Below are 144179 nucleotides of genomic sequence, written 5' to 3'. Positions count from 1 at the left end.
ATTCTCCACTATATCATTAAATCTCTTGCAATGCCAATTTATCTTTCAAGGGGCAATAATTTCAAGAGCCTCTTATCCGTCAAGAGAAGTTGGAAAAACTGCCTACTCATCTTGGCAGCTCCAGCGACAAAGGCACTAGCTAATTCTCTGCATACTGAGTTACCAAACCAGCATGAAATTATAATAGTATGAAAAAGTCTTAAATTTGCTACTCATTCAGCAGTCCTAGTTGTTGGTTATCCCTCTGCATCTATGAAAACCATGGGCAATACAGTAGAAAATTGCTTTGCTCGGTACCAAACTTCAGATTTTGTTCCAGTTTTTACTGATTACGTGATACATTGTGAACAAACTCATTTGACCTGAAAGTTTTTTTTTTAAATAACGTAAAAGTTTTTTTGCATAATCAAGACTATCCTGTTTAAAATGAGATGTGGGCAGTCCTGCCACCATAAAGCAATCACTGGATTTTTAAGTGACCCTTGATGTGAAAAATCATTACTTCCCCATTTCCTCTTAAGTTTTGGCAAGGCAGGGAATATTTTCAGAAATATCCAAGCTGCCAATCCAAAAAAGGCATAAATACTTCAGAACGTAGAGTCTGACTGGAACTTCCAGCCCTGATGGCTTTCAGCCATTCAGGAAAAACTAGTTTAGACTACCTCTGGCTTCTTTACAAGTGAAAGACGATTTGTTTAGTAGTCATTACCAATTCTGAAATGGTCATCAATGTTGCCAGCAAAGACAGCTTCATAATCTTCAGGTCTCTTCAGGTTGGGAGGCCTCTCTTCTGGGTCAGAACCAAACTCCCCTTTGAAGCGCTTTTTATTACTTACATCTATTTTTCTTTCACTGTTCACTTCAAGAAGACTGATGAAAATGTGCACAATACGCAAAGCACATTCCCGGAAGGGCACCAGCATCAGTACCTGTGCAGACCAACACAGCAGAACAGCACATAAAATACAAACATCCACATTTGACTACATTAAGTAATTATTTTGACTCAGACCTGCCCCTGCTGGGCCTCCTGACAATCAAAAGGAAATAACAGTTTCCTTCCCTCCAAAAAAAATCACCAGCTGGCTATGCCTACGTGACAAAAACCTGATCCGACAGACGGATCTGTGCCATACAGCCAAGGCATGCATTTTATTTTGGAACAGGCCCCTAGCTTCCGACTCCCTCACGGTGTGCCTCCAATAAGCTTCTCGGAGGAAAGGCAGACAGCAGAGTCCAAGGGGAAGCAGAACAAACGAAATCAGGACGTTCAGCAAGGAGGGAGAACGCACTGAGATGCCAAACGTGCAGGAACACCTACTTGCAAGCAGCTCAGCCCGGTTCTCGGGCTCACACATAGGGAGCCATTACCCAGAATTTACAACTAAGCATCTCCTGCTGTGCTCCCCCCATAAACAAGAGCGAGCACTGTCAGTCACCCAGCTCTATTAGCTTCCACAATACACGGGCAAGGGCAAAGTTTGGCTCCTGAAGGTGTAGCAATAGCTATTCAAATTACAAAGTGCTTTGTGGAGACTAACTAGGGAGTTAACACAGAAACAAAACACGAGCATTTGCCAGAGGCGCAGGAAATAGCGAAACCAAACTTTTAAACTGTTCGACAAGTAACTTGGCACTACCTGTGTCAGGCTAGCCCAGATTGAATCTGCCTGGCTATCAATGAGAGGATACTGTGGATTAATGACATACTCCATCAAAATGGTGCTTTCGGCTTGGTGTGAGGCCCCTGCCATTAACTGTGATAAGTGGCCTTGTCAATGGGACTGGATCCCCAAAGGCACCCCAGGCATAGAGAGATCTTTTCTGGCACAGCTGTCATCACGCAATAACTGCGAAGGACAGTCTCCCAGCAAGTGATGCTGCACTAGAAAGGAGTGCCTGGAGCAAAGCATGACTTGTTGGGATAAAGGGAAAGTTGGAGGAACTAGCCAAGCTTTGGTAGAAGGAAAGTGGCCGTGCAAACCAGTCCTTACAAGCGCATAATGACAAAAAAAACCCACAAACTTCTGGAGCATCCTGCATTGGGTGATAGCCTCCACTACCTGCACTAACACTGAAGATGAATGTGGAGGCACTTTCAACACTGGTAGGTTTAGAAATGGAAGCAGGAAAAGGTAACATGTCAGTCTCTAACAATACAAGGATAAGGAAAAAGGTGAGCTGTCAGCTTGGCTTAACACAGAAACAGGCTGACTGGTAAACTTACGCTCACTACTTTACTACTTCTAACAGAGTATTTGCCCCGGCCTATCGCAGACAACTTCCAGGCACGACCAAGGGATATGTAAAGGCGCATGCCTGGGAACATGCCACATGACACAGCAGCAATGGAAATATTTCACATTAAATCACCGGGATGTTTACCTGGCCTCACCAAACACGCGGACAGGGGGAAATCACATAGACTAAGTTCTCTTACCTTAGGTCTAGTGAGCCCTTGATCTCTGTAGTCATCATTGTCAATCCTTGGCTTTTGGTCCCTCCGTTTAGCATTATTGGTAAGCACCTGGGCATTTGCCTTCAGGACATGGTTCAGTGCATGCAGGCAATAAGCAAGCCGGATTTCTTCTCCGTTTGTTAAAGCAGTTCTTTCTGGATAGAACAAGTCCCTGTATGTATTCATGATACAGAAGAGTTCTCTTTGTAGTGGAGTAAAACAGAGATCACTTGGTTTGTTCAGTGAGGAGAGGAATTGTTTGTTCACTTTCGGCCAAGTGACTTCTAAAGGCTTGTGAAGATGAAGCTGTTTCACGTCAAGTTCTTTATCTGGTTTTAAGGTTTTATGTTTCTCCAAAACGGAAGAAAAAGTTACCTGGCCCAGCCTTGGCCACTGAAAGAAAAGAAGAGTCAAACCTACCAAACTTAGTACAGTTAGGCGCACACTGCTACTGCTGGCAATTTATTAAAGCTCATGAAGTTTGAGACATTATCTTTTCATAATGCAAGTTGAAATCATTCTTTCACTATGCAATTTCTTTTCTTTAATATCTACCAAGGAAAATGACAATAAAATTGAGTGAGGTGGCAATCACAGTGCTCATTTTACAGATGAGAAAATAAAGGAAGAGGAAGGATGTCATTTCTGCCCAACGCTAGCTGGCAAATCAGTGGCACAAAACAGGGACAAGACAAGAACCAGGAGCACGGCTCTGCTTATAGATCAACCACCCTGAGGTAGGTACTTTATTTAAAGAAAAAAATTCTTTAGGGACTAAACCCAGAAGTTAAGAATCAGTTGCCAAATGCCAGTCTAGCTAGAGTATGTTTAACTTCCAGGGTGAAAACTGTAGCAGGGGAGAACGCTAAATGCTTTAAGCCTCTTGCCTTATAACTTGTCCCAGTCTATTTCTGTAAAGTGGTTACACCAAGCTAACCAAAGATATATAGTATATCGCGTCAGGTGACACTGGTGTCTTTGGCTACCCTGTTCCAGGAGAGGGGAAATAAATAAATAAATAGAAATTGCAGCTTGCTTTTTGACTGACTAACTATTGGATACCTGCCAATGAATGTCACTCAGCGTGTACGGCTGACCAGAACGAACGCAAGGCAAACCTCCAAAACAAAATCAGACATGAAAAAGTTGGGAAGCAAAAATTGGTCTCAAAATTAGTGTTTGAAAAACAATATTCTTTCTCAAGCGATGAAACGCTTCCCTGGTACTGTAATTCACGCATTAATTCCAATATTAACAATTTAATAGTGGAATTCGCCTTCACCTGCTTGTAAACGTATACAAAGATATAGCCATCCTGAAACAAAAAGATTAAGCTGTATTGCAAGCATTTTTAACACTATACACGTTCACCTCACAGGTTCAGCACGTCCCTGGTATTATGCTGTTACCGCTCAAAGTGGCTTGTTTCCACCTCATGTCAAGACCAACACCCATGGTTTCAGGATTACAAATAAGTGTCTCGGATGTGTCACTTTATGCCTCCAGCTTAGTGCTAAGCAAAGAGGAAAACACTTCAGCAGCAACATAGTCTGACAAAACCTTGACAATTCCAATGCCAATAGCTAGTAACAATTAGGAATCTACTTTACTTACATAAGAAGAGCTATTTTAACCCCAGCATCTTTAGGAACTCTAGATAGCTACAGAACACTATTACCTTTGTTTGACTTGAAGATTTAGAAAGCGTTGACATTTTTTCTACTTCTTTTTCTTCCATTTCTTTGTCCATGTGTTGTTTAAATGGATCTATTTAAAACAAACAAACAAAAAATCCAGAACTATTGCAGCTAATACTAGAATTGAGCTTCAGAATGCATTTGTAAAAGACAAACAACTTCTCTCCTAGCCAACACCATTGTTAAAACTAGTTATTTCAAAGCACTTGGAGACAGAGTCAGGATGTCAAATTCTCTCTACAAAAGTAGAGATATAGATTTGACAGATTTGCCCCCTCCCCCTTTTTTTTTTTTTTCTCTCAAAAGAGGCACTTCTGGAAGTACTAGAACTTTCAATCACAAAATAAGTGTTGGACAGGAAAGCAGAATGAAGTAAGAAAGATTGTTTTAACAGTTTGTAGCGGAAACACTGTGGTAATTTTCTGTCTTAAGCTCAGACACTGATGAACATCAGTTAGTAGCTCCATCCTTTGCTAGTGAAATAGACTGTCAATAGTAGAGACCTTTGTGAGCTTAGCGTTGTTTTTAATTTTTAAGAAGTTCTGCCTAAGGCTTAGAAGCTTTGGCCAGGGATGTGAATACAGTTTGTAATAAAGCAGACAAAGATTAGGGGAGCTAGGGGAAGGTAGGCAGAAATTGCTAGAACTGAATAAAAGTCTGATTTATTTAATCAGCCTTTCTTTTTTGGAAAAGAAAGAGAAGACTGACATAGGCACGGAACTGTAAAATCACGTTATATTCAAAGACACTGGAATGCACAAGTCACGTGCAAAGCTTATTTAGAAAGCCATGCCCTGTGTATCGATTGCTACAAAGAGCTACACGCTGCACAAAGAAAAGCAACAAGAGAACACTAATGCCTGGTGCCTAGCCCACATGCAAGCTGTCCAGGCAGAAGTCAAGACATTTGCTAATCATTATACTGCTGAGAATATCTTTCTAGGAATGCAAATAAATGAGATACCATTTAATTATAAAAAAGGGTCTCTCCTCAGTAAGTTTTACTGAGGCCAGCATCGGTCAGATAAAGTAAAAGGAATAATGTGAAGCATTTTAGGAATTCTAGCGACCCCAGGATGACGGTAGAAATTTATCACCTCTCTGCTATTTTAGGTGACTCACTTTCTGTAACAGATTACAAAGCCACTTGCAAGCTACACGAACCCCCTGAAAAGTAGTGCATCCTTTATAGGCTGAACAAAGCTGTTATAACTTTTAGCATGCATTTGGAGAGCTGTGGTTCTCATTAAAATGCAATACCAATAGCATAAGTAATATTCTCATGGTAACAAGAATGAGCTGTTTTTTCTATCACATGGCCCTTTGATGCTTCCACACATTGCATGTATCAGCTAGGCTGCTTCCCAGATCTAATGTCAGCTGCTGCTCCAGGATGACAAGCCAGCATCACTAGGGATGCTACAAACATTCCTCTCTTTCAAACTATGCCATCTGATATTAAAACCCCAGAGCATAAAATATGAATAGAAGCTCTGTAAGTGCCAGTGTGGGGTGCATCACTGAAAGATCACACCCCAGAGCGCACAGCTATTTGTACAACACATGAGGGGACAACTCCAACACTGGGGCTCAGACTGCCCCCATGAGCACACAGCAGTGCTCAGTGAGATTCTGAGCTACATCCTTAAGGGATACCGCACAGATGCTTTAGCAGTACTTCATGACTTTCTGCTCCTGGTGTGGTAAGATTCCTCTGCACAACCCTCCTAATTCAGAAGGGGACTCAAACATTCATCTTAATTACTGTGGCCGCCCAAGCTTCCCAGAATCTCTCCTCTAACTCCATCCAGTTGTGAAGGATGCCCTCCCTCACAGGTCAGCCTTGTGACCATCTACTGCACTGTCTGCACCAAGAATATCTTCCACAGCCAAGCACAGGCTTGCAGGACCCTTTATAACACCAGTTTTAGCCAGTACTAAAACATAGAACAGTAATAACCCTCTTGCCCCACGTTTCCAGTTCCTGAGATTTCAGCTTTAAAAGGCATAACATGAACCATGCACCGATCCCTGCCAATGGGGGCTATGGAAAACAAGTGGTTCAGCTTCGGTCTGTAAGGGGCTAATGCAATACCCACTGCATTAACTTTAAGTGTCCCTTATTTAACTGGCTCACATGCAGGCAATACAATGAATAATGTATCAGAAGCTATACAGCATATCATGAGGAGGGTTGACGATTTATACATGTTTACAGATGCTCCTCTAGAGGAAGATCACCACACAGAAATACACTGTGTTTTACCTTCTGAAAAGGCTTGTGAAGTACTGCTCCTTCTCTCATCTGCGTTGTAATCTCCACTCTCCTCTTCCATGAAATTGGTTTCCAAGCTAAATTCAGATTCGTGTTTCGCATCAGTAAACTCCTCAATTACTCCATGACTGAGGTCACAAGAGGTATCTGCACCATCAGCCTGCTCCTCACCAAGCATCTGCTCTGCTGTATCTTTAGCTGGAAAGAGAAATGGGTTATATTCTCCTGGAACAGGAGTAACTCCTGGAAGAGTTACTATCTATAGCTACCTCTTGTTGGCTAGGTTGTTCGTTTTCAGTTACTAGATGTTTCTTCTCCAAATAATCTATCCAAAAACAAAAAAAATGGGCATTGCATTTTGCAGTAACAAAGACTTTTGACTCACCTGCCATGTATATGTTACATAGCTGCCAAAGACCCTAAGTAACTAAACACTATAAAAAGTTGACTCCTTTCTGCTACCATTTTTTCACAGACAGATGAGGCTGCCCCCTCGTAAAGAAGGGGTTTTCCTTTTAATTTAAATAGTCTTTCCCCTGCTACAAGGCAAACCTTTCCCTCCTCTCTGTGGCAGTAGTCAAACCAGATGCTGTGTGAGAGAACAGCTTGCGTTTCCCAGTGAGTGAGCGAGAACCCCTCGTATCCTGCTCCTTGTGGATTCCCCCTGTGCTGCTGCACAAACAACATCTGAGGGAGAAGCAGCAGGCTGTCTGCTGGAAAACGAGTAGAGCTGCCCTCTCCCCTGCTAAATCCTCTAGCAGCTGCTGCAAGAGGCACAGAGGCGCTGGAGCAACAGTCTCTCCAGGGCAGAACACCCAGCCAACAAGCCAGTCTAAACCAGGATCCTTGCTAAAACTGCTACTATTCAAACTCTCTATCTGAAACAATTTTTACCAAAGCATGGGAAAAGATAAACCACCTTCTTCCTTGTCTGGTATATCATTTTCATCTTCTTCACCACCTTCTGCTTCCCCAGTCTCCTGGGACCCTTCACTGTCCATTTCTGTCTCACTTTCCCCAGCTTCTTCTGATTCACTTTCATCCTCTTCTTCCTCACTCTCAGACTCAGGAGAAGTCTTCAGCGTAGCCAGTAGTTTGTGATACACCGAGGCCTGTTCAGGTTCAGTCTCCGAATCACTTTCTGCACTTGATTTATCAGAATTCTCAGACTGAAAATGAAAGCAGAAGTATAACAGCAACAACAGTAACAATCTATTAGCTGGCAGACAGCAAGCCAACACGCTCGCCTCTAGCTCCCAGGTTAAGTTTTACCTTCTCCCATCCTGTCCTTATGTAGAGGCAATGGAGATTTTCAAAAATACTCCATTTTATGCAGCTGGTTATGCTGGACACCTCCATTCAGATTTTGAAAGCATCTTAGTAGACTCAGGCACATACACATTTCAAAAAAAATTACATAGGTAAATCTCCAATGTAGTTCTTAAGATCCTATTCAGTAAGTATTCTACATGTTCCTAATACCATAGTATTAAGATAAATAATCAAGTTATTAGCAAAAACAAAGCTTATGGGTGTCACAATTTTTGTTCCTTATAAAGATTAGTTTTTCATATCAATGAAGTATTGTCGGGAAACTTCTCTATGAACAAAAATTGTTTCTGAATGCAGAATCTGCCCCTCCCCCCTTATTTTTAAGAAATTCAGTTAATAGTTTTTCAAATACTGACTAAAGAGTAGGTAGTTCTGCACTGATTTAACACAGATCAGCACAAAATGTGGTTCTTTCAGTCTCAACTGAGTCAGTACACCTGATCTCTACAGTGTTTACTAAAGTGTTGCTGGATTTTCCTAAGAAAACCACACACACAGCAAGGATTGTAGAAGAACACACACACAGAGGAACACACCTACTGAACTAGCAACAGGAGACAGAGCATACTGAAAACGCTTCTGTCTTTCAAGGTCAGCAAAAGAGCCTTCAGTCCGCTGACATTCACCAGGGAGTTAGTGAGGTTTGGCTCAGCTGTAAAGATCTAAGCTCTAAATCAGCCAGACTCCAGTAGCCAATTCTGTCCCACGCTTGTACAAACCAGCACAACAGTGGATCAGTTCATAGCCAAAATTATAGTGAAGCCAGGAGTATAAGCAAAGCACTATTTACTTCTTCCTTTCTTAGTTCCTTTTATCCCAAAGTGAAAAAATTCAGTATATACAATATAAACACAAAAAAATGCTAAAAGAAACAAATGAACTGGAATAATTAATTTTTCCACACCAAGTGGAAGTCGCTCCACACCAACTTTGAAGTTGTTCAAAGTTCAATCAAGATCAATTAACAACTTCCAACTTGTTAATTAATCTGATGATAAATGAGGGTAATAAATCCTGACCTAAAATAAAGGTAAAGCACTGGCACTCTGAAGCAGCAAGCATTAACACATTTATTCGTTCAACGGAAAACCTGTTGCTCAACAGAGAACAAAACAATTCTTCCCTCAAGTCGTGCAACACTAAGGGGGTCTGTGTAACCACAGTTTATTAATTATATATTAATTAAGTTTAAAAACAACTTAAAAGCACAATTTACTTTTCACTATGACTAAGTAACATGCAAGAAAACCAAGATCAGCTGTGTTACTTCCTGCTTCTTCTGCCCTCTTATGGTATCACAGTTTTGACTTAGAACCTGCACAGAGCAACTAAGAACCACACAAAAAAATTAATTTTTTCTCCGAAAGGCAGGTTTCCGACATGTAACAGCTAAACCAGTCTGAATAACTTGTAAGATGAAATGCTAAATGTCTATTCTATTGTCAGTTCAGTGAAGTGAAAAGATGGAAGTGAGGAAGAAGCAAAAGTATATTACCAGTTCACAGATTTGAGTTGCTTCTGGTCTTCCAGAAATCCTGAAAAGAAAGCACTGAAATATCTTACTCTGTCAATGGTGTTATACATGGGAGAAAAAAGGAGGAGAAAGGGAATCACTGAGCTGTACAAGTCTTTGTGAAGTTAAAGGAAGCTTAAAACCACAGCTTCACCCCACCCCCACTAAGAAAACAAACTCAGCACTTGGTTACCCTCCCAGGTGATGGTACACCCTGCACTGTGAAGCCTAAGCACTCAAGTGTTATAACTGTTCAAGAAGCAAAACATTTTATATCCGTTTCTAGCTTTAATCAGAAGTCCAAGTGTTAAGAAGGATCCAGTTACACAGATAAAAATTGAAGAAGAGCTTCAGAAAGTAGGGAACTTCCTACAGCACACCCATCAGGGAGACTTGAACAAAAATTCCTCTATCCAGAAAGGTCAGGCCAGAGCTACCTGAAAGGAAGGGCAAGAGTAAAACTTTTAAAGGAGCACAGAAGTCAAGCAGGCTGCAAGAGATCTTGAGCTGAGGAAGAAGCGGGACCAGTCTAGCCTAGATAAGATGAATTTATGTTTGTAAGCAAGACTAAAGAAAGAAAGGGTCAACCTCAAAGCGCTCAGCTGTGATTATTCAACTGGACGAGACGTGAGTGAACCCAGCCAACAGTAGTTAAGGTCAGGTTTTATTAAGAGCAGCACTCTCGTCTGTTCTTAAGACTAACACGCCTCAACACTACTTGCCAAAAGAGTGCCTGCTGCTAAAGGCATACCACCTCAAACTCCGCAGGTAAGCTAACAATCTGTTTTCCTCACAGCCTTCTAAGGCTACCCCAGCAACAAATTCCATAAGAGTTAGTCTAAGCAGCTCATTCCTTACAAGTCTGCACGGGGGCTCGAAAGTATAAAGCCTTTTTTGATAGGCATGCATCCTGCAGATTTAGTCATGGCTCCTGTCACAGATTACCTTCAATACCGAATTTTCTCAGCATTTGCCAAATCAGAAAGGGCTGCAGAGCAACCAGTGGGAAAGCTAGAGCTTGAAGTGATTGACCCAAGGTTGAAACAGGAGTCTTAACTCACGCTTCTCCACTTTTTCACTTTCTATAGCACCTCTGGGCTACACAAGATGACTTTACAACATCCGTTTCAAAGAAATCTGACTCCCGATTTTCCTCCTTCCTTTACTCTTTCAAGCTCACGTGTGGCAGTGCCAAACGCAGCCAGCCCCGCAGGTGCAACTTCCTTTTCCCTCAGGAACTCAGAGGACGTTATCAGAGGCAGCGGTGACAGCCGGGCACGGCTTTGGAGCAGGAGTGCGGGGACAGAGAGGGGCTCCTGTAGCCCCGAGCCAGCGGCTCCGCTATACCACTAGGACAGTCGGGCCCAGCGGCGCGCAACCGGCCCCGCGCGGCGGACAGCAGCTACCGCAGCCGCACGACACTCCCGGGCAGTCCCCGCGGGGAAGGGGCAGCCCAGCGCGGGGCGGCCGTGCCCGCGGGAGGCCCCGGCCGCCGGAGGAGACCAGGGCTCGACCCGGGTGACAGCCGCGGGGCTGCCACAGGCCGCGCCGGCGGCCCGCGAGGCGGGCGGGGGCTCAGCGTCCCCCCCCCTCCCCCCCCAAAGCACTCACTTGTCGTAGAAAGGGTGCTCCTCCCCAAACTCCTTGAGGTGCCGCCTCTGCTTCTTGCTCAGGGTGCGGAGCAGCTCCCGCCCGCCGCGCCGCTTCCCCATGCCGCCGCCGCGCCGCTTTACGGCCCGCCCGTAAGGCGCTGCTGTCGCGCTGCCCTCTGCCGCGCGGCGGGGCGGGGCGGGGAGAGGAGCGGTGGTAGCCGGTACCGGTTTACCGGCACGGCTCGGCCCGGCAATCACCGCCGCCGCCGCCAACGACCACCCGCGAACCGGGGGTTGGCTTAACGGTTCGCAGTTTGTACTGCCTCCCCGGGGCCTTCCCCGCGGTGGGGAGAGGCGCGCCGGTCGGACCGCCGCGGCGTTTGCGCCTTGCACCGGCTCGGACCGTTTTCGGGAGCAAGAGAAAAACGTTCCGTACTCCCCCCCTCCCCCGAAAACGGAGTTACCCGTTTCCAGCCCAGCCAGAAACCACACTGACTTTTAAATTACTGAAGGCCGCAGATCAGGATGTTCTCACCGAACTGAACATCTTAAATACCCGCCTGTGCTAGCCTTTCTTCTTGCAAATAAGTTCCCAGGTCTTAGATTTCTTTACTAGGCCTGGGAGCAATTCCACCTACAATTTATTCTCTCGCACTTTCTCTAAGTCTCTGCAAGACAAAAGAGCTGCCATTATAGTCCCACACTGTGTGTGGGTGGGTGCCAATGAAGTATAATTAGGGTGGGCAGAATACATTTAGGACCTGCTGCTTTTCTCTTTGCACTGGCATTTAGTGCAGCTTAGAGCTATTGCACGTTACTAGCATAATATTTCTCCCTATATACTTTGGGGTTGAGACTGGACAAGCACAGGGGATTTGAGCAAACCAGGACTGCCCAAGGGCTCTAACTGCTGCTCTGGAAACAGCCATGAAGAGGAGGCTCTGAGCTTTATTCATATAAAGAAAACCCTTGTAATTCTCAGAGACGAATGCAACACTACTTAGACCTAGAAGAAGGAATAATCCAAACCCAGTCTAAAGTAATCTACTTAGCAAACGGAGGGAAACACTGCAAATGACATACATATGTACAAATTACTTGAGCTGGAGCGTCTTGCAAAACTGACCTATCGAGTGCAGCGTTGTTGTGAAAAGCACACGATTCCTGGGAAAATCCCAACCATAAGTCTAGAGGAGGAGGAAGGCCAAAGAGAAGTCCTTAATGCTCAAACTACCTTCATCTAAAAGGTAAAATCAAAAGAAGCTCCAAATGGCATCACGCTCAGTTCTAGATCCTCTCTTCTAACATCTTGCTGCTGAATCTCATTGAATGCTGCTGTGAGAGTAAAATGTAATTGTTTAGGGTGTACAAAGATACACACTTCTCCAGAAACCACTTTTTAATGTTCCAGATAAGAAACCCATTTCCTTGTTTTAAAGGAAAATATGAATTCATGTTTATAAACATGATTTTATTATGTTTATAAACATACATTTCATGTTTATAAAAACATGCTTATAGAAATTCTTTATAAAGAATTTAAACCCTTTTGTCTGTTTGACTTAGCAGAAACTGCTTTAGTCATTAGTGGTTAATGCATAAATAGGTTTTATGATGCAGGATACTGCATTCAGCTGACCCTTTTTCTCCTGCAAAATATTCAGAATAGGCTTCAGTTTGTATCTTGAAGAAAGGAGTATCAAAACTAAGTGAAAGCAAGCTAATTCCAAATATGAGGGAGGCATGGAATACTTTGGGGGAAAATGTTTATTTAGCAGCTGGCAATTTTATCTTCTAGCTAGTCTAACTTGACTTGAGGATATCCATGGATTTAACTGAAGCTAATAGGCATGTTAGCTGCAGTTTAGTTAAACAGAAGCCTCCGGGAGGAGTTAGAAGATGCAAGTTTCACGATACATCAATTTTCTTTAGCTATGAAAGAATCTTACGTTTTTGCCCACAGTTGTCAGCTTCTCTGTATTGCTAATACCACCGTTTCTAGGTCTGTCCACTAACTGAAATTAGTAAAGTTATCTGATCTTAAGATAACCCTTTTTGGTGTGGAGCTTGGTCTGGTGTGGTCTTAATCCACATCTACTAACCTAATTTACTAAGTAGCCCCCTAACAACTGTACTGACATACCTGAGTGGCGATCAAGCACGGCCCAGCAGGAGTCATTTCCTTAGTAGGCTTCTAAAAAGGCAATGTTGTTTAACAACATTGACAAAAATAACTTATTTCAGACTACTATTTTTGTTGTAGTTAGCAACCATGCTCTTTAAAAGGAAAACCATTGCCAGTACATCCTACCTCTGTGGAAGTGTGAGAAAGGAGGTTTTCTTCTCTTCAACTAAGGGCAACTTTGTGTGTTGCAACAATTGTTGCTTATTGGCTTTTACAATGTTGGCAGTTGGGAGACAGCAGAAAAAACGTGCGTATATGTTCAAAGCTGAACCATGGAGCTTTTGGGGGAATGAACTGGGCATTACTGTTAAGGTTGCGAGCCTGTGTATGCATATATGTATTAAAACAAAACAAAAAAAGAGAGAGGGGAAATTGGAGTTTACAGGAATTTAGTGGCGGTGGTGGTAAGGATATAGCTGTGATTTCAGTGCTGTTTGTGCAGTCTTTCATAAATTCTGGCTGTGATAATGGTTTGCACTACCGAGTTGAGGTTCATTCTGGTTTTTAATATTGCATTATTAATTAAAAATACATTAATCTTCCACTTTCATGGTGCTCAGAATGTCAGGACTTGCTTTTATGGTCATTTATTCACACTTCTTTAACAGTACTGGGGAAGTTTTTCTAACTGCTTGCAAGATTTGGCCCTGTAGCTTAGTATCTACTGCCCCCTATTTTTCTTCATCCTGACTTAAGTTTCAGCCTGCTTATAGTCCTGGGACCACTGCCTCCTTTCTGCTCTGACTCCTTCCTCCCTCCTCCTCGCCGCAGTGAGAAGGATCACGTTGGGGTAGGGTTTATTGCTTAGGATTAAGCTGTTTCCAGACTACTTAAAACTCTGTGCTGTAATTCACAGCTGTGCCTCAGAAGATGTGCTTCCCAGCAGATTAATACCTCAGCTTCTCACTGATCAGGTACAGGTGACAAAACAGCACTGACCTTAATACCGCCTGGGATTGAAGAACATGTAGGCCCTAGGTGTAGTAGTAATCCTTTTCTTAAATTAGATCAGTCTTCCTCACAGAACGCATTGCAACATCAAAAAATAATTTTTAAACGTCTCCAGCTTACAGGTTGGATGCAACAGATTCTTCTCAAGCCAGTCAGCAGAGTGATGATGCAATTACAGTCCTTTCTGCGCGCTAGCAGGACCCACGAGTTAACAGCTTAACCTCTGCAACCTGTCACAGCCTATCCTCTACGTTAGACAACTGCAGGTGCGCTAACAGACAAGCTCCATAGTGTGCTTCCCCTCCTGGCAGGATTAGGCAGCCCTTAGTGTCACATTTCAGTGTCAGGACATAGCTTTGTGAAGGTGTGTACCTCCAAGGCCTAAGTTATATGAAGTTCTTTACCTTTTTTTTGGTGTATGGTGTGAATTTCAAAATAACTGGAAATTTACCATTGGCGGTCCTGTACTTCCTCAGAAAGGTATTATTAAACTACTGTATTAAGGAGCTAATATGTATGCATTTCTGTACCTGATTGCAAAATTATGTTTAATACCATCTTTTGTTACCGCAAGTAACCTGAAATGAATCTATTTTACAAAGCTTTTCAGTAACACTTGATGACATAGACTACTGGCTTTTTATGGAAAAAAATAGTTCATATAGACAGGCTTACAGTGAATGCTACAAAGCAATAAGAAGACTTTATAAAGATAATTAACAACTAGTGAACAGCAAAACAAAAAATGAAGCACAAAATGTCACTGGTAATCTGATAAAATGTATGTAAAAACTGTTAATGCATTCAATAAAGATTTAAACTTCATCTTAAAAAAATCTGCTCCGTAGAAAACATGACTATAGTATTGAGTTCAAATAAAATAGCACTGAATGATGAAACAATAAAAAGAGGGAGAGTCCTCGCTAAAAGTTAAGTATTTTGCTTTCTAAGAATTGAAAGAAACTCTTTTATTTTACTCTTTCTCTAATGTTAGTAGTCCCGAATGATGTTCGCACATCGCTGTATCCCTGCAATTTACCAATAGGCAGACATTTCTTGAATGAACTTGCATAATTTTAACTGAGTCTTTCTTACAAAGGTAAGTCAATTGGTTTATTTGGCATACGTTATGGCATTAAGTTATACCCTGTTACTTCAGTGGAATCTGAAAAAAAATACACGACCAAGTATCTTTGCAGCCATGGTGTGGGAAGAATGAGACCATATGCTGACCCCAGAGGTGGAAGAGGGGTGCCCCCTTTTCTTTCACCATTTACCTTTGAAAGGAGAGATCCTTACCCGCATCCACATTGAATGTTCTAAAAAACAGTGGGTGTTGTGCCTTGTGGGCATCGCAGCACTTCATCAAATACCACAGCCTCTTCTAAATGGAATCAATTTGTCTCTAAGATGTGTTTATTACTATGAGGGAGGAAATTATATTGTATGACAGGGTTTGTATGCACAGATATGGACTTCTGCCAGTGCCATTAACACTGGGATCACTGGGGTTTAGCGGTATATCATCTCCACATTGAGGAAAGGCAATGCCCCCAAGAAGTCATCTTCCACCCCTTAAAAGTGGGGGTGGATATTTCTTTGATCTTCAAAAAAAAAATGTTTGAAACCTAAGAAGTTGCAGTAGAGTAAAAGCTACTTTGCTTCTGAAAAAAAGTAAATCAAAGGACATAACTTTACATAAACATTTCTGATTCCGTAGTAGTGTTTTAACTGCTGTGGAAGCCTTTTGAGTATGCATAAGACCAAAGTAAGTTAAATCCAAACTGTAATGCAATGCTGTGACTTTTGTTGTTTTAAAGCTATTTTCCTGGGGACAGGGGGAACAATTACAGTTTTATCCTTTTACAGAGCTCTCAAATGCACTGGGGGCACCACCCTCTTCATCACCTGGTTGGGGCCAGAATGGCCCGGACTGCCAGGCAGATGCTGTTGAAGAGGCTATTCTTTATATTGTCCAGCATAATTGTAATATTTCTTGATATCTTGTGATGATTTGAAATAGCTGGACTAAGAACTGCCTATAAAATGTTAAAGATAGCAAAGAACAGTGACTGAACTTTTGACATCCAGGATCTCTGACAGCCGTTGTGCGCCAGCTGGCAAAAGCCATATAGTAAAAACAAAATGTGACTCCTTGCACTTTTTTTGAAGCATATCCTTTAAAGGTCTAATCTTTATGAATGGCAACTCCTGCACACTAAACTTACCTAGAAAAGTGTGTTACAACACCTCAAGCCTTCATTTAAAAGACAGAACTCTACCGATTCTGAAAATGTGTGCAACTTCCTTTTTATAGATATGAATTTTGTTCCAATAATGTCTTGTGTGTGTATACGTTTGTGAACTGAAGGTTTTGAAGTTGCTTACATGCAGCCAACTGCTTGATATTTGGAAAGAATATAAATGTACAACGTTTAAGTGTTACCTGATACACTAATGCAGTTGTAAACCTGAAGTACGTGAATGCTCAGCTTGAAAAGCATAAATGTTCGTAAATGAACAATCAAAAAGTTTGAACTGTTTGAATGTTATGATAATTCTTCTTTATACAGTTTAACTTCATTGTACAGACATCCAGCTGTGTAAGTAACTTATCTAGGAAAGCGTGTAACCGAGCGCTTGCTTAGGACAACCAGGGGCTGCATATACTTTATCTAGAGCATACAGTAAAGATAAAATGTTGATTACCTCAGACTGTGCTAACACAGAGCAGCGTTAAAAATCGTAACTGTTTCTCCTGTTAAACTTAATGGATCGGTGTACAATCACCCTGGCATCTGATTTAACTTTGTTGATGTGGAAAAAGTAGACTTAAAGTAGTGGAACATGTAATTTTGTGTTGTTTGTTGCCATTGGATTGATAGTGTAATTGCAGCCTTTCGAAACAGCACTGTTTAACTTCAAGGATGATCACAGGCTGTAAATTATTTTAATTCTTACATGTTGTGTTCTTTTGTGCTGATGGCTGAAAAGTCTTTTTAGCAGTTTGGTGCATGTGAGTTTTTAACCTAAGTAATGCCAATTTGGGGCACAAAGCCTGCAAGTAAAATATAGTATCTAAAGAAAGCAACGCATTGAAGTATGAGAGAGCAAAAATAGTGGATATTTCCCACTTTATGCTTGGCTTCCAATAAAACTTTGACAGAACAAAGCTATTGAAGTACAGTATTATTAGTAAAAACAAAAAACTCCCTAGTTCATAGTAATTCTGATTTTCACCATGAGAACGTATATTAAGTTCTGCTGCTTAAATTTCATATTCATTTTGAGAAATCAAACATTTCCTCTTGGATCATATAGAACGGCGGTTTTGGTCTGAAACTTTTATAGCTTATTATTTTTGATGGCAAACTAAACTTTCTCTTTTTAAAATTTCTTAGGAGCATTACTACCAGGGGCTGAAGGGGCGATAGTCAGTTCTAGATGTCTGAAGTTTCCATGTATGTTTGGAATCTTGACGATGTTACTCAGTTACGAGATACTGTGTCTCCACGATGTACATATTTTAATTCGCTCTGAGGAAAAGGCTAGACTTCTGTGCTCCAGTAGCTTAGGGGAAAAGCTGTATGTTCCAGAAAAGAGTATGAATAACTCCTAGTCATACCAAAGCAAGAGAAGAGTTAATGTTTATGTGGCAGGAGGGAACGAAAGAAAAAATGTGAAGAACGTGTGATGACAGTGTGCTTGATGTGTGAAAGAACTTGTATCAGCAGATGTGATGATACACTGATTGCATGCTTTTTTGATCTTATCAAGTGGCATTTCAGTTGAGTAGAAAGAAGAAAATGTGTAATTCTTATAAATCATGTTTCTTATAATTCAATATAGAGTTTTTTCAAAGAAAGGTGCTTTTATTATGAGAACTAGGAAGGTCAGATTGAATAGTGAGACAGTAAACTTTTTCAAAGGGAAGCAAAAAAAAAAAAAAAGGTCTTGTAATGCTGTCACCTCACCTGTACAAAACTATGTAGGAAAACATTATAGAAGAGAGTCTTTACACTTACTGAATGCACTTACCTGAGTCAAAAATGAATTATTACAAATGCGTTTTGTTTTACATTTTTCTCTAAATGAAATACCTCTGTATAATCTACACCTCAACTGGCCCACTTACTTTCAGGTATAAGACTCTCATGGGCGTACAGAGGTAAAAATGTATCTCCTAGTACGTTGACATATCAGATAATCTGAGTATCTGTAGTTTACTAATTTATTGTGGTAGGCTTATGCTTGACTGTCAGAAGTGTTTCTTCCACTTTTCATCATCACATAAATGGACAAGGCTGGATTTTATTTTATTTTTTGGTGAAGGCTGGAAGAAAGTAGATATTTTCTTGTGTATTAAAAGAGAATCACTAATATTGCACTAGCTGGGATACTGAAGTACTAATGAACTGATCCAGCAATCATAAAACATACTTTTTAAAAGGGTATTTTATGTGAGTGCATCTGTGTGTTAAAGTAAATCGCTAATACTGAAACTTTTTTTTTTTTTAAACTCTTCTATTGAAGATAACAGAATTGAGCTGCATGGAAAAGAGGAAAGTAACAGAGTAAATAAAAAAAGCATGTGACTTAATCAGGTGGAAAACTTAAAATCTGGCTTTTTGGGTTTTACTCGTAACGGTAACAATAATTTGTTTCTCAGAGTTGATACAACTATTCACTTTTCCCAGCCCATACTGAAATCTTTAGTTAGAGAAGCTGAGGTCCTTAAATGTCCATATTAAGTCTCCAAGTAAAGTTGTCTAGTTCCTATAATTCCTATCATTGCGTTTGTGGAGTAAATCTTCCACACCCAGTAGACTCTCTGTTCAGCTCTGGGAAGCATGGGGGAAACAAAACATCTCTGAGAGGTACTGGGATTACTGGACTTGAGAAGACCACAGACCAACTGCTGAGATGGAATCTTTAGGTCGAAGTGTTTAAATAGGAGCAAGAAATCTCCTAAACTTTCCTGTCAGGGAAAAGATTTTTAAAAAACAGTTGCAGTGTTCTTGTGGCTGCCAAAATGAAGAAACTAGAGGATTGGTGGCATTTCCGAGTTATGCTTGCTAGGAAAATCCATGAACACAGGATGTAAGGTTCTATTCCCAGATTTCCAATTTTAAGTGACAAATACTGGACTACATCTGTTTTAGTGCAGTTTGATCTAAGATAATATCATATTTAGAGCAATTTTAGCTATATAGCTTTGCAAAGAGTAGAGCTTTCTCATGTCACAACTTTCTGGGTAGATGACTTTCCCTTCCTTGCGCTTTAGTATCTCCAGTTCTCCCTGGAGTAAGACATACATAGGAATTCATTTTCTGGCACATGAAGAGCAGTGGCTGACAGGAGAGGCTTCCAAAGCAAGAGGCTTTAATATAGTCATATTCAAGCTAACATATTAGAAGTAAGGAGTGGTGGTGGTATGATTAAGGCCAACTGTTAAACAGCAAATTTGAAGTAACATTCCGGGTATGACCGATGACCCCTGGAATGTATAACAAGAAGAAAAATATGGTGTAGAGCACTTCCGTGAAGTGCTAAGAATAAATTCAAACTGCATCTTTAAGAAAAACTGGGTGCCTAAGCCCTGCTATCACAATACTTTACTAAACCATAGAGAAATATTTGTGTGCGTTTCCGTGTATGCTGAAAGATACAGGCATGTGGTAAATGAACCCTGGGCACCTTGGAAATGCAGGGTGGTTTGGACAGTTTAAAAAAAAAAATCTTTAATCTGTAAGAGGATTCTACCACAACTGTCTCTGAGAGCCTTTCTTACAATTTTGAAAAGGCTGAATGGCTCAGAGAAAAATAATAGAAGTAAACGCTCTGGATCTGGGTTTAGATTGTTCTTTCTTATGCTTTCTACCTCATTTCAAATGACTTACAAAATACTCTGGCAGTTACTTCAGTGGATGTCTTCTGTTCCACTGTGACGTTAGGATGTTTCTCCACACGTACAGTTTTTTCCATACGTTGCTTTGCATGAATAAACCTGAAAATATGTAACAGCTAACTGTTTATAAAAATATTTACTTACATATGTTGGTCTGGCTTTTTCTTTGTTTTTTTGTTGTTGTTTGTTTTTGGGGTTTTGACACCCAAACTAGGCCGGCAGCCGTTAGTGAGGAAGTATCTGTTTAAGGAAAGCCACCTCTAGCTTACTGGCTGTCACCAAGGACTCTAAAGACTGAATGGACTTGACTAGTTGGCTGTTTTCGAGGCTAGTATTCAGCACAATTGCTATTTTGATTGAGACAGTCTTACTACTGATAGAGAACTTTTGCGTTCTAACATATCTGGCAATTGTTAACTTAACTTTTTATCTTTTTTTTGATCGATATATTTATTACTTTGGCTAGTGCTATGTGGGTGTCCTTTAGAGCTTTATATAAGCATCTGTTTTCTATGACTTGAACGTTTTTCTCATATTGGCAGATAATGCTAGAAATCAGACCCATGCAAGCTTGAAGATGGTTGTAAAGCAGTTAGAACAGTATGTATTCCAAAAAAAAAAAAAACCCCAAAGCAAGCAAACAAAAAAAAAACCCCACAGCTGTGTTTTTTGTCTGTTAATGCAAATAGTTTGGATAGTCTGTCTTAGCTCTTAAACTAAGTGTGTGGGGGCGGGGAACACAAAATACTTGCTCATAGGGTAACTGTCTGTGGACAATCCATCATTCTTAAGTTCTAAACAAAAGAGCTAAAAATACTTGTTTTATAAGTGTTCAGTGAGAGTATTCCAGCAGGCTGGAATTCAATATAGTTATGTGAAAAGGGTAGAAGGAACTTGATTTTATTTCAGACTAGCAGGGTCTATGCTTGGATTCCACAAAACATGGGGAAACCTGAATTGGGAGGAGGGAGGGAAGGTAAAGGTTTATTAAGTTCAAGGTTTATTGTTGCCTAAGTTTATAAATAGTAAAACTCCATCCAAGAAGACAGAGTAAAAAACATTAGCTTAGGCAAACACTCCGAAATCTGGACCTCTGAGTGAGGTTATATATTTGTTTGTTAATGTACAACACATGGGATGTACAAGACCCCTAGCCAGGGGGTGAGGGCAGCAGGATTAAGAATCTGTGCCCTAATTGTACGATGAGACTGAGCTATTGCTTTCTGCAAGTCAAGCCTTGCTACTGAATGTTAGTCAGTCTTTCCACCTCATCCTTCCTTTTAAAAAAAAGGCCAGTGATACTGAACTGAGCCTAAGGAGTTGAATTCAGTTCTATATCTGAAAATCTCTCCCTTTCTTTTAAGGTGGAACCACTAGTCACACACAGAGCGATACTGACAGTGGTTTGACTCTTTCAGATTCAAATCAGTGTTTTAAGAAGGTAGGAATGCTCTTTTTCTGATGCACAAGAAATCCTGCATAGCACAGTTTGCTATTACTTCAGGGCATAAAATTGGCGATCCTGAAGATTTTGCTGTATGAATGCAAAAGTGGGTACTTAAGATCTATTATCATCTGACTGGGTATTGTTTAAGTTTTGGGAGACTAGCCCCTAAGAACACAATACAGCACATTCAAATACTGATGCTTACAAATGCTGCAAAGCATGGTATTTTTATTAACTTTCTCTAAAAGTCAACTAAAATTTTTCTAGTTGAAAATGAGATGAAACAGTCAGTAGGTAGAAAGACTACTTGAGAAAAGGCCTAAAGCAATGATTGGAGTGTTGTTCTCAGTACTGGCTAAAGAAGATGTCAGAAAGCAAAACTGGAAAAACATACAAAGTAAAAGAACTGGAAAATAACTAGAAGAATAGAAAGAGTGACCAAGTCAGAAGCTACATTATTGGACGGAAAGATGATCAGAGTATATAGCACAGTTATGGCGTTATGCAAACTCACAATTGGAAGTAAAGAAAAAGAGATGTCGCAATGCCTTACAAAGCCCTTAAACATGGACAGGAGTGTTGCTTACATGGGTTACTATTTTCTGTAGCTGTCACCTGTCAGATCCTGTTTAGGTCTGATAACTATAAGCTGGCTGAGAGTTTGTGGCCACAGTGACTGGACCTTCAGCCGGCAACCACAGCCTAAGAATAGAGTTTCAAAGACAATAAAAGACAATGCTTTAGCCTTACCATGTATCAAACCAAGGTGTGAAAAGTTTCAGTCAGTCTTGAGCACAGTCAGATTTCTTTTGGAGACTATGTACAGCTTGAACTTGACAGGTGGCTTATGTAAAACTAAAATATGAAAAATTTGAAAAAAAAATGCAGATTTGAAAGAGATCATCCCTCTGAAGCAGCAGCTTTAACCAGGACAGCTCACAGTTTCTTCCTTAAATGCCATATAACGCCTGATAAGACCTTAATAAATGCTAGCCTGATTGAATACTGGGAATGAGGGAGAGGAGGAGTAGTTTGAAATTAAGGAAAGCAAACGCTTGGAAGGGATGACTAGACTAGACAGTGTATCTTCCCGTAAGGGATTTGATTAAACTTCCTTTTTCTTCTGAGGAATGTTGTGGAAGAGGCACAGAAGGCTTCCTTTCTATCCCAAGTGGTCCAAGCCCTTCTAAAATAGCAGAATAGAAAATGCAGCTGATCTTCAGAACAGAAGCTTGGTTTCTTGTCTTTCAGTTATTTCCCACCAAGACTGTCCGTTTTGTCTGACGGTAACACTGAGTTTATTTTCTTCTGTGATTGTTAAGAGGCTCTCAAGTGCTGTCGATAAGTATGGTCCAGCCTAACCTCATTTTTGTTGTCTTGTCCTGTGACTCAGTTGTGTATTCCTTCTGTAAATTCTTTTAACACCACTCAAGGCCACTCCCTTAACACTGACCAGTACTATTGGTCTGAGGCAGGTTCCTGCAGTTGCGTCCTTCCTGCTAACCTAGTAATGGTAAAAGTGATTAATCCAATCTGAAGGTAAACTCCATGATGGCTCTGCTCTCAGTATTATTTCCTTTGATTCACTGTGAACTAAGCTTCAAATTAATTGAGCACTCTTTTGCTATTGTACACAAGCATAATTAATGTCCAGCTAGAAGGGATTTACAGAATAATCAACCCATCCAAGTTTAGGAAAAGGTTACGTCTTTCCCTGTACTATAATAAAACATTTCTTGTTCTGTTTGTCCTCTCCACAATGACGCTTTATAGTAGCCATTTGCTTTGTAACATTGCTCTGCAAGCACATCATTAAAATAAGGGATTTAATCCTGTGGAAGTCTCAGCTTTGTACTGCAGTCACTATATTATTCTGCTGGCAAGCAATAAGACCGGAAAGGAGGCTGTTGGAACTGCAGGAGCCTACAAGAGTCTGAATATACCTCAGTGTTCTGTAAGATCGTGTTTGCTGACTTACTGCAAATTAATGTGTAAGCTGTGTGTATACCTGGGGTTCAGTTATTTCAAGGCAGCTATAGCAGACAATGTCTAACAAACTAACAAACTGGTATCTATAACATTAAACATTTTAAGAATGAGTTGGATTTTTTCAGATATTTCAGAATTCACACGTGTGCGCGCGTGTGTGTGTTTAACCTTCTACAAACATATCCCAGATGATCAACGTTCTTGATAAGAGTGCTGTCAAACTTCTAGACTTCATAACTGCTTGGCCTGCATGGGCTGAAGCTATGATCAGGAGTAACTGGGTAAAGCAAGAGTTTATATGATTACTTTACAAAAGAGAAATTTATTTAACAGTAGCATCTCTGTACTCAGTAAATCTCAGCAAGTTAGGCTGATAGGAGCAAGTAATTCCAGCACTAACGGAGCCAAGTAACTGCTGAGTTCATGATTTGACTTGAGTTTCTTCTACTTGAGGTAGTGTATCCCAAACTGGCTTCTGAATGTGCTCAGGTATTGTCTCGATCTTAGTCTAAAAGTAGAGCAAAAAAGAAAAACATCTGTTATACCAACTATTCAACATTTAACTACTTGGCTTTATTTTTTCTGGCTGGAGATATTTCTGATAAAAAATGCCACCTAGTGGCACTTTCAAGCAATACAGCCTCTTTATCCTCAAGAAACAGTCCTTATGAACTACACACATTTCCACTACTGATGTTCCAAAGACTTCAGTAATTGTTAGTACTTCCACCAAGACTTGATGTCACAACAGTTAATAATACAAGACAGAAACTTACCTTTTTTACTTCCATGGCAACCCCTTCAGGTAAGTTTCGTTGAACATATTCCAAATACACAGCAGCAGTACTGCCTGTTAAATGTTTTAACTAAAACAGAAATAATGTTTTTTTAATGAACTACTATTTTTAACACTTCAAACAATAGAGAAAAAAAAAAGAGAGAGACTTTGCTCCAGCTTCTCTAATTCTTGCTATGGGATCAAAGATCTTACAGAAGGGCAGCTTCCATAGGACATTCTATCAAGGCAGTCAAGCTCTACACAGCTCTTACACGAGCACAAAGTAGCTATTTCACACCACAGAATGGTACATTCTGTCTGTGATCACATGCGTTGACTATGATGGAAGTGGTGGATCATAAAAAGCTGTAGATACCAGATCAAATTTATTACAGGTTATGTGAGAATTAAATAAGAGCTTTATATAATAAAGTCCTACAACTCCAGTTCACTTGTGTTCTTCATTTTCTAGTTTGTCCTGGATGGCAAAAGTTATGCTGTTCAGGATTAGTAAACTTATGGTCTACGAGTAGCTATTTGTACTGCAATAATGTCTGGGGACATAAGGCAAAGTCCCATTTTGCTAATCACTGTACAAATATATGGTAAGAGACCCAGAGGCCACAAAATGCTGGCAGTAAACCTTTCTTTTCAGAAAGTCAACCACAGCTGTGTTCTAAACCATGTATAAGTTTTTGTCATCAGCCACAGAGCCAGTGGTTTGTACATGCTTCCTTCCCTGCATTTCCTCGATGCAACTTTTAATTTGCCACAATATGTTGCATATGGCTAAAGTAAGTAGGTTCAAAAATGTCAGACAAAACTCATGCAAGACAGAACGCTTAGCGACTACTGGTAAAGACAAGGATTTAGCTGCATCTTCTTCCTGAGAAAGCTCCTATGCCACTGGATACCAAAAGCATAGACAGAAAAAAAATGATTCTAAAAATCTATCCTCTTTCTTAATCATTCCCTATCCAGATGACAATAGGGTGTCAAAATCAGCCTTTTGGTCAAAAAAAAAAAAAAAAAAAAGAGTCTATATAGGCTGTACAGTCAGAATAACTTGTATGTTCTCCTTCATGTACCTAGGTCTAACTCTTCTCTACTGTTCCCACCGCTTTCCTCCCTAACCCAATTAAGTGATAATAGAAAGTCTGTGCTCACTCCTGAACTATTCAACATAGATTAATGTCTTTGAATTATGCCCCTACACATGCTTTTCCTCCCCTACATCTTACCTCTAAACAGATGTAATGCGTTCTCATTTCATACTGAACTCTGTGCTTCTTGTAAATGTGTACCGATTTTAAAAGTGTGAATCGTTCTATCTTCTTTGGAGGTCTATGTCTGAAAAAGGACAACAAGAAAACATCATATAAAGGATACAAATTTAAAGTTATGTGAAAGATTACAAGACAGCATTAAGCAGTGGTACAGTTCAATATTAACCCATATGTGCGTAAGTTAATACTCTAGTATTAACCAGCATTAGGTCAGAGAAACTAGAGTACTGACAGCTCTAATTAGAGGACCGTCAATATCCTTAGGCATAGTTAAAAGGCACGTTTATTGTGACAGTACTGAGTGTACAACTGCTGCTGCTTTCTGATCAGTGTACTGTCATCTAGTAAGCGTTAGATTTATAATCTGAGAAAAAACACTGTCAGATTGCACCTGCTTTTTCTGGAGAGAAAAAAAAAGAAAGAAAGAAAGAAAGAAAGAAAGAAAGAAAGAAATAGTTGTAGGCACAGAACTTGAATTACAGCACAGGAAGTAAGAAGCAGCTGCTACCATGTTGCTCCAGAGATCAACTACTTACACTTTTTCAATAGAGATGCCAAGTTCTTTAGCTGCAAGCACTGCAAAATACTCATAGCTGTCCAACACAGTTTTATCATGGCCTTTAACTAAAAGAGATAATCTCTTGTACAGTGTTTCTGGCTCATCTGAAAGAGATACCTGTGTTTTGTAAGAAAAAAGACAAAAGTTACCACTCCATGTTTTCCTTAACTAATGCATGCGCTGCACTGCATGTTTTCCTAGCCTGTGTGCCCCTTTTGTAAAAGAGGAAGCAAAAAAAAAAAAAAACCCACACATACACACTTTTTAGCTGCTCATTTTAGATTACTTTCAAGAAGCTGACAATATTACACTGATTGATAGTTCCCAGTTTCATCAGGGAAGGCAAAGGTGTGAAGAGGTCCCTAACTTTTCGACATTCCGGTAAGATTTCTCGATCAGGAAAGGTAAGACAAATCGAGATAAAGGAAAGAGCAAAGGCAAGAAGAGCCTTTGCTAGTTGTAAGCTAGTTGTAAAGCTCCCTAAACACAGCAGGTTTCCCTAGGCATATTATTATTTCTGTTTGTCCAGGTGGAACTTTATGACTTTTAGTTAGAGCTTCGTTTTCTGAGGGCCTAGGGTCAGTGTTCATCTAGAAAGCCCTGATATGCACAGGAAGAACTGGTTTACTCCCAGGCAGTCCAGTGCAATAAATTCAGTATGTACCACACATGCCAGAAAGGCTGGGTATGGACTGCCGGTCTAATACTGTCTATAGGATTTGACTTGCTCATATGTATTATAGAACAGATTTAACATGTGTTTGTGAAGTCCAGGTCAAAATCAAAGCATTTAGCTTGTAAAGGCTAATGTAAAGATATCCACCACATACCTTCATGAGCTTTCCACCTCACAAGCCCTGGGCTCCCAGCTGCCAAGCCAGAGACAAGGGCCCTGGGTTGGCTAGGTTGCTGTAAGCACTGAATGTGGCCAGAAAGCTTATGTTTCATAGAGTTACAGCTACACAGGAAAGTAACTGTCCGAGAGGCAAAGCAAAAGCAGGCGTGCATTCCCAGATCTGCTTTTTGTAGTGAACTGTAAGCTCTGGGAATCTTGCTGAAGAAAAGATCTCAGTTATCAACAATCTAAACTGCTTCTTTCTCTAATGCAAATGTGACATCATTATGACAGAACTTTAAAAGGCTGAAATAGAGGAATTCAAAATTTTCTGTGCACCCTCTTTATTATTAAGACAACATGAAAAATACAGTCCTGTGAAACGCTTACTTACCAAAGGATTAGTTCTATGCTCCTGAGTATCAACATGGGATCCAGCCAGCCGTACTCCCATCAGGTCTTTGTTTCTGAACAAGTGGGGAAGTATAAAATCAGCATTAAAGTCGGATTTTTTTTTTTTTTTTTTTTTTTTTTTAGGGAACATGGTGGGAGAAGTGGAAAGAAGAAGGAGGACCTTTTATACTTACGGAAGAAAACATTGTCTTTGCACAATTCTGCTTGCATAATTGACAGGAAAAGCTGACCCCTGTATAAAATAAATTGTCAGCTAGCTTTTTTCCAAATTGGAAACTAGCCAGTTAATATAGGGTTATTAAAAGTTACTTTTATGCACACCAGAGTGGAACACATTCCTAGGCATTTGTTTGCCCGACTGAAAAGCCTGCTCCATTGGAAAACAAAGGAAAACAGGAACACAGAAGTCTACTTTAATACACAACTGGACCTGGAAAAAAAGAACATATTAAGGGAGCAATATAACAACACGCACCTATTAGCCATGCACCTGAACAGCAATCACAAAGCAATTTTATTAGCAGAAGACCGCATTTTGTGTGGCATCGGATACTACTTCTACATATGTTAACATTTTCTCCTTAGCTCCACTTTCATAGTACAGTAAAATCTATTAGCTCTGTCAATAGTCAAGACTGACAACGACTTACTGTTGTAAAAGCAATTGAAAATAGTATCCTATAAATGCAAAAGTGCACCCACTGTAATTTCCCATTCTTTTTTCATCAGGATGTTCTTTGTGACTTTGAGCATTTGTTCTTTTGAATAACACATTTAAATAGAAATAGTTCTAAGAAGTAGATGAACCATATCGAAAGGATAATTTGTTTTTCTTGTGTTAAAAAAGGAATCCAGCTGTAAATCAAGAAGCAGCACTGCCCTCTCTCATCCTAGAAAAACTCTCCCTTCTGAATGTTATGTGGCTTCCAGTTTCCCTCCGATAATTCTCAACTTGACAAAGTTATAGGCTACTAGAGGGTTTAAAAAAAAAAAAAAAAAAAAAAAGGGAAACCAGAACTCTGACTCAAGAGAAACTCAGGGCTGCAGCAGAACATCACAGCAAAATTAGTTAAACCTATTCATCCCATCCCTTGTAACTCGACCTTAACAGGTGCTGGAGGCAGTTTTCAGAAATACAACAAATATGATTCTCCCTCCCCTACACACCAGGTATGTATGTGACCGTATAATATCAAGACATCGTAAGTCAGCCAGAATTAGCACTTTTCCAGGTAAACTCGATTTAGCTGCTCGCAGATATGCATACTCACTGCCTGACTCCAGTAGGCCTCCAACCCTCTCCAGTAAGCATTATACAGTAATTATACATCAGCAGTGAATAAAGCTGTTTTCTGAAGTAATTCTGCCTCATTCACTATGTATCCTATAAATTCTCCATCAGATAAAGCAGGTGACTGCAGGAAGAGGAAGGACGGTTTCCTGGCTACAACCAAAGCTGGTTGTTAGTTGAAGAGCACAACTGACTACGTTTCCGCTTAGGCCTTTAAAATCAAGTTGTTCACAGATGAGCACCGGTGCTACATTCCTCAGAGCATGATATGATAAGCAACTTTAGGAGAACTGAATATTTGCCGCTATCCCTGAAGTACGTTTCAAGACGTCTCAAAGTTCACGTCGAGAATCACTTGAGATTTGGTATCTAAAACCAAAAAGACGCATCTGAGGAAGCTACCCTGGTCTTTGCATCTCCGTTCCCTGCTCATGAAACCAAAATACTACCTCTGCTTCATTCAATGGCAACATGAAGCTCACTAATGTCATCACCTGCCATTTCCTCAGAGTACAGATATGTCTGTGAACATGAGAACTTTGCACTCAGTGCAGGGCTTAAACTCTGTGTGCGAGTAGGTGGCACTGAACCATACACCAGATGGCAAACGTAAGAATACTGACTCGGTGGTCATCAGGCAAGTAAAACGCTGTTGGAGTAAGCAGAAGGAAAAATTGTAACTAAAAGCTGTACTAGTGTTTTTGCTCTGTTTTATGCAATTTCAGTTGCTTATTCTATTACTTCTAATTGAAGGTCTTCTTGACCTTACAATTTGCATATATCATTTGCATGTAAAGATAAATATGGTCATACCATTTATACACATACTGTGCTGTGTGTTTCTGGATGCATATATTACAGCCTTCAGACTGTAAAAAAGTGAAAAGCCGCAATACGACGAAACGTTGGAATCCTACAACATGTACTAAACTCTGCAGCCTTTACAACGTTACGGAATTGTGCACGTTACGCCCAGCACACGCAGGCTTCTTTCGTTACAAGTCGTGCACTGGGCCGAAGGCTTTTGTAAAAGAGGACTAAAGATGCTCTGTGGAAATTTTGACCAAGTTGTACGTTGAGTTCCGCAAGTCACAAAGACAGCATTCGGCGCTATTAAAATATTTTGGATAGCTTCTTTTATTCTCTGCCTTAAGCGCTTTGCAGCGCTCTTGAAAACACCCCCGTGGCCGGTGGGCGAGCCGAGCAAACCACCCGCGGCGGGGCGCAACTCCGCTCCGTGTCGGGACCGACCCCGGGCCCAAAACAAAGCCCCTCCTCTCCTCAGGCAAAACAGCCTCCCTTTCCCCTGCTCGACAGGCCTTCAGGCAGGCAGGCAGGCAGCGGAGGAGGGATGCCCGGAAGGCGAGCAGTCCCCAGCACAGCGCGCACACACAGTTAAAGGCACCCGACACTCAGCAGGGAGCCCCCACACACCAGTTTCCTCTCAAGCTGAGCAAGCGCACTCGCTCCTCGAAACTCGACGGCAGCAGCAAACACCAGCGCGCCTCAAGCCAAAAACAGTCTCCCCGTTTTTCACGCTACAGGAGAAAACGCCACGACGAGAAGCAGGCTCGGCCGGGGACCCCACAACCCGCCTCACCGGCTCCTCGCCCTCCCCCGCGACCGCGGCCGGACCTGCGGCCCAGAGCCGTGAGGGGCGGCCGCCCTCCCCTCACGCCGCCACCGGGCTGCCGGCCCTTTCCCTCTGCCCTCAGGAGGGAAGCAGCCGGGGAGGAGGCGGGGGAGGACGGAGCCCCCGTCCCCGCTGCCGCCGCACCCCTTACCTGGCACAGCCGCCGCCACAAGCAACCCGCCGCCATCTTGCCTCCGCCCCCTCCCGCCGGCCATAGAGCGCGGCGCGGAAGGAGAGAGCGGCCGCCGCCGCCGACTTCCGTCTCCGCGAGGGCCTTCGCGACCGAAGAGCGCCCCCGCCGCCCCGCGGAGGGCGCAGCGCGCAGGCGCGGCCTCGAGGGGGCGGGTGGTGGCGGCGGCAGGCGAGGGGGCGCTGCGGCCGCGGTGGGGCGAGCTGCCGCCTCCGGGCCGGGCCGGGCCGGGCCGTTGCTGCCGCCCGCCAGCAGCCCCGCTCCCGGCGGGGACGGCGCGTTCCGGTTCGTGAAGTTTCTCCCCCTTTCTGCAAATAACACACTCTCTCTCTATATATATATATAACATAAACACACACATATAATATATAATATATATACAATATATATTATATATATATATGTAGGGAGGGAAATAAAACCGAGATTTTTTTTTTTTTTTTGCCTGGAAGGATTCAGAAGTCCTACTAAAAGCATACATACGGTTTTGAATACTACAGCTGAAGTTCGCTTCCAAACTTCTCTCCCTCTTAAAATACCCAGAGGAGGTGTGCAGGCTGGTAGCAAAACCCAGCCAGCTACATTTCAAAGTACAAAATTCACCGGAAATGTCGTATAAACCCCTTTTACACAGACAAATAGTGGCTAAGACTCCGTACACGGGTTCTGCGTGGTACCACGTATTTCGGAGAGGGGTGTCGTCATTTGTGAAATTAAGCCATCCTAATATACATCTAGGTAAGCAGTAACCTGAAAGTAAGCTAAGCGCAAGCTCAACGCTAACAGCAGGAACCTGAAGCCAGCATAGATCACAAGCTATATCAAATGTATGGTTTTTATTTCATGACTTTCTCTGCCACAGTCTGCTTTTCACACTAAAGCACCTAAAATATTTACAACCATCTTCTAATAAAATAACAGTTAAATACTGAAAATAAGATTTTTCTCATAAAATATGTTTTTTATGTACAGGTTTTATCAAAGAGGACTAAGTTCAATAGTGAACAGTTTTGCATTACCAACCATCAGCAAGAAAACAACTTTCTGAAATAAAACTCTGTCCAATTATGTACAAGCAGGTAGAACAGCATCTGTTTAACATCAGCCAATGCAACACTTAACAGTATGAAGTTAATGTTTGAGGCCTAAATTATACTTGTGTACTATTTAGGAAATGTACATTTTTTTCTTTATGAATAGATTTCTTTGGTTATTTTTTTTTTCTATTACCATCTTGGCTGTACAATAAAACAGCACCTGATTAATGTTACAGATCCAGGCAGATATAATATATATGGGTTTAGCACATACAAATACCTGTCCAATTGTGTATAGAAAAATACAGAGCTAGTCCTCAGAATCATGCCCACAAGTTTCTACTACATTTCTCTCAGTTCCCCACACAGAACTCTCACTGATCCCAATTAATATTTTGCTCAAATATTGTTTTCTTCCTACCATGAACTGGAGAGTCTGAAAACATCTTTCCATTTTTTCCAGTGTAGAAGCCTTTCTCAGAAAGGTCCTTAGAGTTCAAAATGGTACGAGTTTGGAAGAGAAAGAGTAGACCCTGCTGGATTGTTTCTACCACAGGCCTCCAAAAGCCAACACAAGATACTGTGCACAATTGCCCCCACTTGGCAAACCACCAAAATATGCAAAACTTTACTTGTGCAGTCTACAAAATTTACAACCTCAGTGGATCTAGTTGGCTACATACAGCTGACCGCCAAGTCCGCTGAAGCTGGGTAGCATGGCCCCTGAAAAAGTAATGCTTCACAGCACGGACAGGATCCGGTTAGGTGCTCACTGGCAGATCAGGAAAGAAAAAAGGCTGCTCTCTGGCCTCCTGAAAACTCATACGTACAGTAATTGAGAACATCATCCCCTCCTATAGCAGAGGGAAGGGAATTCCACCCACTGGTCAAAACCAACCAACCAACCCTCCTCCCACCCCCGAAACAAACAAACAACCAAAAAAACACCGAAACAACCCCAAAAATATCGAAACAAATCACATACACAGGAACCTCACTAACCTGAAACTGAGAAGTGATTTCCATTCTCCTGAAGGGCTGTTCTTAAGTATGAGAACATTTGACCTGAAGCAGAAACATCAGGCAATTTGGCTTCACATATTTGGCTTCGACAGAGAAGGCACCTCTCTGCCACTAGTGCCACTGGTTTTGAACTTGTGGTTCTGTACTCTTAAACAAAAGTGCTGTGGTTTACCCTCATTTTGCATAGTTACACAAGAAAGACAGGCAGCAGAAAATAAGATCCACCATCTCTGATTCTGCTTAAGATGTTAGGAAGGCAGGAAAAAAAAAATCAACCTGTTTAAAAAAAGTTGAAAATTGGAAGATCTGAAATCAGTCTTACAAAACATTTTATAAAATTAGCAATACTCTTCTACTGTGCAAGATTCACAAGAAAATCGGTGCCATTACCTGTGAAAGCTCTAAAATCAGTACTCTCTTATTTTGTAATTAAAGGTCCATGCAACCTAACTCCAATTCTTCCTGTGGTTTAAGACTGCCAAGTCTTGATTCTTTTGAAACTCAATTTACACAGAGAACCAGATCTAAACTTGCAGAAACGGAATTAGACATCCAGCATGGAGATCTGAGCCTAAGGGGGAAGAAACGGTAATTAAACAGTAACATCATCTCACCTTTGGTGTACATTTTACTAAATAAACAAAATTTGAATTTAACATAATGAGAAAAGGAGGACTGAAAATGGCACAATAACATTGCATGCCCAGGAGTAATAGCAACATGTGCTGCTGAAGGCGTATATTCCACCAATCTCTGTCCCACAGGCAGGAACATCTCCCTGTATTTGTCTGGTGAGAAAACAAGCTCCTGCATTGCTGGAGAATACATCCTCCTAAAACCACTGAGATGGCGATTCAACAGTATGATTTATTGTCACAGCAAAATATATTTCCAGTGCAATCAGATTAACAAGGCAGTGTTCCTGATTCAGTGTTCCCATCAGATGATGGGAGCCACGGCACAATCATCTTCTTTCTTCAATCCTTGAATTAGGTCATTTTAGAATCAGTGGATCAAAACCCTGCTAAAAATGGAAGCTCGGAAGTGTACGGTGTAACCAATGCCTTTAAAAACTGCCTAACGCATACGCATTAAGGCAAGACAGAACTGAAAAAGTACTGTGATATTATGGATGATACAATCACTCCTGTAATTACTTGGCGGTTAAATCAGATTTTTTTCTCCACCTCCCTTAAAATGACAGCACAAGGAAAAAGAACGTAATCACCTCCTTAAGAGAGATGACATTTAGTCTCTATAAGATGCTGGAAGTGATCCAGTGCAAGCCAAAAAAAAAAAAAAACCCAAACCAAAAAAAATTCCATCAGAAGTATGTGAAGATCATTCTTGTAAGTGGGGTAAAATGAAACGTGGAAGAGTTAAAGATCCTACCGTGCAAGGCTGGAGGGAAATGACATCAGAACCATGAACTTCTCTAATTAGTGGCCTTGCAAGATCTCAGCAAAATGAGCCCAGATAAAAACACCTTATAAGAATATTTGTACCAATTATTTATTTTCCCCAAAACACAAATTAATAAAAAAGGAAAAAAAAAGTGGATTTCTTTTCTAGACCTGGATAAAAGAATTATCATTTTTCAACAGGTAGTTTACAATCAGTGGGGAATAAACAAGCAGTCCAAGTTTCCTGACTGATGCATTCACGTTGTGTTCAGGAGCTGTCTATCAAACAACTCTTATTTACAGCTCAGCATCATCCTGCAGTAGATCTGCATCTTCATCCTCTAATAGAAGGTCAGCATCCATGACTTCATTCTCTTCCATGACATCACCTAACTCCTGAACAACATCATCTTCAACATCACCTACGTTTTCAACACGTTTAACCAAACTCATATGATCCAGAGGGATCACACTATGCCCAGCTGGCCCAGTAGTTCTCGCAATAGTGGCTGCCATTTCTGCTGCCACAGCAGCTTTCTGAGCCTTCTGCCTTTGCTGTTCTTCTTGTTGTCTGTGAGTCTTCATATGAGCATTGCGGCTTTTGATTTTGAAAAACACCCTAAAATTTTAAAGAAAAAAAAACAGATAAGAACGCATTACTTTGGATAAGAGGAGCTAAAAAAGACTCAACAACATATCAGTACGTTTGCTTCCTTGTCCTGAAATAGAAGTCAGTGAAGTTTGCAATGCCACGGTGAGAATTTCAGGGACAGACTATCAGATTCATGCAGTCTGACAGCATCAAAGTGGTCCGCTCAGACTCTGCTGAAGGCATTCTGCAGCTCCTGCAATTGCTTCAGTATCTAAGCACATCCCAGTTTTCCCTGCGCTCAGCTTCACTACAGTCTTATGCAATGGGGAGAAAATGCAGGAGCCCCACGTTAGAATGAGCAAATTGCTTGTGGTCACATGCAAGTCTGCAGTGAAACGAGAACCTAGAGTGTCACAGCCAGGAACTCCAGCAGGTTGTGAATTCAGGAAAATTAAAGAGATTATGTGCTGCAGGGAAAGCATCCAAAATGCCACGCAAACCAACCTCTGAAGGATTTGGTAACAGAACATGACATCTTAGGGGAAACAGTGTTCTTTTGAGACAATTGGAACAAAATAAACAGTTTGTTGCAATGCTATTCATTTGGAATATAAATAGATAAATTTGATGCAGTACTGCTGACAGTCGTATTCACTTACTTGCCACACTCCTTACAAGGAAAAATTGTTGTTGGGTCGGTCTCACCGCTTGTTGTGCTGTGGGCAGGTGAACTCTTGATGGAGCAGTATCCGCTCTGTGTACCAGATTTCTGCTTAGTGCCTGGAATGGTACATCGTGTTTTTGTCACCTGATTCGTACCTCCATGAATGCGAGCGTGGCCATTCAGCGCTTGCCGGGAACTGAACACCTGGTGCAGGGTAGGGCGGAGGGAAGAAAAATCAAGAAATACTGCATTGGAACAGGAACTACAGAAAGAAATACGCTGAATGCGTATTAAAATAAAAAACTGTAAACATCAGATACACACAAACAATCCACTTGGTCAAAGGCTGTCCCCAGCTATAACCCACTAAAGAAATTTACTCATCATAAAAACGTAACAGAGCAAGTTATGCTATCCCGTTACCTTTTGGTTATACAACTATAACAATCACAGCTGTTACTATACAGGGCTTTTCATCTATACATCGTCTCAGGAAACAATTTTACATATGTATTGGTGCCTTGCCTATATTTTATGATGTGGGAATTCAAAGCAGGTAGGCAAAACGATTTGTCCATAGATATTCAGGAGACTATTCACTGGTAGGGAAAAGTATAAAATCCGATTTCCAAAAATCACTACTCACTACTATACAAAACGTTTGCCATTACTTAAAGATACCAAACACACGTACAGCGCCACAGTTTGGCATTTCACAGATAAAGGAGGACGAAGAAAGTGTGAGACTCTGAAGGGCAGGCAGATCTATAGGTCCAACAAGAGGGATGGCAGGCGGGTCAGGAGATTTCTGCATTTCTCTTTCTTCCTTTCTGTCTTCTTCGATCTCCTCATCTTCCTCTAGAACTTCCTCTTCTCCACTTGTCTGAAATAGATACTGCATTTAAGAAATACTAGAAATATGGCTAAAAACAGACAGAGTATGGGAACACCATGCTGTTTAGCAAAGTCTGCCTCCAGGTTTCGGCATTTTTTCCCCTTCTCAGATGAGCTTCTGGTCCTGCTGAAACAACCAACCCTTAAGGGACAAGCTACAGTTCAGGAAGCTGTATAGCAGTGTTCAAAACATCCTCTGCCTGCATTACAGAGCTGTGGCCCACAGAGTCTACAGATGCCGAGATGCAATACTTTCCCATACCCAGTTTTAGGATGGTGATGTACACTATATTCATAGTCTAATGAAATGACTTACTAAAAAAATTATGTCTCTTAGGACTGCTCAGGCTGCCTGTGATATGGGCTCGGCACACAAAAAAATCATTGCCAGTCTAAGTAAATGCTGTTTGTGCCAGAACAGCAGAGCAGTCTTCAGGCACACACATACAGGCAAAGAGGTTCATCTGCTTCAGCAATAGCAAAAGCCCTAATTGTTGGGCTAGAGTTAGAGGACATACTTGTAAAACACTTCTATCCCATACAGTCCAGGAAAGCAAAAATCTTGTTGTAGCCGAGGTCATAGAATGCCTATATACAACGTAGTTCAGAATTATGGAATAAGTTAGGTTGGAAGAGACCCATGCCACCTAGTTCAACCTCCTGCTCAAAACAGGACGAACTTGAAAAGAAAAGTGTTACACTTTCACACATTCATTTAAACTCACCAGGCATTCCTCTCTCTTTTTCTCTAAACGCGTTCTGTGCTTCCGTCCCAAACGCAAGATTTTCTTCCAAGTATAGTAGTATTCCACACATTGTGCAACCGTCTTAGACTTAACCTGCAGTTAAGTAATTGCAGAAATAGTCCAGTATCAATGTTATATTTTTTCATCATGTTGAATGAAAACTACTTAAGATGCTGGTTTTATTTCTCAAACATTCAAATGGAGAAATGAAGATAACGTGAATAGGACAGCAACACTCTTGCAGAACATTTTAAAATTATTATTTTCCAGTCAAATTTGCGTTGACTATTTTAGCTTCAGTACATTTCTCTGGGATTCTCTAGACTCTAGTTAAGATGATGACTGAGAATATTCATTTGTAGCTTAATTGCACACTACAACCAAGAAATCTAGGAATTAAGATTTGGTTTGCACAAACCCAAATGTTTTTCAATGTGCGAAGTGACAAGCAAGGTATATCCAATTCTGCCGCGAGACATACACACCTTGTCTTTTCTGCTTTGTGGCAGAACATGAAAATTAAGCCCAAACATGTTTTCTCTTATTAATAGGATTCAAGCCTTTCTGGAGTGAGGTTTGATGCCTGTGACCTAGGCTCCTTTTAATAAACTGCCAGAGAACATGGAGATGTTAGAGGGGCACCATACTTGTCCCACACATGCAATGCCGTGACTTAGACGTGCTTATTGAGGCTTTTTATTTTAGTACAAGAGGATCTTACATCTGATCTTTTAATTACAAGAGGATCAGAAGCTTTTCTTTTTTTAAAGTGTTTTTATTGGTTCTGTACTTGCATGCATGTGTGCACCATAGAGAATATATCATTCCTAATGGCGTTCTTCTAACCAGCATTGGCTCTATGCCTGCAGTAAGTTGGTCTGTCCCTGGAAGGAAAACGAAAGGGAACAACAGAATGTGGCAAATGGAAAAAAAAAATTGACAGAACAGAAACAACTTTACCATTTTTTGTACAAATATAAAATCCTTGCTGTAGGTGGACAATGCCTCTTTGAACAGCCTTCTCTCTTGATGCGTCCATTTGTCAGAGCCTAAAAAACCAACAACAACTAAACTCAGTGAATTAATTCTTACAGTACAAACCCACCACCATTTTGTATGTTAATTTAGTATCTGGAACAAGAACTGGGAAATCTTAAGTACCTGCTCGTGATTCCTGCTATGCCAATACAAGAATGGCTACCCTGACTCACTACCTAGAGTCCAGCTAACCCAATATTGTCTCTCCAGCAGCAGTCACAGACAGTTGCCTAGAAACAGTAAGATCAGGGCAAGCAAATACAATGCCTCTTCCCAATTTTTCCTAACCTCTGACCACTTTCAGTTCAGGGGATTTCCTGAGCCTGTTACAATTTGCTTATTTAGTAACCGTTTCTTCTAAACGCTGGTTAGTATCCCTTTCAACCAGTTAAACCTCTTGGATCCACAACGTCCTTTGCCAAGGAGTTTCACAGATTAGTAAACCCCCTGCATGAAGAATCATCTCCTTTTCTTTGCTTCCTAGCTCCCAGTAGCTTCACTGGAAGACCCCTACTTCTTCAACTGGGAGGGAAAATAAACGCTCAGTCTCTATCCATCCTCTCCACACCAGTTAGGATTTGTACCTTGTCTCTCTTCTGTTCCCCCTTTTCCTTCTCCATATTGAAGAGACCCAGTCATTCCCATGCCTTTGATCATTACTGCTGTCCTCTTCTGAACCTTTTTCAGGTTCAGAAATAACATATTCCTAATATACTAATATATGCCTTTAGAGATAAAGGGACCAGAAATGCACATAATAGTCAACGTATGGGCAAGCCACGGACTATTTTGTTCTTTTAACAAAAGAGATTTGCCTTTTTGGCTACTGTAAAACAGAGAGCTTATGTTTTCAAAGAACTACTGTTATAATCCCAAAGTCTTAGTCTACATGGGAAATATCAGCTCAGAGCTCATCATTTTATATGTAAAGCTTATACCGCCTATTCCCATATATGCCACTTTACATTCAGCTGCAGTGAGGTTCATCTATCATTTTGTTCTCCAGACAGTCACTCTCATAAGCTACTTCTACAAATCTTCACATGTATGACTTGAGGTAAGACACTTAAATTCTTTGCGATTGAGACCACAAGTAGACAGAGACGGTATGTAAATACTCCCACGAAGGCAGCGTGCAGTAAGTGCAAAGTGCTTCCTGATCATTTGAAGGTAGCTGTATATAAAATTTTCAGATATTACTATTCTGTATTTGCTTCACCAGTCCAACTGCCCATGAAAATGTGAGGTCAACATTTAAATTTAAATGAATTTGTGTTTCCATTCAAATCTGCACTATTAGTCAAACAGAAGGAACACAAAATTGCTCTGCTGCATCAAACCAGTGTCCTGTTTGTAAGGGTGGGCAGCATTATATACATTAAAGGAAGAACCTGCAAGAAGCCACAGAGCAGATGCCTTTATAATTACTTATTCTATGAGAAGTTTCTACTTCAGTCTGTCTGGGAGCGTCGGAAACATCCGGAACTTTTTCATTACAAGAAATTCCTAATGTTCCTGTCGATGCTGCCATTCTCCAGAGAAGTGCTTGCCACTGCACTGAATTCAACTGATTTGGGCTGTTCAACACCACATGTGGTATTGAACTCTGTGGGTTACTTAACATCTACAGAGAATATATGCATTTTTCATTAACCACAAAGGTTTGGCTTTTCAGGGTCAACTCCCAGGCTCACAAGCTTAGAGTAGGTATCTCACCAGTCCATCACATGCTGAAGACTATAAAATTAACTTTCCTGCCACCTGCTTTCTGCAGGCTCTTCCAGTACTGGAAATAAACACGCATTAGTTATTTCCACCAAGATTTACACAAAACTCTCTCTATATAAGGGTCAGGGAAAGGCACTGGTTTCAAGCTGCGCGTTTTATCTATTTTGTTATCCACTAAAGACCTTTTTGCTGACACACTGCTCTGCCATCCTTCCCATCTTCCCATCCCAAACCAGCATCATCTTTTTTTTTTTTTTTTTTTTTTTTACATAACCTGGCATTCATTTGCCATTCCCCTTCTCTTTAGAGAAGCTCACTAGGGGCCTGGTTTCCTATGCCAAAAATGTAACTTTTTAAAAAGCATGACAACATCAAAAGGATGGGTTTTAGTTTCAAGCAAACCTCTTCAGTTAGATTGGTCATCCTCCCCTGCCCCATCCCACCCTCACGGAGAGAAAAAAAAAAAAAACACTTCAGTGAACTAATTTTACTGCACACCTAAGGAGGAGTCAAGCCTTACACAGTTTCCCAATAGATGTGGTATTAGCAAGGACCCTTACAAGATTATGAGGGTTAATTGGAAGTAACCTAATTAATAGAATAAATCCTGTGTAGGAAAAGAAACAGAAGAAAAGCTGTTTTTAACTCTGGTTGCTGGGAAACCGCTTTTGCTCTTGTTAGCTTGAGGGAGACAGAGAGAACGTGTACAGAGGGATCTGCAATGCAGCAAGAAAGATTTTTGGACTTCAGAACATAGATCAAATTTTAAAGCTGATCTTTGTGTTTAAGCACTTACTCCACATTTCATCTTATCGGCCTTATTAAAATATTGTTTTTGCACTCATTAACTGACAATAAATGTCTGCTACAAATATGGGGGCTTTGGGCCCAACGCGTGGGGGTTTCAAGGGAGCTACACCCAGGGAGCTACCCTGGAGAGATGGCTCAAATCCATTACATAACTTATGCTAGGTATGATCCCCACACCACCACAATGTGTATCGGAAGTTTTGAGACTGCCTGAAGCACATTACTTCAGAGAGCCTCTTTCCTGCAATTCTTACTGCAAGGGAACTTCAGATCCGAGAAATTCCACTGTTCAAATAAAAAACAAATCAAGTGTCTGTTACAGCGCTCCTCTTGTGTTAGATACGTGTTCCCTCTCTCTCTGCCCTAATACACCATCCTGACAGATGCCGAGGCATTAGGACAGAGAGATTAGGGTGTTCTGACAAGCAACCCAGGTCAGAATGCCCAGCACTTCTAGTGAACAACAGAAACGTCTTAAGTTTTACAACTTGCTTCTCTTATGAGCCAGCAGGTATCAAGGATGAGCTGTTCACTTGTACACTTTTGCAAAGACAACGCTGAGGATGAGTTTCGATATTTACTGTTTAGGGTATCAATTAATTCTCATGAGTCAGTGTCGTGCTCTGTTTTGGTTAACAGCTTTAAATACAGCTGTGTCTGAGAGCTGCAATCTCTGAATCCTTCTCATACAAAGCAAAAAGCTCAAAGAGTTAACCCAAACAAATGCCACTTGAAGTTATATTAAGCTATTCATGCAATACTTTGTGAGAAATTCCCATATGTCTAGAGTGGCTGATTATCAACCACAAATAAGCCATTATTCAAGAGCTGTATGGTGCTAGCGCGTGGCTGTCAATATAAGTTGCAATCACATGCTGTATTCAAGAGTATTAGTAAGTAATGCTTTGTCTTGTTATTTTATGAGACTTAAATCTAGACTAGAAAGATTTTGTTTCGTGCTGTGGTAAGCTAACTCAAACTTCCTTTTCTGCTTAAGAAATAGGAATACTCTAATGTCCACAGATCTCAATGCTAGCTCACCAGAATTTGCATCATCTCATGTGAAAGATAAAGCTAAACAGTCTCTCCTAGCTCCTCCTTGCATCACAGCAAAATATTTTATTAAACTACTGTGAATTTGTTTCAGTAAAGACTATTCTTCCTCTTCTGTCATACAGGCAGAAATTTCTTACCTGCTCCGCTAACTTAACCCCTCACTGAGGGAGAGGCTTGCTGAGACATCTCCTGATGTCCACGCTCTCATCCCTGCCTACATCCCCTGGATCATCTCACAAATATGCTTTGGTGTCACCTCGTCAGACAAGAGCCCCCAGACGCCTTGGTCACAGCCCCTGGTTGAAGTCCCTCTCCTCTGTCCCATCACCAGCGTCCATCCTTTGGACTGCAACAGATTGTTCTCAAAGGCCGTAGACATCTCCCCCTAGCCAAGACTCAAAACCTGATCCTCACCTTTATTCACTTATTATCAGCTGCCACCAAAGCCATCAGCAGCCATGGTTCTGTTCTTGTTGTCAGGCCATAGGGTTAAGGAGTTTCTTTACTAAAGAGTCTTTGCTGCTTCCGAAGCTCTGCAGTCACTTGCTACAGCCCAGACGCAGCTTGCTGCTAAACTGACATGGCACAACAACTGTCACTGGAAACAACTGCAAGACCCTGGATATTGTTACTGACTGTCTGACCACCAGAAGATTCTTGGCTTGTTTCCTACTGAGCCTAAATTAGAGATGAAATCTCAAGTCTCTTACGTAAAACCTAAGTCTGTCTGTCTGTCAAAGCAGCCATTGGGTGCTACAAAGCATTAAGTGGGGAAGGGCACAGGAGAGAGATCTGCTACCTTGCTATGCTTAGGTGACATCACTTCAGTCCAACGTTGTCTTGTGTATTTCACAGAGTACTTCTGCTCTACAACTAAAAGGAGGTTCTGGCTGTGTTTGTTAAAATCATCATCCCGGACCCGATTCTTTTAGTCTAGATCCATGCAAAGAGAGGCTCTGTATTCAGCACTCTGCAACACTTGTGAGAGTTAACAGAGCTGTGTCTTTGGAAGGATGCTTACGATTATCGCATACGCTTATCGTGAACCATCACACCAGAAGAAGACGGCATGATGGCGGACATTTACATACCAGAAACTGAAGACCTTACCACTAGCGAATTATGATCTATGAATACCAAGAATTTTAAAAGATCAAATTAAACTCTGAGTTCAAAAGGAAAAAAAAATACACTCAAGGCAGCTTTAAATCTGCAGAACCGTACACATTGTCATGGACACAATGTCTCTGCACATCATTGGCCAGGTAAGAAGCTGCCAAATTTGTAACCAAAAACTCCCAAAGTACCACTCAGCACTGTTCACATCACCTCTCTATCAGAGGCTGCCATCCCTGTAGCAAACAGCAGAGAGTGCAGTGTCATCCCATGCTCCAGTTGGGGATGCCAGTCTTGGACTCTATAATCCAACAGATACAAAGATCGCAAGGAAACCTACCAGCGTAGTGGTAATTTGCCAAAGGATGACACTTCAATCTCACTGGCTTCCGCAACAGCAGCTTCTCAAGAGCAACCTAAACAAATCAGAAGGGAAAAAGAGAATGAGCAAATGCAGTGAGCTGCTGTGTACAGCTACACATAGGAGACTCGCTTGTATTAAGACATGAGATAGTTTACTGCCGTTTCATTTTCCTTTTCTGTCATATGAAGTCACATCAAATTACTTCAAGGCCCATTTATGCTGTATCTCACATAAGAGTACCTCACGTGCACCTGTCCAGCCTTAATTAGCACAAACGTGAATAATTAGTAACTTCCAATTCCTCACTCCCTTCTACTTGCCACATACAAACACACCTACAAACGCTTTCAAATGACTTGAAACAACTGCTCTGCTGCTCTAGTGTGAGGAGGAAACAGTAACAGTATGGTAAAATATAAAAGGGAACATGGACTTTCTCCATATCCATAGTAAAGAAGAAAGTAGGTACGAGGTTTAACTGCAAGAGGGTAGATTTTGGTTATATTTGAGAGCAAAGCTTTTAGTCGTAAGAACGGTGAAGCACTGCAATAACTTTCCGGGAAAAGCTGCAATGTTGCTTGTAAGTTGGAAGTCTTTTAGAACATCTGTTTAGGTCAACATCTGTCAGGAGTGACACCGAGTATACGTAATCGTCCTTCGGATCAGGGAGACAGATGAGTTGCAGATCCCTGCAATTCTTCCCCTGAAGACGCAGAGCCCTACAAGCAAATTTCAAGTCCTGACAGTAGGTTCATTTTCTCAGTCACCCATCCCAGGTCCCAGGCCCCTCAGATACAGTTAACAGATCCTAAGGACACTGGGACCCAAGTTAAAAACCACTGTGTTAGACAACCTTGGGAGATCCATTCTAGCCCTGTGTTCTGTTGCGTTTTATTTTACATCGCCTTTCCAGCAACAGGGGCAGGTCTTTCCCTAACACTGGGCAAAATGGATATTTTGCCCCACTTGGTAACACTCCCACGGCCAAACTGACAAATGTTTTAAACGCATTATCTATATGAGAACTGTATGCAATTACCCTACAGTTCTGAACAATTAAACAGATGTGATTGCTGCTACAAAATAGGGTTTTATGAGGGTTAAAAGAGGACTAAGCCCTTTGTGACCAAATATAAAGCCTACGTAATATCAGGACTGCAGAAAGCGCTGGGAGACATTCAAAGCCCCAAGGCTATAAACTGAGTAATCTTATCTATCCAAAACGTGCAGTAAGCCTCCAGAGAGGCACTGCTTTGAAATTTAAATTTATTAAAGAATGAAAGGAAAAAGTCATTCCCCTAAAATGTTGCAGGATGCTTAAAGCATCACTGCTAATCAATCAGAAATCTCTTTTTTGTATAACCAAATCTAAATCCATTTAATAAAGCATGCTAATTTATCTGCGGAAGAGAAGCATATCTCTCTTTTCAGCTTCTTATCTTACCATAACATCTCCTTTTGCCTCAAAGAGAGAGTGCAAAGCGTATTCCGAGTTAGTTCCTCCACCAGGTAATACACTGGAACAGCTCATATTTAAGAGGTCTTCCACTGTCAGAAACAAGTCAACATTTGAGTGCATTACACAATAGCCTGTCAGTTACACACGCAGAGCCAAGGATTCTGTAAAGCCTCTCAACGAGAACATAGTTTGAGGCAGCAGCTTTCACAGTCTCCCTTCTCCACACCCTCTCCTCCTGGTTTTAGGATCACTCACTGAGGAGGGGATACATCTGGACTTGCAAAATGCATCCTCAGGATGGACTAGGGTATTGTAGAGACAAAGCCAGGGATTTGGCTGTGAAGCTGTGGCTTGGAAAAGTTTATGGTCAGTGGTGTTGTTGCACCAAGAAGGCTCCAGCCAGGGCGGAGAAACGGAAATGAGTCATGCTGGCAGCAGGAGCAAACTGTACTCAAGACTGGTAGGAGCCACTGAAACCATCCTATTTTTTTTCTCAGTTATGGTCCTAGGACAGGCCCAGGAACCATCAGCTGCCTCTCATGTCTGACCTCTGTCCTTACCAGGCAGTTCAGTGTCCCAAAATCATCTTCCTAGCAATGATCCTTCCCCCTCGGCTTGAGGATGAACACACTTCACCCTCACCTCACTTCAAGGGTCACCATACAGTGTTGTTACTGTGAATCTGTAACGTGTAGTTCTGGTCTTTTGCCCTGTATTCACGGTCATTAACACCTCTTGGATGTATAGTATAGTGTGCAGAATTTCTTCAGCAGGCACAGCATTACGTATGAGTTATTAAACTAGCAAGTCACTGTACCTCTCTGCTGGAAGACTTTATTCTCCAGTTCTGGCCACGGTTTCCAAACCAAAGTAGCCTTGTGCATATCTTTCTCCATTAGCAATCTGTCCTGCAGCTCAGGAATATCAGCCTGGAACCTAGAGCCGATATTGATTCGTCTATAAAGCCAAAAAAGAAAGTAAGTATTCAACTGTACAACGTGCAGAAAAACAGAAGTCACATTAGTTTTCATTTTGTTCCCAACAAAACTTTTATTACACAGAGTGGCAGGAAATTGTGTCAGACTGTTTTATGCAATGCTTTACTCTCACTGGGATAAGTATCTCGATTATTAAAGCGGATCAGTCTCTGGGGGTGGGGGAAAGGGGGGGTGGAAATAAAAAATATCAATGCACAATGTAAACTCTACTGAGACATCACACCTTGCAGAAAACCAAGCTAGCCTACCCAAGTGCTGACTATCAAAGAGGCTAGATGCAGGAAATGGTAACTTCCTGCTCCATACTCGGAGCATAGTACTCTTGAGTAGAGAGTAGAAAGAGACTTTGCTGCTAAGGGACAACACTGTTTGTGGCCTACCCGGGGGAACATACCAAATAACACTTCTCCAAATCTCCAGAGATGATCTTAAGAGGTAGAGTACTGGATGAGCATATATTTTCCTTGTGGCCCTTTTCCCAGACTTTGCTAGCCATTTTCCACCTTCAGTAGCTTCTACCAAGCCTTTCCTAGTATTTTTGAACCATGACATCCAATTCTCCCACAGACACTTTGCTTCCAGAGTCCTCAGCCCCCATCCAGAGGTGGTGTAGGTTGAATGCATCCAACCCAACATGATTTCAAGGAGGTTGAACATTATCTGCTTGTTTCAAAATACTTCAAGCTGTCAGTTCTAAGTAGGAGAGGCTGAGTTAGTAGAATTAGTCTATAAAAGCAGTGACAAAGAAATATTATTTCTTACGGTTCCACAGTCTGTTCTCCGGGGCCAGGCGTCACTGGAATGACACTTCCATCAATACTATCTGAAACAGAGATTGGAGTTTCTGTGTTTAAATACATTTTCCTAACAACTATATCACTGCTGACACGCCACTTCCTTTGGCTGCACTGCTACCTCCTTATCAACATTCTGCAGAAATCAGTGAATCAGGACACATCTGGGATACTTTGCAGCACCTGGGATATGTTCGGCTCAAGATTACCCAGTTCCTGGATAATCAGGTATATTTCTCATGTGAAAGAGTAATTAGCCACATACAGGAGACTGAGTGACAGCTGAGGGGTTAAAACAAGCTTAAGGCATGTATCATCAGTAATGACTAGACGTTCTCTGTGCTCTCCTGATGTGGAGAAGAACACTAGTTAGGGCAAAAAATTAGCTGAATACAGAGAATACATTCAATGCTTTTGGCACCTCAAAAAACAATTCCTACTTCGGGATTCTCATCAGTAGTTACAAATACAGAGGTCAGTTATTTAAAATTTTTCTCTAGAACATCCCCTGAGCTTTATCTTTTTACCTCTGCCGGGAAAGACCCGTTCTGGCAGTGTACCATAAATTTACACTATTTTACAGTTACTGCCTCTGTGAGGCTCCCTGCAATTCCCCCATCCCCTCTGACCATACCTGTTAACTTCGTATCTCAGTTATATCTCCAATCATAGCTACAGGGTTGTCTGATTTGTTTGCTGCACAATCTTTTCTGTCTTCAAAAAAGCTACTGCTTCAGCTCTTTCCCACTCCTTATCTTACCTGACCTACAGTGTTGGCCTATTCAACTTAAAACTGTAACCTTGCAAGTCAAAAGTCAGATACTTTTACTGTTCTGAACATGTTCTTTTCCTAAAATACTGAAAACTTCTTTTGTGAGATTAAATCACTTTGTAAAGTATCACTGAAACGCAACACAAAAAAACCCTGCATACACGCAAAAAACCCTACAGTCAGCAGTACCCATTTTACTTTGGTCTTCGAGGAGACTAACAACTAGATTTTAATGAAGTTGCAAGAGCAGGAAAAGGTTTGTACACATTACTTTTCCGAACGAGAGCGCCGACTCCAACTTCTAAACACCTCCCAGAACGAGCAAGCAGGAAGGAAAAAGATTGTAAGACAGAGAACTGAGTCAAACAAAACCAGGAGTCCATGCCTGCGCCAGAACATGAGTGAGGTAATGGCTTTTTGTTGGAGGCAGCCACAATAAATGACACCCAGGATTTGAAATTCTTCATCATCTGAAGGGCACTAGTATGGTCTGGTAGCATACAACAGAAAGTAAGGGACTAAAACACATCAGTACAGATCATAAAATTTGGTTACATGGTTGGTTTTGATTTGAAGGTCAGTAATTTTGAAGATATAAAGTTACCAACCTCCAAGAGAGAAGTGGGAGAAATGAGATGACATTCTTTTCTTTGGGTTACAGGACATGTGTAGTGATTCTGCATACAGGATTTTCACTTACTGTTTGAGTTATCATGCTAGTAGCATGCAGTTTACTCATTTTACAAAGCTGAGAATGAGCTGGAAGAGCAGCAATGGGAACTTTAAGGAATCGCTATGATAGCACAGGCAATTTACATCACAAAACATGCAGCGCAGCCCTCTGGTGACCATGTCTGAAGTGACTCAGTGTACAGTTACAATCTCTTTTCTTCTGGAAGGATCGCTCCCGTCTATTAAGGAAAAATTACCTTCCCTCAACATTTACACATAAAAACAGCTTAAATAGAGACAACAGAAGTGTCATAACTTAGACAGGTTTCTGCTACCATGAGCACGTACAATTAGCAACCTTTTCTTGTGAAGCACTAAATAACAAATACTTTAAATGAGCCATGTCTCAAACCAGGTCTTTTCCCTCCATTTCAGAAGGCTCTGATGTAATGAGGCATGGTGTTCCTTTCTGCAGGCAGACCAAATTGAAAGATCAGAGCCTCACTCATTGGAAAGGCTCCTCTATTCACTTTATGCTTTAACACCACCTCTACGAAATCCAAGGCAAATACACTGATAAAGACGGACTTTTCCTGTGAAGTAACAGAACCATACACCTATGTGAGCACATGTAAAATTGTAAGTGTGATAACACCAGAAGAGAACACCGTGGCATTTACTACGTGCTGCCACTCGATAAATATAATACTTACTAGACCGACACAGGAGTACCCGTGGAGTAGGTGTCAGCGGAGTAAGTGGCAGCTGAGTATGAGAGGTGCTATGAGATGATGTGATAACACTGCTGAAGAGACCAGAGCCTTGGCGAACTGGACTAAGCATGGGTGGTGGAGTGTAAGGGGGGAGCTCGTGCGTGCGGTCTAGCAGATGATCTCCAAGGACGCGCGGGGAACGGAGCTGGCTCTGGTACAGTGTGGCACCGGAGTGGGACATACTGAAGTTGAAGGAAGGAGGAGGTATGAAGAGAGGTTCGGGTCTATGCCGATACTTCTTCTTGTCCTGCAATGGTTTGAAGTTTTCCTCTAATTTTGCAGCACTTTGATGAGGTTTTTTGCTAATTTCCTAAATGAAAACATACAAAACTTTAATATTTAGCTATGGTTAAATATGGTTTGCATTGTACATAATCCCCCACAGCCTAGGGCAACAGCCACAAAAAAGCACAGTACCTGGTCCTATACAAAAGCCTCCGGGGAGAGAGAAAAACCTGTAAGAATAGCCCTCATCTTCCTCCTGGAGCTATCTGGGTCAAGGTAGGACTAAGCCATAGGCAGATGCAGAGAGGCTGCTGCCAGCTTTTGGAAGAGAGCGGTGTTTCCAAGACCATCAGTCTCCCACACCTTTCTTTAGCTCTACCTGCACACCCTGGGTATTTCTATTTGCACTTAACATACACAGGCTGTTAGGAGTTGCTTCATTACCCAGTCACAGTTTATTAGAAGCTTTATACAAGATGTTTTCCAGTGCATTTATTTTGTTTGACTGGGAAGGGCATATATGAGCTCAGTGAAATTACTGCAGCACTCAGCAGCAGGAAAGGAAGAAAAAAAAATGTAATAAATTCAAATTCTTTGCCTCTTATCACTACATTCCCATCAGCTTGAGTACAGTCCAGCTGCAAGGGATCTTGAACTTAACTCTATCCTCTTTCCTTGGAGGAAAAAGAAGGGTAATAGATGACAACTAGGGAAACAGACACTGTAACATTCCTAGAATTTGAAGGTTAAAGTCATTTAATACTAAATCCCTGCAGTCCACAAAAAGCAGGAGGTACACAGGAGCTGTGCAAACCTAGAACCTAGGGAAAAGAAGAAAGAGACAGGTTCTCAGGCTGTGCTTCAAGAACACGTAGAAGCTGGTAGCACGAAATATACTGCTTTTAGGTGTTCAGACTGCAGATCTTATTTAGAATAAACTTGGAAAGCAGAAGAAAATTTTGGACAGATAGGGTCATTCCAGAATGTCTGCATCCTCTGGTAAATACTACTACTATATAAAAGTAAATTATTACAGTGTATGTTTAGACAACATATATCTTTACACCATGGGTGGTTCTTGAGAATCACATTCACCCAGTAAAAACCATGTTAAAGGAGCATTAGTACTGTCACCCTTTATCCCTCATGTTAATATGTTCCAGCTTGTGGAAATGGTTTTGATTACAGAGGTCCTGTCCTCTCTGTTAGATCATGGCTGTATCCTCTCCAACAGCTGTTGACATTTTTTCTCTCCAAAAAAATTAAGTTTTGGAAGTTTTCCTTCTGCAGGAAAAACGCAGCATTATAGAGAATTTTGAAGATATAAACATCCAGAACAATGAGAAATTACACGTGAGGGTTACCTGCAGTCATGAACAGAGTCCATCATGATGGTGAACATTTACTGTTCACAGAGGAGAAAGGGGAAAAACCCTAAACTTTAAAAAAAAAAAAAAACAAAAAATCCAGAACCAAATCCAAGTCATAGATTAAAGGCTCTTTTTTTCCCTCCTCTTTAAACATGAAAGAGCTGGTACTTTTCTCACTAGTGTGAAATAAACCATTCAAAATAACATCTTAGAACTCCTATAAGCCTCTCTCTCCTATGCTACTCTACCTAGAGTTAAGGATAACTTAGCCACTGTGGGGTTACACCAACAGCACTTTCAAAAAAGATCAATGAATATTAAGGAGCTCTTGATGTTCATGGGCTTTCAAGGCAGAATCACCTCTCTGCTTTTCTGAAGCTTCAGAAACTGATGCCTGTTATCCAAAAACAGATGCATCCTCTACGGCCCTACTGCCCCCCTTCAATAGATCCACCTTGGGTGGACGTCTGATGGACCTCGCCTGTCTTGCTGAATATATATTTTTGTTCTGCTTTTTGATTTTACTGATCCCATGAATTTGTGTGAGCTTTTCTGCATAGCTCAAAGCACTGTATTAATAAAAGTAAAACAACTCATCCAGTTCTTTGGGATGAAGAAGTCTCCAGTGGCACAACCCCTTCACAGAAGCAGGGGAAACTGTAGATGAACTGACCTTTGAACATTTTCATTACTACTGCTTATATAAAAAATAGGATCCAAAGAGGAAACTGTGCGAGTTTAATTTGCCTGGGCAATCACAAAGAGCGCAAGCATAATTTTGAGTGAGTGAATGCGCATTTAGCCAAACACTGGCAGATTTAATCACAGTCATTTTATATACATTGCAGAAATACACAAGCCCAAGCCACCTACTCTGATGTCTCTGGCGAAGATCTCCCACTCAGAGCTCAAGGATTCAGAAAAGACTGCCCCTTTCCTCTCCAGAAACTAGAAATAGAAAGGAGAAACTGCACTGCTGAGTTATAAGCTAAGCATTGTAAGATGCTGGTTGTTACTACAGTAAAGTGGAAGTTTATGCCTAAAACCTTCAGCTGAAAGGAAGACAGTAAAAGATTTTAAATATATTTAAAGTAGTGTGTGTGTCTCAGTGGAGATTCAGAAAGGGGTGATAAATATACAAATATTATAAAGAATATACAAATTAAATATATAAATATTACAAAGAACCACCCACGATGGTGTACGTTGTCCCCTTGTTTGGCCAAAGAAAGGAGAAAGAGAAAAAGAAAATAAAAAGAAAAAAGGTAACAGGAGTATTTCCCTACATTATATAAATGGTACTATACAGCACTCTTACTTTCCAGTAACCCCTGCTCTGCAAGCATGGATGTGAAGGAATGAGCAGCAGCTATTCCTGCACTAGAATGTGAAGTAAGTAACACGGTTTGCTCCAACACTCTTTCAGGAAAACAGCAAAGAGCATTTGCACGTCCCATTCAAGTGCTCATCAATTCCTCCTCACGCTACCCGACAGTTTCAGTTATATGAGTGAAATGAAAGCACTAAGCATAACTGGCTTTCCTGTTTCAGGATTCTCAGTGATTAACCCTTAGATCTGATGCATACAGGGGCAAAGGGAACAGTGACTTCATTGTAAAACTGAGTAGGCAAGCTTCATATCTGCTTACCAGCACATGCTTTAAGTAAGTACTGCACAGAGCCTTCCCATCTATGGTTGAAATGAGAAGCACATACATCTGACTTAAAAAACAGGAAGAAATAAAACTGCTGAATTTAAGCAATAACATAAAAACAAAGCAGCCTGAAAAGGAAGAAACAAAAACAGTAAAAAGATACTAAATCCCTTTGTTCTAGTGGGATAAAAGAATATCACATTCCAATTTCAAATGATTTATTTTCAGCCGAGGTCTTGATTCCCCAGCAAAGAGAAAATTAATATTTTCAAAGGACTGAGGAAGAAATGATAAGATGCTACAGGCCTTTTCTGTTTATTTGGCATCATTAGGATTCTGGACTCCGGAAAATATTCTAAAAGATGGACATTTTAGCATGTAGCAGCACTAGAAGCAAAGGGATTTAACAAGCACAGCACAGTTAGTGGCAAGAAACGCAGCACTCACAGAGGATGAGCAGGGCTTGGCCGCTTTTGGGCTGCACGGTGGAGAGCAAGTCATCTTCACGAGAACGGGCATCTCATCATCTGACACAGGGTTGGCAGGCTTGTCTTTGACTGTGGCAGTGGTGGCAGAGGGCTGCGTGCTGGGCTCGGGTGACAGAAGCTTTACAGGGACAGACACTGGCATGACGATGGGTGCGAGGCTATCCACCTCTTTAGGCAGCGGCTGCTGTGGTGGTTTCTCTCCTTCATCCTGTACAGACAATTAAAGGCTTTCAGCCTCAGTGAGGGACGGCTACTTCTGGACTGATATGCCATGCACTGCAGGCATCGTGGCTGAAAAGAAGTGGCCAGGGTTATGAAAGACACAGTAGCACCGCGGCTCCGATTCCACTGTTGCCTTGAATCAAGTCGGCCTATCACATATGACTTCTGCATAGGATTCAGCCTCAGTGCTAAACAGCCACATAAAATATCTTCACAGGATAACTCGTAAAAGGGGGAGATAAACACGTGCCCTTTTTGTGACGATGAAGGCAGAATTCCCCCATCACCCACCTAAAACCAAAAAGACACAGATGGCGTACTTCTACCAGTTCTTTGGTTTCCTGTAGTATTACCCGTTAGGATTGAATTTCTAAAATATGAGGACAATGAGAAACTGACTGACAGGGCAAGTTATTTTTATTCAGAACAATGCAAACGCAGATTTTTAGTTTGGTATTTGTTGATACCTATAGAACTAAAACACTTGGGAAGAAAGCTGTCAAAGTTTCAACAATCCTGCTCCTTCAATTAAAGCCTGGGAATGCTTCCAATAAACATCCCTTAGTCATCCCAAGTAGTCCAAATGAAAATAAGGAAGACTTGATGTTCCTGATATTTCTAATATAATAAACAAAACATGAGGGGAAAAAAATTAGAAGCTCCTGCCACGACTTTGTAGGGTGTTTTTGTAATGCGCAGAGAAACAAAGAGGCACAAATGTTTTTCTTTCCTCCTCTGTTGCCTCTCACTTTTAAGCAAGATTTCTGGCCTGTAAATTAGCAGAATTGCGTATATTTCTACTTCTGTAGTGTGTGACATAACAAAACAGCGCTGGGGAGAACAGGCTTTGATAGCAAAGCAAAGCATAGCAAAGCAAGCAAACATCAACATGAAAAGGAGAGAACCAAATATGGAAGTAAAATGAACTGCTACCTGTTTGAAGTTAGGAGATGCTCTTACTCCTCCATGTGACCTCATGTGACCATTTAGAGCAGGCAAACTCTTAAACTCCTTCAAGCATATTGAACATGTTAGCTTGTTCTTCGCATCAGCTCTCTCAGGAAATGTTTCTCTGCTCTGGCCACTAGTTTTTAGCATGGAACAGAAGAGGAGACATCAGTTTGGCATGTTCCCTTTGATGTAAAGGAAGCCTTTTAGTTGAGGATGTCAATAAAATGTTACAATTAAATAGTCATGAAGCCACAAGTAAGCATAGGGTGAATGCTGTGAAACATGCAGGCAATAACCTAGATCAGCTCTTTCCAAGGAGGGAAGGATGCACTCATCAAAACCCAGCCCTCCATTTGGGAAAGTCTGAGGGCCCATGGGTTAGAAGAAAAGATCTATTTGTGGCAGACCCACATTTCCCTACCTGTGACAGCACTTAATGAGTACTTGGACTTAAGGCCCCTAGTTATGGCAAACCACAATGCTGGACGATATTTTAGCCCTTCACAGAGGTGAGACCTTAAGAAAAATTGAAGATCCTTGCTGCCAGAGACAGAAATCTAAATAGTGTTTCATCCCTTCTCGTAGGGATACAATGGAGCTTTGAAAGCGTACTGCTCCCCTGCCTACCCAGAATACTTTCCCCTCCCTCCAAACTGCAACACTCATTTGCATTTCTCATGTTTAAAAAGACTAAAACGTGTAATACCTTTGTTCTGGGGACAGCGGCTGCAGTCTGCCATCTGACAGGTGCATCTGCTATCAATGAGGAGGGGGGGAAAAAGAGAAAAGTATTTTTCAGGGAAAACCAATGCATAAATGAAGGTCCTCACCACTTTATGTTTGCATTCTGCATAAGATTTGGCTAACGTTAAAAACATCTGAACTGAGAGCCTGATATTTATCTACCAAATTGTACCTCTTTGAGCATGGCTAGCGCATTTTCTTACACTCATCCACTCTTTGAAGCCTTCACTTTGACTCTCAGGTATTACTTTGGGAAATAAGCAGTTGATTACATCTTCATGTATATTCAAGCCCTCAGGTGTTGAAACATTAGCAGGAACACCCTGTGGTAACTGGGTTCCTCCTCACCAGAAACCGACTCAGAACTTCCCAAATCCTTTCTCATTAGGGAACCAATAGCCCCCACGATAGCAGCTGTGTGTTGCTGCCAGCCTGGCCTGAAGCCAAACCAGCAATGCAGACAGCAGAAGTCTGTTAACACGGTTCCCCGAGACACCCAAGCAACTCCCGTTGCTCACATCCCAACTTTCCAAGTCTCCTGCAACTGCTTCATTTCTGTACATTGCTACTCTTCTGCAAGTTTGTCCGAGCAGGATCAAAAACATTACATACCTGAGGCCACATGGTGCTGGGAGAGTCTTGCTGAGAGCTTTTGTTGTTCAGATGAACTCCTGACAGTGGCAGAAGAGTTCGATGAGGAACAGCGTTACCTACAGAATTAACCTCCTGCTGTGCGGGATCCTCCGCTGTCTCTGGTGGAGTGAGGCCAACATGAGAGTTCAGAGACTGACCTCGGCTCTCATTCGGATATTGCTTTTGCTGATCCTCTTGCTGCTGCAGCATACTCTGTGGGTACAAATGCCTATACTGTTCATGGGGATCTTGGTAGCAATACTGAGGCACTGCTCCCAACTGGATGAGCTGCACAGGATGACTTGGATCCTGAGGGTACTGGTGTGGTTCATGCATAGTCTTTGGGTCAGGTTCCCTGTGGTACGGAGGAAGCTGCAATTGCATCTGTTGTTGCTGCTGCTGTAACTGCTGCATGACAGGTTGCGTTTGATAATACTGAGCTATTTGCATTGGACACTGCCTCTGGTGCTGCTGCCGAGTTGGCTGTTGCTGCTGCTGCTGGATCTCTTGTAATGAGAGCCGCTGATGTCCTTGCTGCGACTGAGCATAGTATTGAGTCTGCTGCAAGTGCTGCATCTGTTGCGGTAAGAGCTGCTGGGACTGCATTTGTTGAACATGCGGCTGTCCTTGCTGAAACGCAGAATGTATCTGCATTTGCGATAAATGCTGCTGGTAGTCATAGTACAACTGTTGGTGTTGCATGACTTGCATTTGTTGCTTTTGCTGTGTGCTTGCAAAATTCTGGTGTGTTTGCTGTGGCACTGGTTGATATCTCTGTACGCTGGAAGTTACAGGCTGTTGCTCAACTGCTGGCTTCTGAGACAGCAGCTGCCGAAGCGCACTATCACCAGAATTATCCACCATTGAAGACTCAGTGTGCAAAACCTGAGCCATGTTGTTGACTTGAATTCTCAGATTTTGGTTAGCAAATACTTGTGTAAAGGAGTCCAATTTATGTAGGACCCCACTGGTAATTTTTTGTGATCGACTTTCACCAGATTGAGAATAAGAATATTGGTATCCGTCATGAGATTCCCCCTGCCCAAGGGGGCTCCACATTGCATTTTGACTATTCAAATTGTTTCTTACTGAGACATGGTTTCCTGAGACAGAATGCGTCCAACTTGTTTGTCTAGATGTATCCATTGACCCAAGACTTTTTGAACCTACAGGCAAAGCTATGCTGTCTCTTGAATCTTGGGGAAACTGAGGGGAGAGCGGGGACGCCTGAGGAGCATCCATAACAGATGTCCCGTAACTATGATTTAGAGATGGAAGGGAGTTCATGTGGTGTTGTTGGTAATACAAGTTCTCATTGTTGTTGGCAGTATGGTTGGTTTTATACAATTGCTGGTCCCCCATTTTTGGTCACTTCTGTTCCAAACTTACAGGCACACAAACCATTGAAATCTCTATGAACCCTGAGATAGCTGAATGAGGGAAGGGGAGGGGAGGGGAAAAGAAGCTAGAATTACTTATAATTCAGCATGTCCACGTGTATCACAAGGACTAAGATTCCCTCCAGTCTATCAGTAATTCCAATTTCAGACTCGACGTTGCTTCACATCTTCAAAAGAGGACCAGGGCGCAAATCTTGCACAGTTCAATAGGTTCAGTGCGCCAGGCACCTGTGGAGTAAGAGAAAAGCAAAGTAAGTGCTGGCCTTCTACATAAATGGTTATTGCCTTAAAGAAAATTAAAAACTCCTGGTTCGAAAAACAATCATAGGCAAAATTGTAGCAGTTGGGCTAGTCCACTGCAGGCAGTTCCAGCTGGCCAAATATCGCTCTCTTAAGACTAGGCTTTAGCCAGAGAGTCAACTACCAGGCCAAATCACCTTCCTACCATCAGTCATCTCGTCAGAAAGAATGCACCCATTTAATAACACTAACTCAAGTCGTACTGCAGACATCACAGATGCCTCCCCAAAGGCGTGAAAAGGAAGGTAAAAGAAAAACATAGCTTTGAATTAAAGCACTCAGATATCTGGGTGCGAAAAGACATACAAAAAAATGCAATCGCAGTCCAGGTTTTGCACAGAGCCTTTTACAGATTCTTACAACTTCCAGGGTATTTACAGGAGGTGTCCACTGGTGGTATGCAAATACAGTATAACTGAAAAATAAGAGGCAGGACTAATAGTTATTGCTGTGACAGTAAAATCACAAGCACCCAACCACATCTGTGCACATAGGTTTGTTTGTTCATATTCTGTACGGAATCAGATTAATGCTAAAACCAAACCAATCCATAGAAATCTTTTATGGACACCCAACTTACACAGGGATTGCTGAATTCCAACTTCCGTTCCATACCCTCTTACCCTTCTTCAATTTGCATTATTTCAATGGAGTAATTTATACTGAATGCAACCATTTCTCATTCTTATTGTGTAAATTGTAATTCAAAGTAACACTTTACAGATGTCTGTACTGTTTTCAAAGAATAAAACAACAACAAAAAATCCATAGGCACATTACAGGTCGTCTTACTATTCCACAGTAAGAAATGATCACTGTGTCTATACACATACATGCAGAGTCACCCTGTGCCTACACACACATAAAAGCATTTTAACACAAAAGAGGTTGATGCTGAACTTTAATAAGAGCACAAAACACAGCCATAACTCTGCCTCTTTCACATCTGCCTTTCTAAACGTAATGCTTTCCAAAGATTCCCAAGTACTGATATCCTACCTTTTTAAACTTAAGAGAGTCCCTGATCTGGATGGAGAAATGTGAAGTCACTGATGGAGAAAATTTTAACCATTGCCAGATGGATATTAACAAGCTTTGCGCTAGCAATAGCGAATAAGGTTTATACATAGCTGCAGGCACAACAAAAACTTTTCCATGCTGGCATAACGTATGACAGAAAACCATAGCTCTCAATGAAAACGCTTTCAGCGCGTACTCACAGGTTTTGTGTAAACCGTCTGCAACCATGAACACGTAACATTTTCACGTGACAAATAATAGCTGAGAATAATTGCAAGCTTATTTCCTCTTCCATAAATATACATTGCTTCATATTTTCTCTGAACACGCTCCCTTGCAGATTTTTACAGATGTACAATTGAAAAAAGATACCAGTCAACAATGAACGGTCAGGCTGCCAACAAGATCCTTCAGCCACAACCCAACTTCAAAGACTTCCTATTAAAAATTATGAAGAGAAACTAAACAAAGCCCACACAAAACAGTCAAAGGGGCTAAAAATAACACTGTGCAACATTTCACACTGAAAGGCCATCAACTTCCAGAGGAAGAGGGGAATCCTATACAGGAATATGCATCTCCTTTCACGCCTGCCCATCTAAGAAGGCTCAGTTGCAATACTGGGAACACATTTTTCCACAAGACGTCCAAAGAAAACAAGGCACTAGCGGGTCTGTCATAAATGGTGTGCTTGTTGTGTAGAGAAGGTGCGTCCCCATTTTCATTTATTAACGGTACTAGAATTTACATTACATTGTTGTTTAGCCCTTCTTTATAAGGTTTCTGTTTGAAGGGACAAGTATTAGTCACTAATAACAAGACCTAATAGTGATACAAACCAGTGAGTGAGAATAAATACTTCAGGAGATAATTAAAAGACCGCAAGAGTTGCAGGAGTAGGACAGTAAGAGTGCCTATGCTTAATGCATCAGAAAACCTCAATGTAATTTAGGTCTATAAAGGAATCAAATGGCTAGTCAGGCCCCTAAGACCCTAACCCTTCCCACGAATAGGGGCACCATGGTGGCAGATGCTACCTACCACCTGTTCTGGTGGCCACAGTGACTTACTTTTGCGGTCAGCAGAGGCCAGCCCCTGGATATGCACCACACTCTTGTTTATTGCACCTTTTCACCTGGCGGTTTACCTGTACCCAGTTCTCGGGGTACTGGAAAACCCAGCCACGAAGGTTTGTATTTGAACTGTTAGCACAAATCTCTCTCTCTCAAAAGAAAAGATGCTCAAAGACACCTCCTCTCCAACAGCCTCAGCATCCTCAACTCACCTCCCGTTTGGGAGGTGGGACACACAGCTGTCTCTTAGGTAGATTATAGAATTGTCATCACCGTTACACAGAAACAATGCATTTGTAAAAATCTGAAAAAGTTGTAACAGAATATTGCATTAAAATACCAATGAAGTGACAAAAAGATTACACAGCTTGGTCACTACAGGAGTCATATTTGAAAAACTGGAACTTTTTTTTTTTTTTTCTTCCAACACTCAAAGATGGAAACATTCCTTCAAAAATGTCACTGAGCAGGAGGGAGAAAAGCATACATGCCTAAAAGCTTTGTTTTCCTACCTTCAGGTAATGGGAAAAAAGCATACAAGCATACTGACAAAAGCATAATCAGTAATAAAACAGTCCTTGAGATACCAGCTTGAAGAGGCTTACATTCCAAGACTTGATGCTGCATACGCTGCGCATCTGCAATCAACTTTAATAAAATGCTATGGGTATACATAGCTTAAATCTATCGCATTGGATTAAAACTAGTAAAGAGTATTTCAGTGCTGTACATGACATTACTAAGGCTTTAGAGGCACAACAGTTAGTTCAGCTAAGAAGCCACTGGCAGTGTACTGAATGATTTCTGCTTCTTTCAATGACAAAAACAACTATTACTACTAAATGGTTAATCAAACAACTCAATTTCTAAAAGCAGCATGAGTTTTAGGGCAATAATGGTTCTGCAATTCTACATTTATTTTCTTTCCAGCAGTCATTTATGCTACTTAACCCATTACATTTTTGACATTACAGAATATATTCCAATTACGAAATCATTACAAAGAAACATGAAAACAAATGCAAAAGGACAGAAGCATTTCTTTAGACTGCCTAGAAAGAGAAACATCCTATTTAAGATTATAGATGGAACCTGGACTCAAACTCATGGGAGTTCAATTGGTTTCAACAGGGACAAGATTTCACTCCAACTCTTCTCTCATCGTTTCAGCATGGTCCCCTGCAACTTGCACAGCTCCACTCTCCAGACCGAAAGCCACAGACATGCCAAGCTTGCTGAAATAACTTTACACACTCCACCTGCCTCCTTCTTCAAATACAAGCAACCGAAAGGAAATACAAATATTACTAGTCTTTCCTGGAAGCGTGCTACAGCTTAATTTTGGTACACTTAAAATGCAAGAATATTCTAATGCGAGCAGTCTTCAGTAAAGAAGATGCAGCTTTCCATCCTTAACAAATTATATCTCTGAAGAGTCAGAATATCTTAGAGAAAAGGGCAGGCAGCAACATATCAGACAGATGGCAATTATAATACAGCCTTCCCCCCCCCCCCCCCCCCCCCAAAAAAAAAAAAAAACTCCCAAGCTCCATCATAAAACACATGAAACCTGCAGAATTTTTCAACTACAATAAACAACAGTCACAGTTACACTATTGAACTATCTGAATGCACACGAATTTCAGAGCAAAGCATCTACTCCAAGTAAGCCAGTGCTTTTAAAGTTGGGTTGGGTGCAGGCTGAAGAAACAGGACTGAATGCCAGCCAATTTCAATTTCAACTAAGTTAGTAGAGAGGGATGACAAAAGACTGTACCAGAGCGGATGCTGACGGAAGCAGACTCATTAATGGGCCGTGAAGTTGTTATAGCACTGATCTAAGCTGTCTCATTATGTTGCATGGCTGTGAATCAAAATGCAATTGGATCCTATACTTTACCCAACTTACTCCAAATTTTTCAGCAGTCATTTTAATCAACTACAGATGAATTAAGAGTCAAAAAAGAGGATGACTGGATAAGGACTTTGATTTCCATGCTTAAGGAGGCAACAGCAAAAAAGGTCTCAATGCTCAACAGGCTTCTGCAGGACAGAGCACTTGCAGCTACTCACAAACAACAGTAATAGCAGTATTTGTTGGGGCAAAATCCCTCCTTATGTTGTCAGCAACTGTAACACATAATCAGTTCAAATCAGTGACTGCTTTTAGCAATCTAAACAATATTTTTTGTAACACTTAACTTAAGGCATGTCTGCTTACAGAAGTGTCTCTCTGCCGTGTGTTCTCCCAACAGTGGAAACAGCTCACTAACATGTTTTAACCATGTCCTACTGACCTTAATTCGGGCAGGCTGAGACAAGGCTTTCTCAGGTGGCTGTCTTTTTGTTTTCAGAATATAAAACTTCATATTTAACTATGGTAGGCCAAAATCCCAAAAGAGACGTTCTCTGTTGCCTTCCTTTATTCCTTTCCTTTAAAATTCGCCTCCTACTCAGCTTCAACCAAAATAAAACAGGATTGATCTTATTCAATTTTTAGCCTTTTTATTGGAATGCCTTTACTGGCCTGCTCCGTTATTCAGAACGGTGAAATATTTTGCTGTGATGCACCCAAGTCAAGACAACTGTCACTCACATCATCTCTTTGATTTTCCTTAGGTCTGATACACAATTACACAGCTGTTCCTTCTCTAACAGGCTCCGTCCTGTTAAGGCTGACAGTATCCCAGCAGCCCCTTTCACACAGGCTAACTGTAATCCAGCCTTTAGGCATGCGATAGTGCAGGTGGGCATGACTTCTAGCTGGGCAGCACCAATTGTACAACTACCACCAAAGACCCCCCAAGACAAGCAGCTTTAAAAACCAACAAGGAACTACATAAGAGAGGACACCCCAGCATTACTGAACCTCAGCTGCCAGGAGCAGAGCTACAACTATCACTACATCTTTGGATGCGAAGACTGCAGTTGTATGACATGTCTGGGAAGCACAGCAATGGGCGAGAGGCAGAGTGACATATTTCGAAGAGCTCCGTGCTCTTGCAGGCTTTTTAGACACCAGGTTTGCTTGCTTCCATAACTCTTCTTGCAGTCACAGTTCAAACTCGAGCTCTCTTTTTCTGGCACAGGAAATAAGCATGTGAGAAAACCAGCATAGTACTGAAACAGAATGCCAAGCAAGGTGGTTGTGTGAATTACCAGAGAGAAAAGGAAGAAGATAAGCGCGAAAAGGGTAACCCACATACCTATACTTTCTTCATATAGAAACTCTGAAGACACATCTGATGTAACAACAGAGAAGCAGGAATTGAAAATAAGGGCGACAACGTTTCAGGATTTTGGCTGTACTCGCTAGAACTAACGCCAGAGTAGCAATACGGATTTCAAGGACCAATGGCATTTTTATACAACGATCTCAAAGACAAATGCCTAGAGCTGAAAACCATTTTGACTCCAATATTGCACACAATTGCTCACGTTTCCTACTGCACTTCAATTCTGACTTGCTTTGAATGGCAGAGGCCTCAAATCCATGCCCATATCTGCATACCAACGCAAAGGCTGGAGTCATTAGGCAAAAAAAAAAAACAAAACCAAAACCAAACGAAACAAAAAGAACAAATACCACCCTAGTGTATGAGAACATAAGCAAATAAAATAATTGCAAAAAATGAAAAGAGTATGTAAGGGAAGCAAAGTGTTTAGTACAATGATTTTATAGCAAAGATAGCAAGAGAGCTATGCACTCTTAAAAGGCAAGGGGAAAAACAGATTATCTGCTTTTTAATATTAATGCTGGTAAGTCTTCAACAGTTGCACAAATCCTTCAAAAATTATCATTCCCTTTGCAGCTCAGCTCCTTCTGCAGTGCAGTTGGAAAGGCTGCTGATTCTCATGTGGCTGCTCATTTAAGCTGTTCCCATTTCCACTCATAAGAGAGACTAGGATGTCCTAATTCAGTTTAATAAAGAACACGTTGGATTTGGGGGAGGGGAAAGGAATGTAGGAAGAGGGAGGGGAACCAAGCAATTTCTCCACTTCAGTAAAGTCTGGGGGAAAAAGCCCAGCAAAAACAAGAGTTTCTGATCATCTCAGGAAAGTCTCTAGAAAAGGGGGAGGAGAAAGGAAGACAGACAGACAGAAACATTTCCCTCTCCTTTTGATGCAATTTACAAGTAGAAAACACATTCTCAGGCACTGGTAATTTAATGACATTTTTTTCCTTAAAACGAGCATCATTCTTATTATTCAAGAAGAAGGGGTTGATTTCTAAATGAAACCATTAACTCGGTTTTGTACAAGGGAGATAAAGTTGCAGGAATCCCAAAGAAATTTAGAAGGCTGCTACCGTAAATTTGACTATCTTTGTCGTCAGTTAAATAGTGCTACAGTTTCAAGATACTTTGAAGGGCTCTCAGAACTGCGACTGAAGCATGTATCACATTACTGCATAAAAATGGCAAATATAAAATGATGAGATCACCTCACAATACTCATGGAAAAAAGTAAAATACAGACCTTTACTACCGCCAGAAGGGCCTTTGAACTGATCATGCTAAGACTGCATGACTAAAAAGCTTACAGAAGACAGGGTTCTGTAAAGGTGCTGATCACCTGTGATAAAGACACGATTTTTAGTATGCACCAATACATTACTGCATATTTGACCAAAGCGGAAGTGGTCTATGGAATGTCGTTTCTCTGACATGTCTTAAGCTGATCGCGGATTACTGACTGTTTATACGAAATAAATTGTAGTACCTTCTGGTGAGCCTTAGGTCAAGGGCAAAACTTTTTATACAGTTCCTGGAAGATATACACGTTCCATTATCAAAACTGCCCTCAATTTATATTTTGGTTTATTTCTATTACTGAATTGACTGAACTGAGTGATTTGTTTTGCCCCAGCAAGCCCCTCGCGCTGCAGACCTGACAAGACCTTTGCACAGAAGAACCTAAGAACAGATATGTTAGACCTTGCCCACTTACTATACGCAGCAGGTATGTTACCATCTCTGTTCACCGCTGTTGTTGGCGGGGGGTGGGCAGGGGAGGATTTTTTATGCCTTTCCACTCAAACGTCAATCCATCAGCTGTCGTTGAGACCACAGCAATGCCAAATACACTATTTCAGTATGAGGTGAGCACCCTTCTAATACGCTTGAACAGCTTTTTCCTAACCTCTGCAGTGTTTATGCTCCAAAGCTTGTAATGTGACTGCCTTTTTCTGTATCTACAAATGTTGTAAACAGTCAGAGAACATATGCTGGGATTTGCAAAAACAGGCAAGAAGGAAACATCCTGAGACAGATAAACAATTTAAAAAAAAATAAAAAGCAGAAGAAATAGCATGTGGGAAATAGCATATGGCTAAGTTTCAGGAGGGAGCAACAAGCTATCTTGAGCCCAATGCCTCCCCAAAAGCCAAGTGACTTTTCAGAAATGCAGCTGCAGGACCCTCTGAAAAGCCAGTCCCTCTAAAATACATCATGTTGGTACCTAGCAACAGAGCCATGTAAAATCTAATGGCTTTGAAGAACTGAACATCGTGGCTTCTTTTATTTTTAATCAAGATAATGGCCATTTTGCTTGTAGCAGACAGTATAGCCAAGGTGGGCCTTTAGAAGATTTACATGTCTGGGCATCTCCTATGACATACATATTGGGATACATAAAATAATGTTTTACAGGACCCAAAGCCAACACACAAGTCATATTTGAGAAGTCCATCGATAAAGCCGCAGGGACGCAGAAGCACAGCCTTTGGAAGATGGTCAACAGGTGTTGAGCCTCATTTAACAAGCCAGACTCAAAAAAAAGCAGACATACAACGCTGCTATGATTACCTGATTTGCGAGTATTCGTGAGACCGCTGCTTCTTGCTGTGTTGTCTTCGCCATAACATTTCATGCTGCTTTCATTCTGGGATCTCAAAGTGACGTATCTAAACATAAAGGAAAAGAATGGAATTTTTTTCCCCACATGATTACCTCATAAAATATCACCAACTTGCCCCAAGCTATGAGCAGACCTGCAAGAATGAACTGTCTATTGTGACACAACCAATTGCTAATATTCAATATGGCAACCTCATTCTACTCCGTTCTTCAATTTATTATTGCAGAAATCATCTATAAGCACTATAACTCCATTAAAAAAAACATATACACACAAACAAAAATCCCTTTCCCATATTGATAGCTAGAGATTGCTTCACTGTCAAAGCTCTGGGATTGAAACTTCCATGTTCCTTCAAATGACAGGTTGAAATACTAGTAAATTCATCTTTTCTTATTACTCAGTTTGGTTCCTACTGCAAAAAGGAGGAATGGTTTGCGCTGATGCAATAAATAAAACAAGATTGTGCCTCTGCTGCACAGGCTGTAAAAATTTCACAGCATCTTCTGCGTCTTCGCCAGAACCCAAAGAGACGCTAGACGCTCGCACAGAGAAGGACAATTTGCTGGCCCAGAATTTGCAACCTACACGACGAACGTTACACAAACGAGAGAAGGTTCAGCAATCAGGAAGGGAGGGATTAATGAAAGTCAAAGGTGTGGGAGATACAATCAGGTCGTCACCCAGTTCAGAAGAGATATCTAGACGAGGCATCTAAAATTATTTAAATGAAAACAACACATTCTTTTTGTAGGTGCTGCTGCCAAAATGGCTTTTAGGGAAGGCCCTGAACGAAACAAGCCTGGAAGCTTAAGGTGTGATTCACAGTTCCCTGATGTCAATGGGAAATTTTCCGTTCATGTCAGACCCGGCTAATAGATTTTGGAAAGTCATTCCAGCCATAAGAGACAACCTTATAAAAGACTGTTTGTGAGAGAAGGGCACAGATAACCTCAGCGACCCCGACCAGAAATTTCCTCCTGTCATTCACTGGCTGCTTGTCACCTTCACACTAGATTTACTTGTTCAAATTATTCTTTAAAAATCCCTGACAATAGGCTCCAGGCACGGTGACGTAACTACGTGCAGCAAGAAGAAAAACTCAAAATACCCAAGTAGTTCCTTAATAATAAAAACAAAACAAAACAAACAAAAAAACCCTTCCCCCCCAAGTAAGGAAAATAAACCCAAGTAGTCCAGTACTAATCTTTGCTTCACACTCACGCTCCGTAAAAGCCAAAAAGACGGGTTCACAGCACAATCCAAACACTAACACATTTGATCAAAATATCCAGCGTGGGAGATAAAAGTTCCTTATGAAGCCTAACCTGCCCAAAATGCCTTTCTTTTACAGAACACCTCGGCTGGTGGTAAATTCTGGTAGCACCGCACAGAGAGACATGGACTCTCCTGGATAGCAGCAAGTTCTTGCTTACAAAATTATCGGGTTGAGTCATAGTAACTAGGCTTAGTGCACGCCCATGTCTCATTACAAATGTGAGCTGAAATGCTACAGATGTCACAGAGAGCAAACCTCTCGCTACCTGCTCTTATCCTATCTGCTGACTGCTCTTCTCAATAAATTCCACCTTTTAAGTTAAACTTCTGTAATGACTTGGTACGTGCATTCAGACAAGATTCGTTTTAGTGAGGCCACATCCGCTTAATGCTTTGTCCAACTTGTTTTATCATACTAGTATTTAACACTTAAATCTGTAACAGAGATCTTGAACCTTCAGGATGACTGATGTGCATACCATCGCTCTGTGTTTGTAATAGAAAATATTCAGAAAGATAGGGAAAACTTGAGGTTAACTCTGGTGAAGCCAAAAGGGAAAACATCTCTTTCTCCCCTCCGTTTAACACAGCTGTTTAGAACTTGCCACAATCTGTTTAAAGAAATTAAGAAATAACTTCACTAAGAAATAACTGCTGTATCACAAGCAGTGACCAAAGCCACAGTACATAGTTTTGTTTTCTTTTTAATTTATCTATCTGCTCTGGAACAGTGAACACTAGCATTAAACCCAAAAATTCCAAGGTATTCTGCAGATGAACTATCTCTGGTAGCTTCCTACAGCAGCCAGGCAGAGAGATGGTGGGAAAAGCAACAATAGGAATGCCCCAAAAAGCTCTTTCCCATTTCTCTTTTTTCTATTGTCTGCTTTTCCCACTATGCCATTTTTATATTCATTTATGCTTCTGAGTCATTCACCTTTATTGTCAGAGCTGTAAAAGTACCTATGTGCAATTGGACGTAAATTAGCAGACGTGTGCAAAAGCTCTTATACATAATAACATAGGCTAAGAATGAAACATCGGGCATTAGGGGGCCAGAGGTAGTGAATAAATGGCTGATAAATACTGAAAGTAGTCCAAATGTAACTAACACAGAACCAAACACTGCAAAAATACATAAAATGCTCAAATAGTGTCTTAACCCTTGACAATAGCTTTCATTAAATTTTCATCAGTTTTTATTAAAAAGCAACCTAGATCTATATTCCTTTGCTATGTTCTCCCATTTTGTTAATGTCTCAGTCTCTACAGTCTACATATAATCTAAGCACACTACGGAACAAATGAGTAGTAAAATCTACAGCAGCATTTACAAATGAAAAGCTAAGTCGGAGATCAGCTGTCCTGTATATGAAATATAAATTTTTGTTCTTTGCTCCTCATTAGGATTGATGACACGGCTGGAGAATAAGGAGCATATAATACCTTTTATGGGAATGTAAAGCACCAATGAATTAATGCAGAGAGAATGCAACTAGATCAATTTTTCACCTCATGATAGTAATGGAGTCAATTTCTTGAACTTTACTATGCTTATAACATATTGATCTGATGAGCTTCATACTGAAAGACATTTTTCCAGGGGAAAAAAGGGGAAGACTCTAGGCAACATACCAAAGGTCATGGATTTTATCTGCACTTAGACCAGCCGTGTTATAGTTCAGAAAAATCAAAGCTTCCATCCCCCTGGATGTTACTGCAAAACATCACGAGAAGCATTCCAAAGGAACACTAAATTAGTGCAGGCAGAAGCCTTCACAGAACGGATTCAAGGATAAGCAGAAAGAAGCACTGCTTCTCTGGAAGTGATCACGCAGCCAGCAGTATTGGTTATGCTACTTGAGGCATTACATTGCAGCGGCAGCATTTTTGGTGCAACGCCTCAGCTCTCTTCAGCTAAAGCAAAGACAATTTCCCAGAGATCTTCCCATCCCTGCTGTAGCTACGCTGAGCTTCAAGACACTGATCTCCTTCCTGAGTTTCTGTTACTGCTTTGAGGCCTAACAGAAGATTAGGACAAGGCGAAGCTTTGTTCAGAAGACGAAGATGCAACACGCTCCCACCATGAGAAGCAGTGACACTGAAGAAAGCAATGCAAATACTCCATTTGCTCTTCCAGTTTGTCTATCGCAGGCCATACGCTTCCAAGAGCAAAGCTACAGCTACAATCGTGTACAAGATTTCAGATATTAAAAGAACAAGATAGATCAAAGATAAGGACACAAATACCATCTACCAAAGGAAGATAAATGTTTCTAGCAATGTTGGACACGCACCCTCGGGAATAGCTATATTTACTAAAACAGGATGGACTTTTCTATCATTTAACATTAGGAATTTAACTGAAGTATAAGAACTGGTATATTACCAGAGCACTGAAAATGTGTTCCTCTGAGAATACAAAACAAACAAGTAATCTGGAATTTCTCTTCTTCTCCGACACAGTGACAGCCTGTCTATCCAACCCTACACAAACACCAGCTGATAACCTTCCCATGAGTTGAAGAAACCTTACCTAGTTTAACTGAGACACAAAAGGCTTCTCTGCTGTATTTCCCATTGTTTCTATTACAACAAGGGTTACAGAAAGCATCCTGTTATTTAAATTGTTTGGTTATGATTAAACAGCGTTTAAATTGTTCGCTGAACAAAAAAAAAGGAAAATTAAGCCATCCTAAGATAAGAAAGATAACAAAGAAGAATAACAGACTACATGTATCAAACAAACAAGACCAACAAAGACAATAATATCAAATGCTAAAGGTAGCACCACAAATAATAGAAAAAAATACCAGAACTGCTGTCATCAGTTGTGTACCATTAATTTGGTTCACTTCTGCATCTCCATCTGAACACAGTCTCTTCCCACATATCGTGAGTCCTCTCTTAATCACCTCTGTGACTTTGTTGCCCTCCCCCAGCCCATGGCTCAGCTTTTTCGCTGCAACTTATTTCCTAGAGAGTACTCAAATTCTCCTCTGAGGACAGGATTCTTCATGCATGTAAGATGTTTCCTTTTATGTACTCATTTCTACAGCTTTGAAATGCTTCAGGAATATTGTATTACATTTATTAGCACAGCAAATCTCTTAGACAAATGGCACATCTTACAGATGAGATGCTATAGCACAGATAAATTATGAATTTCAAAATCTATTAGTTTTTCGTGAGCAAGATCTAGTGCTTCAGATAACAGATACTGTGCGACGCTAGGTTCCATTTAAAGCATAGCTTTGACTTGAGATACTGTTTAGATGTCTACCATTTACATAAAGCAAACGGGTGTTCAAAGCAGAACCCAGGAAAAAGCATCACACGGAATTGATGACTACCTTGGAGAAGCCTGCCTTAAAAGACTGCATCACATGGCCACTGTGTGGTAATGACAAGGATATAATCCAGCTCCCTTGGGCAGCATTCAGTTTCTTATCCAGGAGAAAATATTCTTTCCCCAGTTCCCTGCATCTTCCACTACATAACTTCAAACCAGAGCAGAAAATGAATCAGGGATCCAACACAGCCTTCCTCTGCAGGAGTCTGATTTATCTTCGCAGCAAATCCATCAAGTCCATCAAGCCGGACAGGAATTTTGAAGGGGGAGGAAAAAAATAATACTGTTGTTTAAGGATTTCTCATAAAGCGCATTTATGTAAAACAAAGCCAAACTGAAGTTACAAAGCATACTTTCGTTTTTGCATTTAATCTTGAAGAGCTTGGCTTAATGTCCTTTTTAAAGGACACCACATAGGTAAGATATTCCATTACATGGTATTGTCTAAAAGCCAGAGTAGTTCTTCAACCAGTCTCTAATAAGGCCTCTACACATGCCAGTCAAGCTGAACAGAGTAAATTACAGCAGTAATAGCCTGTCATCCACTGGGAGAAAGAGCACTAGCAGGAGGCGTCTCTGAATTTGACGGGTATTTGCTGACAGCAGAACTGCAGATTCCACAAATCCTGTTTCCATCCTCACCTTGGAAGCAAGCGCATTTCTGTAGGCAGACGTTTGTTTGCCCATTTCTATTTGTTTGCCCATTTCTACAACTCCTGCACTTGGCTGCTTCTCTGCTTTCTCTTCATTCGCTAACCTACTCCCTTCTCCAACTCCGTTTCCAAGATCCTCTTTCTTCTTCTCTTCACTACCAAGCTTCACTCCTTCAGTACTGAGTTGGTCAGTCTTCCTCTGCCTTTACTCAGCTCTATTTCTTCAGGCTTCCCTTCAAGCTGCCTCCTGCCACCCATGCATTTCTTGTCCACTCCATATCAAATTCAGATAGCTTCCTTGCCTGTAGTCTGGGCCTAACTGCAGGCACAAGCTTTAAGTATACAAGAAAAGCCTTCCCAGTCTCAGCCAGGCATGACATTGTGTGAATGCCAACTAAATTCAGCTCCACAGCACACTGGGGGACAGAGGACATTCATTCCCCCGCAGGATGCTTATTAAATTAAGATGCCAAATTTCAAGTCTTGCAAATCTGACACTGTGCAAGATTTTTCAAGAATTTGCAGACAGGCCAAAAACCCACATATGTTCAGAAAGACAGTGAAAGAACACAGGAGTGATCATATCGGTACAGTAAAGACCATAAAGACCACACAGTACCAAAACCAGTCTCCAACAGTAGCCAGCATTAGATGTAAGAGAGCAGAAACAAGGCAAACACATAAAGACGTTTTGCCGGGACATTTTCCCAGCCTCTAATGACTTGCGGCTTCTTGAGTCACAGGTATTATCTTTTTAAATTTAGCAGCCCATGAATCTGACCCTTTGCTTTCTGAACTCACGTGACAATCAGCATCTATCACGTCCCATCACAGTTCCACAGCCTCAGTCACCCGAGGACCCGTCCTCTTCTGTTTCACTCCTCTCACACGCTTCCCTAGCATTCCCCGTCTTTCCCAGTCTCCTGCAAGGGACAGTGAACATGCATTCTCCACTCCCTTCCTCATGACATTCACGATTTTGCGGATCTCTTCCTTTCCAGTGTTAGACATTTTCTCAGCTGAAGACTTCTAGTGACTTTTTGTCACTGCACACCTTTAGTCTCTTCTCTGTACATTTTGGGGAATGGGGGAGAGGAAAGGGAGAAGGAGGAAGGAAACGCAACTGCACACGCTATTAAAGATATGAGAACATCACACATTTACACAGTGGCACATACGTGCTTTCTCTTTTGTTTTCTATTCCTTCACTAATGAGTTCTGACACTCATTTTACTGAGCATTACGCTGCCATTTTTACAGAACTATTTTAACTACAAAATCTCTTTCCAGAACCATACCACCTGGTGCAGAATTCATCATGGTGTATGTAAAGTGAAGTTGTGACCCCCCCTCCCCTTCCTCCCACACACATTACTTCATTTATCTACAAGCAATTTCCTCCGGCATTTTTATCTTCCAATCATTCAGTACAAGGAATTTTCCTGCAACATTTCAGTCAGCTCTTCTTTTCATTATTCTAAATACCCAAAGCCTACACTCTTGCAACATTTCAGTTCATTACTTCAAACTGTGAGGTGGCTGAACTGTTCAAACAAATCATTGTCAGAATCGACTTCAGCAAATAACCCTGCTTCCTTGAACCAACCCCCCTCCAAACTACACTTTCCCTTAGCAAAATTACTGGAAAACAGCCACTCCCCTAAATGAAGTTCCCCAATCCCTCCCAAAAAACCCTAAAAAACAAACCAAAAAACTCCCTCAAGCAGCCACTCCCGATAACGAGCTTTAGCCCTAATTGTTTCAGTTTGGCAGAATTAAGAACACTTCAAAAACCAAGATCTTCTGCTAATAGCCCTGATAACCTCATGCTTGGCCCTGTCATGCCATATTAGCGCCGAGGAGCAGCCCCTGCCATCTCTGCCCTGAGAAGATGGAGCAGGACATCCACAGCTGAGAAAATACTGTCAGTCCAAAAAAAAAACCAAAAACACCAAACAAACAAACAAACAAGAGAAGATACACAACAACAACAACACGCATCCAAAAGAAAACCCCAAACAAATAAGCAGACAAACCTAAAAGTCTAACAGCAACTGCTTGGTTCCAAATGTTCTGTGCAGAGGTAAAAGGAGAAAGAAAGAAAGAAGAAAAGCCCCCCCCCTCTTGCAGACAGAATCCTATGAAGTGCTAAGAACATTTTGAAAGACACGAGATGTATAATAACTTTTCAACTGAATATTCATTTCTGAATTGAAGGGAAACATCTTAAGGGTGAGTGGGCGTAAAGAAAGATTCCTCCTCAGAACCATCACACTATTTATTAAAGGCTGTGAATACCCACAAGAATTCAGTTTTGGCCTTCGTACTGTACACTAACAAGCTTAGTTTACTGACAATCACAGAGCATATGGGGCTCTGCTTCAAGTGATCCCTTTGAAAGGGACAATTAAATCAGACAACTGGAGATTGTACAACCAACTGAGCTAATTAAATTCTTAAGTTCTGTTTGTATATTTATCCAAATCTTCATCACTATTCTTGCTGAGAAGGGGAATGGGTCGGCTTGGGAGGTTAAGCGAACAAAAGTACGTTTTTTTCGCTCCATAGTTACAGATCTGTTTGGAACAAAACTTTAGACACTAAGTCAACGCAGCCAGTGGTGGAATTCATCTTGTTGTGACAGAAATATTCCATTTTCCCTAGCTTACATTTTAAATTGCTTTCTGATATACCAGGTTATTATTTTTTTTAGCCCCTTCGGTTCCTTACGTAATTAAATGCCATGCCATTCAACTTTTAGAATTACTTTTACCATTTTCAGAGGAACACTGACACTTAGAAGCTTTCTCAACTCTGTGTGATGAATTTATTCCTCACAGGTATTAGCTCCACTGAGTATTCTCTTATTCATTCAAAGCTCCTACCCATCCCTATATTCAAATCTGTTTTCCTTTGTATAGACTCTTCTGCAGAGAAGGTGCTATTTGCTCATCCTCAATTTCCTCTCCTAGTATGCCATAAAACCAGAAGTAGCACAAAAAGGGGAGGGCTATGCTTTTTAACAGCATGATGCTCTTAATCTGCAGGCATGGAAGAACAGTTAAATACAAATGAAGGACACATAATACAGAATTTGCAATTAATACTTGCAAAAATAACAACAGACCCAAAAGGTCTTCTAGTTAAGCTATAAACTTACTGCAAATGCACAGATACACAGCCTTTCAAGCCTTGAAAGTGGGCTTCTCCAGTTCAGAGCATGCATATTCCCAGTCTCCCTAATTTAGCTCAGAAGGTATTTCCCACTCTAAATGCAGGTCCAGCAGCACAACACTCCCTCAAATTTTGCCAACTGACGACAAAGCGCACAGGACACCTTACAGGAATACTTTGTTGATATTAAAGCAACAAAGATAACAGATAATTCTGTAAGGAGCAAGTCCATCCTGCTTGACACTTATCCTGAGAAAAGTATAAGCAGAGGAGAAACACAGATGAGGGTAATTTCTCCCTTCCTCCCAGGCAGGCTAAGAAGATTTTTTTTTTTTTCCTCTCAATGATTTGTTTTTATTTTTTGGACAACAAGAGCAAAAGAGAGCGCTAAGGAAAGGGCCTTTCAATAAATTAATGCTTATAGTTTTATTTCTGAACCAAACTGCCAGCTACTTTCTTAGTAGAACCGTAGAAAAGAATTTCCACAGAAGACCTAGCAAGCATCACAGAGGAAACCTTCCCAATAGCCAGCACAGTATAGCTTCATAGGATCTTCTCCTGGGAATGAATTAAGTCAGAAAAACCTTGAAGAAGGCGATATCGATAAACTTACTTGTCCTCTATGGCTCTAACTTACACACCAGGTGACAAAATCATCCTTCAAAATCCCTGGCAAGTTGCCAAACATCACACTTTTAATTGAAAGCACTACGTGCCTTACCATTTTATACTATTTTTAGTTCCATTACAGACCACTTGGCATGTCCTCACAGACAATGTCCAGGAACTAAAAGGCTCTGCCTGCATTTCCCCACGGCTCATCTGGGGTTCTGGCACAGTGCTCTGCACAAAGGTGCGGAACTGGGTGCTGTACAACAGAGCGCCCAAGTATCATCTCTAATTTCAAGCCTCGTTTTTTTCTGAGGTCACAGTGACCTGATTCTAGCAGGAATCACATATAACCGCCCTCTGAGCAAGTGGATCTGTGCCAACTGCACCTCATAAAAGTTTTGGTTGCTAGGAGGTAGCAGTGGATATTCTAAAGTCCTGTTTACTCGAGCCATTCAGTTTCCTTTCTGGAATGCCTTCTACTCACCAGTTTCTCTTCCTCTTCTTGAGGCATCAAATTTTTGTTAAAATCTGTGATTTCCTATCTGTTGTCATCTAAAGAAGCCTCTATAAATTATCCATCTGCAGAAGACCTCCAGAAACATCAGAACAAACTCTCACATCTTTGAACAGACTAGATAACATGCCCAGCATAAATTCTGCTCAGATAAGTCTTGTGCTCAGATGCCCACATACCAAGTTGTGAGCCAGAGTACAGTTCCAAGCTTTGAAAGCCAGCACAGCAGACAGAACCATTTGTGAGGCCAGTGTCAGCTACCTCAGTATCATTTTATAGAGCTCACCTTCATTTTTCAACTCTCTCTCAATAGATTGTTCTCTCAAATGGGTGTACATGTTTTTTTTTACAGCAACATCTTTCATCAATTATTTTATGTGGATATTAAGTTTCAGAGTGTGCTAGCTGGAAATCTAAGCTGCTCCAGATCATGTTTATCCGGAGCTACTCTATAATTTTCTTACCAGTTTGTAAGAGATGTATTTTATCTTGATTTAGAAGTCTGCAAAAGGACCTTCCAAGGTTATCTCAGCTAAGACTGGACTTATCAGAATATTTATTTATTGCATTGTTCACATGCACATGGAGCTATATGATGAGGAAACGGAGGAAAAAAAAAATAAAAGCAGCCTCCTCCTTTAGAATATACCATTTCTGACACCATTTTTACTTAAAGAGCAGGTCAGCTGTGTTTGTTTTATGAAGGAAAAAAGTAAGCAAACACAGACTTTAGTTTTTCATCATTTACTGAACCTATGGACTTCAAGGCTCACTATTCACCAAGTCCCAGACTTGAGTTGAAATGTTAATGAAGAACACAAATAAAAGGTAATGCTATTCCAATAATTAGTAAGCAAGCAATTCTCAGAACAGTGTTATCTGATTTATCATGGGATTCTGGAAAGAAGGTGGTGGTGCTGCTGACACACTCGTGGTTTCCCTTCTGTTCACTTTTCACTTACAGCAGACTCAAGGCTCTCTGGAGTTTCTATCTGCCCAAGAGATCTGTCTGGAAGAGAAATCTGTGACTTAGAGGAGAGTGAACGGCTGTCCTCCCCACCGATGCACCCTTGGAAACTGCCTAAGAAGCAGTGGCTACAAGTGACGTGACCAGAAGATTGAAAAGTAATGCCACGAACCTCAGGTACGTTTAGTTCTGACTGTGGATTTCTACATGACTGAAGTATGCAACAGAAAAATGCCATTTCTAGCAGCCCTCATTACTGCAAATACCAGCAAAGACTTGGGGCTGGAGAGGGGGAGTGAGGAGGGAGGAGGTGTTCTGACTCAATTTAAAAACCACAATTAAAACGGGAGGCAAAAACAACTGCAACAGAAACGAATGGCAGGAGATATCAAAACAAGCTGAACAAGTCAGAAGTAAAAGCGACTCACACAACATTAAGTGAACATGAGCAGGCAGTGCTTCAGCCTCTCTTGTCCAGGGGAAGCAACTAAAGATCCCCCTGAAGTTTCAAGGCAGGCAGATATGTGGGAAGGTTAAGTGTGCAGGCTAGCAGAGATACAAGCCATGGGAACCTCTCCCACCTTGAAAAAGATCCCCACAGAAAGCATCAGTGGCACACTTATAAGCGAAGGCTGGCGTTACCACTATATGACCTAAAATACTCGAAGAGATGCTAGGACTCGCATTTGTTTTTCTGCATTCGGTTCCAGTGGCACAACACTAGCTCTCAATGTTAGGGAAACATTATTTCTCTTGGCCAGGTCCCATGGTCCTTAACTTAGGAGCAGGTTGCAACACTGTCTAAAGAAAGTTTTGTTTTGGTTTGTTTTTTTGGTTAGCATTGATGTAAGCTGCAATAGTTCAAGAAAGGCATCTGGCAGAACCTACGTGAATAATGAGTTGAACAGCTATATGAAAAATGAATACGATGTTACTGAAGAGAGAAATAAAAAGATAAAAAGAAATCATTCTCTCAGAGGAAAAAAAAACAGGTCATATGCACTATTACTGTGCTCTCTGCAAGTCGGGGCTCCCTCTTAGATAACAGAAAGGCTTATACAATATGCACATGGTGACTGAACCCAACATAGCGCTGGGGCATTCTGAAATAGCCTTCCCCTAAGACTACACATCTAAGGGAGAAAAGCATCAACCCACATGAGCGTAACATTAGGGTTCAAAGAGCAGACATATATCTCAAGCACAGATCTCATGGGGCGACCTGCGATATTATTTTAAGATTTTCTCTAGAGTATCTACAAGTTTCAGCAACACAGCTATTCCTTTATCATGTGACGGGGACTGCAAATTCAAGCTATGGAAAGAAAGTCTATGCACCAAACACTATACTTACTATATGTTATACTATAGTGTAACTATAAACTATAGTATATACTATACTACAGTATAACAACATGAGTCCAAGGTATACTTTTCAAAAGGGAAGAATTATAATACAATCAAATTTTTTTTTGATTGAGATACCTGCTCTATTTGATTTTCATTTTAGTTTCCTTCTAGAGCACTGGCCTGGAGGAAGCCCATCTTACAGAAACTTTAAGGCAGTCTTTACTTCACTTTGCCCCGCATTACGGTGTCTCTAGTAGTGAAAGCACCAATTTTTACCCCAAATGATTCTAAATGATCCCATAATGTCCTGCTGGCATCCTTTCCAGGAATGCGTAGCTATCTCAAAAACTGCACCTCTCTCCATCTTATGCATATTAGTTTTACCCAGGTCTAGATTCACTAATGGATTGAAATTCCTTTGCATACTGAAAATTTCAGTTGTAATCTCTTACAAGTCAAGGTACTGAGATCTGCAAGGTCAAATGGTGGGAATGGGCTGTCCTTATTGCCCAGTGTCTTTGAGATCTCCTGTCCTTGTCACAAAAAGGTAAAAGGGATGGCACAAAGTCTTGCCTCCCTGCAAAGACCTGAACTACTCAATTGTAATTTGAGGCAAAAAGACCTATGACTGAGTTATCAAACTTGGTGACGCTTTCTGTAGCTCTGAAGCATCGTTCCCCAGAGACCTTCTATTAAGCCGGACCACCGAGGTGCAGACAGAGAGAACTGCCTTTTCACAAACATGATTACAGTGGTTCTGCATGATGCAGAGCAAATAGCCAGCGAACACTAAGACTTAGTCTGATGCCCCTTAATTCTAGCCACTTTCAGTCTTCTCTTTCTTGATATCTGGGCTACGTCCCCGGTGCACCAGCGGAGCTGAAGCACAAAGGACAATAAATGACAGTGATTGGGACTCAGCAGCTCTCCCATAAAACACCTCATTTGGGAACATGAAGAATGAGTCCCTCACTCAGAGGCTGCAGGCCCCAGAGCACTGCAGTGACCCACACCTGAACAGAAAACATGACCCAGGGGTCACTTGTCCACTCTGAGACACATTTTGGAGTGCTCTCGTACCCAATTGGGCCACTGCAGGCCATGAATACATGAAGGAATAGCATCAGATATCGCTGATGGATTAAGACAGTCTTGCAATGTTTGTAAAAGAGGATAAACATCTCTTATTCTTTGGTACTTTCTGTGCACAGCTAAGTGCATGCATCGCTGAGATGGCCAGTAACGCCTGTCTCTGTTCACCAGCAAATCAGGGCCTAGGAGACACTGTGGTCTGTAATAGTGCCCTGAAGATCCATATGATAAACAATTATATCCTTACTTCTGATAGCTATGTCCATTTCTCCCAGGAAGACCCTGAAAATAAGATTCTGATGATTTATGAACATGCAGGGAGCATTCAGTAGTCTGAACTAAAAAGTCCTGAACCGAAAAATATTTCTTACAATAGAAGATAAATTTACATTACTAGTAATTGCCTCTGGTCAACATATAACTACTTAAGTCATGAAACTGTGGAACTGGGTAGACCTTAGACCTCTGTAATCATTTCTGATGCATTCGTCAAGGAAGGTGAGATCTGAGAATGCTCATATGTCTTCATCCTCTTCTAGAGCTAAAAAGAGTACCAAGTGCACACTACACAACTTCACCATTGGTAACTGTCATACAGCTTCACTGTATAACATATGCTTGATCTCTATTTTTATTTCTTAGGGGTTAACGCAATTAATTTAACCTGGGAAAAACTGATAGCATAACCCTGTGGACATAACTTCATTGGTTTGCTGTCCAAGGTATAGACCTTTCACATACGGAAGATTTTTTTATGCCCCCAGGCACAAGACGCTGTGTAAGCAAGAGACTTCTGGTTCATACGATCTGAAAATTTCTAGATTCGTTAAATCAATCACCTACTTCTTCCAGATCTCCTGTCTATTTTTGGATTTCTTACAGGCTCTTAACAACAAGATGATGATCAGTAAAAGGAAAGTCTTTAGCAAGACAGTAAACTCATTTCTGTTCTAATTTTTGCCATGTCTTCAAATGGACAAACTGTCTCCTGAGTTTTGGGTTAAGATTAGAGGCAACTTGCTCTGGACTTCAGAATGCTGCAATTTCCATTGAGTTAATGTATTTTGGGTAGTCCTACGCTGAAAGACTTTCCATAAGATGGAAACTCTGACACTTCAGGCTTTTGACTCCATTCCCACGCTGAAAGGCCCATCACAGATGGCCAGTTATGGCCTCACATCGTTACTAATATCTGCTTTGCTTCTATTATGCAGCGGGAAGGGAGATGCTGACAGGATGCTCACATTCCTAAATTTTGTGAAGTAGGGAGAAAAAAAAAAGTTTCCAGTTTTTTCACACCATGCATTTCAAAATCATCAGTTTGAACCAAGTAACTTGCAGAATGATTCATAAGTGTTGTACCAAACAAAAAAATCCTGTGTCAGTAAAGAGAATCAGAAAATTAAATAACTACACATGATTAGAGCAAAGTGCATGGGTATTATGAATCCCAAGTCTTAAGAATGGATGACACACTGACTGCACCTCCTTAACATCGGGGAAAAAATATATATATAGTGGCATAGCATCAGCCTTTACAAAAATGACAAAAATAACATTCATCACAAGAGGCAGGAATCCATCATATTAAATAGTCTCTGATAAGAACTCTGTGAACAAAATAGATAATATCAAAGTAGTTAACTGAAGAACTGACAAAACAGCCTTTTACAAATAAAAAGAATACATCGCCTATGTGTTTCCAAATTAGCAGTCAACTGGAATTACAAGTATTTGCCGCTTTGAAGGAAACAAAGAACCAGATACACAGAAAGATCTGGATTTGGCCACTTTCTCAGATAGACTGGGTTTTAAGATTTACAGAGAACTAAAGAAAATACACCACCTCTTTTCTCTTGTCCTTAGCTTTGGCACAAAATCTTCATACTCAGAAAGAGATTTGGCTAGACAGCAGATGGAGTATTCCATTACAAAACAAGTGGCAAAATGTGCCCACCCTCCCAATCAAAAACAGCAAATCAATTCTCAGTAACATTTGTCTGCAGATCACAAGATGCTCACATGGATGGTTCCCCACAATACACCATTTCCTTACTCCTATCTAAAAATGTTCTTGTTCATACATGAATTCTGTTAAAAAAAAAAAAAAAGAAGAAGAAGAAGAAGAAGAAAGCAAGCACTCGAGTATGCCTCCTAATACCATCCAATTGCTCAGAAAAGCGTACTGAAACATTGAGCATGTCAGAGATAGACCAGCAAAAGCCTATAAACGTCAAACAGGGGGTGGGAGTAGCACACAGCCACTTGGGTCAGTAACAAGTGACTATTTCAAGGTAAGTGTAACTAGGAGGAAGAGAAACTTGGTTCATTTCATAAAAAGATATGTGGAAATTAAAAAAGAGAGAGAGAGACGGAGAGAACAGAGCATTTTAATCATAGTGGTTCTGTGGTTCTCCTGTACTTCAATTAGAAACCACTTTATTTACAGCTCTTGCCTCAGCAGTGGGCAGTCCAATGAGAACACTGCCTATGATGCAATTTCTAATGCAAATAAAGAAAAGGTAACCCTGGAGTGATTTGTTAACTTGTTTAATTAAACAAGATACAAATGGTAGAAATGAATAACGATCACGTTAAGTGCATTCTGAAAGAAAGCAAGGGCTTCAACTTAAAAAGAAATGTTGCTCCTATGACAAATACATTTCGCACAAAAGAACCATCTAAAATAGCTCTTTTTAATAAATATATAAGCACATTTCCTAAGGTATAGCTACTTTTCATTTCAGCAGTAATTTAAATACACTTTCCATCAAAGTATAAAATTAAGCATGTTTGGCACACCCTCAAAACCAATAAAAGACCACTAGAGACAGAAGTCTGTTTCAGATGCTCAGCAAATCCACATTTACTGATTTCAGACAAATTGAACAAGAGCCCTAAAAGGAAACACTGGGGTCTGCTCACACACAACCCTTTTCACTGCTTGCAGCTAGAGCAGGATATGAGAGGTGAATGGGGGGATTAGAGTAGAGAAACGGAGAAGTACCTATGCGGGAGAAACTATTGCACATAAGCAGGTCACATGCAATTAAGGTGTCAAATAATGACTGAAATGTCTCTCTGATACCAGAACAGGTCACCAAGAACTGACCTTGTGTTTAAAAAAGTAAACCTCTTAAGTAGAAGCCTCAAATTTGCAACTAGATTCAGTTTGGGGATTGGTTTAAGGTGCAGTCCCCTGCAGACCACGTTATGCAGTCCTCAGGCGACAAAAAATAAAAAACACTCCCCCCCGCCCCCAAAAAGACGATCCGTCTTTTTCTTCTCCACTAGTGATAAATCCATTACTTTTCTCACTATTGCTGTAAAGAATGCCATAAATTATAAACGCCAATAATAAAGAGCGGATATACTTGTTCAGTAAAAGGAGTCACGTACAATTTTACCACATCATTTCTCTCAACCAATCCAAATGAGAACAGCCTCGTACAGACTAAACTTCCATCAGCCAGCTGTTAGCCCTGTCCAAGTTGTCATCCTTTTGCCGAAAAACGTAACATCTGAGGGGAAAATTCCTACAGCGATTTTTCATTCCATTTTTAAAATGGAAACAAAATAAATTTTGTCCATGTTACCAGCACTTTCTCAAGTCATTCCAGATACAAGACTTTCCATCTTCTGAAATTCACAAGGTTGTGTCAAAATCTCGTTTGCTATCTCAAATTCCTCTCCTCCTACCTGATTTGCCATTTAAGAAAGAAATGCCCGAAAGAACATTTTAAGTATTTATTTAACAGAATGTTTTGAATCAGTTTCTAATATTGTGGAAAACGCCAATCAAAAGCTGTTAGCGCTGGAGAAGGAATCCTTTTGTATACATATTTTCATATACTAGCTAGCACTTAACTGAAAGGAGTAAGAAAGTGCCGCCTTACCTTCTGCAACCCCTTAGACCATAGGCAGTTCTACTTTGTATTTTGCTTTTAACAGGCGGTAGTTTCAGCAGATGATCTTGTATCATTTTGTATTCACAATGGCCAGTCGCATTTATAGAAGCAAGAAATGCAAGGATATATTGCTCGAAGATGTAAGCATTCCCTCTAGGGCATTTCTTTGCTGTAAAGAGTATTATGCACCGGGAGAACTATTTCACCAGGGCTTCACAATACTGCCTTCAGTATCGCTTTCTGAGGATTTCCCAGTGACAGCCCTGGCAAGAAGGTGTGACTGACCCCACTGCCAGCTTGACTGGCTCATCTCTCCATCTCTCTGTTTCCTAAACAGCCTATGAAAAGAGAAACGTTCTCCAAACAGTGACCAGAGCACTGAAGTTAAGCTCCTGCTGAACTGCCCTAAACAAGAGCTCCCCTATCTCCTGCCCTAAAGAAGACCTCCCCTATCTCTACTGATTGTAAGTGAAGCCTAATGAAATCGCCTGATTGGGTCAGAAGCCTCAATTTAGGACAATTATAACTGGCCCTCACTTAAAATACCGTATTATTAATACTGCTGTCTTTTGCAGTTTGTGCCATAAACTCCACGGGCAATAAGTTCAGTTAAACCTTTCTTATAACTAAATCACCATCAGTTTTTTGGGGGACCAGACAGTCACTTGGTTTTATACGTAGGCTCAGTTACAGCAACACATAGTGCTAACAAAGACAAGTTACAAGTTCTTGAAGGTTTCCAGAAAGCGGGCTGTGTGACCAGGCAGACGCAATTGCACTGAATGCAGAGGAGGTAAAAGTTTCTGTAAAACAAACATCAAAGATTCAATACTTTTCCATTGTGATGCTGGAGAACCATGAGAGAGCCACCTCTGGAATTTTATTCAATGCTAAAACAAACAAAACCCACCCATCCAACTGAAAACCCCCCAACACACCCTACGCCCAAACAAGTAAACCTGCCCACCCACAGCAAGCCACCCATTAAAAAGAACTAAATTAGAAGGACCTCTGAACGTACCAAAGCGTTGCTCGTGCTATTAGAACCAGCATCGTAGCAAAAGCTGAGCGGCACGCAGCAAACGCCCCAGTTGCGCCTGTAGCACAACACATAAGACACCAAACACCTGAGCTCCTGCACTGGATGGCACCGTAAGAAAGAATTTTGGTTTGGAATCTCAGCAGTCCTTAAAGCTGCTGCCACGTGTCTGAAAAAAAGTCCTAACCCACAGTACCACTCCCACAAAAAAAGGGATAGAGCTTCTTCTTATGTAAGTATGTATATTATTTAACACTCAAAAACAACAGTTCCATCACATCTATGCAAAACCAGAAGTGGTGAGGAGCGAGGGAGAAAAAGTGAATTTCCATTCTATTGTATCTATCCATTTTGTTTGTTTGCCTCAGGGCAAGTCAAGGGCCCTCAACACACTGCAGAACAAGGACCTATACCCATTTTCTTTTTCTTTCTTTGTTGTAGCACTAGGTGAGGAGTACAATTCACACGGTATTTGCATCTACTAACTATTATCTCCTAGGAAATTATCTTTTGGATCTGGAAAAAGAAGTGACTACAAAACACCTTACAACACCTTACGGCTGAGCTAAAATCCAAATGGATGCCACCATCTTTTCAGACAGATAATTGTTCCTGCTTTCGCAGTCATCTGAATGAGTCTTGCTCTTCCTTAAATTAAACGAACACACACCGCTGAGATGCTCGCATTGCTTCTGAGTTAGATGTGAAGGAGAAGGCCTAGGTGACAAAAATAACTTTCAAATAGATGTTAGTATATTCATATTTCAAAGAACATAAAAGGGGGCAGGAAGCAGGGGAGGAAAGTGTCTCTCTCTCATATCGCATTTAAGTGACAGTACAAGTAACAGTGACTTTTTTTTTCACTGAACTGCTCACAGATATGGGACCATTGCATAATCTCGCAATAATCTTGTAAATTCTATTCACAATTTTTTTCTGAGCATTACAGGAATTGACAGAATTAAAAAGCAAAAATCATGATTTTCTTCACTTATCACTCAAAAGAAACAGATGCAAAATAGAGCAAGTTTTCCTGTAAAAACAGCCTCTTCGTCCTACTTTATGAACTAGTTGTTCCTATCTGTAACAGCCTCCCCTTCCACGGAATATTATGCAGTGCTAAGAGGCTTCTCAAATCTCTGCAAATCAGGCATGAGAAACAAATTGGTTTTATTGCAGACACAAATCCATACACACACAGGAGTGCAACTGCTAGCTGATGGAAGCAGACATGCCTGTCTACCCCAAGTCTAAACTCATTTGGGCAAGCAGCGCTAGAAAGAAGCACCCAAGGGAAGGGTGAAGACACACAACTTGGCATAGAACTAAAGAAAGGGGTGAAGGGAAAGCATACATTTTTGAAATATCTTCCTGGTAAAATCTTGGGCTAAGACTAATTTCTCTAACATTTCCGCAGATAAAGGGACAAAAGTCTCTGGAAATTCAATGTGAGAAGTTATTTAAAGCATGCACAAATTTCATTCGATTCTTAAAAGTCAATTTTTTATTCACCCTATGTTTTACACTTTCGTGAAGGAAACGGGGGCGGGAAGGATTTAAATTCTCATAAAATAATACAGAAAAAAACATTTTCCATTTTAAAAGGTATTATTTTAGGACCACATGGAAAACATTCTCCAAGAGTACCATCCTGGGTGGCATCTTAGATGGTCCGCGTGAGAAGTGTGCATGCAACAAGCATTTAACTCAATGCTGACAATATAAAGGAACAAGAAAAGCAAGTCAAACTCAATTGTACTTGAAAAACGTATCTTTCTAAAACACCCGAGGAAAGTCATTTCTCCAGCAAAAAACTGGGGCTTTGCACGGCTTGCTTCAAGAGTATCAACATACAGCCTTTGTTATGTTCAAATCCATACGTGCTCTCCTTGAACCTCTTCCAGATCATCCTTGTTCTCTAAAACTTTTTCTCTATTCAATGCTTTTTTCAGTTTTGCATTTACATTCCTGATGATCTTTAACACTGTCCCAGTATCCTTCCGGAAGACTTTTTTAAACTAAACCCAGAATTACAAACAATGTGCTCCCTAATCCACTCCAGAGCCCCTTTGCTGTTGGCTGTACAGGTCCTTTCTCCTTCCAAGCAGTGTCTCCAGCACGTGTAACCTGTTTCTCCATCCAACTGCGTTCTTCGGTTTTTACATCTGTAAGGCTTCGCTCTAAGAGAAATACTGATTTCCACTTTAAAAAGACCTCTGCTGGAACACCTATTTTTCATAATCAATTTTCCTTACTTGGCCTACACAGATTTCTCAATCTACCATTAAAAATCTGAAAGGCCTTCATATATACCAATTGCAATAACACCTTTTCCTGTTTCAGGACCTGTATGTTTCCTGTATGTTTCAGGACAACATACAAGAGCAAAGTACCTAGAATTGTTCTAGTTAACCAGCCAGCTGAGTTTTGAAGATTCAAATTCTTGTAATACTGTAGAAAAGCACACTCCATCTTTCCTGTGTGAGGGATTTGTAATTTAGAAATAGAATTTTTTCTGGAAAAATATCTTTTTGATGCACCTCTGAGTGCATTTTTGAATATATAAAATATATTACAAAAATATGGCAATTCATAATTTCTAAATTTAAATACACAGTGTCAGACAATCTCCAATCACATCAACATGGTCTCTCTCCCTCCTCCACGTTCTTTTCCCCCTCTCACTACTTAAAAGCTTTCAAAGTGGAATTAACAACTGTGTGTGCGCGTGTGTGTGCGTGCGTGTGTAATATCATTTTCAATGTGCCTCCGAGAAGGCTTGTTTACTTCTAGCAAAAGCTGCGGACTGGAGAGAATAAGATCCTGCAGTATCAAGCTATTGCATATTTCAGTACTATAACAGTTACAGTTATAGTATATTTGGACTATTGAACTATAAATTCAAATACCTTTGTACAAAGAACATTACCTACAGTGGTTTTAAGGCAGAACCAATGTTGGTTTACATGAATGAAGCCCTCTAACTGAAATCTACTGAACTTGGTCGGAAATTGTGTCTTCTGAGGAAAAGTTGTTAGAACTTAATTCCTGAGGTTCAAAGAAACTTTAAGATCTCTTTTACACGTTTTATGCAATGTTTCCTTCAACAGAATTCAGATCATCCTCAGGTATTACCATCTTACACTAACCCAAACAACAGGATAATCTAAAGGGAAATAAAACATCTCATAACAAACACAGATGTGGGGAGATCACGGATGCTGGAGAGTTAAAAAGGCTCACCGGCATTACTCAGTAAACTTAATTATAGTCAAAAGCCTGGTAAACCACACTTTATAGGCTTTACAGCAAAACTTACATTTACACTTTGGAAGAGGGGGCAGTATTAGTTCCTTAATATATTGTTACAGTAGGACAAAACAATGTCTATGTTTAACCCCCAAAGAGTCAAGGCCTTCCTTGAAAACAGGGTAATAGCATTCATTGTGCTTACAGCCGGAGGAAAACGTAACATTTCTTCCAGAGGCCAAATATTCTCAAAAGTGGCCTAAAACAGAGACAGGCATCCTGGCTTCAAGTGAACAATACGGAATGGGAGCCTTCTTAGCAGAAGGATGGGGAGGAAAAGTTGAGGGACCTGCCACTGGAACAAAACAACAACAAAAACACTAAACCACCATTCTCCTTCAGGGAGAACAGGCACAACAACTACAGTCACTGGAAATAGTTTGAGTGAGGGGGAAGAAAAAAAAAAAAAAGTTCTGTGCATTCAAACAGACTAATCATACACAAGGGTTAGGACATAACAAAGAACTATGCAAACAAAGGATCAAGCAGTAGTGTCCTAAAGGTGGAAGAGATGTAGCCTTGATGCACGTAATTCAAATATTTCTGAACAGGATTTTCCAAGCTTGGCTTCTTCAACAGAGGCACTCTTCCATGCTTTTCCTCTTTGTTGCTGAAAATTGGACTTGTTAACAAAAGTATGGATTTAAAAAGGCTGTGAATCTGACTTGCAAACAGTATTTGACCAAATCCTTTTGAAAAGCTAGTAAGAAAATTGAGTTTTATTAGGGAGAGCATTTACGCAGATTAGAAAATAGCAGGGAGAGACAGAAAACACATGAGAACAAGAGGATTAGCTTTCAGTAGGGCAAAAAAAGATTAAGGGAGGGACATCCTCAGGTCTGTATCTAGGATAGCAATGTTTCATACATTCCTGAGTGAACTGAAAAGGGATGAGGGCAACACCTCCTCTCTCCCCTTCCCTCCAAAAAACCTGAGCAGCTAAAATTCGCAGATGACAGAGATTATTTACAGTTGGTCAAAAACAAGGATGACTGGAAAGAATTCCAGAACCACACAAGGCCAGGCCAAGGGGCAAATTAAATCTACTACAGATCAATAAAAAGTAAAGTGCATTTAAAAGAACAATATAAACCATTCAAGATTCATTGCTGGGTTTAATAATTCTGTAACAACTCAATATTTAAATCAAGCTTTCAGCAAATGAATGTAAACCACTAAGAAATATGCAACAATACAGTTTAGAAATAGTCTTTTTTTTTTCCATTTTGAAGATGAAAAAGTTCGCAAGATTATCTAAAGGATAATACTGACAACACTCGTTATGCCACAGTATGAGTAGGTCTTCTCCCACAATGTTGCATTCAGTCCTTATCATTCAATCTCAAGAAGAGAGAGCAGCTATAGCAAAAAGGTTCAGAAAATGGAAACAAGAATAGTTACAGACAAAGAAAGATTTCCATACTGAAAGAGACTGAAAAATTTGAAACAATCACATTAACAGGAGATGGACAAAATATCAGGAATATACAAAAAGAACTGTGGAAGAGACTATGCTGTTCCTATATGCATACACTCTCCTCGCACAAAAACAAGGGCATCTTTGAAATGGCAATATACGAAAAGCTGCTAAAAGGAAACGAGTGTTTGGTTTGGATCTACGGTGATGTTCTCTTATTCCTTTTTTTATTATTATTTTTATTCAGTGCATAGTTTGCAGTATCTTTTGCCACAATCTATGATGAAGACCATAGAAAGCTCCAAGAGAAGGACTACAGTTTCATATAGCTCGTGACAATGAGTACATTGAGCTACTTCAGACAGGGAAAATAGCAGAAACACGTTCCTCTCCTCTCTGTATTTGCAGGATGTAAGATTTTCGTGATGCAGGACCAAACACTAACAGAACAGGTTCAGAATTTCCCCTATGGGACTTCTATGTAATTGTTCACTTTAGGACAAAGAACATCCAAGTATCAGGTACTGCTTTCCCAAATGGCAGGCCAAGGGCACACCTAGGTTGCAGAGCTGGTCCATTAAGATACCTACTCCTCTGAAAAAACATTCCTACACAGTGAGGCAGAGGAAGATGGGAACAAGAAGAAATATAAAGCTTTGTTGCAGGGCCTCAGCCTAAGAAGGCTAGATCCAGGGCAGTGCATTTAACGACACTTCTCTGCTTGTTCAAAAATGGTATTTGCGGTGTTTGGAACAAGAAATTGCGCTTATTCCTCAGGAGAGAGCTGACATACTGAAGAAGCTGCTGGGCTGCATCAGGGAACTGCCATTGGAGTAGTCTGGCACAAACTGGCTTCCTCAGACGCTGTGCCTCAGCAGTGTTCACAACAACGTTCACATACAAGAAGTTCGTAACAGCAGCAAGGTACTTGTATCATTAGTACTACAACGTACATTTTTCATCAACTTATTCCTGAGAGTATGAACTCTGTGTTATGTACAACAGTATGAGAGATTTTTGTATCTAGAAACCACACCAGAACTAGGTTAGCCTGGCAGGCTTGCAGCATTTCATTTACATATGAGTCAATCCTTCTGCAATGCAAACATTAATGATGCATTCCCCATTGTCCTCCTATTTATATTCACTATTTAACCTGCAGGCATCCCAAGTTAATTAAGCAAATCAATCCCATTGAGATAATTCTCTCTCAAGCAAATTAACACAATTATCCTTTTTAAAAGAAAATCCACGCACCATCCAATGTATTTCTTCATATAAATCATATGCTTATTCTTTCTCTCCTAGGTTTATGGCCATTCAGGAGCCTATCTTAATATGAAAGGTATAATGACACATGAAATAGTGGCTAACATTTGACGGTTACACCCAGCAGCTTCTCTGTTTGCATTATTCATTTGCACTGCAGTCAGAAGGCCCCAAGTCAGAAATACAGGTTCTCAGAGGAGGAAGGATCCCACTGCACTGGACACCTCACAACCATGTGATTTTGACGACAGTCCTGCTTCAGAACAGTACATTACTGTGGCACTTATAACCTCAGCGAGATAAGCAGTGAGCTAAGCAATGTGCCTATACCAGCGTTAGAGACATTCTTTCTTCTTTCAGCCCAAATGCATAGAAAACCCTCTAGAATAAAATTGAACCGATTCCACAAATGACATCTTGGAACACAAACAAAACTCCAGCATAGACTGGGCTTGCCTTCATTTGACTGATTTGCTAAAGATACATTTGACTTCTGCCCACTGACTGGGTTGGACTAGCATCGCAGGAGAGACCTGCGAGCAGCTCTTCTGAGGCAAGTGGAAGGGACAAAGTAGGAAAGAGGACAAACCGGAGGGGTTGCAGGAGAATGTGAGGAGCTGGTCCACCAGATAATGGTCCCTCTTGGGGTCTCCTGTTATTTCAAGGGTTGGCTAGGTCCTGGGGAACCCTTCTGCCAAGGATTGCTCTATTTCTAAAGAGAAAGAAAAGGAAGACGGGCATGACAAGAAACTGGGAAACAGGATACGCAGCCCACTCAAAAGAAGGCATCCAGAGTACCTATCAAGAGAAATGCCAAGAAGGATGCTGTGAGCCCTGGCAGAATATGGGTAGGCTCAGCTATTTCACAACCTCTCCTGGAGGCCTGCGCCTCCATCCTTCACGTGCAGCAAAGGTGCTTTGGCAGTTTAGCAGGCACTATCACCCTCAGCTGCCTCTTCCTCCCTTTAGCTTTGATGGGCGTTTTCATCCCCTGGGGTAGGCCTGGGCCCCCCAGTTCACAGGCCACCGCCTCAGTTTTAAACCATCCCGCACCAGTTTGGCTGCGGCATGGGCACATATCACCTTCTGCCACATCTGGAAAAGGCAGAGACTAAGACGCCTTGGGAAGGTGGCTGAAGGCTGGGATGCCTTAAACCACTGAAGCAAGATTCAGCACAGCTGGTCTATGTCAGAGCCCTGAAAGAAAAGCAGTACGAAACATTAAGCACCCTGCAACTAAAAATGGAAAGCTTAAATATGAGACTGATGTGCAAAACCACAATCTTGTCAACTGAAGTGTCTAACCAACTCTGCTCTTTCACAAGACTTTAAAACATTTATGCAATATATTTGTGATAATACGCATTGAGACTGCAGAGTTACCAGCTAAGATTACTATTTTATTTTGCATTAACCTGTTAGCAGTAAATGCTGTTTGAACGCAGAAGACTCCATTTTAAAGCTTTTGAGAAACTAGAAGAAAGAAACTGTTGAACAGAGGCAGGTAACTGCGTGCGTACGTGTGTGTGTGTGTGTGTGTGTGTGTGTGTGTGCGCGCGTGTACATGTGCGTGCGCATGCTATAAAGAGGGAGAGAAAGAAAAAAAAAAAGTTAACGAATCTAACCAGTAATAACTGTCTTCTCATTTCTCTTCACAGATGATTCAACTAAGGGTGAATTTGCTCCTCTCTGTGCCTCCCACTGGCTGCTAGGCAACTGTAGCAGTACAAGGGCAGACAGACATCAAGCATTAACTTGTTTCTCCTTTGAAGGAATTAAAAGGCTTAGTAGTACAGTAACTGCAACACTGTGTGACAGACAACTGGTACTAAGTTCCTGGGAGTAATTACGAGGGGAGGGAAGCAGTAAAAGTGCTAGGTGGGAGCTGGGGAGGACAACAGGGCACCAGACTCGCCTGCTGCTCACCGGGTGCTCTGCACCAGAGGGAGGGTACCGAGGAAGTACTTTAATGGAAGATTTGCCCCCCTCCCTTTGCAAAAGGAAAATACAGCACATTTTTTACTTTGGCATAAAAGAACTAAAATATTTTTTCCTTCAGTACACTTCTCATCCATTTCTCAACTGAAGCACCGTGTCAGCTCAGAGACCATGGCTAAGATGGTAAATGCTCTGGTCCCTCCACGGTTGCTCCACACGTGTCTCCAAACCATCCCCAGCATGTAACCAGGCCAGCCAACATCCCACCTGTCCGTGACTCAGGCCGCCATCTTGCAGCGGCTGGTTACAGCAGCAAGTTAGCTCTGCAAAGCTCCTGTCCCCAGACTACAGCTAGTTGTTCCCCTCCTTAAACTAGTAGAGACGATTTGTAGACCACATGGCAAACCAGGCCACTAAAATGGTCTGGGCAAAACCTAGCCTTTTCCTCGTGCAAAATTATTTTTCTGCCTTGGATCATTTCAGTGATTTGATTTACAGGGCAAGCACGCAAATAATTCAGTCAGCAGATGCAAAGGACCAGTCATCCTCTGCTCGGCGGTGAAGCCATGGTCCCCCACGACGGCACCTTCACCAGCGTGCAGAAAAGCTCCTTGTACTCTTGCAAAGGGTCAGACAGCCAGCAACTGAGCAGCCTCACCTGCGAGGGCAGTTACAGATGTGCAAATAACATTCCTTGGCACTCAACTGAGAAATGGTGGAGAGCGAAGGAGCAAGTAAAGCAGCCTCTTCTACAGCCCTTCTCCAAGCAGCAACTAAGCAGGATGTTTAAAGGGCAGTATTAACATTTTGCAGATGGCACACGGGACGTGGCTTATACTCAGTGCTTCTACCAACTACCCTAAAAAAGCCAGAAAAGTTTCACTAGTTTCTTGCCAGGGAGCTGATACTGTAGGAGGACCCTACACAAATCATGCCTTCAATTATGTGCGACTCTGGTTTTACAGATAAGCAACTCAGGAGGTTAGTTCCAAATTCACAAAGTAAGCCAAACAGGCAATCATCTTCAATCTTTTTACAACCACTGTGTATTCTGCACTACATTTGGCATTTTAACTATCTCAACAAGCCAGTGACAAAACCTGAAACAATTTTTCCTCAATAAGAACTAAAGTACTTACAAAAATATGCACTTTTCCAAACAGTTAGAAGATGCAAACTTAACTTATATGGCACAAGAGACTTCTGTTAACCTGACTTTACACAGCCGAAAATCAGAATTAACTGAACAACCCGTCATCTCACAACAAATAGTACAAACCTTTACTGATACATAGCAATTATAAGCCAGAGTCAAAATGGATTATATATTCAGCAGGAATACAAAAGGATTTTTTTTTTTTTAGTCAAGGAGCAGAGAAAAAGGAAAAGGGGTAGGTACCTTATCACTAAATATATTTGGAAAACCAAGTTTGCGGCATAGGACTCCGAGCACAGACACAGATGTCCTCTTATACAGAATTCATTATTTACAAATATACTGTAGAACATTCTATTTGAAATGAAGTACCTAAATAATTCCTGCTAAGTAAGTGTCATAAGTGAAGAAGGTTACATAAAACAGGCAGCGGCATTTTCTTTCCAATTCTCACTCAGATCCCAATATTCAGTGAAATAAGGTTGTGCCGTAACATCCCAAATGCAAGAAGTACTGAATTTTCATTAAAACATCATCTCATTCTCCACAAGTTTCCCCACCAACACAATTTAGACAGAGCCTTCTCCTCAAATCTTGCCACTGCGGGGAAAAGAGGTGTGGTTCATTTGTTTTTCAGACATTGAATTGTGCATATGAGTTTTATTCTCCCTCTGGTAAGGAATACCAAAACGGACAGCTCAGGTCCACTGAGCAGGTACAGCGCTGCACAGCTCTACCTCCCATCCCCTGCACTTGGCCTGGAGACACAAATGCAGAAGCAGGCAAGAACCTGAACTGCTGTGACCTCTACCTCTCTGGTGGAAATACAGGGCAACACTGTTATTGGCACAAACTGTGCCAGAGATTTCGCTGTGTGATGGAAATATGCCTCTATTTGACATTAGATTAAAACAAGTTTTATTTTGCACAGGTAACCAAACAGCTGCCAGGAGAAAATTCCCAGTTACTACTGATAGGGAATGAATCTGAACAGCCTACCTAAAGATGGAAGGTTCCCAGTGTGTTAACTGTTCATTTTTCACGACCCATGCAACTACCACGTATTTCACAAAAGACCAAGGAAAAATTGCATAGACTGCTTTGCCATAAGTTTTTTCAGGGGAAGGGAAAGTTGCTTTACACAGAAGGTTCAGTACTTCGTTTTCCTTTCTATTCTGCTTGGGCAGTTTTCCTCCATAAGGACACCTGAAGAGACGCAAAACTTAGTTTGTCTAACTCCTTCCATCTTCCTGAAAACAAACCAAAAATCTCCAGAACCCAACACCCTGCTCTCACTACAGATGCTCCTCTCCACATGGATATGTAGGCAGGACTTTAAAAGGTGACAACAGAATTAAGTCATGAATGAAAAAGAGGTAGATCTGGCAAAATGAGAAAAGAAACAACAAAACAAAAAAACATTTTACCAGTCTTTTATAGATGGTATTGACAAGAAATAAGAGCATGTGCACAAATGCCAGACTTGGATGGTATTTAATTTCACAGGACGAGGTGGTCTCTATCCATCTATTACAGATTCCAAAAACAGAACAGACCATTACGATCACTTTTCTGACCTCTTTCATAGAGCTTGCCATAGAACTATGTGCAGATATATTACTTGTTAAAGTCCAGAACACATACATCCGCAATAATCTCCCTTGCTAAAACATTTCGTTCCAATTTGCAATCAAATGATCAAGAATCCATTACATCCAAAGGCAGTTGTTTCAGTGAGTAATTTATCCTATTTAACAATTTCTGTGCTACAACTAGCCCAAATTCATCTGGTTTCGACCTCCCGCTATTCAGTTTCATTATACCTTCTTCTCCTAAACCGAAGAGCTCTCTCTATGCCTTCCCTCTCCTCCACAGAGATTCTCAAAATACAACTCTGCCACTTTATTTAAATAAGCATACTATTTTTTTTTAATCTGACAATAAAACAGGGTTTCAAATTGTCATAGATCTCTCAGCTCTCTTCTAAAACCTCTTCCTCTTTTAGCATTTTTTCTAAAGCAGGCACATAAGAACTGGACTCAGTACTCCAGTAAGGATTTTGTGCCATCATACGTAAGTAATAAATACTATATATGCCTGCAGGACATATTTGGCTTTTGCATCCAAGGACTTTATCCATTCTTTTAGTACTGCTACAAGAAGTCTGTATTTAGTTAGGTTTTTTTTCCATCACCCCCAACTCCTTTCGAATGTAAGCTGCTCTCCAGAATGTAGCAAGTCCTTCCCTCTGCATAAAGTACAGACTTGCATTGGTCTGTGCTAACATACCTGCTACCCAAATAAACCTGTTTAAAAAAGAGAAATCCAGCCTTTGTAATACAAATCATTATGTCATTATTTGCCACGCTCATGATTTTTGGTGTCATTTGCAAATTTAACAAGTAAATATAAATCTTCATTATGATTATTGGTGATTCTGAAATAAAATTATCTCAGTTCTGCCAACTAAAAGCTTATTGTTACTTCTCTCTTCCCATTCCAAATAATTAGATTGCTTCATTACCCATCTGTCCTCACTGCCATTATTTTTATGTTTGTTTCATACATGTAGACATACGTACATGTGAAGGGCTGGTATGACACTTATTCCTCTTTGCAGAAAAGTGCTGAAGAGCACTGATACGTTTGATGTCCTCACAAGCAACAGCACGGCGTACTGTTGTACACTGGTCCATTTTGAGCACTGGATAAGGTATTTAAATGCTATCTTTACTTTCCTCCCACAGAAAAGCTTTATCAGTTAAAATATGTCCTGGTTAAGTGAATGCAGGATTGTGGTGTGCCATTTGTTTGGGTTTTTTTTTCTCTTCTTTTTTAGTATCTAATAAAGCATCAGCAACATTAACATTATGGTTATTAGTTTACTTAGTATGATGATGCTCCATTAGACAAAAGATAATACAATTGCAGGCTGGAAATTAATTATGGAAACGTTGATATAGTTACATGGAGTCATGAAACTTTTTCATATGAGGAGCACTGCCTCTACAATACACTTTAAACAAGTTAACTTATTTCATCTTTATACGCATAATAAACTTTTGCTCTCGGCTGTCAACTCAGGTACTCATTCTTCTAATATAAAAATGTCTTTTTTAAAAAAACAAGAAAATATTTATGAATATTTTTAAAACTGTGGTAGAAGTCAGTCAGAAAAACTCATTAAAACATAGTATTTAATGCTTTTAGCTCAAAAAAGGAGGATTCATGTAATTATTAAATAGCAGTAATATTCATAGCCCAAATTGCCAGATTAATTATCCTTTTCTTGGTTTTCTGTAGTAAGAAAACTTCTTTTAGACAAATGGCACCACCTGGACAATACTGCACTGGAAAGCACGTAGAGAAGCAGGAGCACAAAGTCCAAATTCATTACTACAACAGAGCTAAAAGTCAGTTGATGTTACAGGCTATATGACATGATTCCCCTGGGAAAAGCAGGGATCTGGGATCACAATCACGATCTACGTATCCAGTGCTGCTTGGCCTACATTGTTTTATTTAGGTCACAGAAACATCACAACGTACATCTAGAGGCGTTCTTTTCCTAGGTCAAAGTTTAATAGAGCTTTAACTTTTTAACAAAGGTCAAACATGTTTCAATGACGCTCCTCAGGTAGCATTATTTTTTAAGTTAAACCAGGGCAAGTTTTTTGGACTAGCAGAATCAATTACTAGCCACAAAGCCTTCCCTAGGACATTTAACTGATTAGCTAAGAATACACCCACCAGAGCTCATTTAAAAAAAAATTATTTTATTAGTCAGAAATGAAGAGAGTTCAAAGGATCACCAGCTTACGAATCAAGAGAACGCCTAGATCACCTGCTCACAGAAAGTTCACTTCTCACTGTTACGAAAATAACTGAAACACAACAAGAAGCTCCAGCCATCTGAAACAATGTGACTCTCTCCCATTCTCTATGATCTCGTTTCAGATGAACCTGTGGCTTCTAAGCCCCGGGTCAAGCCCACCCTGAAGGAAAAGCAGAACTTGGGCAAGGCAGGCAGAGAAACTCTGAAAAGGGGACGACTCCGATCAGCCAGACGCAGAAGGACAGCAAAGGTCCCTCTTTGCTATGCAGTGTGCCTGAACTTCAGTTACACTGAACAGAGTAGATAGCCATCACTGGGAAGGAGTGGCTACAGCATAAAAGTGGAGCACTTAAGTGGAAAAGCTTAAAAAGCTGTTAATTGTTATTCTGCTGGCAAGATACACATTAGCCTTTTTTCAGCTTTTGAAGTATGATCCAATCGACAAAGTAGGCCGAGAGACTGTCTCTTTTAATACCAAATTTCTATTACGGGTTCCAGCCAGTCACTTAGCACTGCACTTGTCTTTTGTGGTTTCATGTATTTCCTATTTAAGAAAAGGACTATAGCAGTTCCTGGTTTGTTACATTTTCTTCAAATAAAAAGTTTCAGCAGCAGCTTCCTCTATGATGTATTATTCTATATTGGTGAACATTCTGTTCCCTTTTACCATAAGCAGAAAAGCTCAGCAACCTACAACATGGATTTTCAGATAGGAAGCAAACAAGATGAAGGATTTCAAAATAGCCTCTATGAGGACAGTATATGGGATTTTTCTTCTGTACCTAGATTTCAATCCTTCCTTCCCCATCTGCGCTCTCTAGCTCTTTGAAAATAATGAGCAAACGTTTCTCCAGCTCCACAAATCTGGCACATTTCATTTTCCTTGTCATTTAAGAGATGCACACAAACTATTTGGTATTAATAGTAAGAACACTCTGCACCTTATAAAGCTTTATTCAAAGCATGCTGTGATCTTCCACTGAAAGCATTAATTTAGTACCTTTACAATAGTTCTGAGGCATATGTTACAATTCATTTCACAGAGGTAGAAACTCAGAGGCACAGTCAGTCATTGGTCTAACCGGGAAGAGAACCTATGTCCTGCCTCCCCAAATTCATCCTGTATTTCAACATTTCTGGACCAACACTCAAGCCCTTCCTGCCTCGCGTTCAACTTCAGGAAAAAGTCGTCCCTTCCCTCTTCTATTATCACACCTACCCAAGTCTCTGGCAGAGCTTCCCAGATATCTTGTTTTTCAAGGATTTCCTGATACTAGAGAGTTAAATCATTAAGGAAGAAGTCTGCCACCTGCTAAGAAAACTAGTTATAGAGACAACAGTCTCACCAACAGCAACCTGCATGGCTATATTTTTACATCGTGGATACCAGCCACATTGGCTGGCAAGAAAAGCTAATGCTAACCCCCTCCAAATGAAAAAGAATACTCCCAGGGTCTGGTCTTTAAAAATAATTTCCCTGGAGCAAGAGGCTTCAGGTAAAATATCATATAAGTCTCAATTGGTTTTAAGCAGGAGAAAAAGAACACAGAAGGTCAGTCTCCTCTCTCTCTCTCTCCCTCTCTCTCTCTCTCTCTCCTTCCACTATTTTTCAGATATACTTTTTATGTAATTACATAATAGTATTTCTTTAATAAGCATAAACAAAAGAGAAGACAAGAAACCAGAAGAGGATTTACATTTTAATACCAAGGCATTATCTAAATACATAAGGAAATAATTTCAAATTTACCTCAGTAACAAAAATGAAAACCATATATGAAAAGAAGTCAGGCTAAGTGAACGTAAACTTATCCTAACATGAAAGACAGCACTGGAGCTTCTAGCTGCATTGGACTCACTGGTGCTTAAAGAACGTTACTTGTTTAGATTCTCACACTGGGATCCATCACCAAGACATCTGGACACACAGCCCTCCTTGTTTCAAGGAAAAGTACTTCAATAATCCAAGAGAATGTCTTCTCATTAACCACTGCCAGCTATGGTTTTGCAGAATGGGTGCCCATCACCACTTTTATCCAAACCACAGGCAATAACAGAAACTAGAAATCCCTGGCTGAACTTCAGGTCATTCTACAAATGACCCTTAAGTACCTCTCCAACCTGAACTAAAAAAACAGGTTTCACCTCCTTTTCTCTCTCAAGCAGTTTTAGAGCCACAAAGCAGCTCAAGACTCCACCCTTCACTAGGGTATTCAGAGTATGCCATCTTATCTCTTTCACTCCCTAGCACCAAGTCCAGAAATCAGAGAAACAAGAACACCCTCACCTAGCTCCCCTCCTCAACCCAAACTCAGGAATGGCTGGTCACCGAGTAACAGATATGCAGAGCACGCGTTCACTGCTGGAGAGGTAATACTGATGCCTCTCAAGGCTGCTGTAAAACTCCTACTGCACCTTGATACAAAAGGGAAGTTTCCTAGGTAGCACGGTCCATTCAAAAGAATAGCAAAGGAAAGAGCTGCATAGCAAACTGCAGAGGCACATTCCATGCACATTTTTCATGTTTTTTAGTCAGTGAAAGCCTGTTGGATGTCAAGATAGCATTACGACAAAAAGTTCTACTTCATCCGAGATTTGTTAGTGGGATTGATGGTACAACTAGTTTAACTTCAGAGAACACTTTGAGAGCAGACTTCATCACCCCCTCTTAAGGCTACAAAAAGGGATGATATTTTAAGTTGCAAGTTAGCAGCAAAAAGCTCAGACAAAAAGGACAGGAGATAATTTGTTCTTCTAAATTGTCTACTCGACAAACGTAGAGGAAGTTCAAGACGGACAGAATCAAGTCTCCTGGTTTGCCTGTCTCTTTTTAATAGCACAGATTATGATAAGGGCCAGTGAGTGTATACTTTTCCTTCGTATAAGTAAAAGCACGTAAGCATTATAATACTCCCAGGATCGAAGTGACACCACTAGCATTTAACCCAAAACAAAAGTATTCAACAGCCAGAGAAAGATGGCTTTGGTGGGAAGGTACCATTACTTCCAGTTCTCAAAGACTTCCTGGGCTGCCTGAAGCAGATTACTCAAGTCACTTTACAAATGAGCAGGGTGAGATGCATGAAACGAGGATGTGTACAGCATCGCCAAGGAAGTTAAAGGTTTGACCTTTTTAATCTCCAAGAGGTGTTCAAATACTGTACTTACAGGCAACCGTTATAATGAATCATGAAATAATGAATAATGAATCATGAAAGCAGTACATTGTAAGATTCAGCCTTGCATTTGAAAGCAAAGAGCTTATACGGTACTACAGAAATAAGCTAACTTTTTTTTCCCTGATAAAATAGAGGAAGAAAAAAAAAAACCAGTATGCACACTTTGCAGACAAACATGTTTTAATAGTTCATGATTTTTCTTTATTATTTAAAAAAATACTTCAATGGTATAAAAATTGGAAATGTATCCATCTCAGAAGTGGAAAGTTGTTCTATTCCTCCTCGCTATTAAGCGGCACAAAAACAAACCAACAAAAACCCAGGAAATTGAAAGATATTCATTTATTTTTAGCCAAGTCTTTGTCAAACTGTTCCTTTCCACAATTAACCGACAGCGTGCAACTGTCTGTACCTAACTTTTTTTTTTTCCCCTGATTCTTATATGGTGATTTTCAACATTAAATTTTACCTTAAACAACAAAAATCCCCAAATGACATGAATACAATACCCTAAAAAAACGTTATTTAGGAAAAACAAAAAACTACTTCACATACATACACGTAATATCTAAAAGCAAGATTTTAGAGCTGTAATTATGTTTACACAAACCCACACCTCAAAGTACAAGAAGTTCAATTTAAGGATGCAAAATCCCTTAAGAATGATCTCTAGTGACCTACGTACCCTACCTGCCTTTTTTTTTTTTTTTTTTCCTTCCCTCTTTGCTATTTTGGGGTCCTGAGGGGATGCTGTCTATTACCTTTACCAAGGATCAATGATAATTGATAATAATATATATAAATATTATAGAATAATTATAAATTATTATTATTTAATATATATAACTAAACATTATATATATAATATCGTATTATATAAATATAATATAATGCACTACTAATGAACATAATAATCAATACGAATGAAAATACGTAATCACTTGTTGCATAACACAAGATCTGGAGCAACGGCAAAAAAAAATAAAGTGAGGCAGCTTACTTTACTGTAAAGTTGTATTTTTTGCCAAGTATAATTCATCTGAACGACAACTGTTTTTAATACAGCAATAACACAAAGTTACAAACTTCTAGGAATAAAAAAGAATCACGAGAGTTACACTTAGGGGACTGCATTCTGGAAGCTAACAATCTTTAAAAACGACTGAGGGTCATGGCAGGCAGCATCTAGACAGTGAACTTCCTGCACGATTCTGCAGCTAAGCGAGGAACTGTAGCCTCTGGATGGATAAGAACATAAGTTTGTATAAGACGTGGGGCAGGGGGGAGAGTATTAGCTACAAACAGTAACAGCAAGACCATTATTGGAAAATGACATCTATCTCTGATCTGTTCACTTCAGAAGAGAAAACACAAAAACAGCTAAAATTTCAGAAAATACATCTTACTTCTGCAAGTTAAAAAGTCAGCCTATTTGGCTGATCAAAGGGAATAACGGTTATCAGTGATTCACAAAATGGCTAAACGTCACTACAAAGCCTTACTTGGAAGATAAGAAAAACTTAAGTCAAAACTATGCCCAAAAAAAGATGCTACTGGGCAGAAGAAAACCTTTTGAAGAGTTCAGAATAAATCTCCTTTGTCAGACTGTGCATAATTGCACTTGATTGACAAGATACGTAGTATGCTCAGAAACTGACTGACAGCAAGTTTGCAAAATGAAGTATCCACAAGAAACTCTTTCCATCTTGATTAAATATCTATCCAGCCCCTCAATTATTCACATCTTCACCCCTTTGCAGCTGTGCAGTACATTTGGAAATACGGACTTCTGCATTTCGGTCACCCCAACCAGTATAACTCTTGGAGCCTATCTCTTCAGAAGCAAAGGCTGCTCCCCACAGCGCTCTGCCACTCTTGACTAAACACTCTATTGCTACCGTCATAAGCAAAATATAAGAAATTCTATAGCACAAAATTGCACTGGCTAAAATTCTTCTGGAAGGAAACACATGCAACTTACCACTGGAACAAATTGCATTCTATGTCAGTAAGAGTCAAAAGTGGGCATCTGTGTAAAGTAACAACAGAAGCTAAGGATGTACTGTAGAAATTCCCAAGTGAGAGTTTATGCTGCACTAACAAGATAGGTTGAGCAGATAACAGAGGATCCTTCTTCTGGAGGCAGATGTCTATGAATGTATTTCAGAGAGTGTTTTCTCTAAAATTGAAGCCCACTCCTTGGGGCTTAGGAAGTCCAAAAATCATGAATAACCTCCGCAATTTCACAGCACATTGACCGAGTATCAAGATGACAACCAGACAGTAAATAAAAGTCATAGTTAGCTTTGCCTCTCCAACTGCGGGCACGTTACCTCTCTCAGTGAGAACGCGACAGCTGCCTACCCTGTGCAGCTCCACGGCCCAAATCTGTGGCATGGGGAGAGCCCTCAACTCCTTAAAGCATCAGACCTTTAACCAAGAGCAGAATATTACCACATGCAATGCTGGGTCGATCATGTTTTGTGTGAGACTAAGAGAAAAAAAAAAAAAAAAGCTTCTGTTTTTATCAGAGCATACATAGCTCATTTGGGTATCTGAACTAGTATTTTCCTTTAACTTAAATATCTAGCTTTTTTTAAAGTTGAGTTTAATCTTAAACGTGAATTTCGTAATTTTTTATTCATTGGGTTCCCACCCCTTCAACCTCTGCATTATTTTTAGAAAGCTCTTCTGTTTATTTGTTGCTGGGTTTTTTTAAACCTTTCAGTTACTGGCACGTTTAATCAATCTCAGCCTCAAAACAGAAGCCATAGCTTGGAACCTGCTTTTTTAAGGACAGCCTCAATGTGGAATGAGTATTTTAAAAAGGCAGAACATATCCCCCATCTCTCTACACCATCATGAAAAACTTAGCTTCACAACTAGGATCTCACCTTCAACTTCAAACAAAATTTCCCTTTCAACTCCTCGTCACTCCTTCCTTAGTTTATTTAGGATGGGGTCGATATGAAGAGTAAAGAAGAGTTGTCTAGAGGAACGAGAAGGGGAGGGGAAGAAAACACTATCCAAATGGTCGGCATTGGTGGTTAGCACTTTGGTATTGAGAGTCAATCTGATTTGTTTCAAAAATTAATAAGGTAAAAAAGAACAGTCCCCAAAACCTTTTTTGTTTTAGGACCTAGGGCTTCTTAACAAAAGTTTAGATAGGCCTCTCTATACTAATGGTAACAACACACAGCAGAATCTTGACATTTGAAGCACTTTGCACAATAATTAATCATTTTAACGGTGAGTTACAAAGAAAGGAGTATTATCCCCTTTTTACTGACAGAGGAGCTGACTCAAAGAGGACTAAGGGAGTTGCCCAAAACCACGGGCTAGTCATTAGCAGAGCTGCAGTTAGAAGGCAGAAGTTCCTGGCTTCCAACTCTGTTTTCAAGCCATTGAAATTCTCTGCCTCTCTATAGGCTCAGAGCTGACACACCACAGACTTGCCAGGTTAGGAGGGCCACCTGCTTCTCCTGGCTGGCCTCGCTGCCTGAGACCACCACTCCCCTGCTCCCCAGAACGACCCGCAGCTGCTTCTACCTCCAACCACACCAGCAACATGGGAGGGAAAAGATAAATACATTTAAACCCCCCAAAACCGCAAGTTTTTGGTTTTTTAAACACAAACTTTGAACACTTGCATTATAGAGCCACCGCGCGCGCTATCAGAGCAACAGATGTGAACCACTGGTCACCGCAGGGCAGTGGGCTCTGCGAGAGGCGGGTGGCAGCAAGACTCACGCTGCCCCGGCAGACGGGCAGTGCCTGCTGGCTGCTCCGGCTGGAGCCGACCGCGGAAGGGGCAGCCGTACCCCCAGGCCTGCCTGCCGGCTCCCTCTATGCCTGCCAGCCCGTCTGAGCCCAGGGAGCTCAGTCCAGGAAACTAACCCTGAGGAAAAGGAAAAACTAGGAGTTTTGTCCATGTTAGCACACTGCACAGGCTCACTGAAAGGCCAGAAAAGCAGCAGAGCTGGTATTGGGGTGGGGTGGAAGCTGGACGATGTGATCCTGGAGACTGCACGCTAAACCGCACCCTACCTTGTTTGTGCTTTAGGTAATCAGAGGGGAACTTCACATCAGTTCACTTTGTAAGCAAAAGCTGAAAATGGCTTTTTCCATTTTAGCCCCATAGCTTTACTGTGTGTTTTACAGCACTGATTTCAGTTTCTCTTAATTGCTCGGTCAAGAGTGCAAACAAAGTTACTTATATCTTACACAACCAAGCAGTTCACAGTATGGCTGTACCGGATAATCCACAGTGAAAGTTGGCCTTTTTTGTAAAAATAGATTGAGAAGTAATACACAGGTTAATTTCCCATTCTGGTTTTTATAGAAAAAGGACAATGCTTAAAACATCAATCTTGGGAAACCTAGTGTGACAAAGACGGGAAGGGGGAAGTGAGCATTCCATTTTTACATTAAAAGCAGAACCACAGAAATTCTGTTCTCATAACCTGATTAGTCTTAATTATAAACTTAACCTAGGCTTCTGTTACATTGGTTCAATGTATTCCCCTACTTTCTACGTTCTGCCTAATATTAAGCTACTTGGAGTTCTTTGAACACTCCTTCTAACTCACTTGATCCTCTGAGGCTGACAGTTATCTACACGTTTATGCACTGAAGTAATTTATTCTTTCAGAAATGTTAAGCATTTACAACTTGCAACATCAGAATGTGCAAATATTCACATTTTCTGGAGGAAAAAAAAGGATAAAACATTTACCCTGATATCTACATTTATGAAGACCTTTTTGCCATCCGCAGCCCCCTTCTCCCCCTCCCCCCCCCCCACCAAGCTTTGTTATCTAGAGGCTTCTCCCTATGCATGAATGACTCCCCGTTTCTCTCCCAATGGTTTCCAGGTACTTTCCACATACTCGCACACAAAATAACAAATAACACAAGAAAAGGAACTCAAGTTACCTGTTACTGTTTTACTCAAATAAGCTTTCTCATTTTGAAGGTCTTTCTAAGATGGCTGCTGTGGAGACAAGAATATACATATGCGATATCAAACAAAGTTATTAAAGCTAATACAGTGGTGATACACGAATTGTACACTTGTACATATTAAAACAACAAGAAACCGCACCACACCAGTTTAGACAGAAGTCGTCCTTTGACTATGCCTCACTTTGGTCTCACTGAAATCAATAGTGTTATCCTCACTAAAAAAAACACAAATACTTCAATGAGTTACTGTAGTTCTGAACGTATTACACTGGTGTTTTCACTGCCAAGACTCATCAAAAAAGAACAACCAGAAAATGTTTGCAAAACAGATTGTTATTATAAAATGCATTAACAGAGCATGCCCCAGCTATTAATAATAGAATATACATCAATGTACTGCTTTTCAGATAATCAATATTAATTGGCAATCTAATTCGAACTGTTAAGACAGGTGACCTTGGAGCTGCAATTCATCAGGTGTATGGTAACAGAGGGTGCAAAATAGGCCTGAAAACAATTACTTCCTTGTCCTTTCCTTCCAAAATGACACAATGCCATTTCAGTGATCAAAGTAATTTTCATCTCATAAACGTACCTCTGAAAATAGATTAGATCTTACAGAACGATTTTATATTCATGATCCAACTCAGGAGACAGACCTTATATGATACTTGACTTGTAGTTCACAAGGGCCTCAGGTTCTTGGAAGAAAATAGGATAAAGACACAGGTAAACACGGGAGAAGGAAAGTGTGCTGGGTGAGAGGTCTGGCACCCGTCAACATCAGAGCAACCTTGCCAAGTCTCATAATTTCCTCATTAGGCTTCAGGCATATTAAAAGAGCTCTTACTCCTTTTTTTTTTTTTTAATTAAATTCAAGCCTGTCACATAATCAATAGGATTTTAGCCAAAAGCTGGCCACTACAAGACAGTCACCATGACTATTCTTTGTTGGATTAAAGTAAGATTACTCCCTGCAAAGACAGAATCATCTTCCATTGCTTTACATGAGGCTAAAAGATAGAAATCCTTTTTATCATAACGGCAGCAAGAAACAGGCAAATGTTTCAGAAGCCTGATTCCAGAAAAATAAACTGTGGGAACGGGTCAAGAAATGGCCAAGACAACTGTAGACAACCAGCATAATTCACGGAGCATAAGATCCAAACAGGATCTGAGGCCTGAGGGCAAGTTTGGGGCAGGCTCCAGACTCAGTCCAGAAGGATGAAAACCCAGATGTGAAAGGGACAGGGGAATGTAAAAATGAAGAAGGTGGTGGTGGTGGGGGGGGGAGTACTACCAAGGGGAAGGTGGAAGAAGTAGGTACTCTCAACAGCTAGGGCCTTGAAAGTACGAATCGGAGAGCGGTTTCTTCCTGCTCCACAAGAGGACAGGGAGCAAGACAGAGGCATTTCCCACCACCACACCACTGTGGAAAGAAAAAGCAGAGTCCCCTCTGAAGGCCGAGAAAAGAGAACGTGTGCACAAGATACATATTCATAGCTCAGGATTAATTTCAACCCTGAAATGATCTCACACAAAACAAGGATAGCATCTTTTCTTCTGAAGGTGAAAGACAGGAGCCAGTGAAAAAACGTTACTTCTTTCTCTCAGAATCTCCTTTTATATCCAGTCTTGTGATTTCTAGGGATCTGACTCATGATTTGTACGTGCCTGGGGCTGGCAATAAAGCCATAGCTAGAGAAGGTGTCAAGGCTTTAAGCAGCAGAATTTGCTTAAGATGCAGAGCTCCTAGGTGGTTGTTTTATGAAGTAAGGAGAGAACGAGCTCACCCTGTGAGAGACTGTAAAATAGAAACTAGCTGCTGTACTACAAAAAACTGTCCACGTTAAAGCACACAGGTTTATGGATATCCCCTTCACAATAAAGCAGAACAATACTTAAACAAAATGAAACTATTTAGACAGACAAATCAAATAATCATGAGGACTAGTGTCTTCGGAAAAACATTAGCAGCTGAGCAAATACCAAGGTCCTACTCCATGTGCATGCCAACAAGCATCCAGTATCGCGTTTATTTCAGATAAAAAAAATTCTTTGCAATTGACAGAATCCACTGTACCAAACTAGTCCGAGCACAAGCAACTTCGGTTTACCCCAGATTAGCCATGCTGATTTTAAATGAGAGCATATAACACATCAACTCCGCATCAACAGCAACACCACCGTGGATACTACGCAGCCTTCTGATACAGCAAAAGAAAGCGCACCAGCGCGTGATGGGCCCGTAGCTGAAGCACTTGAGCTGATCTGTGTGCAGAGTGGCACTAACGCAGCCCAGGCTGAGCACATGCTTAGAACTTCTGAAAGTAATTTTAATTAAGAGTTCTTGGAACATACGGGGACTGGTTCGAACACGTGCAAGTGAACAAGGTCGTTTACATAATGAGTGAGGTATGCATGTGAGGTGCTTTATATAATAGCACTTTAGATTACAAGACCTCTCACCTGAAGAGCTGTATTTTAATAACTATATACATATAGGGCCATCTTTGGTAGTCAGTAAACCATTAAATAAAATATTCGTAACAGATTTCAGCGACGGAGTGAAAGAGGGGAGTTTGAATGGACAAAGGGGAAAAACGCCTGCCACTTGCAAAAAATTAAGAAGCAAGCAGGTCTTTAAATCTTGTATAGGCCATACAGCGCTGAGCGGCATGTAAGTTTTCAGCTCTTGCTTGGATAGCAAGAGCAAGTTACCCTCCAAAGGGTAACCTGATTCAGCAAACTAAACTGAGATGAAAAACAATCTCAAAACTGTCTACAAGACTGTATCCAAAGAAAGAAGGCATTTGGTCTTGATCCTCATACAATTACATAATGCATTTCACTATTCCTACTACATATTCCAGCCAACAACCAAAAAGAACAATAGGAAGTTCTGAGGCCTGTAAATGCCACAGTGCAGGTAGACAAGAGACAAAATGAAATAAGTAAATGACAGAGCTGGAAAGCAACAGAGCGGGTTGTAGGTTGCAAGACAGTGATAGTCGTCTTAATACCTATATCATACTACTACTACGTTCAACTGTTTGTTGTTTTAATATGGTTACTCCAACACTCACAATTTTAAAGAAACCTACTCTCAGCCAGTGGAAGTGTCTGAATTGGAAAATGAAAGAGAAATTAAGTACCTATCTGAACATTGCCTTTTTAAAACACTACTATTAAAAATCAGCAAACTTCAGACCTCTTTCTGCATATTAATGACAGCAAATACAGGTTTCAAATTCAAACCTAGAGTTCTTCTACTCATATACATTCTGTCCTAATAAAAACAGTCGAAATTTGAAAAAAATGCAACAGGAAAAATCAAGTTTTAGACCAGAGAAGCTAAAGCAGCTTAAAGACCTTTTTACTTTTCAAGTGTCCTGGGGAAAAAAAAAAATCCTAAAACAAAACAAAACAAAACAAACTTTTACCTCAGCTGTTACTTTAATAAAGCTCTGTGATACTGAGATAAGTCTATCTGGCTAACTTGCTGGCTCAAAAGACCTGTATTTGTGTCTTCTAGACTTTGCATATCAGTCCACCAGCAGAGAGGATCAGGACGGAAGCTGTGTAGAGCAGAGATGATACCTGTCTGTTCTGAGGATCAGAGACAGACAGATGTAACATACAAATACACATTTCAGTTATTTGCAGGGTTTCTGTCAGACAGGTGAAGAAATAGTTGCCTTCAACTAGAAGAAGAAATCAAATGAGACTGTGTTTTGTGTAAGAATATTTTTATCTTACCCCCTCTCTTACCTTATCAGATGCATCTCCTCACTCTATTCAAAATCCAACAAGTCATAAAAATCCATCTGTAATAAAAGGAAAACTCCATTAATACCACCTGATAAGCTTACAACAAAAAACTAATTATAACTTCAAGAAAGAAGTTAAATTTCTACTCCGAATTCATTATAATCTATACCCCAGGTGAGTCATCCCCTTGTCTGCAGTCATCTGGGAAACCTGGATATAAAGGTATTAAAGAGGTTGCAACGTGTAAGAAATATTCTCTTCCTCCTTTGCAAAGGATAACATGGTCAAAGTTGCACTTTGGACAAAGTCTACAGGTTGACCGACTGAGTCATAAGTAAGTCTGCAGCATCCCCTCATTAAATTGAATGAACGCCAAATTATATAATGAGAATGGTTGCAAGATGAGACCAATGGTAATAGCTAGACGTAATCATACCAGTGCTATACATCGTGCAGACAATTTTACGTCAGCATATCCAACCTGGGTATGCAGCACCTTTTATCTCTAGGCCAAGAAACTGCCAGCAAATAGTCTTTTTTAAATATGGTAAACCATGCAAGAAATGGATGAAACAAAGCTTTCATGGACAAGTTTAAATGATGCCTACCCTGATCAAGTACATTTAATTTCCCAACACCTTTGCAAACCAACCTTTGAATGTAACAAAGATGTTTTTGCTGTACAAGTAAATGTAACACAGTTTAACATACCTAGAAGGACAGGAAAAAGTCCTATGCATCTAACAAAACTGCAACCTTGAAACTGTTAACAACAAATAAAAAATCATGATAAACTTGGGCTTGAAAGAACACCCTTTTCCATGACACTATTAAGAAAAGGAGACACGATCTGCAATCTAACCAGTCAGTAAGTCAGTAGGGCAGAAGAACAACCTCCAGTTAGACACGCTGAAAAGCCTAAATGTCTGCCTAGAGCGAGAAATGTGAATCAAGGATCTTTAAAAAAAGAAACAAGAATATCCCCCTCCACACAACCTTTTATATCAAGGAGTTCAGTGTTCTGCCCACAGAAGCCACTGTCAGACTGAAAAGGACCAGAAATTCTTAAGCAAAGTGAGACACTATATGAGACCATATTAGGGTTTTTTGTTTTTTTTTTTTAAACTTCATTCTTCAGTTCAGTTATCTGTGGGGGATATGGCAGGAATGGAAGGATTTAAAGCAAATTATTTTCATGTTTGTTTATTTTTCTTGTAATGACATTACAAAGAGTGCTCCTGTGCACAGAGTACAAAACTAGACGCAAAGAAAAACACTGGGGTTTAGACCTGGCTCTGACATCTCTGATTTGTACTCTTGCTTCATTTTTCCTCACGCACAGAGCACCCACAGCTCCAATGGACCCTGAAGGGAACTGCAGGTGCTCAGCACCCCTGAAAGGCCAGATCCTTCACCAATCTGTGCTGCAGTTCCTCCATCAGCAAAATGGAAACAGTGGTATGCATTTACCTATCCAGGAAAGCTGTGGAGAGAATTGAGTTCTAAAAACCGTTCTGTAGAGTGCTTTTTAGTATGCATTAGTGTACATTTTAAGTGCTAAAAATAAAACTTTCATATAGCTAATATCATTTCCTCATCTTCCACTGACACAATTTACTCACTCTTGTTACTTCCTCTTTTTAGTTGCAGTTTGCTTCATTCAGGAACGCCTTCATTTGTAAGCACATGGATCATTTCTTTTCTGGCATTACCAGAAAGGCTATAATAACATTATTCCATTCTGGTCTTCTATATGAAGAAGAAATCTTCTGTCCATGCGACAGAAAAGATTTGAGAAAGAGAGCCACTGAATGGAAGCCCTGACCAAGAAACCACTTGAGTACTCCTACATACACTCCTATTCCCCTGCCAACCCAGTAAAATTCCTCAGAGCACAACCTCTTCCTGGCTGTTTTCAGAGAAACTGCAGCAATCATACAAGAACAATGGGGAAGTTTGTTTTACTCAAAGAGTAAATGTTTTGCAGCTTCCAATGTAAATATTTTTAATTAATGGATTTTTTTTTTTTAACTCTCTGCTGCCCTACTAGCATTCACATTCATATAGTGCCGTCAAAACAGAAATCAGCACTTGACTTCTATAGCAGGCGAAAAAGAGAGAAGTACAACAGAAAAAGAAGATACGTTAACTTCAGAAAAAGCATGTTCATAAATAAATCAAAACTGAGTGCACATTAGCTGGGTGGGATCCGGGAGGAGAAGAATTACAGACAAACAAGTCCACTCATTTCCTGTGTCAGGCTAAGGGCTCATGTTAGCTCCTATCAGAATAGTGGACCTATTTTAATAGCCAACTTGCAGAAAACCACAACCTAAACTGTTTCCAAAACAACGTTAAGTCCAATGACCAGGCCACAAGAGAAGAATGTTGCGACTATCTTTTTGCCTCAGTCATCAATACAGCGGCTCCTAACCACCCCAGCACTCTGTGCCCATTTCACAGAAACACTTACATCTCTTCTTAAGGATTCATAAATTAAGTGCTGTAGATTGTGTCAGCAGTGAAGGGACTCAAATTTACCATCTCTGGGCAGGACTGCGTTTGTGTTGCAGAAGCTGGCAGAACAGGGATGCCAAACTGTACCACACCTGCTCCTCCAATGGTTTCAGTGTGGATCAGCAGTACCCTGGGCGGGGGCAGGCCTTCTACTCTGAATGGGGTCTCTTATCAGACAACTTATGTCTCTCCTCTGCCCCTAGATAAGGGCATACAGTTTGGATGTGGTGCCGTTAGCAGATATTGGCATTCAAGTTTAAAAAAAAAAAAAAGAAAAAAACCCACCAACCAGCAACAACAAAAAAAGAAGCGGGATACAGATGGTGCTGTCCCTGCTTTCCCAAAGCCTGACCGGAACGTGAACATAGATGTGACTGAGCCAGAAAGTTCAACCACCATAGTATACTGCTGCGCAGCTAGAGAAACTATTGCATGGACCATCTTGGACTGAAAGAGTCCCATATGTGGTAATGTTTCCCTTTCCCTGCTTTTGTCTGAGTGGGAGGTTTTCTTCCTCTTGTACCAGCCTTGCCACATTTGACTCTTATTAGCAACATTCTTCCAAAAATTTAACAAACAATTCCATAAAAATTCCCTGCCATCATCAGCAATACTCATGTGACCCCCTGGGTAAAACCGTGTCACGTTCCTCCAAAAATACAGCTTTTGCTGTGTATTTCTACCACCTCATACATGAAGTTAGTGGCATACTCATAAAACTCGCTGCACTCTGCGGTTCTCACAACTGTCCACATCAGAACGCAGCAGCTCGTCCACCTCTACCTCACCACAGCCCTCGCTCTTCAGATCCCGTGGCGTTTCCCTACCTTTGCTAACGCAGAAAGGAGTAACGATAGGAAGAGGCCTACTGTCCTCTCAACAGCAGGGCCTACTCACCACACGAGAGTGAGCGCTCCTGACCGAGAGGACAAATCTTCCAGATTCCTAGATTAGGAAACGCTAACTATTAACCACTTCTGATCAGGACTTGAGAAAGCGGGGAGAAAGAAAGAATGCCTGGCTGTTATTTGAGAGAGAGACTCTGATTTGGTAGCAGCAGCAGAGCCTGGGGACAACAAGCCTATCAGTGTTTCTGCGTAAGCAATTTTAGTATCAGTAAAGCTGGTGCTTCTGCGGAAGGAAGCAGATATTAGCAGATACATCCCTCCCTTACGGTGTGCATGCACCTTAGTACCTGTCTCCTGTTGAGAATAAGAAGATTAAAAGGATATTGAAGGGCAATGCTGGATGAAAGCCCCTCCTTGCAGCAATGCTATTTGGAAGCATGTGTCTGCAAGACCTTTCCTGTCCTCACCAGCCCCACAAAATGAAACTAAAATCTCTTGGTCTTGAAATCAAGTGTTATCAATCACTACTACGACTGGAGTAAAAACATTTAAGATCTCAACTTTCGTTTCCATGCCAGTGAGGACTTAAAAATAAATACATACATACATACATACTATTGCTGAAATATAGTCATCCTATATATGCAGCATTAAATCAAAGCTGGAATCAAAGAAGTAAATATCTCTGCTTAAAACACAGCTCTCACAGAATAATCATACACCACTTTTCATCAGAGACCTACGAAGAGACTTTGCATTAAGCCATCAACACGCACAAACTCTGGAAAAGGAGATCTGTCAGCAAGTACCCCTACCCTTAGAGTGACCTAGGAGATATCCTTTTCCAGCCACAGCAAGACTTGTGTCAGTCCTTCCATTTTCCTCTCTGACCTCTTCTGGGGAGCCACCATGCTCAGCTTTTTCATGTGCCTATTTAATCAGCAATGTGAAACTCGCACAACCTTATCAATTTCTCTGCGGTCTGCTCATCAAGGTAATAAGTAGAAAGACTCCCTGAAGGAGCAGCACATTCGTAATTCCCCTATGCCCACGGGATGGAAAAGAGAGTGAGAAAAGAACAGATGAATGTTAATCTCTCCTCCTTGCCTCCAGCAGCAGTTTGTACTCTCCCACGCAGAGAAAAGGGAGGCTATACAATTTGTGGAGGCCAAAGTGTCTGGAAAAAAGTAGACTGAGAACTGACAGCAAGTTCCCTTCTATTTCAATTCTCTTGCTGTAAGGAAAGTGCAAGGGGAGTCATTGACTTGCTGGTGGAAGATTAGACTACAGCATCTTTAAGAGGCTGCTTTTATGCAAGCAGCAAAGCTGGACTATTCAGGATTGTAACTGTTTAACATATTTGCTACATAAAATATTCCGCTCACATATTACAAGCGCTACTTGCACTGTATGACTTTTCTTATGGAGATGTTTATTATTATTATTATTATTATTGACAGATTAAATTTGTTGCCTGAGCACAGAAATCCACGTAACATCCAAAAAGGACTCAAGATCACTCCATTCCAGGTGTTAATTCAAAGATGACGGACTCTTTTCTGTAACCTGCCTGACTCCAAACAGCTAAGTTCTAAACTCAAGTAGGTAGCCAATAACGCCTGAAACAGTGCGCTTGGGGCAGTGGCTACCACACGTTTCTTTAACTCATCTGTGTCTAAAAAGTGTCTTTCAGCATGCACTGCTGTACACACACATCAAATGAAAGCACAGGGGCAGAAGCTCTAAGCAGGAAACAGACGCTCATCTTAGATCAGCACAGCTCACTCGAGTGTAGTGCTATGCTCAGATTTGGTTTTGATTTGCAAACCTTGCTGGCAATGGCTAAAAGGCTGTTTGAAGTTTTGTTAAAAAAGAAAAACTAAAATAAACACCACCATACAAATGGAGTTGCCCTGGCAGCAGATGATACCTTTAAAACCTTTCTAAGATACACCTTTCTCAGCTCCCGTTTCACAGCATCCTGCGTCTTGCTCTCCATTCTCCCTTTCAGACGCATGCAGCCATGCTGCCGGCTACCTGGCAGGTCGGCAGCGCTTCACATCCAAAACGATGCAGCAGAGGGAGCAACGTGAGTGGCTCACTGCGCGGAGGCCTGGGGCAATGCCAGCCACCTCCCATCTTCACAGTGCCTCCACATCATTCCCAAAATCCCTACTGCAAGAGGAGCGAGCACTTTGTAAGACACCTCAGTAGTGGACCGAGACAAATAAGGGTCAACAACTACAATGCCAAAACAGTTCCAACGTTTTAATTGGCCCCTAGCTGGGCTGGCAGCAGGCTGCTGGCTTTCACCATTAACTTCAAAATTAACAGACTTGGAGCCATCGTACTACCCGAAGGGAAGGCAGCAGACCCTCTCCTCAAATGCCAGCCACGGTTTTGATTGTGCAAATACCTGCCTGGTAGGAGCCACTCTGGAAGAATTCACTCCCTTACCCTGGCTCACAATAAATAATCATAGTGGCAGAGACATACTGCAACTAATAACTTGATCAAAGGCAAGGTGGAAATATTTTTCAAAGTAATCTAGAGAAGAAGTCTGAGCCTTAAAGGAAGAACTTAAATGAAGTTTGAAGGGGAAACACACTATTTATTAATTGAGAGGGAAACATACTATTTATTAAAATCTGTGCTTCAGCCATGGATAAACAGACAAGAATCTCTCTGCCTGTGCACATATTTAAGACTGTTTACAGATGAAATCCAAAAGGATGTCCTCATTTTATAAATAATTTGATCTGGTGACTACATCAAAAAAAAAAAAAGCAACTTAAGGCTAAATACAGAGGCAATATACTTGGCTACTGTAAACAGGGGGGCAAAGACTAAACATCAGGGTCGCTAAAACTCGGCAAATGGTTTATAGCTAAAGCTAATCACATAACTAACGTAGCACATATTCAACGCAAGAACAGTGTTCTTGCTTATATTCAAACTTTTAAACCTTTGCTTACGAGCAAGTTATTCTGAACATTCCTTCTACATGTAAACATTCAATCCACTACTTATAGCTGATCACATAAAGCATCTGGCAATGCTTCTCTCCTCCAATTTGATAAGCATATATGAGAAGGAGTGCCCAAGGAGCCACAGTGCTCTGCGTAACACACAAACAGGATCATAGCATACAACTTCTTTCTCCCAGGAAGGAGCAGAAAAGGTTTCTGAAAAGATTTATTGGTCAAGTCTGAACTGCACATTTTGTTTTCCTTTGTCACATGCTCACTTATGTGTGCATATATGGTTGTAGTTACAAGTGTGTGCAATTTGCTTAAAATGAACCACTTTCCTTGTGAGGGCAGCAGGGGAAACAAAATCCCTGCACCCAAGAAACTCGTGGCTCTAGAAAGAAATACTATTTCCAGCTAAAATTTGCTAGTCACTTCAGTCAAACACACAACCTTTGTTTTCAGTTTTGTTTCTCATTTGCGACAATACCTGTGAACAGCAACACAACAGTAGTGCAAGCAGTCTTAAAAGATGTTCAAAGCGGTATTTACTACCCAAAATTCTGAGCAGATTTCCTAAATTTAGTAAATAATATTTCTGTCTGCTGCAAGTCACGGTGAGGTCATACTCAGACTATGTAATGGCATGTTAAGAGTTTAAAACGAGAGACAATCAAGAGGTCTGTAAACAGAAGGAAAGATTTTTTTTGTTTAAGCAGTATACATGTCATTTTTGCGTAGCTAAATTTTGTGTGCTACTGATACCAACATAGAGTATCAGTAAGGTATATCTGACTACAAGGCAGAATTTGATGCTTTTCCAAAAGATTGACATTTCTTATTCAAAGGAGCAACAAGGACCGAAAGCATTTAACCTGAAATCAGTGACCACGTGGTAAGAAAGGCTTGCCAGGATGTGATCCTTAATTATGACTTCATCCTGCACAATTCCCTTGAAAAAGAATCAGCTGAGACTTCTTGCCCAAAGCAGCTCCTACACAGCACAACCCAAGCAGAGGGGATGAGGATGCCAAAAATAACAATAAAAGCTTTCCCCTCAAATAATGAGGTATCCCTTATAATTCAGTCTTATAAAACCAGATTTGTCAAGTTCTAAATTAGGTTACAGCAATATTTCATTACAGCATAAATCCTCCTTACACTCTAGTAAAGATGTCTAATAATTTAATATGATTTTATATGTGTGTGTGTGTATATATATATATTTAAATCTGGAACTCTTCAAAAATCATCTGAAATAGGCATCTGTTTTATAGTCCACTTTCCATATACCTATAATTTCCAAAATGTAACTGGTTCACATTCTTTGCATGGAAAAACGTTTGCAAAGTACATTTGCATGTAGACTAAGAAAGGTTGTAATTATCTCTCTTGGGTTTCTTAGCTAGGTCAGTCCATATCCTACAAAGGCTTCTATATTATCCCATGATATTCGCTGAGCATCCTTTTTTTCAGAAAGCGGCAGACCCTCTTGAAAAGAATTACACCAACAAGTAAAAATTTCAGAAGAAAAATAATGGGATTCCAAACCCAGGACTTTTAGTACATTTATTTTGTTTACTTCTAAATGATAAAAAAAATCACAACACTTTTGCTGAAAGGGAATACTACACAAAATGCTAAATTACAACTATCTCATATACTAAGATTTTAGTGAATAACACACACAAAGTTCACATGAAAAGAAATAAAAGAAAGAAGATATTTACATGGGCAGGGAAAAAAAGAAAATAAATACTGCCAGTACTTGTTGTTATTAACATTTACAATTTTCACTCCCTGCTAGCTAATCAAGTCTTTAATAAAATAGAAACCATTTCAAAGTACTTACTATAATGTGTTTGTATAAAGCATCACCGTAAAAAGTTAGGAATATGATCACATCAGCACTATGGAATATATGCATTTTTCCTTCATGAAATTAATATAGTGAAAACTGCTACATAAGACTGCCTGAAGTCAGAAAAAGTTATGTCATTTTCTTTCTGCTTCTGAGAAGTATGTGCCCTTTATATACTCACTTCCTGCTTTTTTTTTTTTTTTTAAACTTTTCTTAAAGAAAGAAATACATTACTAGCATTACAACATTTCAGTGCTGGGATAATTGGAGGAGGTTAGGACAAGCCTGTTTGAATTGCTGCTGAGCAGACTTGGTGAGATTTTATAAAACCTGCACTGCCAATAGTTAAGATAAAAGGCGAACTACCTTTTTATTTGCTATGCCTCTAGGGGTACGTATGCAATTTTTTTTCTTTACCCTGTTCAGTCAAGGGTCACTGAGAGTATATTGAGAAAATAATCCGTGGTCCTGATCCTGCAAAATATCCCACCAAGAGAATGCCTCAGAAAGCTTCTAAACCCAGTATGCTGCAATTAAGAAAGGTTTAACTAGGCAGCTTGTTGCATGGTTGCCCTCCCTGAAGCGGAATCTCGATACAGGCTAAAGTCAAGACAGTAAGTGTCACAACCCTTTCACAGCTTGCTGTCATATCTCTGCAAGACAATTTTTAAAAAAAGAAAAAAAATGATTGCTTTTTTGCCCCTTTTTTAATACTTGAAGTATTTTACAGTGGTGTGGAGCTTTAACAAAATGCTGTGTTAGGTTATTGACTTACTAACTTTTCCCTCAAATTCAATGATAGAAAACAATTCCTAAAGAGCTAAGCAATTTAAAACCTGTTCACTGCAAGAAAGCTAGCTCTGTACTATCAAAGCTCAAAGGAACGTACTAACCCTGTTCTCAGGATACTTACAATAAATCCTTTTGCTTCTCTGTCAGTTCCCACACTGAAACGGTAGAGTCCCGTTCCCCCCCCCCCCCCCTTTTTCAGTTTCCAAAATACTAAGGGTTTTTTTGCTCCAGACAAGTCTGAAAATATGAACTTCATTCACTCTTGTTTATATTAGGGTAGCTGCAGTAAAGCAGAGGCTATTTGAAGGACTGGTCAAGCTTCTGAGAGGTTAGTGGGGTTTGTTTTGTTTTTTTGGAGTCAAATGCTAAGACTAATAAGATTAGTAACAGGAAACTCTTTAGTTAACCATTTCTCCTAGATCGATTCCTAGGAATGCTATCTGAAAATTAGACTTTTTTTTTTTTTTTTTTTTTAAACAAGAACCAAGTTATCTGAGATTAACATGCAGCTAGTTTCCCCATTGTTTTTAAGAACTGTGTTGGCTTTTCCAGCCAATGAGGAAGTGAGGATAGCTTCAGATAGCCGTTAGGCTCATGTAGCTCTGAATAAACTCCATGAAGTTCAGTAAAACTTTTCTGCATTGATAGCTTTGTCAATAAATGCAAAACCCAGTAATAACAGTTTTCAGATATTGACTCTGTACTAGCTTTAAAAGATGCATCTAGTAGACTTCTGCTAGCTTTTGAACTGCCGAGATTTTAAGGAGGAACCTGTCACGTTCATTTCCTCTGGCATCTCAGTTAATTCAGTGCATGTGTTACAATTAAAGTTTACTTTTGTAAACTTACAAAAACAAATCAAAAGTTTACTTTAGTAAACAAAAGTTTACTTTTGTTATTCTACACTGTGCTTCATAGTTTACAACACCTACTCTTGCACATATACCAAACGCAGACTAGGCTTTTGTTTTTAAACAAGCAGTACACACTAAAGTAAATATAACTACCCAACTCTACATTACCAATTCATTAACACTTCAAACAAGGATTTTTATTCAGTTAGTAGTTGTCCTAAAACAAACAAGACAAACAGTAACAACAACAAGAAAATCTTCTTGGAGTAGTATTTACTTGCTGAGAAAAATTAGTATTTTTCTTAAGCATTTTTATAGCTGGGAAAGCAATGCTTAAAAATTGGCTAAATGAATGCGTTAGTACACGTATGTGTTTAGTTACGCTATTTCTTCAAGAAAGTTCAACTAACAGAATTATGCCTAAGACATATAATCATATAAATGATAGCATCCACAAAACACTATTAATACAAGCATTTGTATAAGCAGCAATGGAAAGACATCACAATATTTATTACACAAGTGGATCATCCCACCGACCAGACACAGAGCTGTTATGGTATTGTAATGTAACAGTACACATTTTTAACTATTATAATTTTGGTTAGTGTTCATACATGGTGGAGGTTGTATCTACTATTCCCAACGCACTTAGTCTTCACTTGGAAATCAAGATAGACCAATTAAATTATTAAAGCCCTGAACATTCACTACTCCCCCGTCCCCCAGTTGATTCAAGCCCAGAGCATTAGTTTTACATTATGCCAGGGTCCTCTAGACCTTGACTACACATATGTAGCAATACCAAAATTTTCCATCTACACATACTCAAAGGGCTTTACAAAGTAGCTCAAAGGGCTTTACAAAGCTTAACAAATAGGTATGGAAGAAATCCCAAACTATCAGTTTCCCAGGCTTACCGAATTTAAAAGAGGAGCACCCATTCCAGAGGAATGTCCCTCCCTCCCTCCTTCCCTGTCTTCGTATCACAAAAAACATCTCCAGTACCTCTTCCCAGAACTATGCTTTCTAGGTTTTCTTATACAAAACAGAATGGAACTTGCATCAGCTGATCTGCGCAAGCTTTGATGACTACATTTTCAAAATAAAAGCCAGGAAATTAGTCACGGTGGAGTAGCATCTTGAGGGGACAGTTTGGGTGGCCAGCAGTAAGATGCGCATGGAAGGATGTGTGAGAGAGAAAGATTGGTATCTACCACTTCCTCTCTTCAGAAAAAAAAAAAAAAAAAAAGAAAAAGGCTAGAGAGTCCTTCCTTACTTGTTGCAGAGCTGGTCCTAGATGCAGCACCAAGCCAATGCTGGCACAGATGCACAACCCGGAAAAGTGGCAGAACTAGCAGATTTCGTGGGGAAGCTCCCCAAAGCCAGAAACAAAGTTTCACCAGTTTGGTTAAACGGTGACTTTGTCAAACATCTCGCAGAATCAGTGTCACAAAAATAAGAACACAGACCTAGAAAGGCTCAGACCGTGAGAAGGACAGTCCTCTCCAGTCACCAGCAGCTACGTGATGCCTGTTGAGTTCAGAAAGGTCCACAGAACATCCAGGCCCATAAAAAACACAGAACATCCCAAAACACTCAACCTCCCTACAACAAAACCACAAAAAACACTGTTTTTCACATGAAGAAAGCAGAAGAGATCCAGGGAATCACCATGTCCCAAACCTCTGTAATAAGAGAGCTTGCTAGGTGGAACATTCAAATTCTTTAGGAGCCAGACCATGCCCCCACCCTAGAAAGGAAGCGTATGCAAAGAAATATTAAGTAAGTCACAAAGTCCCTGTCCAACTGATTTGGGGAATCTTCTTTTGATGCCAAATCTGAAAAGGGGGGGGGGGGAGGGGAAGTCAGTGGACTTCAGTGGTAGTTTCTCTTGCTCAAACACTGAAAGTATCCATACACCTCATTCATCATCTTGTCCCCACTTATGGGGAACCTGTTGATTCTTCAGAAGAAAGTGACAGGGAAAGACTGAGTAGCCAGAGGGTGCAGCAATAGCCAAGGGAGAAGAGAAACTCTTTTGCTGCCCCTGCTGAAGTATGGGGTCAAAATAATGTAAATGAAGTGCAAGACACACAAACAGTAGCTGTCAGGCATGGTCACCACAGACATACTTCCTTCTGTACAGCACAGATTTGTCATCTGCTTGTAATAGTATTACTTGTGGAAGGGCGACGTGGTTAATAGCGGATCGCACTGTGACCGCCAGCAAAAGGCCACACTGCTCCTGAAGGAACTTCAGGAGCTAAAGCCATCACCATCTACTCAACAGGCAAGTCTGAAGTGCTCATTTTGGCTCTGATCCCGACCTAAATCAGAGCTGTTCATCTCTAATCCAAAAGATTCCAATGACAGCCAAAATTACCAGCCAGCTACTCACAGTGCCGGGACAACACACCTTGCAAGCCTGCTGTCCTCAATGACCGCACCAAAAATGACCCGTGTTCAACAAGAACCCCCTGCAAAAGGCCAATACTCCAGGCAAAGAGGCAAGTAGCAAGTTTTCCCCTCATTTTGCCATTTTGCTTGCGTTAGCACCCTGCCAGAGTCGCTCAGTTTTCCAACACGAACGTAGCTCTCTGACAGTAGTTTTTCAGGCCATGAGCTGCCCAGACTCTCTGTAATCAACGTGTCCCACATCCTCTGCCACGTTTCATGCCAGGGAGGAGGAGAAACGCTACAACTGCAGGCACAGAGGGAAAATAAGGCATCATAGCAACACAGTATTTAGCTCTGCCTGATGAAAGAAGAGGAGCTGAGCAAAGGAGTGGCTGTTACTGCAAAAGAGGATCCACTCCTGAAATAGCGCTACAGCATTGGCACACCACATGTTGTAATACTCAGGGCCCAGCAGGCCTATCCTAGTGCAAACATTTTATAAAAATCTATTTTTCTCACACCTCCATATTGCTCACATAAGACAATAAAGAAAAAAAAATCCATGAGACTGAGAGAAAATCATGCAAAATATCCTACTGCTAGAATGAGAACATGTCCACGTACAAGAGAAAGAGGAGAAACAGAAATCAGTGCTCTAAAACATAGTATGTTAAAAGCTTAGCAGACAGCGACTCTGCCAACCGATCTGCTGGAAGAGCAGCCGAGGAATAACTTCCAAAGAAGTCTTGAGGGTAGAAAAAAGGGCTGCAGGATTCCTAGAGGTGAAGAGGAGACCCTAATTTCCCTTCAAGAACATAATCCTTTCTAAATTATCCTGGGTGATCACCACAACACTGCAACACCTGACCTAAGGACTGCATTTGAAAGCTCTCAGCCTGATACTTTGGTCTGTGTTACTTTCTCTCACTTTGCTCCCTGCCGCACCTTATGGCTTTTTGCATCACTCTGGACAACAGAGCATTGCACAGTACAAGTACCCGAACACGAGAAAGCCCATTTGTTTCCTCACCAGTCAAGAAGAACCTAGAGGGGGGTCTGCCCTGGGCAGAAGAGCTGACTGGGGAAGCCAGCCTCAGCTGGCAGCAATCACCATTTGGCCAAATCGCAGTAACCCACCTGCAACCCTGGTTTCTGGCAGACTGGTGACCCCAGACTGTACGGGCTTCACAGAAAGCTGTATTTTCCCCACTGAAGCTATTCTCCTTTATCCTCACTAACAGACAGTATATTTTTCAAAAGTGGGAAAACCATCCATCATTTATTCTCAAAGTTGCATAACACAGCTAAGCTCTTTTCTTTTCAAATGGAGAAGCACCTTATGATTTTAGCTGCCTTCACTTAGAAAAACGGAGAGAAAAATATCTGTCAAGCTTTACTGGTCCTCCTGTAGAGTCCCCACTTTGCAAACACCAGCATGAATTTTCCAGTTTCCTACTGCATGGTAATTATACAGACTAAGATCCTCAAGCTACTCATCAGTGAAAGGGCCATATTAATATTTTTGGTTTTCTGAGTTGTCTGGAACCATTACTTTACTCCAACTTAATACAGACAGGAAAGAGAAAACGTACACAAGCAAAGATAGACAACAAGAAGTGAGGTAGAACTAGGTTGTAAATTACTATGGAAAGAAAAAGTTGATGGATGAATAATGCAGAAATGATGGCTTGGGTAATTCAGTTGTATGCAGGGATCCAACTGTGTGGCTGAGCACATATTTATACCTCAGAGAAAGGTTTGGTCAGTTGGAATTTCTCTTTTGCCTTCTCCCACATTCATTTATGTAGCCTATTCCTACGGCTTTTACAGAGAGCTCTGCTCTCTGACAGCCTGCTCTGTCTTCCAGAGATTGAAAAGCCCGATTTTGGTTCAGTTCCACAGAGTTCCATAATCTTTCAAGTTATACAAACTTCCATTAGAGATTAAAAAACAAACTTCACATTATACAGACCTTTTCTTACCCAAATAAGAGTACACCATCTTTTGGGGATTTGTTTTGGAACTAAACACAGGGTATTTTCATTAGAAACAATTTGTCCCATTCCAGGAAAAAACCTGACACAACACAAAACCCTGCACGGCCTTTTGTATTTAAAACTCAACAGTTTCAAGATCAGTCTATTTCAGCTGTTAAAACAAGTCAGGAAGATTTTGGGAGGCGGGGGATGGAGATCACACTTCTGATACACTGCTTTTGATATGTGAGAGGTTTAATACAGATACAATCCCATAACCTCTTCAGCATCACATTTATGGGCACAGGGGCACATTTATTTCTTTGTGATAGGAAACATGGAGTAGATGACCATCACATGACTGGTGAAAACTGCTATGAAATAAAATAACCCAGTCACCTAAATTTATAAGTTCCTCTAAGTACTGTGTGCCAAGCCAAGCAATTCTGATGAATTACATTAGAAGCTTATAGACTTCTCAGAAATAATTAGTTTACACAGAGCTGTAACGGCACAAAGACATATACATGCTCACACTTCTAAAGGAAGATAAATTCTGACTTGTTACATCCATGTATTTTCACTTGAGCAAAAACCTGTAAGATGATTAACTATAATGAAGCTGTAAAATGGATGCTAAAATAGTGTTTGAGGCTAGCATCAGGCACTCCAAAAACATATAGCGTATTAGAATTCATCTTACATATAAAGGCAAGTTTGAACTGGAAAGCTTTGCTGTGATTTGTGGTATTTTAAAAGCACTCTTGTAACAATTTTAATAGTTTAAGTTTAAAATATTGTGAGCTTAGTCCCAAAGAGATATAGCTAGCACTAAACTGCCATTTTAATGGAATTTTTGCACCCTGCCTCCATGCTCTACTTTATAAATAAACCTCTAGACTTCTTATTGATTTTTTTTAACATGATAGATTGAGCCTCTCTGGCAGAAAGGGCCAAAGAACAGCACATGAAAAATTACAGGTTCACAAATTGTGAGCGGGACAACAATAACAAAACCCCCCTGGGAAAACTATTGCGCTATAATGCATATGTGTGTATGTTCTTTTTTTTTTCAGATCTGCACGGTTTATGTATGTATTTTATATACATATATAAAGACTTTTTAACTAAATTTACTGTCAGAAACAATTAAAGGAATATCAAATACAGTTATATCATATGCTGTACATCTTTTTCAGTTACAAAGCATAAACTTGACAAACTTGCTCTAGAGTGCTATGGGACATGCCATCAAAGTTATCTCAAAAAGGAAGAAGTTATGTAGCAGTTTAAGGTCTAGGCTCAAAAGATTAAGAAGTAAAATCTTTCAGCGTAGTTTGCATGGTTTCTTTAACTGGTAAGTACAGCAACAGCTAACATAACTTCATACAGTTAGCAAGTTTTAGAGCCTCTAAGGTCCTGTGTCAGACAGCTCACCAGTATACTGTTCTGCTGACCCAAATTCTGTAACCAATTATGTCCATGTGAGCGTCACCAAACATACTTGCGGTCAAGCTCTAAGATCACTACTCCTTCTATAACTGAACCCGGAAACATATTATAGTGTCAAGAGTAATAATTCCACCACTTGCGTACATGGATGCAAGTGTAATGGATTCCTAATCCACCTACACAAGAAAGACACTACTGTTATTTATCTAACACAGAGAGGGTACTTCAGTTATGTGATCCAGTTTTCAGTTACCAGCATTTTTCTAAGGATAAGCAGAATGACTGATACCACAAGTTATTTTCTTACAAAGGGAAGAACAAGAAGGACAACCAAAAAAAAGGAAGCACAATAGAATGCAGGCAGCAAAACCTAAACATTTCACTTAGTATAATCATAGATATTTAGCAGTATTATGTCTTTATCCCATTTGGCTCATCTTTCCTCACTGCAATGTATTTTTTTTTTAATTTGGATTCTGAGCCTTATATATATGTGGCTGAATTAAAAAGATTCCTTGAACACATGACTGTACAATATCATTTGAATTCTCTGCAGGATCTTGCAAACTCCTGTGTGCTTAGTTTTAGAAACAAGGACAATAAAAAAAAAATCAAAAACCCAACAACATCTGCCATTTCCATATGTGCTCTATATTTTACTAGTTCTTAACCAGAAATGCAAAAAAACAAAAAAGATTTTTAGGGCCACTATGTCTTCCCTGACACACTGAAATGCAAAATACTTCACCTCTGAATTGTCTACTAGAAATCTGTTACACCTGGCTAAAAGTTCCCCCACTGATTTTCAGAAGGAATGGCAATTAAGAGAGCCATTTATGGAGATTTGAAGAGAGTGGGACAAAAATATCAGGGAAACTGGAGGATTCTGGCCACAGAATAGCCAAAAATGATTTTCAGGGGACACAGTTGCATCACTGCAAGTGCAAAGCAACTTAGAAGCCTCTCCATGTCTTTCTCTCAGTGGTTGTTCTTTTTCAGATGGTGAAAAGAGAAGCAAGATCAAAAATTACTACCACGGTGGTAACCAATGGTTATCTAATATGCATGCACACAATGCAATGCCAACTAGGAATACAACCAAAACAGAGCAGGATGCTTGGCTGTACGCACGCAGAAAAGTGGAGTCAAACAGTGGCAGACAACAAAACACAGAGATTTCATTTCATGTCTCCCATCAGTTCAGTGACCAGCAAAGTCACCAAGCAGCGGCAAGCACGTGTCCAACACCGTTCCTCTGGGCTGGTGCACACACCAACAGGCATGGTGTGTTCTCCTAGATTCAGCCAAACCAGGTACCCAGACCTCAAACCAAAACTTCTGACTCTTTCTCAAAAGTCACATGGCTGCAACTGAACTGTGGAGCTGAAGGACCTGCACCACCACCAACCGTGCTGCTGTTCTGTGACGAACATGAACTTCAGAGGCCAAAATTTTCAACCTGACCTTTTTACCGGCACTAAATTCATGCAATTTTTTTCCCCCCCATTAAAAGTCTGATTTTTAAGTACTGCTCTACCTCAGCTAGCAGACACCTGTTACTGACGATTACCAGAACATATGTAAGAAACAACAAATAGCATATGGCTATACAAATAACTAAAGCGATGAAATGTTCCTTTCAAACTCTAGAAGAGACAAACAATTCTACAAGATTCTTCTAACCAGCCACCCCATAGCATGTGCGAGCACTTACCACTCAAATAAACGTACTGCATAAGGCCAGCACGCAGCCTAGGTTTCTTCCAAGGCAGTGTCTGGTACTGGTGTGCGTGTGCACACTCCTCTCTCATGGGCATCTCTTGGTACTTCCTCCTGCATTCATTTCTAGATCACTATTATAGATGAAAAGCTAAGCAAAAAAAGACATCCAAAAATACAAAGCACAGGAATGGATATCCGTAACTTTTGCATACCAAGCGCCTGATCCAAAAGCGCTGTTCACGCAAGCCTTCTGCTAAGCAAGACCTAAAGGCCTTCTCCCCCTCCTCCCAAAGCAGAGCACAGCTGGTGAAACCCAGAAAGAGAATGGAAATCTCTCCATGTCCACTGTAGCCATAGATGTTTTTGTTTCACTGTATTTTTAAAGTAATTGGGATCAGTCTGTCCCCTGCTGTCTTAGATCTCCCCGAATAGTTAAGATAAATAAAGACATTCTGCATATAGGACACGAGAGCCACGATGATCATTATCCATTTGCTTCGTCTTTGTGTGCACTTGGTACTATTACCATTGTAGCACCAAGCCTGCTACACGCAAGCACATAAATTCAACATCACACTTCTCCCTGTTCTTAATATATTTATTTTTCCTCTGGAAAGCGATTTACTTTAAAATGGCTTTTTGAATAAAAAGAGTAGCAATCAACTTTTCAAAATGTCAGCTTCCATTTGATATGTTTCCCTCCTTCCAGCTCCTCAAACTATTAGAGAAAACCCCCCTGTCTCCATTTCACACGTGCTACTGCTGCAGTCACAGTTTGAATCCCAGAAGAGAAGCCTGAAGACATTCTTGTTTATTGTGGAGATGCAGCATACTCTAACTCCTTATTACAGAGCTTGGCTTTGCATATGGGACATTCAGATAAAATCTAAGAGTATTAGCTTCAGTTCAAAAACCTATTCAACCTCATATGGGCATTTCTTATCTGCAGGGCTGAGAGGACATACCCATGCAACAATACAATACAGCAAACTCGAGATCAGATCACCTGGTCAGCAAATCTGCAAAAAGGCAACTCACTATCCCTGCCATACATGCTCTGCATCCGTGAACACACCAAACAGTCTTTGGGGGGCTCTGACTCTGGTTCTGCACACAGAAATGAATTAAACTACATTCCCAATGATTTCAAAAGGCTTTAGATCAGATGTTTATTTCTCGCATTTCATCCTACAAAATGCAGAAGGCCGTAATTGCATTTAAGATGAAGTTATCAATGTCTCAGGGTCAGTAGGGAAAGAATCGCAGCATACAGCTATACTTGGTTAAAAATCCAGTAGGGAGGAGAAACAGGTCTGAATTTAGCATGGCTGACATAAGCTGTGATGTCATTTCCACACAAAGGCTAGTGGAGGAAAAAAAAAAATCTTTTTTTCAGATCCAAGATACAGAGATATGTAAACTGTTTGGCCTCCATTTCAAATAAATGGTGTGAGATAACCCAAAACTTAATAACTCTCTTTCCGCCTTCATTCCTGCTCTTCAGAGGACTCGAACACTACTACAGATCAGATCATTTTGAGAACACTGAGCCAAACCACTTGTGCAGGCATGTAACTTCAGTGGAGTCCCACCCCACAGTGCCAGCAGAGTCTGGTTCTCACTCTTCAATTAGATGTTTGTTTTTCTTCTTTTGCGAGGAAGTAATTTTAAACAAACTATCCAAAAAATCTTGCTGCAACAACTCTAAAGGAATTTTGGTACAATTACGTCTGAAATTAACAGTTCTCTAAGGATAGATAAAAAGAGCCAACTGAAACAGGTCAAGATCAGAGAGGAAAGGGTATCTAAGAACTAAAAAATGCCCAGCTAAATTTAAAAGGAAAAAAAAAAAACTTCAGCCAAATAGAAAAAAAGCCACTGAAAGAAAAAAAGAGCACAAAAAATACAGTTATTGTATTTGGGTAACTGAAAAGGTTGCATAAGAGTCTTTGCAAACTGTTTAACATAAAAAAAAAAAATTTTCCCCCCAAAAGTAACTCCTTAAATATGAACTTTGCCTTAAGTGCTATGCATACCTACTATGCTAGTAAATAATTTTAGCACTTGAGAACTTTTATGAGAAAATTCAATCTGGAGGGCAATTTTCCTTAAGCTTTTACTTGGCAAATGAAAATAGTGTTGTTAATAGATATATATCCTTTCCTGTAATTGTTATTCTGCTATCATAATGTAAATTGGTGTTTTACACTAATGTAGCTTGAAACCTACTTAATGAGAAAAAACACAAAAAAATCAGATCAACCTGCACAGGACAGGGCAGAACATTGCTTAGTACTAGTAACATGTAAGCACAGGTTTATTAAAAAAAAAAAAAAAGTTGTTGCATAATTTATTTGCTTTCCTACTAGTTTCACAGATTAAGAAAGATAGTAGCACCATGAGATAACTAAGATTTCTTTTGCCTTTAGCTCAGTAATTTACATGTCTTCAGGTTTTGTGTTTGTTGTTGTTGTTTAATGTGCAAATACCGTGGAAATAACGTTTACCTGAATTCCCAGTCTATAAAGCCAGCTAACTGCTGTTTGATACAGCCACATGTTCACCAAGCATCATCAAGAAAGATTTACAGTAAGTGGTGACTAATCTTTACAGCGTATACTGCATGTGCATCAGTGAGTCAGCTTGAAAGTTTGTTCATTCACTTGAACACCACTTCTTCCATTCTCTTCTGTCTGATCTGTAGATAGATAGAAATCCGGCTTCACTTAATTCAAGAAGAGGTTCTTATTGCCTTAATAGGTAATAGGTGCAGGTACAAGAACTTACTGTTATTGTACAGCACTGACCTAAAACAACATTGCCTTGCCTACACAGCAGCGTAAAAATTAGAAAAAACAAACAAACACCCTACGCTTTCTTTCAGTAAGAACCTTTTGTGTCTCCAAGGAAGGAGCCCTGCAAAAAGAGTCTTTCCAGTGGACATAAACTGAGCCTGCTCTTGAAAGAACTTCCCAGTTCCAACACTTGGCTAATAGTCGGGCAATCAAACTGCACAAAGAGTGCAAGAAATGACAAGTTTAAGTGATCTGGTTTACCGGTAATGAAAACAATAGCAGAACAACACTGGCACATACTACAGATAGCTAGAATGTACACATTTGACTTTACATTTGAGGAAACCTTAAAATAAGACGCCTTGCTCTTTTGTTCTCTTTTTTTCATTTCTTGCAATTTACATAATTAGCAGTATGGATTTTCCAGAAATAATCTGAAAGCAAAAGTTCTACCTGAAAAAAACTGTTTATGTTTCAAATTTATGGGCTTAAATATAAGGATTTTCTCTAGGTAACTGAAGCGCAGCGTCCACTTTGTGATTAGAATTCTTTGACTAGAAGAATACAATAATTACAGAATACAATAATTACAGAACACAATAACCACAGCTAAGAGCTACATCAGTACCAAGACTCAGTCTTGTACCTCCTTCCAAATAGTCACACAAGTAGATCAACTGACTACAGTATGAATAGACATTGCTACAGATGAGTTAAAATTGAAAAATTTGGCCCAATACATAGCGCACCTAAATCCAACAGAAGCCTTTCAGCAATCAGCTTAACGTAATAATCTATGCACCGTTTCTACCAAGTCTGCGTTGCAATCATATCAGTTTTGGACTATTGCCTACTGGCTGAGAGCTAGTCTTTAAAACCAGATGAGCCCGTGCTATTTTAATGAACCCCCACTTTAACTAACGATCACGTAGTTAGCCTAGGGATGCTAAGAGATCTTAAGCCAGAAAGTATTGTTCCTTTCATTAGCTATTCTAATTCTGTGGTATTAATCTATAATTTATATACGTGCACTCAATATTCAGATCAAAATTACTTCTGAAATTTGAAAATTGTTGAAAGGAAAGTCTGCTAGGGCTTTTTTTTTTTATCACCCCTGCTCATATTGAGCCGTACCTCACTACACAGGTAGCCACATTTGGCTTAACATAGGTACTTTTCATTAACAAAACAGGATTTATCACCATGTCTCTTTTCTGTGCACCTCCATTTTCAGGTGTATTATTTCTTTAAATCTAAAGCTGTTTTTAACTTCAAAGGCTAATTTTTACTACAAGCAAAATGAAGGGTAATATTCATCCTCTGCAATGCATTTTTTAGTTTTCAAGCGTATAAATGGAGAAGCCTATTTTCCATTTTACCTGCAAGGCATATTCTCTTATTCATGCTTTTTCATTATAATAGCGGCAACTTTAGAAAAGTATTAGAGTTCATTATCATCTAGCTCTTTCTAAATTTCATAGTCCTGAAAAAACACTTTTCTTCTTTCAGGTATATTCTGCTTCTCATTTATCAAACATACACACAGGCAGCAGCAATACGTTTTCATCATGATCCATGCAGCTCAGACAGTCGTTTACTGAACTCTGACAGCATAAAACAAGTTTATCTGATGAAAAAATATAGAGAACTACTGTCCATCCCCACCACTCACAAGTCTCCTCCAGTGTCGGAAACACACAGCATCAATGAAAAAAAGTGGGAGAAGCTACCTGCCTGTGTTTCTGTAAATATTTTAGCTTAGAAGTACTACTGCCACCTTAAATGGAGATATGTCCATATCATACTCATAAGTATGGGTTTAATATAGTTATGAATACGAGTCTCACTTTTCCAGGCATACATGGTCTGCTCATTTAGAAACCTGCCTCCCCTCCATTCCCCTCTGTACCTGATGCTTGCCATGGAGGCTTACTGAAACACATGTGGATGCTTTGCAGGGCGCTCCTCCTATACATGAAGCCTGAAAGGAAATTAGGGCTTCATTGCTTGTGCTCAGAGACACCCTCTAACAAAGCAGAAATGTGGTTCCTACAGTCTGTCCTATCTTGGAGCGAGCAGGATGGTGGAAGTCCTTCTGGACAGTGGCAAGGGTGTCATTTCTGACACCTGAATGTATACAAAAGATAGTGCCTCCTGCCCTGCTTGACGTGCTACTGCTCGCATCAGTTGTTGTTGCCAAAGAAAGTAAAAACTTCAAACCATTTCACCTAGTCCTTTTATATAAAAGTATCCTGGTTCAGCATCTCACCACTAAAGCATGTCAATCTCTTGAGATGGTTTTCTGCCCTATTTTTGCCAGGAACTCATTAGAATATCTGCAAGTACTTGTGTATTATCATTCCTGTGATGCTGAATTCACGTTTTTACACTGATCAATAAAAACTAAATCAACGCACGACACACCCCGGCCCACACATGAAGAAAATTCATTTAACATGGAGATCAAAGTTGTCTACCTTCTACTGCTGCAAAATCACAACCAGCCTGACGGTTTTCAGCAGTTATCTTTGAAGAATGATTGGAAATGAACAAAAATAATTCTGGAAGCACATACTGAAATTGCAGATAGAAAACAGAGATAGGAGGACACATGCAAATAACCACGTGGGAGACCTTTGCTTAATCTGAACTGCATGCCATGCTGAAGAGACATATGATGCATCAACGCTTCTGCAAAGCTGCACCATTCAATGCAGGTTAACATTAACCATTTCTTTCGTTCTGTCAGAATACATAAGTGTTCCTTTGCGACACAGAATATAAGCTTTTGAAAAGTAACAAAAAATAAATAGAAGAGAAACCTCAAAAGAGCAAGCACGTTAGCCATTGAACTACTTTCCCCCTCCTCCCCTGATATATTAGGGGTACAAGCAGCAACAAAACAGCTGTGCTAAATGCTAAGCTATACATAATGTAAACTTGTGGTTCAGGTGATTATAGCCTCCCGTGCTCAGCAGATACAGCTCTGGTAAAGGCCACAGAACTTGTATTTAATTTGAAGTTTCACTGCAGTCAAGGAGCCATCGCAAAGGTGATACTTTCAGCCTTCAGAGAGCAAGCAATGCTCTATCACTGCTAAAAGTGACATGTGCATCCAACTCAAAGAGGTCCACTTCTCCGCAAGGTACGCCCAGCTCTGATACTCAGGGTGAGACAAAATGAAACAGAAGCCGGCCAAAAAGAAACAATTGGGAAGATATTTAAGGAACTCAAAGTCAACACCATAAGCATTTGAGGACTTCAGCAGCCTATATGTTAAGGGGAAAAAAAGCTCAGCTTAGCTATGTAGGGTCTTTTAAGTACTAATTCTTGTAGCACATAGTAGATGTGAATTACTTCAAGACTGGTCAGCATGGTTTTTTTAAATTAATAAATCACTATTGCTGCTACCAAAGCAAATCCTATCTTCCTAAAAAGAATAAATAACTAGGAAATTTATATATGAAATAACTATGATACTATTTACTTTTTTTTTTCCCTGGTTCAGACAGGATCTTCCACCAGCATATCTTCTCTATTACCAGAAAGTGAGACAGCAGGGTAGTAGAGATGTAGCATTGATGGTACAAGTCCAGTTTACAAAACTGTTAGCAGCAGTCCTACTGGAACAACTACGAGCTACGGATTCTTGCCAAAACATTCCCTTTTACCTATTCCTTCTTCATGCATTGCTACATTGTCCAAAGAGAGTAAACAATTATTTAGCCTGTGACCAAACTGAATATAACAGCAACCTATTTCATGCTTCCAACTTTCACAAATTAATACAGTATTTCCTAACCTGCAGGATTTTAAAATTGTATTCAAAGTTAAAGTACATGGGCTCACTTATTAAGAGAACATATTTTAGCATATGAACAGTATACTTCATGATACACTTCCTGCTCACCAATAAGTTGTATTCAATTCTGCATGCAGAGCAGAGGGCTATTTCAACCTAGGAAAAGCTCTATCAATAACAGCATTCATTTCACTAGGACCCAGCTAAGAGCATAATGCATAAGACTCTCATAATCTTGCAAGAGTGCCTATACGCATTTCTGCCATAGGACTGTAGCGTTTACCACACTGATCTGTCCAAAAGTACGTGCAAGGTTTGTAGTGGGTGTTCTGCTAGGAAAAAGAAAGAAGTCAATATTGAGGTCAACTGTAAGATTTACAAAAAGTTTTGTTCATGTAGTTGTAATTGGCATCACCCTCCAAGTGTAAATAGAGTCCCTTCCGGGAAAAGGCATTTCTAGTTTTGATATGACACGTAAAACATGACAATATGTCTGAGAAAAGCACATTTCTGCTAGTACAACTGGAGCTCTTACCCATACAGAACTGTTGCAAAACACCACACCCCCCCTAACATGAACTGTTTTACCAAAAGAATTTCTGGTTTAAAGGGGAGAATGTATTTAAGGCCACAACTAAATACATCAACACAATTTTTTTTTCCTTTTAAATACAAAAACTAGAACACATACTTCCCTCCTTTCTTCCCCCCACACCCCTAAACACACACACAAACTAAAAATATATAAATAAAGGAAATGAAACTTCCCCATCAATGAAAATAGTGTATGGGGAGGGGGGAGTGGAGAATGAAGACAAAAATGGGCCCGTATAGCATCTATTATGGCCAACTAAGAGTCAAGCAACCTTTTTTTTTTTTTTAAAGGGTAGAGAATTCTAGCCATTATCAGATTCTAAATTTAATAGCCCCTTGCTTCACAGGGTTGGGTAAGATTTATTTTTCACAGCCCTATGCTGAAATTATTTAGGAATTTATTTCTATTTAAAGAGAAATTACCTGATATAAGTTGTGCACTGCAAAAATATCCAATCCTTTAAGTATCCTGGTAGGAGCCGTTCTAATCGGACAGTGTGAACAAAAATCTCTCACCATCAGGCGTCTTTTAAGACAGAGCTGCTGATTTAACACTTAACTTGTACCTGTTTTGCTGGGGAAATCTTTCCCCGGTCCCTGTTTTCGCAGTTTTAACGTACCTGAGACAAAGCTTTTCCTCATTAGTGAACACCGAGATGTTTGCCACAAAAAAACCCCAAATATCAAAAAAGAGTATCTACAGCAATTCTGCTTTGCTATAGAGGCAATGAAGTCTAAACATGAAGGATGAAAAAAAAAAAAAAAAGGCAAAACAAAACCTTGCAGCACAGCACTTCAAGGACATATCACAATGCAGTCTCTATCAAAAATCTTACAATGAGCAGTTGACGAGGGGAGGAAGGGGAAAGAGAGCAACCATTTTCTAGCTGCCCTAAAAAGATATCAGAACAATTTTGATAAGGCCTAGAACGGCTATTTTATAAATGTTTTATTGGTGGGGCAGGTAAACGCAGTATTTGTGTTCATGTGCCCTGAAAGCGATCTGCAGTGGCACCGCTGGCCTGAGCATGCAACGCTGAAAATTCTAACAAATTTTGAACTGTAAATTGGAGAAAGACAAACTAAAAAGATCAACTACTTTTTGAGTCTACCTCATATCAGCATCTTGGGTCTTTCCAGAGCAATTCATCCGTCAATTATGAAAACTTAGGTGGGCTGCTTGTGTGAGACATACTACGCTTTGTTATAGAGTAAGCTAAAACCACAAGACTCATTTCACTCAGAACCTCAGAATATACCTAACACTACAGAAATCATCCCAAACGCTACAACATCCTCACTGTAATATGTAGAATTTAATCTAAAAAATCCCTATTATAAAATAAGTAATATAGCACACGTTAAAAGCATGCACTAGATCCCCTAAATGATTATTCTCTCTCATGAAGAAAGTAACACAAACTCTAAATTTGCCTTCTAGTTTTTAAAGCAGCAGGTTGTAACCTAATCACGTTTTCCAGCTTTTCTTCACGCAAATCCATGTCTTTCTTCTTTCAACAGTTCTGTTCATAGAATACTCAGAAATAGAATTTTGGAAAAAGCAGGAAAATGTCACTGGACTTAAGTCGATTCTTTTGATCAATACTAGGTACACATTTTTAAAGGATAAAATATTATTCAGAATTGGGGGCCTGCTTTGTGCCAGGAGGACTCGAGCACTGAATAAAGGGCTAGTGTTGTTTCAAGCCCCCGTCCTCGAGCAAGGCTGGGTGAATCCGCACCCTCCGACCACCACGCGGGGCCTTGCTATGCGACGCCGCAAAGGGACAGCCAAGGCAGAAACAGAGAAAACAAACAGCCGTCAAAAATATTCTGTTCTTTTTGCATGTAGCAACCAATAGCCAACAAGAACAAGTACCAAAATGACTTGCTGACTGAGCGCGTTACCTAACTCATCCTCCTGACTGGGCTTGACCGTAGACTACCCAGAGCCTAGTGCGTAATGGCAGATGCAAAGAGAGGGCGCAAGGCTCTCAGCACCTCACGATCTAAGGGATCTCAGGATACCCTCCCAAATACTACAGGATAACACTGTGCATACACGCATGCCGTTTAAAAGCAAATTCAGTGGCTCTCTTAAATCTGCTTAGTTTCAAGCACAGGGAAAAAAAGAAAAAAGATAAAATTTTTGCCACTATTCTTTGAACGACGCTCAGACATACTCTTTGAAGGAAGAGCAGCCTTTCTTAAAATACATTTGAATGTGCTATTTTTGTCTTTATCTTAGAAGGCCTGATTTCCCCTCACAACCCTGCAATTGATTACAATAATAAGGTTCTCAGGGCCAGACAAGTAAAGAGGTTTTATAACTTCGTATGCAGCAAAATGTATGGAATTTGCTGCCTTAATTCTTTAGTTTCAAATCCAGCTCCTTCATCCTACAAATACTCAAATGCACACTAGTTCAACTCTTCTAAATAGTGCCATGGAAGTCAATGTGACCACTCATGCCAGTCGACTTACATAAATACTAGAGCCGATACAAGCAACGCCAGGGACAATTGATAGATGCATGTAGAGATGCTTCTATTTACACCTTACAGGTGGAGGAGAGCGAGAAGAATCAAATAGTATTTTAGAGACACAAAAAAATACAATTCTGATCCTAATTTTTCATTGGAAGGTATGCAGCCGCAAAAAAATGTAAAGGGGGGAGGAGAACATTGATTCCTTATCAACCATTATTTTGTAACTATAAACCACTTCTTGCTTTAGGAAAAAAAAAAAAAAAGGAATTCTAAGGAAGCTGAAATGAAACCACCTTATATTGCAAGTTATTATGACACATCATAGAGAGACAAAAAAATCACCTTCCAACACCAGAATTTTATGATGACATTACAGATCCCAGGGTCTGTCTTCTTTGGCTTATTACTGTCCCATTACAGAACTGGAAAAGGGACAAGAAAGCCTTCGCGAACGCTTTGCCAGGTAAGTTTTTAAATGACATATTCCCTGGTAGATTAGAACACACACAAAATTAAAAGAACACTTTAAAATATTCCCAGCAAAATATTATCTCATACAGCTTTATGAAATCTACAGTACCTTACAACAGTGCTTTTCTTACGCTTTTCTCATACTCCCAACCTAATGCTAAGTTACAATCTCAACTCACAATGGCAAATCGCTTAATCACTGGAAACATTAAAATGACTAGAAGAAATGAAAGTTAACAGAATTTAGAGTTTAAAGCCTAGGAATTCTTTCTTCCTACCTAGGCTGGATAAGTCCTACCCAAAAGTCAAACAAACCTGAAACAAGGACTCATTTTATGGTCTTAAATACATACCATAATACTCTCAGAGACATGTGATCAATAGTAACATAAAGGTTGAGAAAATTAAATGGATAGGAAATGAAGACTTTTTGAGTCTATCCAAATACAGTATGAGTCAGTATCAGATAAAGAGGTTAGTCATGTTGTGGTTTATTTTATGCTAACATTGGCCCATTTGAGAGTGATGTAAACACTGGAGGCAGGACCCCTTCCTCGCTCCCCTTGGCCCTATCCCTCCCCTGCAGAGCCAATGGCAGCACGTACACCGATACGACCACGCTTCAGCGGCGCCCTTCTCATTTCACCGAGGGCCTGATTCGGCACTCTGTACTCAGGCACCATTTTCACTGTACAGTGCATTTATTTGCTTTTGCCATTAAAGTCATAGTACTCTTATTTGAGGTTTTTTTGGCTTTTCACGATGCACTGGTTTGACTACCACACTGACAATGCTGTTCAGCTCCTTCCTGGGAGTCTCCCAACTTCAGAAACATAAGCTGCTAATCAATCATAGCGGAAAGGATCACAAAAGTACTTACTTGTGCCAAAACCTGTGAGAATGGTATATTTAAGCATTTAATTTTTCCAAAGTAGACATACAATTGGAACCTCCAGACCATCAGTTATAGCATGTGCTTTTTTTCATATGAAAAGGAAAAATTACTTATCTTAATTCTCATTACTTGTAAATAAGTTTGCCATGGCATGTTCTTGTTTGTTACAAAGCCACACAGCTTAACTTCCATGCCATATGCCCGTACTTGGAGCGCCGATGAAGTAGCACTGTTGATGTTTAATATATACCTTGGTTAAGCCTCAGGAAGAAGATTTACCATACCAGGGAGCACCGCGCCATGTCACTTGGGTAACAGTTGGACACACGTTAGGCATTTTTAGAAAGATGTGTCGTATTAAAGAAATGGCTCTGTTCCGATCCAATTCAACATCCAAAGAAGACCACAGAGTACATAACCAATCACTGCAAACAGCTGCGCACACCAAAACCACACACAGAAACGACTCATACACACATCAGTATCATAAGGACAGGTCATCTCATCACAACAGCGCATCCTCGACACGGCAAGTCGGCGGGCCAGCGCACGAGCTGGGATGCACACAGCCCGCGGGATGGCCCCAGCAGAGAAGCAAGGCCCAAGCTTGCTAGGTGCACCCTCCCCTCTTTCCATTAGATACATACAGGAAAATTATAGCTGTCAGAGACATACAACTTTAAGCAGGTAATCACTGCAGATAAAAACATTAATCAGGCAGTTAAGTGCTTTGCAACATTTTCGATAAGTAGTTTAGTTATGGGTCATCATATTTGCTAATGCTTTTGCTGCTATTATTTTAGTCTTAAGAACCCCTGAACACCATCAGTAACTACAGAAATTCTGATCACTGTTTATGGCCTGGGACAGCAAGTACAAGTCAGATTTTACTGGACTTACACATTAACATCGGTAAGTTTACATCTCGCATATTCAAGTCTGGGTAGTTGACTGGTAGACACGAAAACTGATCTGTGAAGTCAGCAGAAGGATGAGTAGGCACTATCCATTTATTAACTGGTTAACTGCCAATTAATTTTACTTGCAAATCCTCTCTCTGGTATTTAAACATCTGGCTAACAGTTTTTGTTCATCACTCCACATATTTTGAGGGAACAAAAAAAAAAAATTAAGCAGTCTGCACTCTGACAGTTATCAACTCCCCATACAGTTTTTTCCGGTGGGGGGGGGGGGGAGGGGGGATTCACATTGCTAAAAGGCCACATGCAACAGTGTCACCCGAAGGCGAGGAAGGGCGCTCCAGAAGCGACCCCGCTAGCAGCGATGCGATTTACACCGAAATCACTTCACGCGCGTTTCTGCTCGCGGCGCGGGACCCCGCCACGCGTGTCGGCCGCAGCGGCGGGGCGCGGGCGCCAGGCGGGGGCTGGGGGCGGCCCCGCGGGGTCCCGCCGCCGGACGGCACCGGCCCGGCCCGGCCCCCCGCGCGACTTTGGCAACTTCCCCCGCGGCGGCGGTGGCGCGGCCCCCTCCCCACGCGGGCTCCGCGCCGCCCGCGTCCCGCCGGGCAGGGAGCGGGGCGGCCGGGCCGGGCCGGGCCGGGCCGGGCCGGGGGGGGGGGCGGGCCGGCGGCGCCCCCGGCGCGGGCCGCGCAGGTCGGTGGGGCGGGCGGGCGCCCCCCGGCTGCCCCGCGCGGTGCCCCGCCGGGGAGCCCGGCAGCGGCAGCAAGAGGAGGAGGAGGAGGCAGGGCCTCGCCTACTCGGCGCTACAGACCGAAAGTGAACTGCAAACTTTTTTTTTTTTGGTTTTTTTTTTTTTTAAGCGAAGCCCCAGCTAATGCAAAAATGAAACTTGCTAAGCATTTGCCTACCTGGCGTTAAGTCTGCAACAAGTGCACGCAGCAGCCGGGAGCAGGGACCTGGCGGGGCTGGGCGCAATTATTATTTATTTTTTTTCTTTTCTGGCGTGGATGGAGCAATTGCAATATTAATTTATTACAGAGCTGCCTGTGCTCGGTCCTACTTTACTTACAGTACGGCGCTCATCCTGTAAACAAATATCGCTCCGCCAGGAAACATACTCCCCCCGCCCGGCCCCGGTGCGGCACCGGCCCGGCGGCGGCACATGGAGCGGGCGGGGGCGCCCCCCGCCGCCGCCGCCGCCGCCGCCGCCCGCGCCGGGGGAGGCTCCGGGCACCGGCACTTACCTCCGGCTCGGCCTCCCCCCGCCGCCGCGCTCCCGCGGGGGCTCGCCGCTTCGCCTCGTCCTCGCCCGTGATGCAAAAAAAAATCCCAGTGTCAGCAAATCGCTGTCAAATTATTTTCTTGCAAAAGAGAGAGAGAGGAGGGAGGAAGGGGGAGAAAAAAAAAAAAAAAAGAAAAGCAGAAGCAGAAAGGGGAGGAGGCTGCTGGCGGCGCCGGGATCCCTCCGCCGCGATGGGTCTGGCCCTGGGTAGCGAAGCAGGAAGTAAGGTGTCGGCGGCGGCGGCGCCGCGGCTGCGGCCGCCCGGCCCCGCGGCGGGGCGAGGGCGAGGGGCGCCCGCCGCCCCCGGGCCGCCGCCGCCACTGCCGCCGGCCCCCTCCCGCCACCCCCCCGCCACCCCCCCGCCGCGCCGCGCCGCGGTGTCCGCGGCAGCCCCTCCTCTGAGGGCTGCGGGCGCGGCGCAGGTGCCGGGGCCGCCGGCTGCGACCTGTCAGCGGCGCGGCCGGGGCCGCGGGCGGGCGCGGGGGTGCCGCGGGCGGCCCGCGCCGCCCCATGCCGCGGGGCCGCCGGGCCCGGGGTCGGCTCCCGCCCGGGCGGCGGCGGCGGCGCCGAGGAGGAGGAGGAGGAGGGGGGGGGCGGCGGCGCCGCCGCGTGCGGCGACCGTTGGAGCCGGGGGGAGGGGGCAGGGCCCGGCGGGAGCGGGGCGCCGCCACGGCGCGGCGGGGGCTGCGGCCGCCGCCGTCGCCCCCCGGGCGAGGCGCGGCGGCACAAGCGTGCTCTCGCCGGGGAGGGTTGGGGGGGGGGGTGTCTGCCCGGCGGCGGCGGCGGCGGGGAGGCTCCTGCCTTTTGGGTTAATTTGGAAGTTGATTCTCCGGCGCGGGGAGCCGTGCAGAAACTTGCTCCCGCGGCCACCGGTTTTCGCCACGGGTAGTCTGAAATTATCCTCCTCTTTTTTTTTTTTTTTTTTTCCCCCTAATTCTGCAGAAATTTTCTGGCTGTGTTCTTTATCAGTCCTGCCTCCGCCGAGCTGAGAATTTGCATGAGATTGCACCAGAACGCTCGCTTGCAGGGAAGGGTTTTGCATCTTGGGGACACATACGCGGTGCCTACAGCTTACGCCGTGCTCTCTTTAAGCTCGTGGACAATGACAGACAAGTTGCTGTAAGAAACCATAGCTGCAAAGGGAGAAACTGAAACAGGGATGATTGTAGGGCCTACTTCTGTCTTCAGAGGGGGGGAACAACGCAGACGAACCTCGCAGGGGTTACAACTTGGACAGAAGCAGGTCTTTAGTGTTAGCATTTCTGATTCGGTCTTACATGATAAAGGTTACCGTCGGCCTCATTTTCTTTTTATGGTCGTGCTGGTTTCCTGGTTGCATGACACTTCCATTGGGCCACTGTTTTTAGTAATTTAACCTTTTATGAGATTGTTTTGATTTACCGTATGGATTAGAGTGAGAGCGAGGAAGTGTGCTGTCACACAGTTGGCCTTTTAACGCCTCTTGTATTATATGCAAAGGTCGCCACTGTTTAAAATGTTGAGGAAGGTTTTTCTTCCCTTTTCTTCCCTCCCCCCCCCAGCAACTAGTTATTTTCTAATTTTATTTTTACTTAAGCGAAAAATACCATTCAGATATTGTAATTTCTCTATGCTGAACTATGCAGAATCTATGCTGTTTTGGATTCAATGGTAGACTTGTTTGCTTGCTGGAGTCCTAAGTCATGTAAACTATGGTGAAAATAGAATTAAAACCACAACTCAGCTTGCGCCTTGCCTCTGTTCTCTGTGTCTAGTCTGAAACCCAGAGCAGCCTGTATTACTTGTGATTTTCAAAATGACCTTTGAGAATAAGCAATATAAATTAACATAGTCTTTATAGGTTTGCCTCAGCATCTTGACGTGTTCAGCTAATCGATAGAGATAGTTCTGTGTTGGCCAGGCTGCTGCTGGTGTTTGATTTACCTAAAATATGCGGGTTTATGTTACAGTGTTCAGAATAGAAGCGAATGTGTCATATGGTCTAAAGTTGAACAAAGAGCCATTATCAAGCAGCTTTCTGACAAACTACAAACTCTACCTGTGTTATTCTGCCATAACACGTTTAGGTATACAAATCTCTTCTATATTACGTAAAGTAGTTTATTAGCATTGGACAATATTTCAAGAAAAATGTGGGGGCTGACTATAGCTCTACTACATTCTGCATACTTATCCTGTAATTTATGGATCAGTCTTCATCAAAAACAAAAAGCTTTAATTTACCTTCTCAATTGTCCTGATCCTTCTTGTAAGCTTCAAGAATTTGAGTATCAGGCTTCCCAGTTTTGAATAACAAATCATTTTATTGTTTACCATATTAAACCTCAGAATAATTCCATACCTTGGTCATGATTTTGTTTAACAAAATTTTGGTAGTGATAACTGACAAGAATGTGCATGCTGGGCACCCCGAAGCCGGAGGTGAAGTCCTGAGTTGGCCAAACCACCTTCTACGAGGCGGCTGCTGTCAGAAGAGGGGAGGATCGCGCTCCCGCTTCCCTGTGCACTGCCTGCCCTCCCGCTGGCCCTCCTCTCGGCCGCTGGTGAGCTGCTGGTTCAGCTCACTGAGCTGGGGGGCTATCGCTCTCCCTCCGGGTTGATTTTGTGCTGTTTCAGTGAGCTCAGTTGGCTCCCCAGGAGATGGGCTGAGCGTCAGGGTCAGCACGAGGGGAGCTGTGGGGACCGCGTGGCCGGGAGTGGGATGGGAAAGGACTGGGGAGCAGCCTCTTGCGGCACTAGCAAGCTGTCAGGTTGGCTCAGCTGTTTCCTGAAACCTCCCACCACTTACAAATAACAGTAAAGCAGCAAACGTCTTATGGTAACTGCCATCGCTCTGTCAGATTTTTGTTAGAGATTACTGAATTTTAATTTTTTTCTGAGCAGGGTTGTTTTAGAAATGAAAGAATTAGAGAAGTCTAGAAATGACAGTTCTCTGATCAACCTTCTGGTTAACTCCTTTCTGATATAGGATTGTTGTGTCATTATGTTCCCAAATGCCTTGCCTAGCCTAATTTTTCTTAGAAGGATTTCCCTTGAATCTATGAGATTTCCAAGAAAGATGACACTAAAGAAAACTTAATATGACTGTGGTAGAAGGCAACAACGTAACTTTGTTCAGCATCTGCAGTGGTTAAAATAAACCCCTTAAGACTCCTTAATGAAACACATTTATGCAAGTGTCTTACTGGTCAAAATCGCAGCATCCAAAATATGGATATCTGTCCAGTTTCTCAGTTTTAGATGCCTATTTCCTGACAGAATTTTGAATTGTGGTCACATGTTAAACTTAAAAAAAAAAAAAAAAAAAAAAAAAGGAGGGGGGCAAAAAAGAAAAAGATCAGATCTTCATTATCAAATTGATTGGACAGGTTTAGCTGTGTACATGCCTTTTGGTCCATATAGTGTACTGATACAGGATTTAAGATTAAAAGAAGTTTCAGTCATGGGGGTCTGACATCCTACATAACGTGGGCCATAATATCTTTAATAAAGACAGGAGCTTGCTTAAAGTTTGTTTCCCAGAAGAAAGGCAGTGAATGTGTAAATTTTGAGAAATGGCAAATATGCCCCCTTCCAGTGATTGTTTTAATCTAATTATTGATGACCTCATGGTTCAATGTTCGGACTTGATTTTTCATTTTAATTTGTCAGTTTTCTTGCACGACTCTGCTCATTCTTTCTCGCCTAGACGGGTTTAGTATCAATCTCAATCCTTTGGATTTAGTCAGTTATTTACCTTTGGCTCTTTCCCTTGATAAGCTAAATAAGAAACACTGGTGCCTTACAGGAGTGATACTAACAGGCTAACTAACTAACAGGCTACTAGCTGTTTGATAGTTTAAACAGTTAAATATGCGTTTTCTGTAGTTGTGTTCACTGTGTATCATAATAGAAGCATCCACAGCATCCCATATTCCTGAATACCAGAAAAATAAATGAGAGTTGGCAGTGGTTTTGCTTGGAGATCTGCGAGTGTATCGTTCCAATTACCCCTGTGCTCAAGAATTTCTATTTCTCTGCTTTCTGTGAAGGTGATGCGTGCAACCCTTCCCTTGTGTTTGTGTTCCTTACTTCACGTATGTTAAAATACAGGGTTTCTCACTCTTACCTCCTCTCCTCAGTAAACTAAGGACATTGAGAGCTTCTAGGACAAGACAGCTTTGACTCTTTGGTGTCAGTTCTGAGCGCATCCATTGCAAGTTAGGAAAATGGTCAAGTCTGAAATGGAATCGAGTAACTTCTAACAGAAACCCATGAGGACCCTAAGCGCTGACAATTACAGCGGAGACCCTTTTCCCTGCCTCCACAGCCTCAGTAAGAAGCAGGTCTGTGAAGGACAAGCATTGTCTCGGTGTTGCTGGTCTGAGTTGCATGTTGCCCAGGAAAGTTGATGCGTGGGGAAATCACGGGATTTCACCAGCTACCTAATCTGCGTTCAAACCGTGCTGCTGCTATTTGAAAACTAATAGTGGAAGTAAGACTGGGTTTTTTTAGGTTTTCAGCCAGCTGTTTGCTGATCGCACAGCATAAGGAATGGCGCAGAACATGCACCGAGGAGAAAGGAGTATGAACCCATGCTGCAGTCATTTAAACTGAAAGCCTTGCCCTGTGGCTGCCTCTCCATGACGGTTGAAACCAAATTACGGGGGGACAGCTATGTTCCCACTGTCCCCTCCACAAGTTACTGCCTCCAGCTGCAGGTTTTTGCCTCCTGTTTGCACCAACGCTGACACTCAGCCTTTTGCCTCGCTGAGCCAGATCAACGCACGTAGCTGGCAGAAGGCCTTTTTAATTTTTCCCCTGAATTACTTCACCGAATTGGTTGGATGAGTAGTGGAGAAGGAGGCAGGGTTGTGTGCGCAAAAGTGGGATTTGCAGCAGCACCAATTTAAATTGCCTTTAATTGTTGTGAAACCACAGCTGCTGTCTCATCTAGCAGATAAGATGCTCTTTAACAAGGTCAGTCCAGGAAGTGAACTATCACCTCAGAAAAAGAGAAGAAAAGTGAATCCTCAGCATCTCCGAATGCAGCCCACTTTGTTTACGCTTTGGTCAGTTCTGTGAGTTGAAAAGCTGTAGTTTTGTCTTCACTTGAACCTTGGGAATTTTTCTCAATGTAGCTTAGAGCCATTTGTATGCAAGTACATTACTTAACAGTTTTTCTGGTGGTGTCTGAAAGAGGTGCCAGAGCGCCCGGGGCTTTGAAGGAGCTGTGATTGAGTCAGGGAGCTGTGTGATGGGAGCACTGAGCAGCTCTCGCAGAACCTGGGCCCTAACCTGCTGGTGTCCTGATTCGGTCGTCTGCAAATGGACGTAATGCCGCTTTGCAAGGATACTGTGAAACAAAGCATGCAAAGCGCTTCAAAATGTTTTGGTAAAGAAGTTACAGATATGCAAATAAGAAATAGTGCCGAGTCAGAGATTTTTTTTCAATGACTTTATTACTCTGTTTTGCAAGTATGTGAGAGCTGTAGGGAGGAAAAGGAGCTAGAGACACTCAGAGTTTTAAAGGGGACGTTCTTGTTTTGTTTTCATCCCAGCTTTGTTTCGTTTGTGTCAGTTCCCTTTTCCCTCTTTTCTCCGTTATCCTGCCAGGAATAACATGTGGGCATGTACATGTGCATACAAAAGATCTAGTGACACGGACCATCTTGCAGGATCAGGTCCTAGTGAGTAACTTTCCAGCTTGTCTGGCTTTTCCACACACTGGAAAAGAGAGAATGTTTTATTTATAAAATACATAAACATGTATACATACAATACATACAATAAATAGATATGTATAAATATGTATAGATACATATACATTTACAAATCTAGAATACGTGTGAAATTTGTCATTTATTAATATGTATAATAAAATAATATAATAAGAATTAATATTTATTAAATACAAGTTTATAAGTTGTAAATACATGAACGCATAGTACACATTCATCTTTGTAAAGTCAACATAAGTGAAAATGTCAGAAAATGGCATCCTTTCTTTTTTTTTTTTAAATATAATTTCCAGATTTTAAATTGCTGGTGTGGTTCCAGCTATTCTAAACTTCAGGACCACTAGCCTTGTTAGGTTTTTGTATGAGTAGATCTGAGAGGGCCTTACAATTGGGAGAGTCGGTAACACCTTCCCCATGTTACAGATGGGTAATCTGGGTAGCAGTAGTCAAAGGTCATCCAGGAGACTAGCAGCAGAGTGAAAGCAAGAAGCCAAGTCCCCTAAGTCTTGGCACCATGTTCTGTCTCCAAGCGAGGCCGTTACCGTTCAGATCAGTCTTTTCTGTATTTCTGTGCCCGACTGGAAATGCCTGGAGCTTTGACCGACGTGCAACAAGTGGTAAATGTTATCCTCCTGCCTTTGCACGTGCTCCCAGTGGTAAGAGTTGAAAACTGCTGTATGAAGAGACACGCCATCTTTTAAATGTCCTTGTGTTGTACTGCTCGAATGAAATATGCAGTCCTGTTTTCAGCAGATTCAGTTCAGTTGCAGCATTTCATGGAAACTGCCTTTACAGAGACACTGTCAAGCTGAAATCTAGTGCAACTT

The 144179-nt window shown here is 41.0% G+C and overlaps 3 protein-coding genes and 1 long non-coding RNA gene across 22 annotated transcripts in view; 1 reads left to right on the top strand and 3 right to left on the bottom strand.

The window, feature by feature from the left end:
- UTP25 (UTP25 small subunit processome component) overlaps window positions 1–11279 on the bottom strand; it is an 18138-nt gene extending 6859 nt beyond the window's left edge. Inside the window, exons 1-7 of the mRNA XM_068939731.1 lie at window positions 10887–11279; window positions 9258–9297; window positions 7350–7599; window positions 6422–6628; window positions 4137–4225; window positions 2441–2851; window positions 710–929 (exon numbers count right to left, since the gene is read on the bottom strand). Of these exons, the coding sequence (XP_068795832.1) occupies window positions 710–929; window positions 2441–2851; window positions 4137–4225; window positions 6422–6628; window positions 7350–7599; window positions 9258–9297; window positions 10887–10987 (1318 nt within the window). The 5' untranslated portion in view covers window positions 10988–11279. The remainder of the gene's footprint in view (window positions 1–709; window positions 930–2440; window positions 2852–4136; window positions 4226–6421; window positions 6629–7349; window positions 7600–9257; window positions 9298–10886) is intronic.
- Window positions 11280–23649: 12370 nt separating this feature from the next.
- Window positions 23650–30943, bottom strand: MRPS10 (mitochondrial ribosomal protein S10). Of its 4 annotated transcripts, none has more exons than XM_068939733.1 (8): window positions 30817–30943; window positions 27541–27649; window positions 27393–27451; window positions 27200–27272; window positions 25948–26087; window positions 25367–25475; window positions 24124–24213; window positions 23650–23855 (listed from the first exon to the last, which is right to left on the bottom strand). In XM_068939733.1, exons 2-8 carry the CDS (start codon window positions 27553–27555, stop codon window positions 23769–23771), a joined length of 573 nt encoding a protein of 190 aa, XP_068795834.1. In that variant the 5' UTR covers window positions 27556–27649; window positions 30817–30943; the 3' UTR covers window positions 23650–23768. The 4 variants fall into 4 exon arrangements, with proteins under 4 accessions (XP_068795834.1, XP_068795833.1, XP_068795835.1 ...); XM_068939732.1 differs by lacking the exon at window positions 30817–30943 and adding an exon at window positions 30295–30415; XM_068939734.1 differs by lacking the exon at window positions 27541–27649.
- Window positions 30944–33243: 2300 nt separating this feature from the next.
- Window positions 33244–137841, bottom strand: TRERF1 (transcriptional regulating factor 1). 16 transcript variants are annotated; one of them, XM_068939726.1, is made up of 18 exons: window positions 137595–137825; window positions 106991–107046; window positions 103190–103247; window positions 64161–64258; window positions 54540–56188; window positions 53890–53936; window positions 53166–53316; window positions 51970–52218; window positions 48213–48582; window positions 46024–46084; window positions 45081–45220; window positions 44249–44352; window positions 42781–42856; window positions 37653–37741; window positions 36672–36785; window positions 35747–35935; window positions 35048–35256; window positions 33244–34415 (listed from the first exon to the last, which is right to left on the bottom strand). In XM_068939726.1, exons 5-18 carry the CDS (start codon window positions 55920–55922, stop codon window positions 34094–34096), a joined length of 3504 nt encoding a protein of 1167 aa, XP_068795827.1. In that variant the 5' UTR covers window positions 55923–56188; window positions 64161–64258; window positions 103190–103247; window positions 106991–107046; window positions 137595–137825; the 3' UTR covers window positions 33244–34093. The 16 variants fall into 16 exon arrangements, with proteins under 16 accessions (XP_068795827.1, XP_068795819.1, XP_068795820.1 ...); XM_068939718.1 differs by having other exon boundaries at window positions 53890–53939; window positions 137595–137755; XM_068939719.1 differs by lacking the exon at window positions 137595–137825 and adding an exon at window positions 137259–137512 and having other exon boundaries at window positions 53890–53939.
- Window positions 137772–139359, top strand: LOC138066846 (uncharacterized). The gene is made up of 2 exons (XR_011140399.1): window positions 137772–137854; window positions 138575–139359. It is a non-coding gene; the product is annotated as an uncharacterized lncRNA (long non-coding RNA).
- The last annotated feature ends 4820 nt before the right edge of the window (window positions 139360–144179 follow it).

Source organism: Struthio camelus, chromosome 3 (assembly GCF_040807025.1).
Source record: "Struthio camelus isolate bStrCam1 chromosome 3, bStrCam1.hap1, whole genome shotgun sequence".
Lineage (NCBI taxonomy): Eukaryota > Metazoa > Chordata > Aves > Struthioniformes > Struthionidae > Struthio > Struthio camelus.
The sequence above is the reverse complement of the archived record's forward strand: the minus strand, read 5'-3'. Positions and strand labels throughout refer to the sequence as shown.

What these genes read in the sequence shown, in the direction of transcription:
- TRERF1 (XM_068939718.1), bottom strand. Translation starts at nt 55,922, where the DNA reads ATGGGGGACCAGCAATTGTATAAAACCAACCATACTGCCAACAACAAT. An exon ending in GGAGAACAGACTGTGGAACC is followed by an intron (nt 45,221 to 46,023) that starts GTAAGAAATAAT and finishes TTGGCTTTATAG; the next exon opens with ACGAATCAATATCGGCTCTA. An exon ending in TAAAGTCTTCCAGCAGAGAG is followed by an intron (nt 44,353 to 45,080) that starts GTACAGTGACTT and finishes TGTTTCTGACAG; the next exon opens with TGGAAGACCTCTTAAATATG.
- MRPS10 (XM_068939735.1), bottom strand. Translation starts at nt 30,330, where the DNA reads ATGGCGGCGGGTTGCTTGTGGCGGCGGCTGTGCCAG. An exon ending in AGCATAGAACTAATCCTTTG is followed by an intron (nt 26,088 to 27,199) that starts GTAAGTAAGCGT and finishes TACAAAACACAG; the next exon opens with GTATCTCTTTCAGATGAGCC. An exon ending in CGCATTACATCTGTTTAGAG is followed by an intron (nt 24,214 to 25,366) that starts GTAAGATGTAGG and finishes TTTCTGTTTTAG; the next exon opens with TTAAAACATTTAACAGGCAG.